Source organism: Gymnodraco acuticeps, unplaced genomic scaffold (genome assembly GCF_902827175.1).
Source record: "Gymnodraco acuticeps unplaced genomic scaffold, fGymAcu1.1, whole genome shotgun sequence".
In the NCBI taxonomy this organism is placed as follows: Eukaryota; Metazoa; Chordata; class Actinopteri; order Perciformes; family Bathydraconidae; genus Gymnodraco; species Gymnodraco acuticeps.
Window position 1 is genome coordinate 1,213,305 of NW_022989894.1, and position 144,179 is coordinate 1,357,483.

A 144,179-nucleotide genomic window follows, 5' to 3' on the forward strand; every position below is an offset into this window, starting at 1 on the left:
ACTTTAAAAAAAAGCAACATTTCAGTTTTTCCGTGCAGGAGAAACTCACTATCCCCTAAAATCAGTTAAAACCACCACAAAGAGACAGATAAATCTGTGAGCTGTCTGACAGCGCAGGTAAACGCAGGTCCTGTCGCTGCTTTATATTGTGACGGATGTCTTCCTGTTATGTCAGGCCTAATGAGTGAAGACCTGGCTCCTGACACATGTTTCTGGCCTCATTGATTACCTGTTCCCACCCTCAGATGCAGCAGCCGACAGGGATAAGCAAGGAAGGAACAAGGTGAATGTTGGATAGAGTTAGAAAATGTATAAAGAAACTCAAAAAAGCATTTTGGAGGAAAATGAATACAAATATATAGTGTATTTTGATCAGCAAATGACATTCAACATGCACAAAATGTCCTCCGCATGCCTCAAGTGTCCGATCTGAATCTACTGACGGAATCAGTTCCCATAGATTTGACAGAATCATATAGAAATTGATGTCAAATAATACAAACGATATTGCTTGTTTGTTGGTGGCCTATAATGGGTTACTCTCATGTCTGCAAATTAACATATGGTGAAGTGATACATACCGAGATGCAGGAAAAGTGCTTTTCTTTGAAAAATAGCCTGGCAGCAGCACTAAAGATCATCAATATCCTGCCCTCTTTTCCCCCCTATGAAGCAATATTCAAATGAAAACGCTAACAAGCAAACATGCAGGGCTCGTCTCTCCTCCACTGACAACAAAGCGTGCTTCAGCTCCCCTCTCCTTCCGATGCCACTCAAACATCTAGCTTCAAAAACAACAATTATACTGAGTGATTTATCTCCTTCTTCAGCTAGAGATCAGAGCAGACATAAGGACATTTTTGATGGTGACTGTCAAAGCAATGCATTAACAGTTAGATTTATGTAGGTAGCAATGATAATGCATGTGTTTCCTAAATCAGGAATGTATTCTTTGGATATTCTAACTTTTGGATGCAGGCCTTGTTGTCTCCTGTCCCGCTCTGGCTCCTCCTCTTCCCCCTGTGTCACTAAGCGCTGACAGCTGAGCAATGGCCTTTCCTGGGCGTAGCGATAATTGAAAAGCGTGATGGCTGGCTGCTGGTGTAGCATCTGTGAGTCTGAGTGGTTTGGTGAGTGTTTCGTTTGTGGGCGGGTGAGGTCGAGGGTTATGTGAGAGCCAGACAGCCTCCCGTGGGGAGCTGTTAACACCTCATGGATGCCGAAAGGCCCCAAAATGGCCCTTCGCTGAGCCAAGGCTCCTAATGAGAAATAGGGTGATTATCTGTTAGGCAAAAATAAACACGTGCTGTTATGAATTCTGACAACAGTGACAAGGAGGCTAAATCCAGCATAAATGTGGTTTAAGTATCAGTATTTAAATTTGTTTATAAAATGTCTGCCACTGCCAAATGGCCACAGCAGCTAAATTATTGCTGTTGTATTCTACAAGGGATTTTGTTTGTGATAAGATTGTAGAGGGAAGATTTATCACCTATAAAAAAACAATTAATGCTGAAATGATTACTCAATTATTCAGATGTTCCATGGAAAATTAATTAAATCCAGATTGGACAAGCATTTAAAAAAAAAAATAATTTATCAAAACAGCTCCAAAATGCAAAAGAGCTGCTTTCTTTGTTTTTATTTTATTTTTTATGTTAGATGGGAAAAAGTAAACAATTTCATCATTATTAATAATTTCTAGCTTTGATAACTTGTACGATTTTGTCCATTCCATACTGTAATTGATGATTAAGGTAGACTAGATAATAAAAACGAATAATTGTTAGAAATACAATATAGGTAAACATTTCATCTGGTAAATATCCTTAGTTTACATCCAGCTCAAATGAAACTGTAAAACAAGTTTTTGATGATACTTGTTCAAAAATCACATTCGAAAATCAGTATGCTTCTCATGTCCACACTCCCAGGTCAATGCCTGTATAAAGTGCTTTAAAGATTGCATAAAAATGACAAACATCTAAATGCCAGCAGTGAGAAGAAGCGCTGAGTGATACATTAGCCGATACATTACTAATATGAATGTTCCTGAATGCATTTCAGTCAACCATCACAGACAGATTACCAGATATTGCATTCCCGTCTAAGAATGAAATGAAGAGATAATTATGGTGCCGGCGGGTAATGGAGAGGTGGAGCCGTGATAGATTTGATTAAAGTTGTCAGTGAAAACACGCTAATGACCGTGTTGATTAGTTAATGCTGCTGCTGCCATTAATCTACAGAAACAAAAGTATCTTGTTGGTCAGTGCTGTGTTTGCAGTTTGTTTGCAGCATAAAAGCAAAACATATTCATATAAATTCACCAGTTATTCTGTTAGCCCCATGCCCCCGGTACCGGGGCAACATCTTGCAAGAAACAGCGTCTGAGGGCTTCTTAACATTTAACAAACTATCAATGTGTCATACCCACTTAACGGGAAGAAACTCAGCTATCGGACACTATGAACAATTTTTACCGAAACAAAACACAACTCTAACGCCAAGCCTCGGAATTAGCACTAAGTGAAAGAGTGCTAACTCACTTAGCACATAACTCACGGTAGAATGTTATACTTCATCGATTCTGTACAAATAATATATCATATGAAAGTTGGGGGCGGTGGTGGCGAAGTCGATAGGGACTTGGCTTGGCAACTGGAAGGTCACCAGTTCAAGTCCCGGCAAGACCAAGTGCTACCGAGTTGTCCCTGAGCAAGGCACCGTTCCCTACACTGCTCCCCGGGCGCCGTTCAAAATGGCAGCACACTGCTCCTAACACTAGGATGGGTCAAATGAAGAGAAACAATTTCCCCACGGGGATTAATAAAGTATATCAGCTGAGATTCCAATGGTATACGTATCATCACTGTGTGACCAAAACTCAGGGCAGCGAGGGCGAAACCAGACAACACACAACTTTACAGGGCCAAAACGGCAAATACGCCTTTGCTATTTTCTGATCAAAAGTTATGTTCAATGGCTTTAAAACGCATAAAAACGCTGCTGAAGTTTAATCCAATGGTTAATCCAATGTGTCTGTGTCACTTTGAAATGATTACTGATAATCATCATTAACATTCATGTAAAAAACTGAGCTGCTATGAGAGCTACGAGAGTGTATGACAGCTTCCGGTTTTGGGCATGCTGGCTGCGCATCACTCATTCACCAATGGTAATGTTTAAATGGATTTAGGAACTTCCCTCTCGATTCCATTGGCTCTATCAGTTAAAAAGAGGTGTCAATCATCAAAATCGACCGATGGGTTCCAGAGATATGGCAAATGCACCCAAATGACCCCAGAAGTGTTTTTTTTCTTCTAAATCTCTCTAAAAAGCTCAAATTTCACTTATTTTGCATCAATCTTGATACAGGGTACTTATTATATGTTATAGTTTGGATTCCTAAAGCTTTTTGTCTACTATCTCATCATTCAAGGGTGGTTTTCACTATAAGTAATGTTTTTTTTGGGACGGAAACTATAATTAAAAATCTTTTTTACCATGTTCAATCTGAATTTACTTTAAAATAAAAACATGAATATTGATTCTGACTCCTCTACATCCAACTCACAGGTTTATCTTTGCTTTGAGAAAAAAGATTATTAATTTACCCCTTTTAGAAGTGAAGATATAGTTATTTGTTCTGGGAATGTCCTTTTCAAGCCTGAGACCTGAAAACAGGCTTGGGGCTTGACTAGTTATGGACATTCAGCAACTTTTAGGCTTAGCTTTTTTGTATTCCTAATTGAAAATCAAACTATTCTAAGTCCTCTAAAAAAATGTTCTATTGATGTATGCTGAAGATCCTTTTCCTCTCAGTTTCCCCAGCATCTATATTGCCCCAAAGCCCTAATCACTGCAGGAACTTGCATTTAAACGTTCCCCTAATTGATTGATATTTGTTCCACAGATAATCCTCTGCGCTCCTTCACTTCTTTCCCCCAAAATGAAACGCTGCTTCCATGCATACATTTGTGTACGTCGTACACACCCACAACCATCCACCCACCCACACACACACACACACACACACACACACACACCCCAACACAAGCACCATGCGGCCTCCCCTCCTTTGCTGCTCCATTAGGTCTGAATTGTAGCTGTGATGTGTGGGACCCAAGGGAGGTGTTATTGTCAGACCTGATTTACTCAGCACCATCTGACATGGGGCTGGGAGGCCTCTGTGTGTGTGTGTGTGTGTGTGTGTGTGTGTGTGTGTGTGTGTGTGTGTGTGTGTGTGTGTGTGTGTGTGTGTGTGTGTGTGTGTGTGTGTGTGTGTGTGTGTGTGTGTGTGTGTGTGTGTGTGTGAGAGAGAGAGAGACAACAGGCACACTGCCAGGCTAAGAGTCCTTTACAGAAAGGACAGTCAAAAGCAACAGTTTAACAGAAGATGTGAAGCAATGGGCAACCTTAACAATCATAAGGATAACAATTTATATTTATGATTTTCTAGTCTAGTAATATTCTTGTGGGCTAGTGACTTTATAAGAAATACATTTTTCCTGTCTAATTTTTTGTTGTTTATTTTGTCTCATTACTTTTATACATTTTAAATCAATAATACACTATTGCTAAACCCATAAGTAAATTAGACTGAACACAATATTAAATCTCACAATACACACACAATTATTTTATTATTATTTTTAAAACTCAACTGAAATATATGACTACTAACTTTTTCTATCATCTTAAAATACACTGCACATTTAGGACGAGGCCTTATCTTGAGAGATATATCCAGTAATCCAAATATTCCTAAAGCAACCAGGGATTACATATTTTTAATAAAAAAAGCTCTATCTGAGAAATTGCATGGTAGATTTTTTATTTCTAATCCAATCACAGTCCTGTGTCAGTAAGGGCCAAACTAAATCTTCTTTTCATCTGAGCCATTTCTAATTCTTAAAGAGGAGTTGTAATAGTGCGTGAACCTGAGCACTATTTCTCATATCCCGGATAATATGAGGGATACTGCATGAGACTCAAAATGAGGGGCGATATCTAACATTCAAATGAAATCGATAATAAATTCTCCTGTTCAAATAATTGTATTACTCTTTAGTGCAACAAAAACATTTCATTGTTTGATGACATATTGATTTAAACAAGTGTTTGTTAACACCATTGTATACAACCAGATCTTGTGTCTCTCAGCATCTTTAGCTCTACACTTCATCACTACGAAGAAGAGATTTTTTTCCCACCATTTACTTAATTATTGTGAAGCTCCCCACAGTCATGCTGCTGACACTAACACCTCACTAAAAACTACTTCCGCCAGTTTTACACAAGCCATCTGACAAATTGCATATCCAACTTAATCTTATTCTTTACTCAGAAAACGCTGGATTTACAACTCAATCGGAAAGAGTGGGGTGGGTTAATCCCCGTTATTTGCGAAGAAGAGTTCATCTCGTGGTCACCAAAATCTCACACCTGCTGTGTGGCAGAGCCTGTCTGCCGCTGTGTTTAAAAAACAAATTCCATGCATTCAAAAAATTCTTCACATCAGCCCGTTTAACCCCAAATACAAACAGTTTAGAAAAGCGAACAAGGTGGGTATCTAGGGGGATTAACACAGCCTTTTACACTCACTCTCACCCCCTTACTGACTTTGCCAAACTCCATTTGGGTCGAGTTACACACCTGTGGCTTTTGCGAGGCAACAATGATACCTGCCACTCAGCTGGAAGGATTCAGCTGGATATCCTGTGCGGGGTTTCTTTTCTTGTTGTGGGAACCTGAGGAGCAGAGCAGCCAGCCATTAACGGGGGAGGAAGTTGGAGGTTGCACATCAAAACAAAAGGTCGGAGGACAGCTGGCTCTAACCTTCATACATGTCATGCTTTACAGAAAAAAGCTGCACGACCATGCAGGAAGACATTAGTGCATTTAGAAACACAATAGAAACACAACACTATTTACTTTGTAAGACTTTGAGAATAACTTAAAGCAAATATACTTACAATAAAGTTTCAAAATGAAAACTTCTCAAAAATATTTTCCCCCTCAGTGTTTCACAATTATAGCAATTAATTTATGTGAAGAAAGTATTTTAATGTTGCTGGACTATGCAGGGGGAATTTCTATTACTTTCTATTCTGCTTGAAAGTTAAATGTATAGTTTTTTGTTTTGTTTTTCATGTTCAATCCTTGTGTACGAGGTAAAATGTTACTATAGCTGTAAATGTAGAGGAGTAGAAAGTACAATGTTCCTCCAGAAATGAAGTAAATGTAATGTACTGAGAATAAAAAAAAAGTACTTACTTCATCCAAGCCCAAGTACTTCAAGCCTAGTATTGAATACATGTTCACTTCTGGTTGTCCAAAATAAACAAAATTCTCCCAGTCTTGGTTTTAGAAATACATTATAATAAATGTTAAATAAAGTAGCAGGTTGAAAATGCATCACTTAATAATCACCCAAGGCATTTATGTCACACGCCATTATAAAAGCGAATACACACACACACACACACACACACACACACACACACACACACACACACACACACACACACACACACACACACACACACACACTGTTTAATCTACTTAATTGAACCTGACTTTGAATAACTAAACAAATGAGGAAATTCACAAGGGGCACTTGATCCCTTCTCGGCTAATGGATTGGAGATTCCTTTCCCATAGGGGCATTTGGGCAAACAAGACCCAGTAATCTTTGAATTGATGAGTTGACTCTGTCTGCATCACATTTCTCCACTAAAGAGCCGTTGAACCCCTGATACAGTGTTGGTAGTTAGCCAGATACTCAATTTGCAGACACAGGCAGAACTGTGAGTGTGCTCTTGTTTCAGAGATATAGATAAATGCAAACGATAGATGGATGCACGATATAAGACAGGGATGGATCTACCCGTGGTCTCATGTTTCCTGGCTTGGACAACACATTTTAAATTAGTAGGAAATGAATACAAGTTGCTTAACCACTGTCAATGCACAATGTTGTAATTCAACCAAAAAGGATAGAACTCCATTGTTAATTTAGGTGACAAATTTATTAAAGTCCTGCCATTTAACCAGGAATCATCATCATCATCATCATCGTCATCATCATTACCAGAGGGAATAAATAAGACATAAAACATTTTCCACATAAACAAACATATACATCGAACCCCATGTGCTACAGCAAGCTCTTCCTTGGGCTTGTTTTCTGTAGAACAAAACAAACGAGATACATGTGAGAACACACAAATGCATAGAAGTAATTGGACCCTAGGTACCATTTAAGACAACATCTACATTTTGCCTAGATCCCTGTTTAAGAATGTACAAAGTCCTCATATCTGGGTTTCTTATTCATGTCCAGGAAGGGGGTTTGTATAAAAATAAAGTCTCCGCAATGATAAACCATTATATATTTATATATAGACATTTGGCAACAACCAGACATTTAAAGACTCTGAACGGTAAACTGAATTCTGCCCCTAAACACAGTGTGGAAAACAAAGAGATGAGAGTAGAGAGAGCGAGTTGGTGAAAATCCAAATGAAAGAAAGAGTCTCATTGATGAAAAAGCTTATAGTGGTATCTGAAAACGGAACATTTTCACAGATTTCTTGCTTTACATACAGTTTTTACTACTGAAGGACAAGCAAAGGGCTTTTAATGGAGGACAATTTCCTCCTTCCTTTCATCAATATACCAGATGTAAATGAACCTGTTTATCAGATCATTTGGAGATCCAAAGACAGCAGTCTAGTCCTTTGCAGAATCACTGCCCTGATTTCCCAACTCCTTAAATCCAACAGAAGACACAGAAAACAAAAAAAAAAGAAGAAATAGAGTCCAATTTCTTAATGTTGACCAATCAAAATTGCCCGTGGTCCACTTCATCTAACCACGAGGCAGGACTGGCAGGAAAGTCTGGGTATCCTCCGCTGCTGCCAGTCGAGAGGTCTGAGCTGGGGCCGTTGGCAGCCCCCATGGAGACCCTCACCCCGGGGTTGATACCAGGCCCGCTGCCCTGGGTCATGATGGAAAGGCCGGAGTCAGGGTAGACCAAGCTGGAGATGAGGGGCTGGTGTCGGGGAAGCCCCTGAAGCGATCCCGGCGACTGAGGGAGGCCGTAGGGACTGTTTGAGCGGATGTCGTGGAACTGGTCCTGAGAGGGGAGGACCCCGTGCTCCAGGGGGAAGGAGCTGTGGTTGTTGTCGCCTTGACGGCCCCCGATGCCCGGAGAAGTGTCGCTCAGGCTGCTGTAGATGCCGTTAGTGAGGCCCAGCTCCGACATGGGTGGTTCATCTGTAAAAAACATGACAAGAGTGAGGTTACTAAAACTGTAATAATCCACAGTGAAAATAACCGATTCCTGGTACATATATCCTTAACATTTGTGCTTGGCTAGCTTGGATAGTATTGTCACATCCTCAATATCTCAATTATTGATTCAAATAATCTACAAAGCGTGGGAAAAAAAGACAAGGGCAGCACAACAACACAACAACACTATGCATAGCATGAAAATGTGCCCGTTTTGCAAGTGTGTTAGCAGTTAGCTTGTTAAAATGTGTCTAAAATCGCCCATTCACTTTGTGTGGTTGTACCTGTGAAGGACACCTCAGCGTCACTGTCCAGGCCCTCCTCCTGAATGCTGTCCTTGTCAGATTTGGAGCTTCCTCGTGACCTCTTCATGTTGCGGAAGTACTGCCCCCACCTCTGCCGACCGGCGTCTTTCTTCAGTCTTTTCTCTTTAGCTCGCCTGTTCTGAAACCAAACCTGGAGGGAAAAAGATGTCCTGTTTGTTAATGACCAAATGTAATTGTTTAAAACAGTGAGACATCAGCTTGGGTATAAGATAAAAAGAACAGCAATCATTTGTGTTGCCTCAAGTTCTTCATTTTGTAAACAACACACTTTTAGCACACAGAAACAAAAGGCTTTCTAGGACAATTAGCTAATTCACCTTATTTACATAATCCTCTTCAGGACAATACAAGTCAACATTGTTTTTAGTCCTTGTGCCTAACAATTCAAAGTCATCTACATGCAAAGTCCTCTGCTCTTTCGCTGATGCAGATATTATGCTTAAAAAGATAAAGGATTCAGTTTTCAAGGACTATCTGGACACGGCTTTGCACCCCAAACAGTGACACTGAGGAGTAATCCTCATGAGATTTATCACGCATTTAATTAACTTAGCACCAGCTACAAGTTCTCCTCACCCCAAGGTGCAGACAGGTTAACGTGCCACTAGTTTCAATTATTCAGAGTTTCCTCTATTCTCCTTTTTGAATTAAGTGCTATACTATACTGTCAATTTAAGCTTTTGAAAACACAAACACAACATGGTCATACACCTCAACTACCTCACACATGGATATGATTTCTGATACAAAATGAACATTTCTTATTATTTTATCTTACGTACAAAATGTATTAATTTTTCGTCACAGGCACAAAAAGCAATTTTACATTCTCCTTAATGATATTCCGCCCTAAGTGAACCCTCTTCACCCCTTCCCTTTCACTGAATAATGAGGAGCATTTTAGTGGCTTCCGTCTCTACTTTTGTCCTTGCAAATAAAACAATATATATGACCACCACCTAGCAACCGGCGTGAGGCTCCTCAGCAGCAGACAATATGCGAGGGGCCCTCTTAGCATTGTTAACGAGTTTGCACTTAAACTGGGCTGACTTTCATGTGGACTTCATTTTACTCCATCTAGCCGTAAATTCCCCCCCAACACACACACACTTACACACTCACACGCTTATTCGTACAGTAGGCTTGTGCCAGTTTGGCCACAATTGTCCCTTGATAATGAAGTCAGAACACTAATGGAGTAGCCCTTAATGGATAATAATACACTTTACCTGCACAACCCGCATATCCAGGCCGGTCTCTGACGATAGCTGCTCTCGGACGTGGCGGGCAGGTTTGGGAGAGTTATTGTAGGCGTTCTTCAGTGTTTCCAGCTGTTTAGCAGTGATGGTGGTTCGTGGCCTTTTTGCAGTCGAGTCTGCCTCTGAAAAGAGAATGGAGAACACACAATGTAAGCCAACGATGGACTGTGTCTCCAAGTTTCCAGGCCAGAAGTCTCAAGAAATATGGTTTAGTCTTGAAATAGTTGAATAATCAAGACAAAAGACAAATGAGAGAATTCACATTAAATGAAAGAAATCCATCTAATACTTTCAATTAAATGCAACACCATGGAAAATTATGATAAGACAAATATTACTATCAACTTTCCATATTGCCTGGGATAAACTCTTGATTTGTATCTATTTTTGGATCATTAAAGTGACCTTAAATTTGTATAGAAACACACATTCACCGTAACCCATAGCATAAATGTCCCGTATCATAAACTTTATAATTTATCATAAAAAAGGATAAATTCTGCACTGCCTATAAACCAACACTCTGGCCTCCTGTGCATAATTGCATCATGTCTGCACATCTATTGGCCAGCACAGCAAAATGCAAAACCATCATCCAAATGGATGCTGCCCAAGTAATTGCGCCCTCTCATTAGTAAAATAAACATGTGTGTTTTTAGTGAAAACTTGCGTTAACTCACTGCGTAAATCAACACTTGGTGCTGGGCAGTAAATTCAAACAAACAGATGGGGAGATAAAAACTCTGCCCTATCAGGACCACAGCCTGCTGGGAAGATACTGTGGTATTGGTTGTTTGGTCAGGGTTTTAAAGAAAAATGTTGTGCATTTAATAACTTTGGAAGAAAATCTGAAATGTTATTAACTATTTCTCAACACATGCGAGTAGATTTAACTGCCACAAATTAACTATCTCTATACATAAAGAAGTGATCATAAATTGGTTTAAACACTTGATATAATTGTTATTTATTTGCTCATTGAGGTTCAAATGACTACTGTATACAATGGTAGGCTATGTACTTTTTGGGGTAAAAATATATTTTTGATAAAAATGGCTTAATGGAACTTTTTGCCACTTGATTGTTCACAACTTGTGTGCAATGTTGCTTTAAGGAACATTTATTATATTTGAAAAGAAAGTATTAATATGAGTTAATATGAAAATGCATTTAATATTTAGAGAGAGTTCCTATACACTAATAAAAGCATACAGGGTGAATGTACTGCAACTGTAGATTTTAAGAGAAAAAACTATTAAAGTGTACATTTTAATTGAGCTAAATTGCACGTTTCATTTAAAAGTATTTCGATATTTATAATAGCTCAAACAATTCTAGCACCATTAACATAATTAAACATAATAATACATTGTTTCTTAATTTTAGATTCTCATATACACATCCAGGCCTACATTTCTAGCTCTGTCCTTACTCCTTACACATACTGTAATAAGAGTTATTGAAAGCTGATTCCTTGCAGTGCAGAGTGCAAGTGGAAGCCTCCAGGCCTCCACTTTACGCAGTTTGCTATCGATTGGGTTGCAGGCAACGACGCAATTAGCGCAGGTGGGTCAGGCTTTATGGGTGACCTCATTGTCACGTCTGACTCACAACTCAGAGCAGGTACTTAAAAAACAAGTGTGCATACAAACGCATCGTGGTTTGGTCTGAACATGACGCAATTTTCAGGCCACAAACAGAAATGTGAAGATGTGCATTTTGTTCCTCACCTCTCTGTTTGGCGGTCTCGTAGTCGGCTTTGCACACGAGCCTGCTGTCCTCCATCAGATAGTACTCGTCACCTGTGGCCAGTTGCCTTTTGCACACGATGCAGGCGAAGCAGTGCAGGTGGTACACGAAGTCCTGCGCTCTCCTCACCACCTGTGTGGGCGGTATGCCCTGCTGACAGGCTGCGCACTTGGTCCCGAATCTCCTTTTGGAAATTAGACGTTTTCATCAATACATAATAACCTTCGATCAATTAATTCTAAATAGTAAAAGATGTATTGAAAATAAATAAATAAAAGTGTTTAATAGTTTTTCTACTCACTTGAAGAAATCCTCTTTGCAGTAGACGCTCTCGCCCCTGCTGAAGCACTTCTCGGACAGTTGCGCCTGACAGTCGCTGCATTTCAGGCACTTGCTGTGCCAGTGGCGATCCAGCACTTTGAGGATAAAGCGGTCCACGATGTGTTGATTGCAGCCTGCACATACTGGGATTTCTGCAGGAGACATGATCGAATCGTTTTGGTTAATTCAATTTATATTAGATACAGTTTGCATGGGGAAACATTTTACTGAGTGACATCTGATCCAGCTTATTGTCCTTAATATGTCTACGCGTACTTAAAGTAATGATCTGTTAATGTACACACGTTTAATTATGCAAGACGGATGCTCAAAAATGTGACGTCACCCTTCAAATCAGAAATTAATATGAATATATCTAAACAATGACTCACCTTCTTGTCTCTTTTTTATGTTTGAAATATTTGGTTGTTTGATAGTATTTTTTTAATCTATACATTAAATGATATCAAATTGTATTTGATAAATTACCTATATCCAAAAATCAATTAATCTACCAAATCAATCAAAAACAACTAAGTACCATAATAACAAATCATAATTGTATTGCACAGTCAAACGTCAGCCAACATTAAACAACTGAAAACATACAGATATTTGTAACGTCCGTCAAACAAAAGTGTTTGAGCAGGGACTTTATCAACTACATCATACACATATGTTATTCGGTTATAATAAACTGAGATCGAAAAAGAAAAAACAATTAAGTCTATGATTTAAACGTAGTCATCTTATTTTTTAATTTTACATTTTTTTGGCAAAAAACGTTTCATGTGTTTGAAACATGCTTTAGAATGATTCTGAATACATATGGACATCAGAGAATATTGTAGCGATAGCAGACCACCACACTTTCTGAGATTTATATCGAACTGTGCTTATTCTGTCAAACGATTTTACTAGAATAAAATAAATTCACATAAATCCAACAGCACAGATCAAAGTTAGCAGGATTCTTTAAAGAAAAGACTTTGATACCCATGAATAAGTAAGCTTCAGGATCATCTTGGGAATTAATAGCTCGTTAATCGAGTGGTGATCGGCTGTTTTTTATTTTGTCACGTGTCATCATCTTTAACAAGCAGCAGGATATTTTTGCAAGGTCAGTTTCAGACAGAGAAGCCTACAATATATACAAAATAATCTCCATTTGAGATATTTGAACACAATAACGAGTGCTTAAGAGAAACGCTGTATTAAAGAAAAAAAAGAGAAATCTGTATGCCAAGTATGACGTTATCAGTCCTCCTCATTATTAATTGAATAATGCTCAAGCACTTTATATTCTATCCGTGCAAGGAGTCTTGTTCCTATTGTTCTGTTGTAGACAATTCATGGCACATTAATGAACCATTTCTTCTGGCATCACCAGTGAAACACTGCACAAGTGTGCTGGTGGGAGCCCCGTCAAGAACAGGTGTACACAGGCCATCATTTATTCAGTGCGCGCTGTAAAACTAGAAAGCTGCGGCCTATAGGTAAAACCAATAAGGCGTCCAAGCTAATTGTTCGCCTTAGTGGGCCCACTTGGAAGATTAAAAATAAACATGCATGCATATCCAAATGGCAATTTCGTGCGTAAATGTACATTATGTAACGTTGGAGCAGGTGAGGTTCGATGAATCACATAATAATGTCGTGCTGAGAATGGGCCTGTGTAAATGAACACATTGGGGTCTCTTAATATTAAACATACCACCATTCAACCAAAGCTCCTAGAAAAACGTATATAGTATACAGAAACGTATTAGCAAGAACTGTATTCTTCAATAAAACCGTCTGGACCGTGACCAAAAAGCTTTAGGTTAGACTCAACAATGCGTAAAAACAATTTCCCTGGAGTAAGTCTCCAAAAAAGAGCACTAAATATAAAATATGATACATGTACATTTGAACGATCATTCAGATAAATCAAAGGTCAAATAAAAGCCTGATGCGTAAAAGATCTGGAGCAACTCAAATGGCACCAGCTGTAAAACTGTTTCGCTCGACAGGACAATTTGCCGGAATTAAAGCCACTGCACAGCATTCATTATCCATGATAGTAAACACTAATTTACCATGATGGAAATATTATCAACAAACTGCAACTAGCCAATAGAAAAGGCCCAAATACGCTACAGTAGGCTACAACATATGCAAGCAAAACAATGCAAAAACGAACAAATTGATTACATGTTGGCTTCCGGTTACCTTTCAGTAGCTCCTCACTGTGCGATAGCAAAGCAATGAGCATCTCCGTGTTTTTTGGTGTCTCTTTTAGAGAGTTGCGATCACCATGTCCATCCATAGCTCATGATTATATTAAATCAAATATATCTTGTTTGGTTTATATCCACACGCATATGCAGGAATCAAGTGTTGTCAAATGGGTGTACCAGGAGCCCAAAAGCTAACACGAGCGCGCAGTGGAGATGCTTTTATGCTTCACTGAGTTGAAGCCTGTGGTGGATTACGCTGCGCCGTTTCCTGGGCGACAGGCAGATAGATTAACATCACCTACCTACCCTACCCGGAAGAAGAATACACATGCAGGAGGTGAGAAGAATAACCAATAGTTTTACTGTTGTGGTATAGATATATAGCCTACTATTATAACTCGCCAAAATGATGAAATAATATATAGAATCATGTCTGTTATTTTTATTTTGTTACCAAACTGAAATAATAACATCCACTTTGAAACTCAAGAGATCTATCAATGCATTTTCACCAGATTGGACGACATGATTGCCCTTTTTTCGATAATATATAAAATGATAAATACAAAAGGTTAAGGCTTTTAAACAGTGATCATGCTTTGAGAGTTACATAATGCATGCAAATACCACTTTGAAAAAAGGTAAAATGGTAATATTATGTAATTGATAACGATATACAGGAGTAAATGCGATATATTTTCTTAACTGTTTTCAGTTAGAAGCCCAACATGGCATTAGTTAAGATAGATACTAAAATGTTAATGATCCCTGCGTGGACTTAGAACTGATGCAAATGAACACTTAAAAACAACAAAACGAACTCGATCCACAGCCTCAAAAAATCCAGGGAACTAGACACCATTATGTTGTTGACTCATAATGTGAGTGTGTGGAGAGGACTCGCCTGGGCTTTCCGTTTTTAATTCGGATTCCAGCTCTGCCATGCGCAAAGGAAAGATTGGGCCCTGATGGGAGAGGTCTTTTAAAAACCTTTGCCTTTTTCATGAATTCATATTATATCCTGCAGAACATAAAACAAACAATTGTTCTCAAATAATCGCTCTATTTAACAAACGGGTAACATTATTTCTACCTTGGAAGAAGATACAAAATACATGGTTTTATTTGTCTATATTATTATTAATATGATTACACAACATTCCAATAACAGTATACAACTGTTATACTTGCTAATAAAGCAATGCATAAATCAGATGCTCTGATCAGATGCAACAATGTAATTTTGAATATGGTACACACACACATACACGGCCTCACGCACACACAATCTTCATCTCATGTGCTCAAAGACAAGTGTTTATTTAGGGGAGAGATTGGCTGTTCAATAACATGTTGATCGGGCCAACACCCCAATGAATTTTATTGACACTGATCTTTGGCACAAAAGAGCGCCTTGGGAAATCACAGGTAGTGCCACAGCAGCCGGGCCGCTGATGAATCCAAAATCAATGTCCTATTTGCCTGCATTTTAGAAGTATATGAAAGACGTTTTGGAGAAAGGTTCGGGGTTCATGGGTGCCCCTCTTACTTTCAGCTTTGTAATATTTTTATGTCATATTGATCGCTCACTTTTGAGGGGGTGCGCCAGGCAGTAATGCAACAACAAAGCGATAAAATGACCATCAAAGAAAGGGTCAGTCAGTTAGAGAAAGACACAAGAATGATCAGGTAAATTCACGTTTTATTTATTTATTTTTTTCTTGTCTCAATTTACATTTTTGTATTTGGCTCAAATAAATTAGATAACACGTTTAAAAAATATGTTTGAGTTTTATTCTCCATAATCTATATTTTAAGTCAAATGAATGTTTTGTGTTGCCTTATGAATGCAGCCTTACAATAACAAAAAAGATAATTCGAGTAACACGCCTAAATAAATAAAACAGGTATTTTCCAGCTTTGGACGACAGTAAATAATTATACAAGTCTCCAATAATTTAACTTTTTAAGTGAAGCATCATCACCTTCACTTCCAACTTCAGGTGTCCCACCTGTCAGGGCACCTGTTGAGCATTTCGGGTCGGTGGACTACGGGGGGGGAGCCGCTCCGCGCCTGCTGGCAGATAGAGCCAGGGGGGTCCGGTGGTCTCCGTATCTGCTCCCTGCACCCAGCCTGCACTCCCGTTACAACCACAAGCGGTGGCGTGAAATGACAGCACGCGCATAACATCTGTTCGTGTGATTCTCCAACAATGAAGGCTCATTACAGATTCATAACGTCTCCCACACGCAGCGCAAAAGAAAGCGCCTCTAAATATTCTGTATACATCAACATGGGTTGGTGGATACCAGACTGTTTTCTTCAACTCTTTGTATTTTTTTCTCACTTTTTTAATGTCTACAAAAATAATATTTGGAATACAGAAATGATCAAAAGTTAAAGTGAGTGCCTTTCCAAAATAGGATAAAACCAGTTAACAAGGTCTATTTCACGCTTGTCAGAGTTCGCTGAGCAAAACAAGGGCCGCCTTCAGAGAGCCTGCTGTGCTGATCTGATGTATTATCCTTTATTTTCCACGGCCAATTTAAACTCATTAACTGACCCCAGGACATCAATTCATATTAATCTCTTCCTGGCTCTTCCCCTAAAACCACATTTTAATGCATGTGCACAGTGTGATTCGTTAAAATGGTTTTCTTACCTTGTCCTGAACTGTACCGGGAGAAATTGCCGGTGCTTTGACAGCTTGACCCCGGGTGTTCAAGCAACATTTTGAAGATGTTCCGATGTCCCAACAGAAGAACAGTAGCGTCGAAACGCCTGTGGTCAAAAATTAAATCAAACTACTGTGACGATGGACTCAAACCGGCAGTTTCCTGGAGATGTATCCTCTGGAGTTGAGATCGATTCGAAGGCAGCTCGATTTCTAAAAAAATGTTAAAAAGAAAACCAGTCGACCTTTCACGGTTCGTCAGCCACCGAGGACGTAAACTGTGAATATTCATCAAGTTGCTCTTTGATTCCGCGTGGATAAGCTCGAGGTGGGGTGAAAACAAGGGGCGTGTGGCAGTGGAAAAGTGTCTGACCATCAGCAGCTGACCTGACTGTGAGCCCGGCTGCCTGAGACCTTACTGAAATACTCAAGTACCCGGCGGGCAGCGCTGCCTCTGTCCAGGGTGCTGAAGGGGGAGTTTCTCTACAGGCTGAAGACGTGTGTGCTCCTACATCCCCCGTGGCTATCTTTAAGAACTCGCACACGCGCACGCACAGACACAAACACTTGCCCCCCCTCCTCCCTCTTCTCTCCTTATCTATGTTTTGGTGCACGTGTCTGTCTTTCACGGGGCACAATGGGGCAATTGGGCAGTGTTTGGGACATTGTTGCATTTGTATCGCTGCGTTTTTCTTTTGTTTGTTAAAAAATAGACCGTATATCATTACTGTTGTAAGGGATAGCATACATACTGTTATATTAGCTGCGCATCTTAACTGTTGGGAATAGTTTTCAATGATTAACACGTACTAGTTTTACCTAACTAAATTAAAATACCCTTATTTTTGAAAAAATGACCCATATGATTACGGTTAGGTGCAAGTGGAAAAAACGAGTTAAAATATTAAAATGCACAGAGGTTAAATTGTAATACCTTTCTTTTGTTCTTTCTTAAAAACAATGCATTCTTACACTATTTGAATTCACTCGCTTGTGCAGAGCTGGGCTGCATTTTGGCTCAGTGCACATGCCTTTGACACTGCACCAATTACCACCACAGCGCACAAAACTACTCTGACGGAGTCCTACAGCTTTGATTCAATTTTACTCGCCCAGCACGCCAGGCCACAAGAGCTGTAAGCCAATTAGATCGGTGCTGTTCATTAGTCCATTCAGGGCAATTAGCCTCACAAAGTTGGAAATAAATCATTCTTTAGTCATTGTACTTCAACATCCTCTCCCCCTCATTCCAGAAATTCCACAACAAACACATGGTTTAAAAAAAAAAAACGATATCTATGGATATTTGTTTTCAAGGATAACAAGCACATTTTGGGTGTTTTCATGAGCAGTAATCTCTGGTCAACAAGTCAGTGTGGATCTTTACGCAGATTAAGCGAAAACTGTTTGTAAATCTGGAAGGAGATGTACAGAGTAACCTAAAGCCACTGTAGCAAATAAGATTAGACTACATGAACAACAACAAGCCTGCTTTGAGGAGAGAGTCTTTGCAATTTAACGCAGTACGTGGTTAAGATGGGCATAGTAGTGTCTCATGCACATTTAAAACGTTATCAAATAAAAATCTCAAATAACCCTCACTGAAAATGTTGGAATCATAATCAATATTATCTTGATAAACATTAACAACAAACCTATTGCTTATATTAAAAGACAATATTAGCTTAAGGAGACATTTTAGGGATAAACTAATCAGCAATTAGCAATACAAATGTGAAGTTGTTTTGTAACACTATGCAGATACTGCCACTGCCAACAAACATTGTATTTCCCTGTATCCTCAGCTCCCCTGCATGAATATCATGATGAGCCAACCCTGAAAACATGCCAAGGCTTTTATCCTGTTGTGTTTGTCCTCTGCAAAACCTAGAGCATCATCTCAGAAAATTGGTAAAGATTTAAAACACCTGGGAACTACTTGAGAATGCAGCTGCAATCAGCCAGTAAGGATCCTCTATTAATATTCAGCATTTACAACTATTGGAACTTGATTTTATAACCTTGAATATGAGCAGGATCAAAAGGTTCTCAAGTGGATGAGACAAGCCTCGGCCCTTAAGGGTCTCTTGAAAAGAACACATGGGATGCAGCACATGAAAGCTCTGTTTTCAAGTGAGGGCACTCACCTGAAAAGACAATGGATTTACGAATACACATCTTTACGGAGATCTGTTGTTTTTAATGTATTGCATTTATCTCAGCTTATGTTTGTATTTTTGCACTCAGAAGAGATGAACTGCAAAGGCAATTTTTAAGAAGAGAGAAATGTTACCATCAAAGGCCTTAACTTATGACAAAAGTTAGAGTAGACGAATGCAATACATTGATTATAAGCCCATAATACACTGCCTGTCTCTAGAGGGAGGTTTCTCAGATCCGAACAGAATTTATTTAAATTGATCAGTCTGCCGGTGTGGCCTTTTATGCATTATAATAAACATATTGGGGCACATGATCTTGTTTTTTTTACTTGTCATTTTAAATTGTGCATACATCAACAAGTGCCTCTGTGCTGTCCTGAATTATGCACATACATGTGAATATGTGTGTGTGCGCATGTGTGTGTAACTGATTTGGGTGACTGAGTGTTACTACGGGGGTCCATGTGCACCCATGCCACCCCTCTGACACCAGGCTACCATTGTGCTACTGTCATGATCAATCATGTGCTGCTAAGACTGGCCTTGTTCAAGAGGGAGGGGACCAATCACACGCCTCATTACCCAGGCTTGGTTACTCCTAAGCGGAGTAGTCCCAGGACACTCAGCCTGTTGCTGTCTGGAGATAGAGATGAGGAGAGCAAACTTGTGCGTATAAGAGTGAGAGAGAGAGAGAGAACATATTCAGAGAAATAAATAGTTAGCAAGATGATGTCAAAGACGACAAGAGAATGACTTGTGCATCTGAACAACAAACCTCAACAGTGGAAGACTAATATGGGTAAATCGGATCAGATTGAATCACTTGCTGCTAGTGAAATAAATCAACAAAATCTGTTGTGAAACTTAAAAATACAACATTTCTGCTGGAATAAGTTCCTGACCAAAAGACAAGTTTTCCGATAATGCAAACCAAAGCACAGGGTGTAGATACTGTAGATAAAGGCCCGCCCTCTGCGTCCCCTGAGCAACCAGCCTCTAGTTTTCAACCCTAGCAAGCAGCTCTCATTGTTTTGAAATGGCTCCATCTGGCAAGGTTTCACTGACCAGGCCTGCCGTGGCTCGCTCCCCCAGCAGCTGGCTAAACTGCCCAACCGCTTTTCCGCTTGGCCCTCGGAGTAACCGACACTATCTGGTGGCTTTGCCCCTCCAACACACACACACACACACACACACACACACACACACACACACACACACACACACACACACCACACACACACACACACACACACACACACCACACACACACACACACACACACACACACACACACACACACACACACACACACACACACACACACACACACACACAAGGTTAACTGTCCTCCGGCCTACCAGTCGTGGGGTCAGCTGGCTGGAGGAGAGGAAGGGGAGGGAGGCCTGCTGGAGGGGTGGTGAGGGGTGGAATGGGTGACACCATTTAGCCCTTTGTTATTCACCCACGAGAATGGGAGAAATGTTTCAAAAGTGCTTCAAATGTACCGTACATTGGAAAGGATATTTGGGAACTTAAAAAAATAGAAAATGGACAAACACTCAAAGTCAGATGAATCTTATCTTTATGGGCTTAGCTCAACAGCTGGTCCTTCAGAGTCGAATGCAGGTTTCTTTATTTGTGCATGAGGGTCTACTCTAGGCTAAAAAGGCTGCCACCTCTGCCCGGCATCAGCCCCTTTGAATATTGATATGCTAATGATGAACAACACAGGGAACAAAGCCTGACTGCTACCACTGGAAAGCGACACAATGGCCCTTCAGTCAGGCCTTGACACTTTTACCACCCAACATGTGTCCCTGGTTTCATGCTCAGACAATAAAAGGCCAACAACCGTCCAACCATTTAAATGGGGGGATGCTGTTCCTCTGTTCCGACGCACTGTCTGAGGACCCGACTGGTTACGTTGTGTTTTACCAGTCTTTGTCCTGGGTGGGAAATATCAGCTTTTTGGAGCAATGATAAGCCACCACCCCAGAGGAAGACATAATGCCTGGGGGGTCAAGGGTCAAACCTTTCAGGCAGAGCTGAGGCTTGACCTAGCTTGTCATTACAGATGTTGGCCTGCTGTGGGGTCTATCGGGTTTGCAGGTGGTATTTGTTGGTAGAAATAGCGTATATAGAAAATAAATATTCTTAAAGAGCTTAACAGCTATATGAGATTTACATCTATAGGCTGATTTAAAGTCAGTTATGTAGATCAGCTTTAGAAGGTTTGATAGGATAGACTATTTATTTATGTTGTGGCATGTTTTGATTTAAAAAAAGCTTAATTGTGACAAAGGATGCTGCACAGGGCCAATGGTAACTGGTGCAACACATTCAATCAAAAACAGTGGCACATTTTTTAACTTGATCTTTCCTTATTTAAGTTCATATTGTATTCAACTGCTCTTAATGCTCAGGTAACACAATTTAATATTCCCACATACTTACAGTACTTAGATGTTTAAAATATAACTGATGTCCTCTAATGTCTCTGGTAATGTACATTTATAATGTTCAATAAAAAAAAGGCAGAATACACAATTGTTTATAACATTTCCCCTATGCACATATGTTATTCCTGTTTAAGTGTGGGGTAAGTCTTTGAAAACAGGCTTTGGGGAAATAAGAAAAATATTATTGTTACAGTTGGTGTTAGGGTAACTAGGTAACAGGTTTACTCACTGAATCTCTAAATACCAGAATGACTAAAGTTTAAACCAACTTCCTGACAAAAAAATATTACGATCTAACAGAGGCATTTTAAAGAACTTACTATTTCTTTGCAATACAAGCAAACCTTGGAATGACACCCCATGGCTCAATTTAATGTTGTGTTTTGATTTTTAAGGAGGTCACGAGGGGCAGTGTGCTTATAATTGAACTCTAGAGCTAGACCTCCGATCTGGACCAAAACTATGAGCTGAGCAGTTATAGTTCCCTCTGTGCAGCATGAAACAGCCACTACTATGGTTTTGTTTTTTAACTCAACTTACGTTTACCACTATCCCAATCCCATCGCTACTCCGTATCAACCTTTTAAAGTTTCCACAGTCCCTCATTGATCCATCCCTTTCTTTACCCATCAGTAGGTGAAAAGTCAAGAGAAAGAGTGATTAGCGACTGGAAGGCCATCAGTGGACGAGAGCAGGATCTTGGCTTCACTCTAACACCAAGGAGGTCGAGACGACACCCCACAGTAGTCCTGACAGACCTGGACTATGCTGGACTACTATCAGCCTGCTCTCCGACAGCGTGGAGCAAGCACAGGAACTCCTGACCAGTGTATGGAACTCCAACCTCCCCGTCAAATCAAACTCAGCTTCTTCTATGCAACGGTAGAGTCTGTTCTCCTCTATGGCAGTGAATGCTGGACCCTGAAGCCAACCCTGCAAAAGTCTCTAGACGGATGCTACACCAGAATGTTGCGAGCAGTATTTAACATCAGCAAGAGTGTACATTTAACCAACAACATCCTGTACGAGGGAATACCAAGGGTGAGCGAGAAAATTGCAGCCAGGAGAATGAGACTAGCAGGACATTGCCAAAGACATCAAGAGCTGCCAGCCGGCAAATTGGTGCTGTGGGAACCAACACACGGGCATCGGTCACGAGGACGTCCCGCACAAACATACGTGGACGTACTCAAGAATGACGCAGGAGCACAAAGTACCAATGAACTGGCCAGATGTATGGAGAACCGGGATGACTTGAAGCGACGATGGAGGGCTCGTCTGAGGACGACCTAGAGAGAGACTGCACTGGGGAACACTCACCTTCAATGACGGATGTTATCATTCAACTGGAAAATGAATGTATTTATTATTAGCAATTTATTTACTAATTAATCATATACCATGTCCGAGCATGGAACCAGACAGCCAGCTTGCCATGAGTATCACAGGGTCAGCAGTTTAAAAGGTAGCATTTATCATGGTGTCGCTATTAGAAATCATTATTGCTGAGCTGGTTTCTGTTTCGGTAAATTAGGAAACAGAGTTAGGAACAGCGTATATATCACATCTACTGGGGTTTATTTATTTGTAGTAATAATACCTTGATGTTATTGTTGAGAATGTGCATGTCCATGAATTTTGAGAGGTTAAGCAGTTTGTTGTCATGTTTGTAACATGATGTACTTTTCCCCTTAATCACTCCCGGGTGGCCACGCTGCATTGGGAGTCAGTTTTGAATTGTCTTAGGCTAACAGGCTTATGGCTAAAGATGGTTGTTTGTATAGGGTTAGGGTTAGGGTGGTGGAGGGCATGTGTTTTTTTTTTGCCTTTCTTTTTTACTGAAGGGGGGGGGGAGTGGGTGGGGGGTCTTAACATTACGGATAAGAGGCGGCCCGGCACACGCCTGCCTGACGGTCGCTAATCCCACAGTCTCAGACTCATGACCCACTTTCTTGGAGGAGCGTGATGGAGCAGCAGCATCTTACCCAGGAGGAGCCTCCAGACGCAGGGTGGAGGGGTGGAGGGGACCTCCCCCCCCTACTCTGTCAAGACAAAGGAAAAGACAGACACTTGTGAAGACTCCTGAAAGCCAAATAAGAGGTTATGGAATACTAATACCTCAACCTGATGCTCTTATCATTCTATCTAATAAATAATTCAGAGGATGTGCCACTTTGTTCTCCGTGCAAACTTGTTGGAGGTGTCTTATTCTTTCATATGTGCTTTAGAGTCCTCAAAAGTAGTTCAGCAGACTTATCAGGAAATATATAATTGTATGCAGATGATGTCCAACTTTAAGTGAAGATTCAATATCTAGTCATTGGTGCAAAGTTGCAAACATGCCTACTTCATTACTTTGACCTTCATGTCAGACGGACTATGATTCTCTTTGGGATGCATCCCAACACTTAATGCTCTTGTGAGATAAAATGACTCTTTTGTTTCCTAAACCGAGACCAATAACAATATGCAAACATCCGAGCCATTTCCTGATTAAACCACTAAATTGAGCAGAGATCATCCATTATTACAAAGGAAATTAAAAGAACAGCTTCTTCATTATTGTGTCTTATCCCTTGAAAACATACTGACCGAAATCATGGCACGCGCCACCTCCAAATAGGTCATAATGCCTTGATGTATTAGATCATATCAACACCATTCTGCATATCTTATTTTTTTATTAACCACCACCTGCCCCTCCTCTTATATTTTTGTTGTTGAAAACATCTCCCCACGCCGCTCTTACTTCTCTCTTTATCTTAATCCCTGGCAGACTTTAAGTGTCTGGCATCGGGGCAAAATCCCAAACTGGAGAGGAGCGTGTTTGGAGACCTAATCCCCTTACCCATAGACTCGAGTTGCCCTAAATTCACCTCGACCAAAGTAGGCCAAGAACAAGGAGCCACAACAGAGAGGCAAGCGGCTTCACGAGGGGCTAAGCGTTATCATGCTGCTAGACACACAGACAAGAGTGACACACGCGTTGGCATACACACACACAGACGGACCCATGGACAGATGACGTATAAGCTGGTATTCAGAACAGTAAAGACAAGCTGACATACACACACACACACCCAGATGCTAACCTGAAAATTAGACACACTTGCTTCCATGGTTTCTTCCTTACAAAATGCTGAGACACCCACACCAACTGTACAGCTGTACTCTTCTTATGTCATCTCCTGTTTTCCTGTTAGTTAGCAAACACCTTCCAAGGCTCGTCATGGCCACCGGAAGGGAAAACATTTATTTAGACCCATTTCTCCTGATTAGTTAACAACTTTCTTTCAGTGTACAGGGGCCTAATGGGTGTGACGCCCTGTTTTCAGTTTGGCCGGAGGGGCAGAGTATAAGCTGTGAACACAAATCAATAATTTTCTAAATCAAATCCCCATATGCTGTTTTAAGCAACCTGTGAGCTTGTGCAGATAATACCCTGGCTCAAAGATCTGTGGAGGAACACATAAAAGGTCCCCTTTCAAATGCTTGGTGGACAGTATTGCTTCAAATATAGCGACATAGAAGCCTCTTTAGGAGGAACAAGCCATGATAAGAGGTAACTAAAGACACACCTCCTACGGATGAAGTCATGTGATGTAAACATGGGCAAAGTGGTTCCCTCAAATACGAAAAGATACTGCTGAATGTGAGCCGTCCCTAATCAGAAATAATAACAACTTTGTAAATATGTTAAACTCTTGCATTTATTTATCTTTAGACATAGTCACTCTTATTGGGGGCATATTGCATTCTCAGACAAATGGTTTATCATGCAAAGCAAAACCACTGAAGAATTACCAGCGTAAACATTCAGTCTTTTGCTGAGTAAAAAAACGTTCCGTCATAAAACAAAGACAAATGACCACATACATTTGCGAAGTTTTGTGTTATCATTTCCCCCAGAATTATAAGCTAAATGCAACCTTCGGAAATGTGTTGATATATTTACTGTTTTCACGATGTGAAGATAAATGTATATTTAAATCAATGTTGAGTAGTTTGTTGTGTTTGGTTAATATATTCATGTATATATTGATTCACATTTAGTTTTTCTCTTTACATTAGAAAATCAGTCAATACGGCAATGCATTTCAAAAGGTTGCATTCTTGCATGAAATCAGAACAGAACATGTTCTAAATTGAATATTACTGCAAAGTACAGAAAATAATTTCTCGAGACAAAAATGTATGATGTTTTGAACTTGATTGATGAGTCGTTATGAAATGCAGTGTTTTAAAGTGACTGATTCCTTACGTTTTATAAAGAAAAACGTGTGCAAAGTGTTGCAGAAAGGGCCATGTTAAAATGCAAACTAGGTACAAAGCAGAGAATACGTTTAGAGTTTTGGGGACTTTAGCTGAGATTCAGTTGCAATAGTAGTTTTTGTGTGATTTTATTGTGTCAGTAACCAAACTATTGTAACTTGCTTTATAATATTCACCTTAACAATTGTTCATCTTGAGTGATCTCATGCCACAGGAGTAAACAACACTGCCACCCTTTGGTCACCAAGAGAAAATCCAACCATACAGACAAGTTGACAGAGGATGGTTCCAGGATTTGATGGAAATCACAAGCCTGCATAACATTACAGAAAACTGAGAAACACTGGATTCAACAAGATGATTCTATTCTTAGTGGATTGTTGGAGGCCAGAGCATTGTCTTGGGGATTGCTGCAAGATAACGGGCGTTCAAAGAGGTTTATAGCTAGAGCTGAGAGACTTGAGCTGCGGTTGGATTCTCAGATTTAAAGGCTCATCCACTGCTTTTCTCTTCCCACCCTCCCTCTCTTCATCGTCTCACAAAGCTCTCATGCAGGCCGAGTTCTGGAGTAGATTAGGTCTGATTTTTCCATTATGCAAATTGTTTTCCCCGTCCTAGCCCCTGTCATTACTTCGTTTTGTTGATAGATGGCTCTATCGATATTACCAAACAGCACACAAAATAGCCTTTTTTTTGTGTGGTGCATTATAACAAGCGCCTTTTGTCCATCTTTCAGAAATTATAACGTCCAGATGTTGGATCGACACTGCCTGAAAAAACAAAACAATGTAAGAGAAAAGGTGTTCTTTTTATAAATCTGAATATTGAATATTGTTGCACCTACAGATCATACATATGTTGCATATATGTATTTATATTTTACCATAAATAATATGAGGCATAAACTCCACTTTTCTTAAATCCCTTTGAATTCTATAGAAGTTTACTACATTGGTACATATTTTTGAAATATAGAATGTAAAAGAAATATAAAAAATGTAAAATTACATAATCTTAAAAAAGGTTTATATGCATGTCTTGTAAATCCCACTGATTAAATCAGCACGGTCACAGATTGAAAATAATCTTCATACTGCCACACATGAGGTCAAGTGTTAAACAGGCTATAAGCATAGGCCATATGATAAACCAAAGCTTTACATATTTAGCAGGCTGAAGACCGACCCTATTTACCAGTAAAATAAGCTGCATTTGGAACTCACATACTGGGGCAGAGACAAATTATGTAGGTATTGTTTTAACAGCATGCTGCCACACCTCCTATTCCTTGTTTTTAAAGCACCTTTTAACCCGGTCTCATCAAAAACGTGGGGTCTGTATATCACCCAATTTGTTATGTATTGTATATGGGGGCTATTGGAGCCCCATTTTGGGATGAATTTGTTTGTTTGGAAAAAAAATCCTAACATTTCTGCTTCCCGTTATCTACTTAACGCATACCTTCATTTCATTGAAAGGACATTTCCAGTGTTCTGTAATAAATTGTGTGCAATTTAGTAATGCTTCCTTATACCTTTGAAACGGCAGCAGAGATCAATAGCAGTGTCTGACTAATGCTTTTCACTATACTTCTTACAGTTATTTAGTTTGTTGACATGATCTCACTCTAATCAGAGAAAGAAGAAGCAGAACAACCTAATAATACCAGTTATGTGCAAGATAAACAAAAGCAAAATGATCGTTTTTAAGGATTGCTATCATTCCCCAAAATGAATAGCTTTCTGTTAAAACGCTATAATATATGTGCAGAATTACCATGTTTTCCACCTTCCCATGGGGCACACTATTATCCTACTGTATTTATCATTTAAGGGAGTACTTTCTCTTCCTAATCAGTGCACCTTTTTCCAAAAGCAATCTTTAATATGTTTTTCACTAGAAAAGAGGGGTTCATGCCATGATCAACAGGAGTTTTTAAATGGCAGTGTTTGTGCAGTTGGAGCTGTGATAAGGATGTTTCCTCCTCTGCATTATGAGCGACAGCAGAATGAGGATTGTTCGGTCGCTCAGGGACAGCAGCAGAAAGTTGCTTAGTTTCAAAAGAGAAGCAAGCACAAACAAATCCCCAGCTGAGGAACACCATATACGGCTCTCAATGATAACAACCAATCAGAAACAGGTAGTTATATTTTATTAATATATTTAGGATTGTGTTTTTACTGAGTTGGGAATGTGGATCCATCACAATGGGCAGAAATGGAAGACAACGACCTACTTATACCTATACTTTATAAAACACCTTATTTTCAGAGTGTCAAAATAGAAAACATATAAGGACAACAAATGTATAATAATTTGTACTCATGGTCAAGGATTTATTTGTACCCACCCATCCAATCTTTAGCGCCGTTGAAAAATGACAAAACAATAATACAATGTATTTTAATTTTTTAAGCCATATGTATGCACTAATATCCATTTATAGTAAGGAATGCGTTCCTTCATTCACAAACATGTTCCCTTGATATATTCATATTGACTGAACTTACAATAACCCTGAAAAACAAAACATTGTAAGAGCACCTAATAGATGCAGGCAGATGGTTTTGTTTTTGTAAAATGGGCTGGCTCACAAATGAGAAACAAATTTGAGTTGCTCAGTTTAAATCTGAAATCAGCTTACCTCAATCTCCTTTTGCTTTTGTTGCTCCTTGTTGTCTGTAATGAGCTGCTGCCGGGCACAAGATCCCCCAGATATACGACTGGAGGATTAAGGCGAACGCACAACAAAACGTAGAGAAAGAATCAAAACAGTTTTATTTTAGAAAAGAGCATATAGGAGAATGAAGTAGCTGATTTTAGAAGCTTATTATTTCAATTGTACAAGTTGAGTTTCATCAGAATAAGTGGTTTCCATTGCAATAATATAATGGCTGACAAAAACAAATACAGTATAAACATACTCTGAAGATTAGCGGATGACAGTTTGTCCTCTAGGAACATTTTTCTTATAATCCCTAGTTTGTGAAAGCACAACCTCTGAATAATAGGGCCATTTGACATACCATTAAACTGACAAGACCGTTAAAATCATAGTCTAATAGTATATGATACCATACCCTTAATATGCAAATAGTTTATGATAGTGATATGATCAGTATGAGGAAAATACAACTCATAACAGCAAATTAATTTAGAACAGCAACATAGCATCCTAACATCCGGCAGTGGCTCAGTCAGTAGGGGCTTGGACTGGGAGCTGTAGGGTCGCCGGTTCAAGTCCCCGACCAGACCTAAAATGTGGAGTGTGGACTGCTACTTGGAGAGGTCCCAGTTCTCCTCCTGCCCTGCCGTGGTGCCCTTGAGCAAAGCACCAGACACCCCCCTTCCCGCTCCCCGGGCGCTGTGCCAATAGCTGCACACTGCTTCTAGTACTAGACTCCTGGTTCTAGGATGGATTAAATGCAGAGGCCACATTTCACTGTGTGTGCTGTGTGCTCTGCATGTGTGACCATTAAAGAGGGTTTCATCCCTCCCAATTCTATAAAAGGCATTAAGATGTTCATGAGGATTACATGTTTTTGAATGTTTCTTGCACCAAATTCTAAAATTCACCTTGGATCATGCATTTATTGATGGGGATAGTCCTTAAAGCATATTAGACATATGTAATGTTTGTAACTTTCATTTCCTGTTGTGGTGGGTTAAGGAGACAGGGAGGTGAAAGATGTGGGACTCTATACATTAACAGCATTTTCAAATACGGTATGTGAATCTCATTAAACCTGTTCATGTTGCTACCAGCATAATATGCCATAGAAGGAGCACACAAGACTTGATACACTGCAACCAAAATCAACAGGATTGTAAACATTGCAACATTTAAAAGCCAATTCTAGGATAGCTTATGTCCTTTATCTCACTTTGAATGAAAATGCATTGATAGTCAAAACAAAAATGTGATATCGGCTACAAATTCTGTATTTTACAAACAACCGTGTTCACATGGAACCCAATGACAAATTACAGATTTGATTAGTTATAAAAAAATAATAGAAACCATCTTGTGAATGCAAGGGTTACAAATATACATCCATCCATCCATCCATCTTCTCCCGCTTATCCGTGGTCGGGTCGCGGGGGTAGCAGTTCCAGCAGAGAGCCCCAAACTTTCTTTTCCCTGGCGACATCAACCAGCTCTGACTGGGGGATCCCAAGGCGCTCCCAGGCCAGCGAAGAGATATAATCCCTCCACCTGGTCCTAGGTCTACCCCTTGGTCTCTTCCCAGCTGGACGTGCCTGGAACACCTCCCTAGGGAGGCGCCCAGGTGGCATCCTAACTAGGTGCCCCGAACCACCTCAACTGGCTCCTTTCGACGCGAAGGAGGAGCGGCTCAACTCCGAGTCCCTCCCTGATGACCGAACTTCTCACCTTATCCCTAAGGGAGACACCAGCCACCCTGCGGAGAAAACCCATCTCGGCCGCTTGTATCCGCGATCTCGTTCTTTCGGTCATGACCCATCCTTCATGACCATAGGTGAGGGTAGGAACGAAAATGGCCCGGAAGACCGAGAGCTTTGCCTTCTGGCTCAGCTCCCTTTTCGTCACAACGGTGCGGTAAAGCGACTGCAGTACCGCTCCCGCTGCTCCGATTCTCCGGCCCATCTCACGCTCCATTGTTCCCTCACTCGAGAACAAGACCCCGAGATACTTGAACTCCTTCACTTGGGGTAAGGACTCATTCCCTACCTGGAGTGGACAGTCCATCGGTTTCCTGCTGAGAACCATGGCCTCAGATTTGGAGGTGCTGATCCTCATCCCAGCCGCTTCACACTCGGTTGCGAACCGATCCAGTGAGTGCTGAAGGTCGCAGACCGATGAAGCCATCAGAACCACATCATCTGCAAAAAGCAGTGGTGCAATCCTTAGTCCACCGAACTGCAGACCCCCTCCCCCATGACTACGCCTCGAAATCCGATCCATGTATATTACAAACAGGATTGGTGACAAAGCGCAGCCCTGGCGGAGGCCAACCCTCACCGGAAATGGGTCCGACTTACTGCCGAGGACCCGGACACAGCTCTCGCTTTGGGAGTACAGAGATTGGATGGCCCTGAGTAGAGACCCCCTCACCCCATACTCCCGCAGCACCTCCCACAGTAACTCCCTGGGAACTCGGTCATACGCCTTCTCCAAGTCTACAAAACACATGTAGACCGGATAAGCGTACTCCCAGGCCCCCTCCAGGATCCTTGCGAGAGTAAAAAGCTGATCCGTCGTTCCACGACCAGGACGGAATCCGCATTGTTCCTCCTCAATCTGAGGTTCGACAATCGGCCTGACCCTCCTTTCGAGTACCTTAGAGTAAACTTTCCCGGGGAGGCTGAGTAGTGTGATGCCTCTGTAATTGGCACACACCCTCTGATCCCCCTTTTTAAATAGGGGAACCACCACCCCGGTCTGCCACTCCTTCGGTACTGTTTCCGACTTCCACGCAACGTTGATGAGACGTGTCAACCATGACAGTCCCTCAACACCCAGAGCCTTCAGCATTTCCGGGCGGATCTCATCCACCCCCGGGGCTTTGCCACTGTGGAGTTGTTTGACGACCTCAGTGACCTCCCCCCGGGAGATCGGTGTTGATCCCCCGTCATACTCCAGCTCTGCCTCTAACATAGAGGGCGGAGTTGTCGGGTTCAGGAGTTCCTCAAAGTGTTCCTTCCAACGCCCTAACACTCCATCAGTTGAGGTCAACAACGTCCCATCCTTACTGTACACAGCTTGGATGGTTCCCTGCTTCCCCCTCCTGAGGTGTCGGACAGTTTTCCAGAACAACTTTGGTGCCGCCCGAAAGTCCTTCTCCATGTCTTCTCCGAACTTCTCCCACACCCGCTGCTTTGCCTCGGCCACGGATGAGGCTGCTGCCCTTCGGGCCTGTCGGTACCTTGCAACTGCCTCGGGAGTCCCCCGGGATAACAAATCCCTGAAGGCCTCCTTCTTCAGTCGGACGGCTTCCCTGACCACCGGTGTCCACCAGGAGGTTCGAGGGTTACCGCCCCTTGAGGCACCTAGGACCTTGAGACCACAGCTCCCCGCCGCGGCTTCGGCAATAGAGGCTTTGAACACCGACCACTCTGGTTCAATGTCCCCAACCTCCACAGGAATGCCCGAAAAGCTCCGCCGGAGGTGTGAGTTGAAGGCCTCCTGAACTTGGGCCTCCTCCAGACGTTCCCAGTTCACCCGAACTACACGTTTGGGCTTACCAGGTCTATCCAGAGGCTTCCCCCGCCACTCGACCCAACTCACCACCAGATGGTGATCAGTTGACAACTCCGCCCCTCTCTTTACCCGAGTGTCCAAAACATACGGCCTCAGGTCCGATGATACGATAACGAAATCGATCATGGACCTTCTGCCTAGGGTGCTCTGGTACCACGTACACTTATGAGCATCCTTATGTTCGAACATGGTGTTTGTTATGGCCAATCCATGACTAGCACAGAAGTCCAGTAACAAACCACCACTCCGGTTCAGATCAGGGGGGCCGTTCCTCCCAATCACGCCCCTCCAAGTGTCTCCATCATTGCCCACATGTGCGTTGAAGTCTCCCAGCAAGATTAAAGAGTCCCCTTCAGGAGCCCCATACAGGACTCTTTCCAGGGTCTCCAAGAAGGCCGTATACTCTGAACTGCTGTTGGGTGCATAAGCACACACAACAGTCAGAGTTTTCCCCCCCATAACCCGCAGGCGTAGGGAGGCGACCCTCTCGTCCACTGGGGTAAACTCCAACAAAGAAGCACCTAACCGGGGACTTGTGAGTATCCCCACACCCGCCCGGCGCCTCACACCTTGAGCAACTCCGGAGAAGAATAGAGTCCAACCCCTATCCAGAAGTAAGGTTCCAGAGCCGACGCTGTGCGTAGAGGTGAGCCCAACCAGATCCAACTGGTAACGCTCCACCTCCCGCACAAGCTCCGGCTCCTTCCCCCCCAGAGAGGTGACGTTCCACGTCCCCAAAGCCAGCTTCTGTCGCCCGGGTCTGGTCCGTCGAGACCCTCCGCTTTCACTGCCACCCTTCTGGCAGCGCACCCGACCCCATTGATGTTTCCCGTAGGTGGTGGGCCCGCGGGACGGAGAAGCGGAGGTGTTGCCCACGTTGCCTTTTCGGGCTGGGCCCGGCCGGGCTCCGTGGCAAGCCCGGCCACCAGACGCTCGCCGACGAGTCCTCCTTCTGGGCCTGGCTCCAGAAGGGGACCCCGGGCTTCCTCCGGGCCGGGTATCCTCACTTTTTGTATCGTCTTTCATGAGGTCTTTTGAACCAATCTTAAAATATACAAATATACATACAAAGGTTAAAAAAAAGAGCAACTCTGGAAATAAACCACACAAACAATAGCAATGAATAAACCATTAGAAGATTAGAAGACAAAACAAGATTAGGACATTTAGAAATACGGATGAAGCAGAAAAACAAGCTTAATTGACTTTAAAGCCCATTTAAAAAGCAACACAAGGAATTGAGAAAAAAAGGAATTGCAAAGGTTCTATTTTTGCAAGGTCATCATTTTGTTTGGTATTCTATTAAGTGGTCATACCATGTAGATCCTATCATATACTCTTTTGTCTCCCATATAGAAAACGTTTGTCATTCACTAGTGCTATGCTGCTCTCCTATGGTGAACCTCAGGTACTGCAGATAAGATACAATGCTTTTGTTAAATCCTCAATTCCATGAACAACCAGAGGTGGTGAGGTGAAGTACTCAGATTTTGTAAAGTAAAAGTACCAGAGTGAAGAATACTCTGTTACAAGTCAAAGTAATGTATTCAAAATGTTACTCAAGTAAAAGCAGAAAAGTATTAACATCAGAGTATATTGAAAGTACCAAAAGTAAAAGTACTCGTTATGCAGATTGGACCATTATCAGAATAAGAATATTATACGTTTTGATTATAATTACTGTACATTAATGTGTTGATCAAAGCTGGAAATAGATGTAATGACTTTGTATACTGCAGGCAGGGTAGCTTGTGAATTATACTCCAGGTATAACTCAAGTCCTTTTTGACTGTTGATTATATTTCACATCATTAATCCAAATCTGCAAAGTAACTAAAGGTATTACATAAATGTAGTGGAGTAAAATAACACGATCCCCCTCTGAATCGTAGTGGAGTAGAAACATTTAAATACTCAAGTAAAGTACTAGTAATAATAATAATAATTTCAATTTATATAGCGCCTTTCACGAAACCCAAGGACGCTTTACAATGGGAAGTAACACAACAACAAGTAATAATAATTACATTACATTACATTACATTGCATTTAGCTGACGCTTTTATCCAAAGCGACTTACAATAAGTACATTCGACTATAATAATCATACAGATACATAGGATGAAGAAAACAAAACAGGAACAGGTTGCTGAGTACTGTATATTAGTTGAGGCCAAAGGCCTGAGTGAACAGATGGTGTTTGAGGTGTTTTTTGAAGGTGTCCAGAGTGTCTGCATTCCTGATTGCAGAGGGGAGAGAATTCCAGAGGGTGGGGGCTGCGACACTGAAGGCTCTGTTGCCAAATGTTTTCAGCTTGGAGCGCTGGATGGAGAGCAGCCCTTTGTCAGAGGACCGCAGGTGACGAGAGGGGGTGTAGGGCTGAAGGAGGTCAGAGATGTATGGAGGGGCTAGGGAGTGGAGAGATTTGTAAGTTAGCAGGAGGAGTTTGTACTGGATGCGTGTCTTGACCGGGAGCCAGTGAAGGTGGATGAGGGTAGGGGTGATGTGTTGCCAGGGCTTAGTGTGGGTGAGGAGCCTGGCTGCAGAGTTCTGGACGTACTGGAGCCTGTCCAGGGCTTTGCTGGTGACCTAGTATCTCAAAACTCAAAAATGTACTTAATTACAGTACTTGAGTACATTTACTAAATTACTTCCCAACTCTGTGTACAACTAAAGTAAAAACATGAACTTTACATGAGCAATTAAACACAATTGCTATACATAGATGGATGCATAAAAGCAAACAATGTAAACGCCAGACTGTTACAGGCTCTGGTTAAGTAGCAGAGTAAACAAACATCGGTAATATCTTTCTTTATTTCACAGAACGACCACGGGTTCACGCAGCTTTAACTCTATATAGACATACATTTCCACAAACATTGTATTTAGTCTACTTGCATGTTACAAGTGTTGGCCAGAATCGCGTCTCCCCTTTGTTTGGCAAGAAAGGGGCGTGTCATTTTCGTCATTTAAAAAAGTTCTCCCGCGTTTTTAGGATCACATGACCTGCGAACTAATTATGTTTAAAGGGACATTTGTAAAATGCAAGGTTTATCTTCTTTTTTTTTTACATTGATTGAGGTTTAAAAAGTTGTGATGTTTTATTTGTCTAAAAACGTTATTAACATTAGGCCTACGTAAAAGTTACGCTATGGGCATGTTTGGTTTAGTCATCAATTTTTTCTTAAATGAGAAAGAAGCATTTGAAATAATGCTTCATAGATGTACAGTGTGTGTACAGTGTGTGTACAGTTGTTGACGACTTTGTCGTTGTCGACTAGCACAACGGCAGGAGATATGTTGTGAATTTTACAATCAGCGTATTGGATTAGCCCTTATGTTGTGTTCGGGTCTCCTGTGATCCGTTTCAAGTTAAAATTATATAATAACTACGCTCTAGTTTTTTTTAACGGAACAAGGCTTCATGATATCCTCCACAACAGCTATATAAACACTAAAAAAGCCAAGTCTGAATGTCTCTAAAATAAAAAGTGTATAATTTGGTGTTTCGGGTCTGGGAAGACCCAGCAGAATTGTTTGGGGTGACTCGGGGTCAAATTTGACACCCCACCCCAACCCCCTTCATCCACTGTAACAATAATTTAAAACTTTTTGGGGGGAGATTGTGTTCTAATATTAGTCTATTATAGTCAGATAACGTAATGAGCTTTAGGAAATATAATGAGTGAATTGAATCACAGGTTTTACTTAAATATGTGGTGTAATATTTTTTGGGGCCATACAATTACAACAGGATTGTACGGTTTTGAATGCATAATAAGTTAGTTATCATGCAGTTAAAACAATATTGGATGATAGTCATTATTTTTGAGTGTTTTGGACTGAGATAAATCATGGGTCAAAATTGACCCGCGAACACCATGAACGGTAACAGCTTTTGAACACAACACAAGGGTCATAGACTATCGCCATATTAATTAAGCTAGGGATTGACCCTGGCCCCCTGATGCAAGCCCTTCAAATTGCTGTACCAAACCTGAGTGTCTGTTGTTACCTTCCCAGGAAAGGCAACTCATTTGGATCTCTGGGAAGAAAAAAACACACCCTTAATTGTTGTTTATCCCAATAGGTGTGGCCAAGAGAACAACATTTTCAGCGACATTAAAAAGAATAACACAATCAGGAATCATTCCCCAGGTAATTTTGGAATATAACAGACAGAAATGTATGATTGAAATATAGAGAGACCATTCCAAAAAGGCACATTTGGACATGCAGTTTGCAGGCAGTTGCAGGCTATATGAATCACCAATATGGGAAACAGGCCGGCAGGTTCAGACAGGCAGCGATATCAAGGCTGGAAAGTTAGAGTATACCAGTGGAAATTAACTGCTATATTTACAGGGTAAACCAGGGTAAATGAGAAACAGGTGAGTAAGTGGTCACGGAAGGTCAGGTGATGGAAAATGCCGGAAACCGGTTCCCACAGGTTAGTCTGAAATGAGAGACAGGTGAATATTTCTAAATAAAACAGGAACATATGAATATGTTAAAAAAATAAAAGCTTGACACATTGATTTATTGAGAAGTACATATTTTGACAATGCACCATTTAAAAGCAAATAATAAAATGAAAAGTAATGCATGATAGTGTGGAGGAGTAGCATCCTTTACATTGTCCTATTGGAATGTACAAGGTAGACAATAAAGTCCATTTGGAAATTTGGAAAAATCCAAATCTCTCTCATTATTTCTAAAGTGTTGACTCATCCTAATACAAAGTTACTTTATGGAATAGTTCAACTTAAAAGTAAAATAAAAGTTGTGAGACACTCGTAAGGGAAAAGGAAACTGGAAGTATTTATTTAATGTGGTTTATGGTAGTAAATACACTGCATGACTAATGTAAATAAAACCTTTTTAACACTTGAAAAAAATCTTGTTTTTCTAACCTCTGGTTTAGTTGTACACCTTTCTGCTGTGATCCTTAGGTGAACCCTAGGATGCCCACTTCTGACCACACCCAAACATATCAATTTGTTGTATTATCAAAGGTAAAGCTGGCTACAGGCTACTATTTCAAAAAGGATAAAAGCACCTGCAGAAAAAATACAACATTGAGAAAATAACATACTGAGTAGTAAGCATGAAATGTGTTGGAAAACCCTTGCTCACCAGCCAGCACATTCAACACTTCCACGCATAAGCAACTCCCCGGCCTGTGACGTAATTTGGAGGCGGGGCTTTGTGTTTTCATGGTTTACTTGCACAATACCTCACTTCCTCAGCAGCTGCCATTGCTGTGGCGAATGAGGAAAGAGGGGAGGGTGATAGACAGTGGTGAACAACGAGAGAAAAAGGGGGGGAGGGAGTGACAGAGAAGCGAAACGACAGAAAGAAGAAAAAGGGTAGCTGCCTCTGGAGGAAATAATTGTGAGGGGGGCCTCATAGCGGGTGGAAGGAAGCAAGCTAGGAGGCAGGAAGCAGCGGCTCTATGGCTCAGTCGGCTGCTAACGGTGTGGACCAGGATCTGGCCAGCAAGAGGCTGCACTCAAGGTAGGACCCTGGGGGGGTACACCGGCAAACAGGGGGGGTCAGTCTTGTAGTCTGTCCGTGAATGGCTGTCAGGAGAAAGAGAAAAGACAGACAAGAGGGAGCGGCTGAAGGAACAGAAATTAGGGGGAATAATAGAGGATGCCAGCTCAGGGGTTTCTTACCAAGGAGGAGTTGGGCAGGCGGAACTTGACCGGCCAGCTTCCCCCGATTTAAAGCTCCAGACCAGCCACAGCTACAGCCAGAGCCCGCTTCCAAGCCTCATTCCTGGCTCGGGTCATTGAGCTGCTGTGGCTGGAATGTGCAGACTGAACGGAGCCTCATAAGATGTGGATGTTGAAGGAATATAACAAGGGGTGTATTTGTTGACAGTGCACATGGCTTTGGTTTTAAAGTGCCATGTGGGTGCAGAGCCATCATATTATGTACAGTCAGGAGATCACATGCCTGAAACCTGAACATAGATGCTCATAGTAACTGTGTAGGAAGATGGATTTGTGTTGCTCAACTTGTCAGTTTCACCCCTTATTTACATATGTGATATACATGCCATTATAACCTGCCTCACTAGCTGTGTGATAGCCTTATTTGCATGGCTTCAAACAGCTTTTAACTGTCATTCAATGGCAGTCCTAATTGAGATTATGTATTACATCAGTGGGACATTGTGTGTCAAATCTTATTTTAGACACCACTGATCCAATTTTGGTAGAACTTTTCAGAATGATGCGCTTCCGTTTCCTTTTTTTGACACTTTGGAAATGATTAATGACCATAACACTGATTACCCTGTGTAAGAGGGCCTCCACACCATGTCAGTCATGTATAATGTGTCAGATGTACCACCCACAGATTATGCAAATAACTGTCTATGTTATATCTGCATGGTACCATTTTCCATAGGAACCTTTGGAGGAGAGGGCTTCAAGTCAAATTAAGACAGTATGTGTTTGACTGTGAAATATACTTTCAGCAAGCACATGTTCTGCCCTGACATTTGATCTATTACTAAACTACAGACCAGACTTTCACTCCGTATTTTAGTTTTTGACATTACACACTCCCTTTATTTGAAGCCCAGACAGTGTCTGTAACAAAGAGCAGGATGCTGGGAATGTTAATGCCTGTTGAAAGTTTGAAGTGACATTCATGAACCTTTTGAAGGTTGTCTATGTCCCTGACAAACACACACCCAAACACACATACACACAAGATAAGAAAGCAGAGTCTCAGTGCCGGGTCTACCCTCTCTATTTTACAAACAGGTACATTGAATACATGACCTTTCTAACATGAGGGTGGTGGATATGTGGGTCTGTGTATGCTTGTCCATAGCTGCTAAGGAAACACAAATGAGACAACAAATGATGTAATCTGCAGTCCTGTAAAATGCTTTCAATAAGAAAAAGTATTTTGTTCCAAACTAAAATGTTTTTTATTGGATAATTCAATGAAACTGTGTCAATCTATGGATAGCAACACATATATACAGAAGCATTTTTCAAAGCAAACTGCTTCTATGTACTTAGTTAAATCAGATTTGGTCAGATTGCTTCTTTATATAACCTGTGTTATAGCAAAGCTGTATCTCCAATTATTCTTCCCTAAATGTCATGTTATGTTGTGTTCTCTCAAGGTCCATATTATATGATCATTCTCAATTCATATCACTATTAATAAACAGGAACAAGCAAATCAGACACAACAATTCAGAAGGAGACAGCTCTGCACAAACTGAAAGAGACATGCGCTGCAAGAGGAAAAAAACATTCCTAGAGAGTTTCTCTTTGGTTTCCCTGACAACTAACCGTGGCACTCTGTAATTATGGCTGGATTACTACTCTGAGCACAGAGTTTCTTAGCTAAGCCAAGAATAATGGGGGCAGAAATGTAGATCCCTGAATATGGAATAGAAATTCATGAATTAATGAAGAGCTTCAAAAAAATGTAAGAAGAATATTTGGCTTATTTTTTATTAATATATACAATATTATCCTCATACATTTCAATAAAATAACATATGTTGTCGCTGCATATTTCAACAGTTCTAACTTCTATATGTATTATTAGGTATTGCAGAGGTGGGGACTCGAGTCACATGACTTGACTCGAGTCAGACTCGAGTCGCATATTTGTGGACTTGAGACTTGCTTGACTAACATTGATAAAAGACTTGACTTGACTTTGACTTGGTATTCATGACTTGAGACTTGATTTAAGCTTGAGATAGATGACTTGAAAGGACTTGACTTTTTAAAATTAAATATTTGCGTTTGTTTTTGTATTGAGATATTACGTTTAGTTTTTTCGAAATGTGATTGGGTGATTATAGCGCCATGCGCGCAAACCTGGCAACCCACTAGAAGGCAGGAGTGTCAGTTAACATGGCAGCGGCTAGGGTTACTCCACAAATAGTCAAGTTTGGATTCAATGATTATGTTGTTGATGACGCTAATAATAAGAAAACAGCGGTATGCAGGGTCTGCAGCATAAAGATCAGTGACACGACCACCACAACATCCAACTTCATTCGTCACTACAAACAAAACCACAGAGAAAGGTAGGCTACGTTAAGGTGACCAGATTTTCAAAATTAAAATCGGGGACATTTTTAGTTTTGTGGTCAATATATCATTAACATATCCAATTTTCTTTACTGCTAAAGAAAAAGGGGGACAATTCTGGTTCAATGTAATTCGAACATTTTAACTGCTGTAATAAACTGATGTGTACTAACTATCCTTGTATACTCTTCGTACTCTGTTAACTTTTTATTTATTTTATTTAAATGTTTTAATTATGTTGTTTTTGTTTGTAGAAGTGCATCATTATTCCTTGATTTATTGTAAAATGAATCTGAACTTTTTGATCTGTTATGAACTTATGATGATAAACTGAAGCAATTTCTAAATGAACCCAATTAAGTGAGTTTTAAATCGTCCTACTTAGTTTATAAGGAAATTATGAAGAGGAACACATTACATGATTTGAAAATGATATCTACAGTATGTAGGTGCTGACGCTGTTGGCGGTTCTAGTGTTAACATACATTTAAATTAAATATGTGTAATGGCAAATGCCATATATGATTTTCTTACCTGAAATTCTGCCTTTTTGAACAGACTTTTTGAGTCCTAGCTATATTGTCTGCAGTTCTAGGGTTAATATTCATCTAATATGATTGTCATCGGTCTAAATTAGATTTCAAATGACTAACTGTAATGAAGATCATAGTGTGGGTTGAATCCATTTTCATAACCACTGTCTTTTAACTGATGCGGAAACTGGGCTTATTCATCAGAATGTTGTATGACTTGACTTGACTTGTTTGACCTGAGCAATGACTTGACTTGACTTGTTTGACCTGAGCAATGACTTGACTTGACTTGTTTGACCTGAGCAATGACTTAACTTGACTTGTTTGACCTGAGCAATGACTTGACTTGACTTGTTTGACCTGAGCAATGACTTAACTTGACTTGTTTGACCTGAGCAATGACTTGACTTGACTTGTTTGACCTGAGCAATGACTTAACTTGACTTGTTTGACCTGAGCAATGACTTAACTTGACTTGTTTGACCTGAGCAATGACTTGACTTGACTTGTTTGACCTGAGCAATGACTTGACTTGACTTGACTCTCACCACAGTGACTTGGGACTTGCTTGATACTTGTAGGTCAAGACTTGAGACTTGCTCATGACTTGCACATGTAGGACTTACTCCCACCTCTGCCGAATCGATATACCTTTTATCAGACTTAGATTTGTAATCTTATCAAATATATTGGAAGAGCTGGTGTACAATTTGTGCAGCATTTGTTTGCAACAGGTTGTAAATGTTTTATCTAGGGCTTCGATCAATGATTATTTTCGTAACCAAACAATCTGCTTTTTGTTTTACTGATTTAGTTTATGGTCTTTATCTCTATACAAATATGTCTGTCAAATCCCACCATTGTTTCCGAAAGCAAAAGGTGTCAATTTCTTGTTTTGTCCAAAACCCAAACAAATTAAATGGACTATTTAGGGCTTTAATGTAGGACTATTCTCATGACCTATTTGATAGCTTGTTGGACCTACAGCTTAAAAGCCAATTAGTATTCAGTTTGCTGTTACTAAAAAAACATGATGTTTTTTCGCTCTAAGGACAATCCATGAATGTATCACTGTTAAATATACACACGTTCCTTACTTTAACTTCCTGAAACCTGTCCAATATGTTCGTACCCCGTGCGCCATGGCGATGGCACCCTGGGAGACTGTCTCTCGTAGACCACAGGCAGGCGATTATGGGATGAGTGTCTCCCAAACTGACCAATTAGAGTGGTAATCAGAGGAGGGAGTAGCAGGCTAAACCACACAGATCCATTCTTACTCCAACCACAAAGATGACAAGAATGAAAGTCACTGTGAAAATCCTCTCTTGGAGAATAATCCTTTGCTTTGTCTTATTGTCTCTTGGCTTTGCCTTTTTTTTATAATGCCCATACATTTCTCTCTCTCACTCTTGGTCTCTTTTTATTCTATCCTTCTTTCTGTCTGCCAGTTAGCCCTGTAGCTAGCTCTCAAGCAATACTTTGAGTTTACTGACTTTGATCAAGATGAGTGATGATATATTGGCCTCTAACTTTACAGCTGCACAGCTTAAGTTATTTAAACATGTCGCCAGGCACTCCAAAGTCGACACCCTCTTCCCACAATCTGTTTTTACAATTCCAAGTTTTACAATTTGGTCGTGGTTTACAGAGGCCCACTTCACCATCTGTTGCTTGACACTGAATCCGTATGTCTTCCTTCTCATCTTTGTGTTTCCACTTCAACAGCACCTTTGTAATTTCCTCCGTAAACGTGACTCCTTATCGCTACTGCATTCATGTCCTTTCAAGGCCTCAGCATCCACCTTCAATTGGATAGATGCTTGTTTAATATCATACTTGTGTGAAATCTTGTTAGAGATGGAGACCAATATGCCTCGTGTATTGTATGATGCTTCCACCTCGTATTACTTCCAAAAGGCACAGCGCAAGCAAGACAGAGCCTTTGCCAATCATTAACCGTCCCAAAGTGGATTGCAAAGGAAAGCATAATCTTCGTTGTCTCTACTGTCTGTGAGCTTCCTGACCACATGCTGAAACCTTGCGTGCATCACTAGAAACTATTTGGACCTGCTCAGTGCCATCCTTTGGGGAAGCTGAAGAGAAAGTCTTGAGCCCATTGGTTAACTAAACTTCCTGTCTTCTACACCATGGAAGTAATTACTAGATTATGAACATATTTCCTTTGTTTGTCTTTTGACATTGCATTGACCCTGTAACTTTCATCTCTCTGGCTAGTGCCTGCTCCACTTTCCTGTTTGCACTGAAGAGTAACCTTGGTGCAATCTACAACTAGTGGGCCCTCCTTTGGTGACTTGTTCAGATGTGGTTATTGGAATAATCAAAAAATGTTGGGCTGTCTCACTGAATGTTTTTAGAGCTGGACGTTTTTACTCGTTGTTGTTGTTTCTATTTGAAGTCTGTTGTATTTAACGCCAAGGATATGACCGTACACATTTTACAGGGCGGTGATAACCAGGTCTATCCACTTTGCAAAGGGTGACTTTCCATTTGTTATTGCCAGCCAAATTAAAAGATGTTTAGACAATTATCCCCCTAGGGCTAGGTTGTGTTGAACCAAAAACAGCAATTGTCTGTTTGTTATTGGGAAAGACAGTTTGGTCACTTCAGATCTGCCTTTGAGTGAGGGTGATGTATCGTCCTAATGGCAACAATATGTTTTCTTGCTTCAAAAAACAGCCACAGTAGTTTTAAACATGTTAAAGCTTTTTGTTAAGTGTTAAGCTTTGACTTAAAGCCTTGTTGTCCAAGCCAGACTAATAATATCAAACCATTACAAATAGAAGGACATTTAGGTTCCGGCAATATAACATGTATGTATAATGTACTGCAACATTTTGGCTAGCATCAGAGATTTTCAACAGATTTTTCACACCATGTTTTACATTACAACAATATACAGTATATTGTACCCAAATATAAAAGTACAGTAGTTTATTTCCATATCCTCAATGCGAAAAGATGGTATAAGTGAAAGGGCATACAAACAAAAGACCACCTGGTGAACACTTCCATGGTGAGTAACACCTATGGTTAAACACTTTCCATAAGATCAGAGAGGATATGTGTCTCTGCGGTATTAGCATCTGTTTTGGAGAGGTCGGCACATAAACCTATTTCACAAAGGACATTTTAATGTGCCACAGTTTTAAAAGCCCAGGTGTATATAATAAAAAATGAATTATGGATGTTTTCTATGTAGCTGCTTTGGTTTCTGGGTCCTGGCTCACTGTCATGGCTTAATGTGGTCCATCTTTAATGTTATTAGTAACACCTGTGCTTTTTTCAAAATGTCTGCCGTGAGAATGGTCACAGAGTTGTTGAGACACAAGAATATACCTAAAAGCAGGCAAAACATGGATGGAGGAAGAGGAATACAAATACAAACTGTAATAATGGGGTAACCTCATAGAATAGAATGTTGTAATTATAACGTATTTTTTCACATATGTCTCGATTTTCGCATTTGAAGGTTTATAGACCTTTTACCTGGTATGACTTTTCATGTCCTAGCAGGAACCACAGGTGTGTTGTCTTGACTTGCTGACATAACTGAATGGAACAGAGCCAGTGTTAATTGTATTAGTTACACGCAGGATTTGTTCTAGTACGCATTAAGTGTGGGTCACAGCATATTGGCTGCGTAAACACTTAGGGTGGCATTTTGCATGGCACATTGCATGAGTAAAAGTTACCCAGTTACTGATCTCTCATCTGCATGAACTATTTTAACCTCTTTGTTACAATCTTTAATTATTTGGAAGTGAACACAGGTAATTATACATTAAACAAGAACGTCTTGTCATAGTTGCTACATTATTTGTTTTGTGATGGATCAAAATACAGCTTTGTAATATATTTACCAAAATCATAGACGAATAAGATTCTCTGCCATAGATTCCTTTATTTTCAGTCAAAGTAATCGAAGGTATACTATGCAACCACAGTTGGAAACTTAAAGGTCCCTTACCTCCTCTTTACACAATTGTATTTGTCTTGGCTGGTGACTTGTTAGTGTTACTGCCAGTGTCAGCAGATAGTTGGATTAGTCTTCTTGGCCAATCAGTACACTCTGTAGTCTCTACCAAGGACGTGCAGCTCACTGGATTAGCAATTGTCTCTTTCCTTTCTCTCTGTCTCTCATTGGAGCGATGGTCAAGCTAAGCAGTATTGAACACACATTGTCGTCCCTGACTGTACTTCTGCTCTCACCCAAATTGTTTCCCTACTTTACACACTTCTTCATTTCTAACTGTGGCTTGTAGTGGGAAGGCAGAACAATGGATCACAGCTGAGGACAGGTTGAAGAAGATGGAAGTATAGGTTTTATTTGTTATGGGATAGTAAGTACTGAATGACAAGAGCGCAAAGGACAACTCAAATTCAGTTGGATTAGGGGAACATGCCCTCTGTCAACTCTTAAATCAACATTTCCTTTCTAAAAAATACAGTTGTAACTTGAAATGCTATTTGGTGGAATTTTCTACAATTCCTTCCTGACTGGCTCGGCTGTCTGAGGAGAGAGTTCATCGCTGAGAACGATCTCATGGACTTAAAAAGCAGATGTGATTCTTGGCTGGTATGGAACTGTGTGTAAAACGTCTAGATGGATTGTTTCCAGGTATGCTGTAACATGGCTGACAATTTGGATTTTTATTAAGTCAGTCAGTGGACAATATGGACTTGATTCTGTAAAAACTATTAGCTGGAGCTGTCCTCTCACTAAGTTTATTGCTTTAATGAACTCTAAGCTCTCTGTTAGGAGTTCCTCATTTCCCAAATGTTTTGGACATAGCCCTTTCCGTGATGGCATATGAACCTTGCCCTCTGACTGGAGCCGAGAGAGCTGTGTGTAGACTGGTCCACCGTGGACCTCGACCTAAAGCTTTACTAAGGCCATTGCACTTGGAGCTACAGGTGTATGTGGACAGAACCCGAACCAAGAAAAAACACAGGTACTGTTTGCACACTGGAAAGGACCAGTTCTTGTATAGCACTGTTGGTGAGCACTCTAGATCAGAAAAAGCTGAGGCATTTTGAAAAGAAGATCATGTTTATAATGCAAACAAACTGAAAAAAGTAGTAAACTGTAACATCCTTTTGGCATTGGAACTGCCTACCATTGTGATTTTGGTGGCCTTTGTGAAACAGATTAGATTGGAGGATAATCCTTGTTTAGCTCTACATTCTAGTACCGAATTTGGAGCTGCAACCAAATCGGCTGGTCTTTAGTTTATCCCGGATTATACAATGAATCTGCGGTGTATACTCCCTGGATACAATTCACTCAGACACTCTTTCACGTCTTTTTAAGGACCCTCTGGAGAAAGATTTAAGAAACAAACAAACAGGATGTATTTGTTTTATTTACTACCCGATCAGGAAATGATCTATATACACAAAGTTAACATTTATTTTACCCTCCCTGAGTCACCCAATTGATCCAACAGTTGTCATGGTAACCAATACATTGTAGAGAACGAGGAAGTCTCTTCTTGACTTGGCTTTTGTTAGTTTTTTCTGAAAAGTGTTGCTTCTATTATGTTTGTGAAAAGTGAAGAGAACTACTTGGATTGTCACATGTTGACTCAGAATGACCTATATCATTTATGTACATTTTTCAATATTCACATGAACCGATGTAATTTAATGGATTTCTCAAATTTGTACATTTAATTTCGGCTAACAAATATAGTTCTTCAACAAATTAAGCAAAACATCTGTTCATCATATATCAGACTCAAATCAAGCTGATTTGAGCAGTAATGAGTAAAAAGGCAACACCTTTTCAAGGTGCTCATCCATGAGCCTAAGACTCAGTTGCTAAGGCAACAGTCAATATGGTTACAAACCTTGTTGTCATGGAGATAATGGCAATGTGTTCTCATCCTGAGAAGATATTGCACTTGCTACTATAAATTCTCTCTCTGATAGTGCTCATGTGCTAACCCTGTTTCTGTCTTCCTCTCTATGTGTCTGTGTTGCTGCACCTTTTAGGATGGAGGCCTCTTGCTTGGAGTTGGCGTTGGAAGGGGAGCGGTTGTGCAAAGCTGGGGACTTTAAAGGGGGAACAGCGTTTTTTGAGGCAGCCGTGCAGGTCGGCACAGATGACCTGAAGACCCTCAGTGCCATCTACAGCCAGCTGGGCAATGCCTACTTCTACCTCAAAGAGTATGGCAAAGCCCTGGAATACCACAAACATGACCTGACTCTGGCCAGGTGAGCAATGTTTCTCTTAGTAGGTGCTGCATGCTGCACAGTTCAAGTTGGATAGGTTGCAAATACTTGCAATGAGCTCGTCAGAGTTTTGTTACAATAGGTGCTTGAGTAAGTGCGTGACACAATTTACTAACCACTGTGTTCATTGAAATATAAAAAAAGGTATTTTCATCCAGTCAGATACTAGGTGGGAAATGTGCCTATAATTTGTCTGTACACAAAAATGCAATGATGGGACTTTATTTTGTAAATCATCACCCGCCAGATAGTCATAGTAGTAGAAGATAGTATTTCTTATCCATTTTTTGTTGCTTATTTAATTGACACTCATATCGCATATCTGAGAAAACATTAACAATTTGCAATGTGCTTGTTACATCGTAGACGGTAGCAGATCGTACAATGTAAAACAAACAGATATTCGGTTGTAGCTATCTCTGAAGCCTAAATGCTATTCAATACATAAGAAATATTTCATTGTGGTCGGATAATGGGTTAATAATCCAGGCAAAAAAAAGGTTTGAAGCTGGGCAATATTACTTAATTCCTGTCATTCATGCAGGAGCTCTGTTTAATTAGTAGGAACAAATAGTTATTTCATGTACAGATGGTCTCAGAAAAAAAGGATTCAGTTTACCATTGCTGAAATATTTTTTTTTATAATTTACGAGATGAGTGTCAGAGATTTTACTATGTTGACGTTGAGACATTTCTCAAAAAGTGAGGGGACTTTCATATAGTAACACTCGACAACTACCAGCTGGATATTTAGCTTCTATGAGTAATCCGGCCCCCTGCAGTGAGTGCAGCTGGTCCTTCAGTAGGGAACTGATAAAAGACCCCGGGGAGCTTTACCTTACTGCGTTACAGTCTCACAAGAGCCACTGGGACCGGATCCTAGGAAGTAACCAATTAAAAATGTTGGTTTTAAAAACCTCCCAATTAAATCTTCTTGCAAAACCTTAATGGATATTGTTTCACTAAATCATATTAACATAGATAACTGTAGTGCTGTATCACTCCCACCACTAAACATATGTGTTTCTTTGCTATTTTAGAACAATAGGAGACAGAATTGGAGAGGGAAAGGCCAGTGGCAACCTCGGTAACACGCTAAAAGTGTTAGCACGCTTTGATGAGGCCGTCGTGTGCTGCCAAAGACACCTGGATATTTCTCAAGAACAGGGCGACAAGGTAACGTGCACATTTATTTCAATTATAGCATGTTCTTAAAAGTGCGGAAAGAGATGTTATGCTTTCAGTTTGCTGCCTCTATTGTTTATTTGATCCTGCAACCATGTTGGGAAAAATACTGAATGTACTCTTCCAATATCAGAGTATAACGTGATAACAAAGACCCAACTGTAACTGCGTACATGACAGGATGTATGATTACCTGGAAGAGCATCAGGAAACACTCTTTTAGGAATATGATAGCTATGTGACAACGATTAACATGATGATTCAGCCTCTATGGAGATAGACATATGACAAGCATGATCATTTCTGACGTGGGTCTTAGCTAATCTAAACAAAACATTGTATACTGCTTTGAACCGGTATTCCTCCATCGTGTGATTGTGATACTCCCTCTCTTGTATATAAAGCATGTGAAGGACACTGTTCTGGGAACTAGTTGTACCATATGCTCCGTATGTGATAAGGATAATAAATAAATGTATCCTGATATTGAAGCTAAAGCCGGTGGCGAGTAATATTTTTAAAACAAACCACATCAGCACTGTCCTACAGATTTTTATTTCATATTTAAGACATTTTTTTTATATCTATTTGCTAAATTGTAATACCTTCAGCTTTTTTCTGATCATTGTGAACTATATATGTGTTTTTAATTATAATGTTTAAGCATATTATTGTAATAGCCATCCATACAGTTTTATTTTTGTAATTGATATAACCACATATCTTGATATCTGCAGAGAGAGATTTTCAGCATTTCCTTTTTGCTCTAATCTTTCTTTTTTGTGACTATTTATTATGTGATTGCAGGTTGGAGAGGCCAGGGCGCTGTATAACATAGGGAACGTGTTTCATGCAAAGGGAAAGCAGCAGTTATGGGGCTGCACCCAGGAACCAGGGGACCTTCCTCCTGATGTCAGAGACACACTGCAGAAGGCTACTGGCTTTTATGAGTATGTATTGTTTGGTAATGAACTTAAACAACAGGCGAATGTTTACAACAGAAACATCTAAATCACAGTGGTAGCCTAGGCTAGTGAGAGTAAATGCGTTTTATTTGTCGAAATGCAATTAATGCAGGAAACTTCAGAACATTGAGAAATATATAGTGTCATTTTGGGGGAATAATAGCATTTAGAAAAACATTGTATACTTATATTACTACCCAGTCTCACGGCATTTCGTGTTATAGTCACGCAATGTAATCTATTGATTCGTGTTCACCAACACGATTTTCCCATTTTATTCGTGTCACACAGAACGATTTTAGAAGCAATGTATTTCTATTGGTAGTATGTTTAGTATGTCTGCACCAAATAATAAGAAATTAGAAGAAAATAAAGATTTTAAAAATAAAGATTTCAGTATTCTGAGCCCCATTTATTTTTCCTCACGGACGACAAGAAAAGTCCGACATTATACGATTTAAAATAAAAACAATAATCGTGGCTTGATATTGAGTAAGAAAATGTTTTTATGAACCCCACAGCTTCCGGTCTTCCAAGACCCGACTGGACAAAAAGACGTGGTGCAGGCACGAAACATACTACCAATAGAAATACATTGCTTTTCAAATCGTTCTGTGTGACACGAAAAAAAGGGGAAAATCGTGTTGGTGAAAATGCATTTCGTGACTATAACACGAAATGCCGTGAGACTGGGTTGTATATTAAGCTATTGTCTAATGTTAACATATATAATAACATTTACTTTAACATAATTGACATGCTGCAACTTAGTTTCTTATGTTTTACTTCTCTCTGTAGGATGAACTTGTGTTTGGTCAAAGAACTTGGAGACCGAGCTGCTCAGGGGAGGGCTTATGGTAACCTAGGCAACACCCACTACCTGCTGGGAAACTTTGTCGAAGCTATCAAATTCCATCGTCAGGTGAGAAATTCAAGATGTTTACCTGCAACATATTTTTAAAGTGCACCGATAAAAGTTATCAGCCATGTTGATGTGCAGGAACAGTGACCTTGCGTTGCCAAGGGAACAGCCTAACATTGTTTTTTGACACAAGGTCATTCAACATTTTCATCTCCTCTTAATATAATTACACAGATATAAACCCATGTCCCTGTTTTAGGTTCTTCATATTTGGTTTTCTTATCAATCCCATTAACATGCTCGCTAAAATATGGTCTGGGGTGTTTTGTTGGCTTCTGTGTGTGCTCTGTGCTCAATGACGTCCTAGCCAGGGATATCTGAGTGTCCTCCCTGAAGCCCAGGATACATTTGGCATTGTTGTGTGCACGTCTGCCATGTGAAGCCCAGAAGCAAACAAGTGGTTACCACACAATTTGATTTACTGTTGCTTTGCGTTCAAACATGTTTGCATAGCTCATAGCTCATAGGTGAGAAATATGTTACCTGGTGTTACCTGGTTTGCCCTGCACAGCTTCACTCAAATATTACATGCAAAATACAAGACTCACTAACACACATCCATTTTGAGTACTTCTTTCATGTATTGTCATGTGTATATATAGCTAGTCCTGCTACATGGTGGGCTTTTCAGTGGACCACAATCCTCTTTTCCCTTGACCACATTGTGCAGAGATTGATGACATCTTATTGAAAAAAAAATTGGAGGAAATTGGTTTCTTGTTGAATCACTCGAAAGCAGGGCTTTAAACTCTCTCGCCCCTTGTTTTCTGTCACTCTCTCCATTGTAAACCACTTATTTTCTTATGCCAGAAGCCAGGCTCTCCTCACTTCCCCATTACACATCTATCATTGTGCCTTGGAGAGGTTGCACTTCTTTTAAATGAAATCAGAGAAGCTGATTTGATGCAGCACTGCAGCAGCACATCTTGGACTTGTCTTATCGGCTTTGCTTGTACACAAGGCAAAGCACGGTTACATGACATGTATGGTTTTTGGTATGTACCTCATAAAATGAAGAGCCAGTTTGAAATATATTTTGCTAATTTGTTTCGACTTGACATTTCTGTTCTGTCATTCACAGCGATTATCAATAGCCAAAGAATTCGGAGACAAAGCTGCAGAACGGAGAGCCTACAGTAACCTTGGCAATGCCCTGATATTCCTGGGCCAGTTCAACACAGCAACAGAATACTACAGGTGAGGAAAGTGGGGAGTCTGACATCTAGTGGAGGGAAGTTGAAGTGAACCAAATTATGCACAAAGTGAAAATGTTGATCAAGTACAAATAGAAAATGAAAAAAACCACAATTCTGATGCATGATCAAAACACTCCCACACACCTCAAAATGTATGTTATTAATCTCAATAACTTATTTGGTACCTTTTTCATCTTCAATGTTTCTTTTCTCACTTTATCCATGTGTTCCTTATTTCTTTTTCAATAGGAAAACTCTGCAGCTGTCCAGGCAGCTGAGGGACCAGGTGATGGAGGCTCAGGCCTGTTATAGCCTTGGGAACACCTACACTCTTTTGCAGCAGTATGAGAAGGCAATAGACTACCACCTGAAACACCTGTACATAGCTGAGGAGCTTACTGATAGGTACAATGAGCAATATACAGTATAATGCTTATAAACAGACAAGCATAAGCACAGGAGTGGCTTTTAACATATGTCTGTATGCATGTCTCATTAGAGTTGGTGAGGGCCGTGCCTGCTGGAGTCTAGGAAATGCATACGTGTCTTTAGGGAACCACAAACAAGCTCTCCACTTTGCCCGAAAGCACCTGGACATTTCTAACGAGGTGAGGCATTATTTTAGACGTTTGTTTTTGCACTCGCAGTTATTCTAAAAAACAAACAAAAGAGCATCAACCTAATTTTCCCCATCTGAATCTGTTTCTCTTTGTCCCTGCTCTTCATTTCTTCCTCAGATTGGAGACAGAAACGGCGAACTGACAGCCAGAATGAATGTGGAGCAGCTCATGGAGTCTCTGGGGGTCAACGAGAGCGACCTTTCACCCTCCAGTTCAGAGTTTGAGATGCAAGGTGACCCTTGAAGTCTTTTTTTCCGTTTGGAAGGAGTGAAATGTCTTAAATTGATGAGCTTTAAAAGATGTTGAAAGGCAAATGTTTCCTTCAAATGGCGCCAAACTAGCTTTTGCCCCATGTTTCAAGTCTTAATTAGATGCAGCTTCATATTTAGCAGATAATTATATGAGTGCAAAAATTCTACCTGCAATACGTACAAGTACATTACCTTCTAAAGCAATACTACCATTTTGACATAAGACTTTAATCTGGTTTTAAAGGGCCACTGATTTGAGAATTAATGAACATTTATTACTGTAATAATAATATATGTTTTTGACTCTCCTCCAAGTTCTCATAAAATGATCTGGTAGGCAAGTTATTCAAGAGAGAGGGTGTGTCAGTGGAAAAAGCCTGACGCTTTGTGTGTGCTTGTATTTGTGTTTTTCGGTCAGGTCAAAAAAAAATGGACCAGTTTGCACTCTGCACACTGTGGTTAAGCAAAGCTGTCTCACCCATCTCACAGATATAGGATCAGAAAAGAACAGCCATTGAGCTCTAGGAAATTGTTTATATCAGGAATTTCAAATGTAAAAACTTGACTGAGGGGTTTAGTATAAGAAACTCTAAAACCCTATGATAACAGATGTTCAAACAACATACACTAGTATTTAGATTCTGGTCTTTTAAGTTCATATTTAACATAAATAACATATGTGGGCTTGTAAGCTAACTGGAGTACTGTCTGTGTACATATGGTGGCCATTTAGACGTAAAACCAACTTAAGGTGAGTGCAGACATAACACAGACACCTTTGGTCTCTAATGTCTGAACTGAGGCTAAATGTGAGAGAAAGCGATGGGTGTGTACACATTTTTGGGGTAAGAAGAACATTCCTGACCTAACCCCGAGTCTCAGGAAGATGTTTTCTTGATTCTCAAGCAGCCTGTTGTCAACACTATCCTCACATAATAACATGGATTCATTATTACTATTATAATAGATTCCCTCCAACTTGCATGATTGAAATGCATAAAATGAATGAATGAACTGTATAATCTTTATCTGTACGTCAGCCTGGCTTTTGTGTGATGTTTGCTTTCACGAGTGAACCCTCCTCCGGGGCGAAACTCACACCCGTGTCCTACATTTCCCTGTCTGGCAAACAGACTCTTATTCAACCAAGCAAAACTGAGTCCAATGAACTCAACAGATTGTTTGGTTGTCTGCCTAAAACCTCATTATCCTTTCTGAACATCATGGGACCAGTGCTGCCATGATAAAAGACAAAAAGCGCCTTGCATCCGTGATTTCATTTAAGAGTCTCTACAGCTGTGAGACAAGTTATTTTAACGCTATGTAATAAGCTATGTTTATTTTTCTTATGCATTTTGTCTGTAGGAGCAAGACCCAAATTCACCAAAAGGAACAGCATGGACAGTGTGGAGCTGTGGAAGTACTCTTCAGATAAGGTGATTTATCGCTCACATTTCACTCCAGAGAGAGAATTGGGGCCCACACACACACACACACACACACACACACACACACACACACACACACACACACACACACACACACACACACACACACACACACACACACCTCTCCCCAAAGAGTGATGGAAGCAGCTCTAACAATATGTTCTTTTGCTGCAGAATGGTGAGAACCAAGACTTGGAAAGTATACCCGCGAGATCCAAGAGTCAGCTGTCGCAGCCAGGCAAGAGAAAAGGCTATCCTGACAGCCAGTCATCAGATGAAAGGCTGTGGTTGGACTCTCCCGTAGACACTGATGACATCACAGTGCAAGTCCCGCCTCCAGTGGCAGTGAGTAGCTTTATTTTCTAATTTGCTTCCTATTCGGACCCAAGTGTGTTCCTTATGGTGTTTCCAGTCGTTGTGCATAGATAAGCTAACTGACTGGTAGCTGTCTCTAAATTCAATCCAAGATGTAAAACTATTTCTGAGTGTTTTTGTTTAAAATCTATTTTTGGCTTTAGCAATATCTCTCTTTTTTAACACTCTAGTTTAGTTATTATTATCTTATTATATCACAATCAGAATACCGTCATACTACCTTTTTATCTGTACTGTAAAACGTTTTTTGCATATTGTCAAATAATTTGAAACAGATATAATCATGATAATGAAATGTAAGGTTTGAGCTTTCCTCATAACACTGAGACCAGGTTCCAATATTATCACAACTCAAGTACTACTTTGAGTCAGTGTTTGAAAAGACTGCTGATCTCTACATTCTATTTCATGTCTCAGAGTATTAAGCAGCCCACCACAATTATGTGATAACAGCCCCAGTTCACATTTGCCATGAATGTAAGATATGCTAGTCTTTTAATTCACTCACAGCAGCCCCGAGAGCCCACCTGAGAGAATAGGTTTTAATCTTTCTCCTAGAAAGCATCACAGGGATTTAAAATGCTGACTGTTGAATTACTACTTTGTCCCTTTTTGTCTGTTCAGTCCATCCCCTGTCAACATGTCTTCAGGGCTTCTGCTTTAAAGAGAAAATGAGAGGAATTAGAGATTAAATTAGACACATTCCTCTTGATTTCCCAGGAGGTTTTGTTAGGAGTCAGATACAGTATAAAAGGTTTCTTCTCATTAAATGCCAACAGTGGTCCACCTTATGTGAACTAGTTTCTTAATGAATAAACCTTTTCACAGCTGTTATATCCTTAAAGTTCTGTTCCCCCACGGCGCCTAATCATGCATTGCTTCTGTGACGATGTTAATTGTTGTTATCAGCAAGCTCACATGCTAAATAAGAGCGGAGATTACGGGGCTGCATGATGATAGATCATCACGAGGGACTAGAGAGCTAAATGGTGGTAATCCTAATGACACTAAAGCGTACCCTTTTTCAACTATGTCAATCTTTTGAAGCCAGCTGTATGTCGGTGCTGTTGGGCCACTCTTTCCTAAAGCTAGAAATTGTGATTTCTTTAAGAAAACATCGTCAGGGAAAGTTGGAATTGACGTATTGCACCAATGATTTGGAACCATCAAATCATTTTTCACAGTTCACGTTCTAGCCTTGTAACTTCTTATGAACCAGTTGAACAACAACCCTAAACATCTTATTAGTAAACAACGGTTTGCTGCTTTGCATGAAACCAACTCTGGGAAAGGTTCTTAAATATGCAGTGAATGGCAACATGCATGATATCATGCTTTAAGGCAAAAAGTTGCTTGTGTAAGGGAAAAAGTCGGCAAACTCACCAGTTGTAAAAAAGCATTACAAAGTACCGCTACAATAGGTAATACTTTTAATTACACGATTGGTTGACTGCTTGAGCAGGTGATTGGGATAGCACGCGATCATGTGATAAAGGGTTTTAAGTTTAATTTATTTTTAAATCTGTAATAGATAATATATGAAAGTATAAGGTTAGAAGGCACAATTAGGATATAAAGTCGAAAAAACTGTCGTTGTCTTTTACTCTCCTTTCACACACTCACCTCACCCTCACACTGTCTCTCACTCGGCTTTCTACCACCTTCTCGCTCTCTGCTCTCGTCTCTCTCTCTCTCTCTCTCTCTCTCTCTCTCTCTCTATCTCTCACTCTCTCACTCTCTCACCATCACATGTTCCTTTCTCTCTTGTTCTGCCCCTTTGGCCTACTTGATTAATTGGACAACACAGAGAGGGAAGTGAGGAGATCCACACACAGAGCATGGGGCCAAAGACAGAAACTGCTATAAATCACAGCTGACTAATGTGCAACGAGAACATAACTCCATGAAGGGTTCTTTTTGAGATATCCTCGGTTATGAATGGTTTCCTATAGAAACCACTAAAGTGCTGACATTGGTAGCTCTTGTTATTTGGAGGTTGTTGATCTCTGCAGGCTGCCACTGTTGGCATGCAATTTCCTCACGACTGTACCCCTGCACCCATCTTTCCACCCGCTCACTCCCCTCCTCCCATTTGTCCCCCGACCAGCTCTCCCCCCCCCCCCCTGTTGATAATGTGACCTTGATCACAGAGCTGCTGCCCTCCCCACAGCATCAACCCCCCCGCTTCTCATAATGAGTTGTTTTCCCACAGTGGGCGATACGGGACAAAAATGCCCGGCAGCATAGCCACAGAGAGTGAGAGGGAGTGAGACAGGAGAAGAGAGATAGACAGAGAGTGGATGGCAGGGATTCACACAGGGGCTGGAATAGAGGGATACAGGAGGAAAGGAAATTAGAGGGAGGGCGTCGAGTACAGCGGGGGAGCAAAAAGAGAGAGAGTAAAGTGGTGGGTGAAAGTAGGGGAGAAGGAGGTGTGAGCCAGGCGTGTGGACAGTGAGGGGGAAAGGGAGCACAGAGAGACATGAGAAAGAGCCATAGATAAAGGACAAAGAAGAGGTGCTGCTGGTAAGATATTTCATCCATGTTTTACCGCTTGAATAACTCTATAGTGCAAGGAAAGCTCCAGGTTATTATCTTCATTTTCCTTTAGGTTCTTTAAACAAGTACCTGTTTGTTTTTCCTCAACGCATAGACATGTTGCTCTACTTTCAGGTAGTTTGTGCAATGGGGATTTATTTCTCAGAAAGAGTCGGTTCTGTTTTGTCTGAAGCATAGTCTGGTTTTACAATACAAGCATCTATAGCAGAGGAAATAGTAATAGAGTTGAGTAAAAATAAATGGCTAGTCGACCCTGACCTACTTCACAGTAAGTGTTTTAACTTTATCCACTTTTTAGTGTTATAGGTGTCATATGCTAGACCAGATGGTACAATGTAACTCTGAATATTGTTAGGGTAGAGTAAAGAAGTTGATAACTAAGTAATACGTGCTTTATTGTACTGCAATTTAAGCATAGGTAGTGTTTGGCCACAACCTTTGGAGATGTTATCCTTGCTTTGAGATTCATGGTTTCAAAGTTCTTCATTTTCTCAGATTTGAAGCTGGACTATTTTGAAATGGATTTAGAAACTATTTAATTATGTGTGTAGTTTAGTTTTCTGTTGAACGTCGAAACACAAGAAGACTCTTTGCTATTTTTTCAGATTTGAGGGGGGGTTTACTCTGCGGGGTTATCCAGATCTCTTACTAAACCCCATTTTGGAACAGACCCCAGGCATTTCTAAGCAGAGCCCTTAAAATTGTGAGGATAAGATAGAGTAAATCAGACTTCTCTGTACTTTTAGTTTATTATTTAAAAAAATAAATATGAACGTTTTTTTAAATTATTTTGTTTTCATGTTATCTGACAATGAAATGAGTCTGCAGTGTAAGGATTGTTTTAAACAGCTAGCAGAAATGTTCATTTTTGCTCTTTTATTTTGTAAAACTAATGTCATTGCTGCTGTCCAGTCGATTTCTTCTCATTCAGTATCGTAAACATCTCAGTCTGACTGCCCGTATGTTTCTGTAGCGCTGGTCAAACATCTGCTCTGTAGGCTCAGTGTATTTGTAGCTAAACACAGTTCCATGCATAATGTTATCCACTTCAGTTGCAAAGCTTAAACACACAGCCAGACTGTGACACTCAAGGCGTCTTTCAGAGAGCAGCTCTACGAGACATGACTAGTCGTGAGGAAGTTCATTCCGTCAGTCAGTGATTGAATTATTGATCAGCTGATTGATTTGAGCTGTATGCTCATTTCCAGAGCTGCTAGCTGATGTTTACATTTAAACCAGTGACTACTTAGTTACCTAGTCACGTTTGTTTTATTAGACCAACTATACAAACCAGAGATTTAAACAAACAGTACAAATATAACAAAGACACTTCTGTACATACATTATTTTACCTTTATATTCTATCCCATTAAAGTTATAACATGATCAGCGGCTTCATCTATATCTGTTGAAATGATTATCTGCTCTTACAAGGCACCACGATGTGGGCCATTTAACTTTAATACAAATGGGATGTTTATTTTTACATGACATTTTATTACATTGTAACCCCTTCAGTATCTGGGCCAAGGTATTCTCACCAGGAATGCCATCCCATGTGAGTTCTCCCATGATTTCACATGCCGGCCACCTTAAAAATCCTCTCCCTCACGCCACTCCTGTCCCCAAGTTTAGTCATCTACAGATCGCACTTCTCTGATCTAGGTAACGGTTCAGCATAACGGTAGAACATAATGTAAATCACATCTTCTCCCTCAGAAGCTGGGCCGGGACCCCTCCGATGAAGACTGCTTCTTTGACCTCCTCAGCAAGTTCCAAAGCAGCCGCATGGATGACCAGCGTTGCCATTTTGATGAGCCTGAGAACGGAGACAATGGAGAAGACGCTGCCAACTCCGTGGCATCCCTGAATGAGATGAAAGGTCAGTTAAAGAAAGCGTTTGCATACCTGTTTTATATTTTTAAGAATGAATGACCTCTTGTTTAATAACTGCTCTCTTCTCTGTTCTCCTAGATCCGTCAATCACCACCTCCCCACAGACGGAGGAGCTGTTCGATTTGATCGCTAACTCCCAGAGCCGCCGGCTAGATGACCAGCGGGTTAATGTTGGTAACCTCCCAGGCCTGAGGATTACCCATAACAACCTGGGGCACCTTGTGGGTGAGGGAGATCATCAAGAACCCAGCGATGACTTCTTCAACATGCTCATCAAGTGCCAGGTAAGGCCACAATTCAAACATGACTAGAACTCAAATTTAAATCCCCATAGATCAGGGGTGTCTACACTTTTTTCACGAGGGCCACATACAGAAAAATATACAAAGGGCTGGGCCACTCCCTAGGGGTGAGGTATATTGCCTCTTAAGTTCAGTTATAAGTTGGAAGAATCAACCCAATGTAGGTACATTTGTCTTGATACGGGAAATGATGTAAGCCTACATCACAGCTCTCCATAGGGTTTCATTTATTTTGTTAGCACCTCATTCCTTAAAACAGAAGCTTCAGATCGCTTATAATGCGAGGAAATATCAAGGGTATATTTCAAGGTTGTTATGTACAGTATATTTGTTATTGGGATTTTTTATTATCAACTTAGATTTGTTAGAACATGTTTTTAACGTTAATGGACTGAATTTATCTGAAAATTGGGCTTATTAACACATGACTACTGTGTAATATATTTAAACATATATATTTAAGAAGTACAATATAAGACAAGCAGAAGTTTATTGTACTTAAGTCATACTTTTTTAATTTGCTGAGAGCCGATGGTTGGCGGGCTGTAGTTTGGACACCCCTGCCATAGATCCTTAGTTATAAGTATTATGAATCTGTAAGATTGCTGTATGGGGAATAGAAGAGGTTGCCAATATAATTAGCTTCAATTAAACCCCATTGTGTCACACTTGCTTCAACACTCCAATATTTTCCTGTAGTCCTCCAGGATTGATGATCAGCGCTGCTCCCCACCAGAAGGAGGCCCCCACGCCCCCACAGTGCCTGATGAAGACTTCTTCAGTCTAATCCAGAGGGTGCAGGCCAAGCGTATGGACGAGCAGCGTGTCCATCTGCCTTCAGACGACCAGGACGACCCCCCGTCTCCTGACCCGGAGCCCCCTGGTGGTTTTCCCAGCTAGGACTTGTTGAATAATGCTGCAATACTTCCTGTCAAAGAACGCAGAAGAAATTAAAGAGGGATGAGGCAACATTTAAAGACGGCACTGAAGGGTGAACTAACAAGATTTTTTTAGTAACAAGACAAATTTCATGTGCAATAGTTGGTGCCCTGTCAAATGTTGCTCGATGTATTATGTTCTAAATGTGTGTGGTAATATAACGGGGAAACAAGCAGAGTTAGGGTAACATGAAACAGATATGTACTCAATATAATGCCTTAATCAGCATTTTTTTTCAGACCCAAGATTGTATTCCCTGGTGTCAGATGTGTTTTGTAGAAGCACGCGATGGGCATACAGAGTTAATGTGAGACCTACAGCTGTGGTTGTTGGAATCACAAAGATTCAATGATAGGAAAACAGTTGATAAGAACATCAGAGATATGACTGGTTTTATAAAGACATAATATTGTCACTTTTTCAGCAAAATATATCTATTCATTCGACTCTGATCAATAATGTTTTTATCATTCAATCTCTGTGGTTCCCACTGCTCACAGAAATGGGTGTTATTTGCGCAGTAACAGTATTAGAGGATCGTCATCTAGTGTCAAATAAACTGCTTTGGTCAGTTTAAACATTCCACTCCTTGATAACCATGCTTAATTATTTGTTTTTTAGAAACTCATTTTCTTTTTCTAAATTAGCAGACTGATTGGATCTGAAGTGTTATTTATGTGCATTTCTGCATTTATAAAAATGCATCTCTTCACACAGTAACCAAGGTGACTGAGCAAACAATTCAAAGCTTCTTTTATAGATTGGAGAATAGAGTTTGATTCTGTCTCCAAGTACATGTTTCCGCTTATTTTCGGCTGTAATGTTATCTGCTGGCCATGACATTCTCAACTTCTGATAGCATACTACTGCTTACTGCCATTATTATTATTATTATTATTATTATTATTATTATTATTATTATTATTATGACCTAACATAGGAATAGAAGCAGACGAATGTGTCATACTTTGATGAGTCTAATACCATGAACAATGTTAAAACACTAATTCTAGTTTCTGCTGCCTCCCTGTGGTCAAAACCTGGTACTACCTCTGTGAAATACAGAGCACCACCTGTTGGCGATAAAAGGCGTTCCATATTCTTAAATATTTTTAGGACAACATTATTATAGTAATATTGTGATAAAGTACAAGTATGACCACACTGAGGAACGTTCCCTTTGGTGTGGAGCCAAAATGTTTTCAACTTTTAACTTAAATTTGGAGATTTTTGCAATTATTTTCATTAAGAATACAGTGTTTTGTGTCACGTCAGTGAACATTTCTATCCCTTTGTTGCCATAAAAAACTCAGCAAAAGGTACAAACTGCCGAGAGACATTTTTAATCGGCTGAGGTTTTGAAACCTTTTGCTGTACAGAGCATCTGTATAACGGTATTGTAAGAACAGTTTTTGACCTTACCTATGGGCTAGCTTTTTATTCAAAAGTAGTGCATACCTCATTTTTGTACCTCAAAGCTCATGAACCTTAGAGATTTAAGTGCTGAACTATGATGTATCATGTTCCAGGGTCATAGTGGTTTAATTCATCTATCTTTGATAAATAACGCATTGGGAGTTAATATTTCATGTTTTTTTGTGAATTAACATTTCTAGAAAGTACCTTGTATGCATCTATTTGTCTTTGCCATAACTTGTACATATAAATATATTTTGTATTTATGTTCCATATGTGGACATGCATATGTCCCCTCATGCTTTTAATAAAATGTTTCAGATGTTTAAATGACCTTTTTTCATTTAGTGCTAGCAAATTAATGATTATCAAAGCTTTTGTAAAGTTTTCATACATCAATTCATCTTTTGATGCTATGGGAAATTAAATGAGCAACAATAACTTAATATAGCTATGAAATATCACATTTTGTACATTGAAAAATTACATGCAAGCTGTGAGCGGCTGATCTCCTATTAAGCAGAATTATATTACCAAAACAAATTAGTTATTTCTGTCAATAATTAAAAACACCTGTATTAATATGATTATATATGTTCAAACATATTTCAAGTTTCTACCTTTCTGCTCGGCTTAAATGATAATAATAATATTAATAAGAAGAAGAATATAGATATAGAAGTATACAATAAAAATAAGTGAAGCCCACCATTTTTAGTAGAATCGAATGCTGCACAGAAAGCTCTCTAATGACTCAGTGTTCAGTTCTGTCACAGCCCCCCTCCCCTCTCCCTCTCCCCATAATTGCACCCATGCCTCCTTCTGCCCATCATCCGTTATTGCCCTCCCTCTTACCCAGAATGCAACGCCGGCTCAGCAGGCTCAGCTGAGCTATAAAAAGGCATAGGAAGGGGGAGGAAGGGCTGCCGTGCAGTAGGAACTGTGCAGATACACACACACGGGGATCCAGGAAAGGCAGCCCATTGCACTGGGATCTAGAGCCACACCGCCACCGAGAGGTCAGTACAGAGGACAAAGGCTCCATGGAGGTAGCATGAAATGACAGGGAGTGGGTCTGGCTGTCAGAGGCAGAGAGTGATATCAAAGAGAAGCAGAGTGGGCAGGGCTGTGTGATAAGATGGAGAGACTGTAATGGTAAACTGTCATCTGGTTTCCGAGACACATGGTTAGTCACACTGTCAATTAATGGTTGTCAGAAGATCAGGCATTTCTGTATACTTCAAGGCATGGTGCTCTTGTGTGTCATTGACAGTGAGGCCACTCAATGCATGACATATTTGTTTTGCTACAAAATATGTATATCCTTTATTCCTATTCTTTGCCCCAGACATTTTATTGCAGATGGTTCGCTCTAATGAGATGTTAACATTATCCTCCATCTAGACACATTAAAGGTCATTGTCATGCATGCTGTAGCCTTTTAATTCCACTGCCATTCTTTTAGCCCCAGTAATGGTCATTAACAACTGACTAGGGGGCTGAGTATTGATTCTAGTGAGTAGCTGCCCTACATTAAAGTGAACCAAAGCTTGCAATTTGGAACACTAACTACGTCCACAAAAGCCACAGCTAACACAGAAATAATCTTGCTCCATCCATCCTTTCATAAACACCATGGAATATCTCCCACTGCACTGACGTCAAAGGGTCCCCTGTTCTCCCTTAAAGGAACAGTACGCTCAGTAACCAGTGGTAAACAGAGAGAATGCATTAAAGTGCTCAGTACTTTGTTTTCACTCCTGTTGCTTCTACTGGCTCACAGTGAAAGCTTCAGCCCCAGGTGCTTTTTAAGAATGGTCGACACGCTATCCCTTAACAGCTGAGTCTTTTTTTAGCAGGGCTAAATGTTAAAAAACAGTTGTAAGACATGAGGGTGGGATGGGTCACTTAACATTTGGGAGGGGGTTGTGGTGAGTCCAGTATCTGTACAGTTCAACTTCAAGGATATAATTACAGAGTCACATGCTCTCCTCATATCAGGTTACATACGGCTTATTGCATGGTGTTACATAATGACATATTAAACAATATGTAGCCAATCCTACAGAACATTTATTGGGCTTTGTCCTCATAAAGTCCAGTGCACACCAAAAACACCTCGCACACCAACTCTAGCACTGATAACGCCTGTGTTTGAAAATGTGTCAGCACAATCACACTACAGCAAAGACATGTCATGTTTGGCTGCCACAATTCCATGCAGTATTGGATGTTGTCTGCACTGCATGATAACCAGAACACCTCTGACATGCCAAAAAAGCAGGGGACCCAGACGATGGCACCATAATAGGCCAGGGAGGGATTCCCAAACAGGCTCTTTGCTGACTTGGATGCCGGCCTCCAAGTGACATTTACCACAGGGTCAAGTGACCATGACATAAAACCGGACACCTGAAGAGAAGGAGTGTTGAATTTGAGCATTTACAGTTTGGGTGTACTCCTAATCTCGAACCAGGAAACACATCTTTGCTCTAGATATAAAACAAACCATGTACAGTATAATACAACAATATGTGTGCAGCCTAGCTACAATAAAACAACTGATATCACCTTTATTATACCACACATACAATAAAGCTTATTTTTCAATCTGGCCTTATAGTAATTGTTTTTATTGCAAGTATGGGTCAGTGAACAAACAACCACATTGGTGTCAAAAAGTGAAATCCAGGTTTTGTTAAAGTAATCTAATGTCTTGCAATGTAGACTAGGATACATAGGTTATCAGACTACATATCAAGACTTTGAGGTAAAGTCTAAATCCCCATGACTACATCTTGAGGTTTGATATATTTTTTGTGTGTATAGTATGTTCATTTCCTCCTGGTCACCATGCCTAGAAACTTAGATCCAAGCTTGGCTCTTACCACGTAACTTAAGGTATCAGACCTTTTCCTGTCTCACAAATCTGCTTTAGCAAAACCTCTCAGGATCCTGGATGAACATACCGTGCCTGTGTGTGTGAATTTAGTAACTAATTGACAGACAAATATAATGGTCAAAACTGGAGAATGCATAACTGTATTGAAATCTAACTAACACTGTGATGTTATAGCAGTAATTGACAAAATGTAATCTACATTATTCACATTTACACTTATCTTAAGGTGGTATTCGGACTCTAAATGAGTGCCAAGCATCAGTAGCTGTATTGAAGAGATCAAACATAATTCAAAATCCATGCAAATGTACTGCATTTTATTCAAAGCATCATCCAATGTGACCTATGGAGTCCCTTCAGATGCAAAATTGCTTCGTTATTTTTGACACGGTCAGCACCTGTTGAGCCAAATGTTAAAGTTATTTAAAGCGAGATCTTTCAAACACTCATTTACAACCAGAGACACATGACACTTGCAAGCAGCTAGCTGAAGATATCTGTTTACAGAACGCCCAATAACTCCTTCCTCATTCGTGTGTCTTTAAGTAATCTAAACCAGAAGTGCAAACAGGAAACCACATGGCTGTTTTCTTCCTTATATAACCAGGCATTTCCTGGCTCCATCAAATGTTGAGGGACTTGCACATTTTATCGGTAATAAGACACACAGAAAAGCTACTTAGCATTGTTTTTGGTCTATTGATAAGCTAAGTGCGTCCACTTTGGGAAGTCTTTGACAAGTTCTCACTCGAAAGGAAGGATGAGTGAAAAAAAGGGAACTGTATCATTTAAAAGTACAACATTTAAGTGGGTTTCTTGTGTTGGTCTATTATTAAGTTGTACAAAATGTTTATGAAAGAAAATGAGGAATGTTTTAGTAACATCGAAACTGATACCAAAAAAACACTGTTATGTAATGCTAAAGAAATGCTTTTGGGGAAGTTACTGAAGCAGTGAACTTGTTTAATACTTTTTCTGTGTCCTTTTCTGTCTTCCAGTTAAAGGAAACACTCATCTAACGCAACACGATGGCAGGTAAATAATATGTCTGGTTGATTGATGATTGATGATGATTAATTATGTGTGAATAAAAAAAGATAAAGCACAACCCAGGGTCTGATAGCATGGGTGCTGAATACATAAAACAAAAGAGAAACAAAAAACTCCCTTTGGAGGATTGTAATGCTGCTATGTCATTTTGATAGCACCAGCCTTTAGTTTCATTCTTACTGGATCAATGATAAGGCAGAAGCACACTTGTTTTCTAAGACTCTACTGCCCTCTTATGGTGATTTTTTAGAATACAATAAAGACCTTACTTTTTCTTTGCTGCATTATGTAGGCCAGGGGTGCCCAACCTTTTTTGAACCGAGAGCTACTTTTAAAGTTGCCAGTCTGCCGAGATCTACCAGTCCAAATAGAGAGGCGTAGTTACTGACAGCCTACTACCAGGTAAATACACACTTATACTTGTATAAAACTGACCTTTGTATGATTAATACTTCATAAAATAATGCAGATCCTTTATCTTACCTCTTTCTAATCTACACGCATACAAGTATTTAACTGAAGTTACACAACAGTGTTGTTGATACAGAGTTGGAGTTTATTCACACGTCACACTACAGTGGGTAATGTTTTCAAGAAACATTGAACAGTGCTGCCACATATGACACAGGACAAAAGGAAAGACTCTGAACCCTTTCTTTGCCATTATATAAAAATAGTGTTGTTACAAAAGTATAAATTAGGCTTACTAATAAGACAACTCAGATCTGAAGCTACACAGGAATCTGCTGCCAACGTGCAATAAAAAAGAGAAAATTAATAGAATCAAACCCTTTTTTTGTTGCATTTTAGTAGATTATAAAAATTAATGCCTTTAAAATAGGATGCAAGCAACACTAGTTTCTTAACCTGAATTGATAGACTATAATCAATTTAAGTTTGCATTCTTATACCATTTTGTACAATAATTATAATGAATAAGTTCAAACAAACTAAAACGTACAGCTGATTAATAACGGTATCTAACTTGAGTTTTTATTATATCAAAAACCTGTTGAAATGCTACAGTACTGTTATTTTATTACGCATCGGCAGCCTCCAGGAATGCACAACTTCGCCGTCTTTGAAAGACTTCATGTGTTTCGCAAGAACGTGACTGACACGATAAGATGCTCTGGTAGCAGCCTTGCTCTTGTTGTTGGGCCTGGTGAAAATGGACTTCTGTGCATTTAGCTGTCCTTTCAGGCCCCTCCCCTTTTGGGAGCGTAGGGCAGAATTAGGAGGGAATTCCGTCTCGTAGCGTTTGTGCACTGTTTTGAAATGCCGCTCCTAAATAACCCTTCTTCGATAAAGCCACGCTCGCATTGCAGATGAGACAGATGGACTTTGAATTGGAATAGATACAAAAATAATCATCCTCCCACTCGGAGTGAAAATCATATATGTTGCTGGGCTTTTTTGCTTCTGCCATAATTGCGGTCTTGTGTGTGCGGACTGTCACTCCTGTTGACACGGACAACGTCAGCGAAATAGTGCCCACTGTCCATCAGCCACGCCCCGACACATGGGGTCACGCCGGCCAATCACAAAGCCTTGATGCGTTCAAGTGCATTATTCTGGCACAGGAAAATTATGTTATAGGACATTAACGATAAAACAGAATATTGTTGTTCTATTTTTAGACACATCTCCCGATCGACTGGGAATCTCCCGGCGATCGACCGGTCGATCGCGATCGACTGGTTGGGCACCCCTGAAGGCCATTCTAAAAAGAAGTCCAGATTTTTACACGATATTGCATTTAATTAGGAACTAAATATTCTAAAACAATTGTTTTTTGCATATAGTTACACCGCACACATTAACAACATATTTAGATAATTTCACAAGTGTATGTCTCTCATTCAGTCATTTTAGAAACATATAAAATGTGTTGGTATATTTATAACTCAGACTTAGTTAGATGTAGTTCCATGAGAACAGTTACTTGGCTGAATAACAATATCAGGTCAGGAAACAACAGTTGCCATAGCAACACTGTTTGAGTAATAGCACAAAGCTATACACCAAAGCAACAGTCAAAACAGGATAGAGGACCAGGCGACACAGTACCTTGCGACTAACAAAAGGGAAATATGAGTACTTCTGATATCAATGAAGACCTTTCCTCTACTTCTGAGTGTCAAGATGGTTTGTTCTGAAATTAATTGACTTGTGAATGTAACTGTTTTAGAAGAAAGTTTTGTCATATCAAATGGCATATGTTGACTTCTTTTTGATAATCTCATTTCAGACAAAATTAAAGATGCAAAGATCATCTTTGTAGTGGGTGAGTACAATTCACACACTTACATAATGTTGTTTTAATTTGCACCATCACAGCACATTGAGAAGCTGCTCTGTCTTGGCACACCAATATATTTTTGCCTTTCTTTCTCAGGTGGGCCTGGCTCTGGAAAGGGCACCCAGTGTGAGAAAGTGGTTGCCAAGTATGGCTACACTCACTTGTCATCAGGAGATCTGCTCCGTGCTGAGGTGTCTTCTGGCTCAGATAGGGGGAAGCAGCTCCAGGCCATCATGCAGAAGGGAGAGCTTGTGCCCCTGGTAAGAGAAACGGACAGTCCTGTTATAAACGGTATCGTTTTTCTCATACTGATATTCTGAACAATCTGTGCTGTTGTATTTGCTGTAAAGTGTCTCTACTGTAAGCTATTTTTATTATATGTACAGCACTTTGGCTCGACCAAAAATCGTTTATAAATGTGCTATATAAATAAAACTTGATTTGATTTAAAACTCTGTCTGAGTGTTAGTATAAGGTCATTCAGAGTGGTGTTGATTCAACTTGATCTACTATAATACATCATCATTTAGGAGGTTGTAGTTTGTGGTGCTGTTTTGTTATTAAGCCTACCCTCATTGATATTTATGGGGTGGACAATATTTGTCAGTATAATAAACTAGCAGATGAATATCATTGTGAAGGTTGATCATAATGTGTTGTTGTGTCTGCCTTCAGGACACAGTCTTAGACATGATTAAGGATGCCATGATCGCCAAGGCTGATGTCTCCAAGGGCTACCTTATCGATGGCTACCCCCGTGAGGTGAAGCAGGGCGAGGAGTTTGAGAAGAAGGTAGGAAAGGGAACGAGGTGTTCATAAATCATCCCTGTAAAACAATGATAAAACCTCTAACAAGTTTATTACACTTGACCCTAGATTGGCAAACCCTGCCTGCTGCTCTACGTTGACGCTAAAGGAGAGACCATGGTCAAGAGGCTCATGAAGCGCGGTGAGACCAGCGGCCGCGCTGATGACAACGAGGAGACCATCAAGAAGCGCCTGGACTTGTATTACAAAGCAACCGAGCCAGTCATCGCCTTTTACGAGGGCCGCGGCATTGTCAGGAAGGTGGGTATCACTGCTATGAGAGTGACAATTCAAAATAAGATGTGAATTGAGTGTAAAATCTAACATATTGTCTTTATACTAGGTCGACTCTGAGCTGCCAGTGGATGAGGTCTTCAAACAAGTCTCAACAGCTATTGATGCATTGTAAAGTAAAGCAACAGAGCTAGACGGTCTGGTTGTTGTTTTTTATCTTTATGTTGTCGTATCAATTTCCTAAGGACAAAACATGAACGAAATAATACATTTCCCACTCATTTTGGTAAAAATAACAACAAAACTGAAGGCCGTTGAGGATCAAAGATGCCTTAACTTTACTCCTCCTCCAGCTATAGGAGGCTCAAAGCTCAAACAACAGTGAGTCAGTTTAAAGCAGTATCTGAGAATCCATTCTTTACATAAGTCTTGCTTTTTTTCTGTGCTAAACATGTGTGTCGATATATCAAAGTGACATCTTGAAAAGTTGTGTATACAGGAGTTTTCAACATTCTACTAACCTTAGAGGCACCATGCTCACTCTGGGGCAAACCTGCACTTTACACAATCTTGTGTATACATAGAGTATGGGAAAATAACACACTTGTTTATGATTGTGCCAATCATTGAACAAATGGAGACAAACTGGTGAATATATATGTCTACATGCATTTAGTTAACAGATAGGTAGTGCCTCTCACAGAACATTTCAATTACTTTTCTTAAAGACCATATATTTCATACATTATTTTATATAAATCCATTTACAACTATGATTAAAGCACAGAGATATGTTTTTTCATCAAGATGTACACATGTAACACGGGTGTTTATAAAGTGTATGTTAAAAAAAGAACGAAACGATAAAAATATATACGAAAAACATGATATTTGATTAAATTGCGACTCTGTTTTTAAAAGATGTAATTTCCCATGACATGCAATCTTCATCACAGTTATTTTACCACCTCTTGGATGAAAGATGAAGCCAATATGAAAGCGCTTTAAACCTGCATTCTTTCTAATGGCCAGCAGGGGACACTGGTTGCAAAAATAAATCAGATTGAATGATAGTCTATGAGGAAATGATGGAAATTCCCACTGGATTTAGTAACTCAGTAAATATTTTCCCGACAATCTTATTGTCTTAATCGCCAGACATTTACAAAACAGCATAATGACAACTTCTTAAATGATGGTTACACTTAGAGTTAAATATACAATAAAGCAGCATGTGCTTTGTCAATGGCCAAAAGTCCAGAAACCAATGGATAACGTCACGTTGACTATGTTCACCCCTTGATTGATTTTGAGTTATCCTGGAAAAACATAGACACACACATATTAGCAAGGGACTTTGACAATGCATCATGTTTGAAAAAAAGGAAACACATTCCATTCAGACATGGTCAAGGTGCTGGAGAATGTAGACACAACAGGATACAGGACACACTGCTTCAGCTACAGCTCACCACTGTTATCATAACTTTTCCTTTGAGCCCATGATGACCCAAAGCCAAAGGTCTTCCTCTCCCTCTCACCTTCCTCACACACACACACACACACACACACACACAACACACACACACACACACACACACACACACACACACACACACACACACACACACACACACACACACACACACACACACACACACACACACACACACACACACACACACACACACACACACACACACACACACACACACACACACACACACACACACACACACACACACACACACACACGCACACAGACACTTCCAGCTGGCCAAGCAAACACCACAGCAGGTATCCGGGCTACCCTCCAAGGAGAGATCTGACTGCGCTGTGGGGATGAGGAAGAGGAAAACGGCTTCTGAAGGGGGACAGGATGTGTCCATCGGAAAGTCCATCAAGAAAAGGCGCCTGTGAGCACTTTCATACAGCCATCGAGGATACTGCCTGAATGCTAGGAATGCATAAAGGTACGAAACAAAGGGGGGAAATGTAGGTGGCAGTGCTACTTATCACGTACAGCAGATAGAGAAAGAAAGGGACACATGTTGAGGAAGAGAGGAAACCATGAGCTGATGGTTCACCATGTGTGGGCTTAACCTCCAGTCCTGCAGTTCAGGGATCACAACCTAGTTTTTATATTTTTCATATGGTGAAATAACTGGACATAAATGAAGGAAGGACACGTATAATAATAAGGTTAATGACGATAGACTTAGATAAACATTTCAGTCACTATGATGATATGTGTGAGAGGAGATTAGGTAGGGTACATTGTAGTGTGTGTGTGTGTGTGTGTTGGATGTGTGGCGGAGAGAAAGCAAAATATGGTGATTAGTAAGAATACATATGATGCATGTGATGTAACTTTAGTATCAATATAATATTCATATTAGCAATATTTATGATAATAAAAATACGGTAATCAAACATCATTTTTTTTATAATGTAGTAATAATAATACACTTTATTTAAATAGCACCTTTCATGCAAGATTCAGCTCAAAGTGCTTTACTGATACAAAATAAAGATGGAGTAACATAATGGAAAACAAGTTATGAACAAACAGAAAGAGTTGTATCACAGAACCATATAACAATAAAACATGAACAGTAATTTAACAACAATTACCCCAAATGCTCCCAGCAAGGCAGATGGACCTGAAAATAGTGGGTGCTATATAATAGTTGACATACAGGAGCCGCAGTGTCTGACATTATTTCAAGGACAGCAAGGTGAAATCAGCCATGAATATAACACACAGGTTTGGTATCACCTAAAATTGTCACTTTTAAATTAGGTTGCTAATAATAAAACTAATCAGATGGAAAATGAACTGTGGCGCGTGGCAGCTCAAGAAAAAAAATCAAAGCTTGTTGTCACATAGATTACGTATACATTATGCATACATGATACTTTTGTTTCTGTTGTCAGATAAAAGCAAAGCCATAAATAACTTGATGAGTTGTGTATTGGGAATCCTCACTCCATCCAAGGGTGATATGGGGACATTCACAGATTAAAATATGCCCAGTTTGCTGAGAAATAATCCTTTTTTCGACTGTCACAGACAATTACATGCGGCGTTGTTGCTCTAATGTCAAATTAACCACTCACTGATTACTGAATCCTAACTGCACTTAGTTAAAGTTCTATTAATAATTGAGAAATTATTTTACAAATGGGATGCTTCTTAAATGAATGCCCTTTCAAATAGCAGCCCTATGGTATGTAGATGTACATTGAGAGAGTGTTTAAGGCTGACAGGCCTTTCATAGTATCACTCTTGGATATTACCGCTTCAAGTGAATGCGTCAGATCCCCCCTTGGAGGACGATAAGCAAACAAGCAGGCTGGCGCAGACACTTTATCCCCTCTCTCCTCTGCCATAGACTGCAGAGGGCTGGCACTGCAGAGACCCAGTGGCACCATGCGGGAACCAACGTCAACCTGTGATGAAAGACGATGGCCGATTGTTTCCTGTTATTGAAACACTACTCATGGGTGGGGGTGGGGAGTAGGGGGCAGGCTCTAATAAAAAGGAAAGCCATTGAAGGAGAGTGCTACTGCAGAAGTGTCCTTGGGCCAGCCTCTGATGTGATTAAATACTTTAAATGAATGCCAACTGTGACATATGCCTCAGAAACTAAATCAGAGTCATGTTGACTGCTGGAGGATTGCAATTATTTAAGTAACACAGAGTCAAATTGTAGTAAACCATGTAATTCCTTTGTTTGTGCTGCCTAAAGGAACAAGGTTAAGGCAGTTTCACAGAGTCAATGCGCAAATCATCAACTAGTCTCAGAAAACAGGGCTCTATAAATAACTGTTGTCAATACACTATGGGATTTCAGCACTCTAACATGTCAATTAATACAATACGTTATCGACTGCTTTTGATCTGCAATCATCAATAAATTAGTCTTGTTAAAAGTCTAAAGTTCTAGTTCATATTAAGCACCATTTTCAATTGTTCAGGCAGATAAATCCTTTCAACAGTATCTTAAAAGGAGATGTGCTTCACTTCAAACAGTCCTTTCGACTTTTCTTTTCTTCAAATATGCGGATTAGGAGCACATAGAACTGAAAATAGCTTGACTGGTTTTTCTACTGAATGGAAGAGAGAATGGATGAGGAGAGAGACAGAGCTTCTGCTCTCCTGCTGTGTTCCAGTTTTGTTCTCAATAAGTACAGCACATCTCTTGGAGCAAAAAGAGACAAATTAACAGAGTTGCCGTTTGAGAATTGTGTTTTTGTAATTGTTCAAAATGCTTTTGTAGCACACGGCTCTGTTTTGCCAAGAGACTTTGTGTTGAGAGTTCATACGATGGAATGATGTCTCCTCTGAGTCTGTTCATTACAGAAAGGATGTTGTGTCTACGCTTTGTTCCAGATTTTTTCCCTCACAAAGTAGCATAGCGGGATATACTGTGAGGTACGTTATGTTCCTATATAAGAGAAGCTATATGGTTTTAACTCATTGTTCAGCAGATTGTAACGTTTACAATACAAGTGACATATATACTGAGGTTAAAGTGAATACAGAAATGTCTAAGGCTATTATGTGTGGCTCCAACCTTCTATAGTAGCATAGTTTTTCAAGATTCAAGATTTAAATGTTATATTGTCATATGTACAACCGCTTCAGTGTAGTTGTTGGCTATAAAATGTTTTATTCCACATAAATAAAACTGATCCATAAAGAAATAAAACACACAACAGAAATAGTGCAAGTGACATGATGGTGCAAGTAAAATCCAGTAATACGTTCACTTACAAAACCAAGGTATTTAGTCATACTTTGTCTTAAAATTCTGATGATAATCCACACAATGTTCCACATGCGAATGTATTCTGTGGAACCCACAGGAATTATAAATATTTTAACTGTAACCATTATTACCATCAGGGAAGGGTGAGCATTCATTTGGTTTCAATATGCAACCTTGCAGCTACTGTAGATGCCACTTTATCTTACACACAGCTCCTTCTAGTGTTATGTTGACAGGTATTTCAATATCACAGTGAGACTGAGTTTGAAGACAAGTAATGGTAAAGGTAGACATACATCAGAATAGTATAGACACTTCTGTGATAAAATACAACAATTAGAATGTAAGGCTACCAAATATAAATAATTGAAGCACTTAAAAGTAAAGAGACAGTGCTATACAATCCCAAAATTGCAGTAATGTTAAGTAATACGTACATTTACTAAAGTACTGTACTTAAGTACAGTTTTGAGGTACTTGTACTTAACTTGAGTATTGCACTTTTTTACTACTTTGTACTTCTACTTCACTACAATTAAAAGGTAAATCGTGCACTTTTACTCCACTAAATTTTCCTTTACTTACTTTACAGATTTTGATTAATGATATGAAATATAAACACACTTAAATAACACTTTAGTTACTCCTGGAGTAAATTCACAACCCTGCAGTATACAAAGTAATTACAACTAGTTCCAGCTTTACCAGCTTTGATGTATCAATATTTATAATCAAAACATATGATATATATTATTCTGAAATGGGCTGATCTGCATGATAAGTACTTTTACTTTTGGTAGCCTACTTTAAGTACATTTTGATGCTAATACTTTTCTACTTTTACTTGAGTAACATTTTGATTGCAGGACAAGAGTATTCCTACACTCTTGTTCTTCTACTTTTACTTGAGTACAAGATCTGAGAGTAGGCTACTTTACCCTCCTCTGCAAAATTGGTTATATTAACACCAGTTTTTAATATATTGGTGTGTTGACTACATTAAAGAATGCGATGTCAGGGAGGGGGAGCACAGGGCAGCACTTACTAGGAAAAGGGAAAAAAAGGCCGGTGGGAGGGCTACAAAAGTCATTGTGCACCGCCCCGCAGCTCACAAAGTTTGGAAAGTCCTGACTTCGTTACACCGGCCACATCCTCGCGCGTGGATTATAAAGCATACCTAATTCAAGACAGCCACCCTGCCTAAAAAGTAAGTTTTGTGATTCATAACTTTTGTATTTCCACGGGGATGTGAAGTCTACGTCTATAAAGTCTATGTTCTTTTCCTGATAGGATAGAGAGCAGTAATTTAGCCATGCTCTTTCCTCCATCCTCGACCAGTCCCTGTTAAATCTGTTTTGAAATGATTAGCTCACATTACGGTGGGAAGTGCTACTTCACAAAGTTTTGAAAACACGGAGTTATGTCCAAAAACGCTGATAGTCGTATATTTGGAATATTTACCTTTCTGTTTTGCCTTATTAATTCCATTATTATGAGTTAAGTTGTGGACTCAATTGCTTGTTTCGCCAACAAAACCTACTTTATTGATTTTTAAGTACAGTTTTAGTGATAAAGTTGCTAGTTTAAGACCTCAGTTTTGGCAAAAGTAGTGCGGGGAAATAACGTGACCGTTTTCCTTTGGAATTACATAAACAGTTTACACAGGCTCTTCCTTTCCCTCTATATGAATCATATAACCAGAGCAGTCTCCCCTCTTATCTGATCTAGGCATTGTGATATTATTTAAAGAAAGCGATGCAGGGTTGCTTCCTGAAACGGGGTCGACCAGAAGTGAGTGACCACCAGATAACCCTTAGGTTCAGACCCTCATTGTGCACCAGGAAGGCGGACAGAAATATTGTCTCAGGAGGAAAATCCTGTCATCCCACTGGAGGAATTTAAGACATTTGAGCATCATTTCCCTTACTGTCAGTGATGAATAGGTTGTGTAAATGTAATGACTAATGCCCTTTGTGTTCTCAATCATTTTGTTCCATGGAGCTGGCAATAAATCACATATTCTATTAGATGTGGTAAACTGCACTTTAAATGTTCATGTTCTTATGACCACACAAATGGTTTATCAGCATGTGTGTTTTATCCTTTTCATGACAGTCTTGAACAACAGGATACAGATTTGCATACAATACTTGTATTTTAATATTGTACGCTGAGTATGAGATTGGCAGTTTGTCACATCCTTATCAACCATCACATTTCCTTATTGATTCCCGGCTTATTTTTCTCCACCTTTTCACATTTTAATGCTTGGTATTGTCTGCCACCACAGCTGACACTGTCACTTCTGCTCTGCCTCTGCAGACAAGGACACTTCAACCTCTGCTCGAGCATCTTCACACCCCAGAGACTCCGCTTCTACCAACAGCTCCAACTTAAACTAAACAGAGATGGAGGGTCACGTGGTGCTGTTTGCCCTGCTTCTGTGCATCTCTGCTGCAGCCTCTGGTAAGTGTACCAACTGATATTCAGTGTGTTCAGTGCTCAGCTGTTGTGTAACTGGGTTTCATGCTAATATACTCTTTTTGAATAGTCTATAACCTTAGACATCAGGCCACTGTATTTGGAGTCTCCAAGGCTTATTTCTGTCAACAAAAATTCTAATGTAATATAATTGTACTCTGCTGTGTTTCTGAAGAGAAAAGGGTTTGCAATGCTGTTGGTGGTGTAGAGGGAAGTCGTGTGCAACATAGTACTAGTGAAGTTTGGGCTTGAATTATGTTTTTTTTCTTACAATAACTAAGAGATCATGTAGTATACAGTCTTAAGTATTACACAATAGCTACATTTAAAAGATATGTAACTCCAAACAGTATCATTTCAACTACTGAACCACTGTCATCACTGCACTTGTTTGTGTTGTTGTTCAGGTTTAAGTGAAGAAAGAATATTTTATTGTAAGACCGCACAGGCACAAGAAGAAAGCAAACATGTGGGCTGATTTTGGATTCTATGTGATCCTCCTCAGTTGGCCTCCCTCTAACACTACCTCCACTGGTTGCCTGTGGCTGCCCATATCAAATTCAAACATGTAATCCCTACAAGGTGGCAAAGGGATCTGAAACCCTCCATGTGCCCTCCGGCCATAATCCAGCCTTACGCCAGTGCTCTGCAGAGCTGCTTTGGGATGTTTGGATCTCTCTTCCCTGCGGCAATCTGGCGTTTCAGGGGCTACCTGGCTTTCAATTAATAAAACAATGCTGGTTTATTTATTTGTTTTAGATTTATTATTTCATTTTGTGATTCAATATCAGTTCCAAATGTCCAGATCTGGTATAAAAAAAAGACAATGTCAAAGTGCAGTTTGTTTTCGTTATGAATATATATTTATTTCCCAGTAGATATACAGTTTTAAATCTAAAGAGATTTACTGGTCTTTTCATCCGTATGAATCTGATAGTAGTACTTTTCAGAAAAATGTTGGACTAGACTGTCTTTGACATGTTAAAACTACAAAACTCTGTTACAAGCTGCTTTTTAATAGCTGATTGTACATGTACAATACAACCCCCCTCAGACTGATGTAATGCAATATAGTTTGACATGAACTGTCAGAAAATGAGGTTGTCCGCATGAACTTTTCAGTGATGGACTTGAAGGTGAAACAGAGAGTTCAGCGCTCAATGAAATGTTTTCATGCTCTGTATCTGTAATCATACAACAGCAAAATAAGCTGCCATTTCCAACTTGCTTTTTAAATAAGGCAAATTGCCGCTGGCAGCATACATCACTGTGAAGATTATGTGCCAGGAAAACAAGCCTGTTTACTGAATCTGCCCTCAGAGCTGACCTACTGTATGACAAATCACAGTATTGCCACAAGTGCTAAACACCCCCTCAGCAGGGGTGCCGGTGGCAGGGATACAGAGGTATTTTTATGGCCAACTGGAAGACCTGCGTAGAGTTGACCCCGTGTAGCTCACACCGCGGGGGATCAGTCTCTCCGTCTGCTGGTGGAGTCTGCGAGGAGCTGTTTAGCCCAGCCTTAATTGCCTCTGTGACAAATTGTCCCCAAATCTCTAACATTTTATTTCTCTCTTGAAAGAGTTTCCTACAATTTTATCTCTCCTCTTGTTTTTTGGGCTACAGCAGCTTGAGGAGAAGTCCCAGAGGGAGCTGTGACGCTGTTCTCAGACAGAAGGGTACACTGACCCCGTGTGCTGAATGTTGAAGCTTTTAATAAAAACATTAGTATGACACGTTGAGTTCCTATATCTCAGGCGTTGTTTATTTCTCATTATATAGTCCAGTATTGTCTTATTGATTTGTCATTTTCTCCGATATTGTCTCCTAGGCTTATTGGTATGTTGTTGTTGAATAAATGATGCGAGAACATCAGGTGTGACCCAAAGTATATTCCATACTGAATCAAATTGGCACATTCCTCGACTGAGCAAAGCAAAACCGCATCTATACAGCAATATTTCCTGGGAATTGAGGTCTGTGTAGTCAAGTCAATGTGGGAGCAGATACACACATCCCTCTGAAGAAGTAGTCTGCAGCCTGCAACAAATCCCAAGACACTCCGGGTCAGTTGCAGGCGATTGGATATGGAATATTACTTGAGCTCAATTTTGCTTTAGCTAACATTTTATATGTTTAACTCTCTTTCAGGTCCTTAATATCAAACTTGTTCGTCTGAAGACTGGTTGTAATGTACAGCAGCTATTGCATTCACAGTTTAAGTTACCCAATCATTTCTTGGTCATATCAACTGTAAATCTAATTATATAGATGCATAACCAAGCCAAGTGACCCAGTAAAGCCAGAGGATAATGTCTAAGTCTGACACCAGATGTACTCTCTAGTTCCTGAAACTGCCAACTTTAATACTTTCTTAGTGTACCCCCCTGGCCTGAGTTCTGTTATCATGCATTTGTAGACGAATGCTAATGACTGGCCATTTAAGGGAAATTGGTGTTTTGCAATTGTAACACTATGTCGGCAATAGTTTGTTAGTGATAGTGAAAGTTTTATTAATTTGAAATGTAGTTTAGTGGTCCTAATACCAAATAATGGGAATAACAGTACTGCTGCAGCCCCAGATAAACTATCTCCTGAACTATCTGACCAATTATCCAATTTTGATGGAAATTGCTGGATGGTTCCTTCAGCGATATCCTAATTTCGACGGTACTCCTCCTGTTTTCATCTGCTCCGATTACTTTTAAAATCACCCGCTGCCTATCTATCTCTCTCAAACCCAGAGAAGACCAACCTTGCTTTCACCTCACACCTTCATTATTAAAACTCCCTATATGCTGGGATCATTCAGGCCTCTCTTTCTTGTCTGCAGCTTATCCATAATCTGTGGACAGGCTCCTGTCAAGCTCCAATAAAACAGACAACATCACGCTGGTCTTAGCTTCACTGCACTGCCTCCCTGTGAGGTTAATTGTGTTTCATATTTTTTGTTTTGAAGGCCTTACATGGTCCAGCCTATGGGTTTATCTCCGAGTGCATGTGGTGCCACAATTCGTCTAAATCCCTCCAGTTATTTAACTGGGGTATTTATTTGTGCCAAGATCATACAGGCGTTGATGCCTTTGCAATAGCTGAATGATTTCCCCCTCTATGTTTTGGTCAGAGTCCTTTCTTTTTTAATAAAACATGCTAAATGCTTACCATTTCTCCAAAGATTTCACACTTTATTGCCTGTTTTCATTTACTGTTGGATGTCTTTGGTTCATCTTATTATATTTCAGTTTGTTTGTGCACTGCTACCAGGTACTTGCAATTTTCTTGCAACTATTTTTGAAAAGTAAATGTATTTAATTTGGCAAAGTACGGGCAAAGTACAAAATGTACCTATAAACACATGTTTACAAACCTTTAGAGAGTTACTGTAGTGATTCCGTTTTTTTCATTCATTTATTTGGAGGAACGTTTTAAAAACTGTCAAAACTGGAGCAGCAGAAGCCGTGATATACTGACTTTTAGTTTGTGTTCATGGTTCAACTGCCACAAAAATGGCAACATTTCCCATAATACAACTCAACAGTGTTTTTTATCTCGTGCTTGAAATATATACTGATCCTCTTGTGTGAAGTTGTCCTTTTTATGAGGCTTTTTAATCCTATAACTTTAGCATTTATGTGTTTTCCCTAGCTAGCGTTACTAGGCTGTTGGACCTTTTCCAAGTACATCAAACATGGGAGCTTTTACATTTTCTCTGCCTAGTTGCTTATTAAATGGGAGTTATTTTTTATTAATAGACCACTTCATAATCGCTTATACCAATACCTCTACCACTTTGGCCGGCTGAAGCATTCCGACATAAACAATTATCTATGCGTCTGACTGAAGTCTTTGTATTTAGTGATTTGATCCATTATGTGCCTGGCGTTTCCTGGTGGGGAAGTAGTGTTGAATAATCCCCGTTCTGCAACAAGTTTCCCAGCAGGAGCCAGGCATCAAGCATGTTAACCAGCGGAGTCTCCCTCTATGGGCTGAAGGAAAAGCACAAAAGTGATTGGCAAGCCGCGGGAGAAGGAGGGGAGGTTCTCTGAAAATAATTCATAAAGGGGGAAAGGGAGTGAGACAGACAGATAGACAAACAGAGATAACATAATTCATGAAGAGTGAGTCATGGAGACAGTAGGGGAGTGGGGGGTCACATGTATCTGAGTGTCAAATAGCAGATAAGTGGTTCAGAGGGAAGATGTGGGGAAAATGAAAGAAAATAGGGGATTAAAAAAACACAGATAATCAAAAAGGACCAGACCGAGATAAATACTGAGAGATATGGAGACCCAGTCAAAGTCAGAAAATAAAACACTTTGACTAACACTAAAGATTAAGAATAATACATTTAAAAGGAAAACATTTGTTATTTAACGGAAATAGGGTGTCAGTGATTTAAGAATAAAGGGTTTCTCGGAAAGCAGGCTGTAGAAGAATAAGCTGGGAGCCAAAAAAGGAAAAACACGTCATGTTAAAAATGGCGTTGAGTCAAAACAGTCCACTTCCCCTGTTTTACTGTAGTGAGCCAGCTCTGCCTGCAGTCAGACTGGGTGGCAGGGAGACGCGACCACTTGTCGCTGCCTCAGACCGATTTCAATCTCCTTCAATGTTATGCCCCTCCCAAATAACAATCCATTTCTGACTGCCTTGCTTTTCCTCTGTTTGAAAACAGAATGCAGTGTGAGGGAGCCTCGCTAACACCATGTTCCTCTCTGCTGTTTGTTCCCACATCATTCTCACCAGCTAACACTTGACTTTGATCAAGATGGTTCTAGCTGCAGCGTTGCACATAAGTAATGACATTAGTTGTAGGCTAAAATAAATAAATACAGATGAATGGCATTTTTTTGGGTTTAAGTGACAATGATAGAAGATGCCAAGGGGCCATTTGTTCCAGTGTTGGAACCTCTTCCACAAACATATCATGCTGTCTTTGTTGTGAGAGAACTTTAGTTTCTCTAAATTGTGTTAAACAGTGGACTTAACCCATTTTTTTACCTTTTTTATAGTGTCTGGTCTTTACCTTATGTATCTGAATAAAGACCTTCTTGATATAAATGGCATTGCTTAAATAGTCATACCTCCTTCTCAATAGTTCTTAAAGGTAAGACACATATTTTAAATGTATAATCTTGATCATTATAGATAATAATAATAATAATAATAGCTTTTTGCTGTATCTCTTAATTGGACATCATCACTGTGTGACTACAAGGTCTTGTGCCCGGCGTCCCACTGCTTTTCATTATGCAGTTCCATGAGCGCTGAATGGCTCATTAGTAGTGGGCAAGATAAACGCCTCGTCAGCATGGCGACCACTTATGCTCATATCAACATGCCTGCTGTCTGCGCAGATAAGGCCTGGCATTATGTACTCTAATCTCTACGTCTGTCTACCGAGGGGCAACCCCAGGGTCTGCACAAACACAGGAAATGTACCTGGACTGAATTTGGAGGGAAAACTATTGAATCAGCTAACTCACCTATGACTTCGAGGGTCAAAGGTTCTCAAAGGGCATCCTGGCAGAACAAGAAAGTATTTTATATCAAACTGTGTGTTTTTATTCCAATGAAACTTTATTCACCAGTGACTTTAATTAATGAGGAGACTATGCTGGGCAGATTCAGACCCTTAATCTTTCCCTGACAGAAAAGCTATGAAGAAAATGTTCTCAGCTAAAATGTCAGCTCAAATGCTTCATGACATGTGTTGGGTGAACTTTTCTCCAGGCCTTAAGAGAATGATATTTTCAAAAAACCCAAAATAGCCTTTTCGACGCTTGGATTTGAAAAGTGGCCCGTGCAGTTGAGTGTTGAATAATGGCAGAACCTCTTGATTCAAGCAATGGAGGGGAGGGGGGTTCGTTTTCCTGTTGATTCAGGTGCCACACCGGTCAGTCTGTATTTTGGGAGCTGAAATCTCTCTCTGATGTCCGACTGTGTGTGTGCGCAGTGTGTGTATGTTTGATGTGATGAGGCTATCAACCCTGGATTTTTCTTGAGCTCCTATTTCTGTGAAACGTTAGAAAGCGGACAATGTGACTCAATGAATAAGCCTTAAGACATCTGACAGATTATTTTAATCTCCTCATATACTGTAAATACAACAAATCAAACAGTCAAACTCGGGATACTTAATAATCTTCTCACACAGGCCTCGGGAATGAAACATTTTATATTCGTCAAATAGCTCTCCCTAGTCCAGACACTTACATCAGTTAAATAGTGAAATTGAAATCATAAACTTGAAGCTGTCGCAGATCTTTTTGGGATAATTCAAAAACGTTCCATGTACTTAAAAGCCCAATAGGATTTTCGGTGACCAGAAATGTAAATATATGCGTTTCAATTAAAGAGAAAATATAAAAAATGGTTTCTCAACCAATCATTGCAAGTCTTGTGAGGGCATATTAAAAGAGGTGTCGATGTGTTAGCCTCTCTAAACCTGTATATTGCACATTAGAGGTTTCTTGTTTTTTTTCTCTCATCTACGCTTGAGTCCTCAATTGTTCCATTGACTTCACCCACTTTAAATATGTTCAATAAATAACAGAACCTTCATTGCTATGCTACCCTCGTATCGGAAAGCATTAATATTTACTGGCGAAAATCAGTCAAGAAAAACGTGCTAATCTATGTTGGTTCTCCGCGAAGCATATGTTGTGCAAAGCTACATCAATCTTGAATGATTGGGAGCATCCACTGTGCAATGAATCTCTAAAGCTTCAATCTGCTTTGGGTGCACTCAGTTAGCATGAAACTTTATAAATTAGTCTGTCTATCCACCAATTAACACTGAGATGATTAATTGTGTTTTGCTAGTGCTTTTTTCAATGTATGCTGGGAAAAAAATAACCATATAAATGAATGGGAAACACACATTAACTGATGGTGTGTGGAATATAACAAATCACCTAAGAGTATATTTGAGCATCAACATAAAAATGATGGAAAATGTTTCATGCCTGAAGCTGCTACTTGCTTACAAAGAACCACAATCCATCCTCTCAAATGTATCTGCTTTTAAATAATATAGAATGGGTAATTACGAGCATCAGACAGGGTATTCAGTTAGCTAGGGAAAAAGGGAGGAAGTGAGCCATAGACCTTCCTATACGCCACTGTTGGACTTGTTGTTCCACCAGCTTCCGACAACGATGAGACAACGGGCGAATGGCTCCCAGAGGTGTAAACAGAGCTAGTGTGAAGACAGGCTGTCTCCAGACCTGCTTTCACATCCTCAGTTCCTCTTCAGCAAACATTGGACGCAAGACTTGGCACACAGAAATGCCTTAAGCCATTAAAGTGACTAGACTAATCACCACATTTTTTTTGGACAGAAATTCAGCACTTTGGGAGAGGGAGGTGAGATGGTCAGGAAGCTTGTGTGTATATGGAGTGTGTAATGTGTAGTATGCAGGGTTGAGAGGCCAGGGGACAGTACTGGCCCCTGCAGAGCACTGATAAGGGCTTGTTTACCTTCCTGTGGATGGTCAGGCCTCCATCTGCAGTTGCGGAATCTCTGGGACAATAGGTGTGTGTGTGTGTGTGGGGGGGGGGGGTTTAGAGAGAGACTTTAGCCAGCCTTGAAGCTCTGCTGTCCTCCTCTGACTAACTCTGATGGGACTGTTGACCCCTCCCTCCCCCTTTTCTATCATGACTTTGTCGCCCGACCCTGTACGCAAACAGATTACTTTATCCCAAAGGGACCGAGGAAGACAGTTGGTCTTGACGTCGTCTGCTTCCAGGGTTTCCCCTCCAGCCCTCCCCCTTTTTTTCTTTCAAATCCCGCCATGGACTGTAGCTTCAAGCTCTTTCTTTTTTCATGGCAAGTAGCTGATGTTTTTTGTCCACAGTGACTTTTAATGAGGGAAGGCATGAAAGACAGGGCATGTAATCAAATCTGCCTACTTGCTCGCCCTAGGTGAGTGAAAACGCAGCTTGTTATTTGGCCCGTAGGTACTCAATCCCTTGAATCTAAATCAACATTTAGTTGAGGTGTGATGGACATTTTTAATTCAAGGCCTCATCACTGCCTGTCAGTACTCTGCAATGCCGGCTCAGCATAGATGCTCAAAGCTGAGGCAACAGTGTTACAGACGGGCATCACAGATCTTTCATTTACAGGCTGAAGAAGCCAGCTAATAGAAACCACACTAACAAAAAACCTTGCACAACATTTCTACCAAATCTAACATTTTTAAGTATGCTGTTTTTCGAAAAAAGAACCCTATCAAATGACAGCAAAACATCTGTTAGCTATTCTTGTTGTCATTAAAGATTTCTTTTTTCCTGGAAGTGTCTTCTTGTTTTGTTCGGTTTTTAACCCCTATTACCCTAGTTCTGTCATTTAAAATGAAGGGTCATTTTCATTTCTGCTGACCAATAACATGCTGACACTCTATAATATGTCCAACACAGGAAGTGAGAATGTAGTCTGTCAGATACAGTACCAGAGAAAAGGGAACTGTGTTTGTACTTTGTATGCAGTTAGTCAGTCAGGAGCCACAGTGACATTTTCAGGACATGTGCTGTGACTTCTCAATTATGTGTCTAATTTGTTCATGTAAAACTGGCTTGCATGGTGCTTATGTAAATGAGTGGAACAGGAACCATTTATCCTCTTCGCTTATTGCCTTGTGTGACCACTTCCTTCTCAACCACTCGAGGTTGTTTACTTGCAGCTCTCCATTTTATTTCCACTTACAGTAAGGGAAAACTCATAATTTTGGTGTGATGGGTCTTTTGTTATCAACATACTGTTAACATAGTCCATACAATGCTTATTTGGCCTCGCTATTGCCTCACAGTATGAAAACATATTTATTAGACTATTTGAAACAATATAATGTAATTTGCTGCAGCCAACTTTAAAACATTTTTGAACGCATTCACAAACACCACTTAACATTTGTAGCTAATAAAGAAATTAAAAGTGAAGCTGATGAAGAAAAACTAAAACTGACATTGTATGTCAACATGAAGCTTTTGCAGTATGTGGAGCTCAATTTAACAAATTAAGTTTATAGACAGTTTGAAAATAATCAAAGTACATTTCAAGTTGATACTGAGATGCCCTAAAATGGTCACAGTAGTGGTGCAGCCTAAATGGTACTATGCACGATTGAACACATGGAAAACGGATGTCTGTGATTTGGTGAACTAGTCTCCTATCTTTTCTGGAATGCCCTGGAGGTTAGGGAAGACAGAGCAGATAGTCCCTAGACATGTGACGTTACTAACTGGCAGATTGTGTTCTCCTCGTTAGCTGTGGCTCCAGAGCGCTGCAGACAACCGGGAGAATGCTTGGGAAATAAAAGTATCATATTGTAAGTTATTCAATGTTCTCAGATACTGGCACAGTCTGACAAAATTAGATTTCCCCAAAAGCTGCGGCACCAACGGCAAATTGGCCGTCATTTATTTTGGCTGCACACTCGTTAATTTTATAAGCATTTGAGCAGTTTTCTCTAATATGTTTCCAGTTAAATAAAAGTGCCCATTAACTCTGGAATTCGGCCATATAGTGTTGTTAATACGGTAATTCTCTTAAGTTTACTCAGACATTGAAATTCATTATCTATTTAAGTGGAATCGGCGTGAAGTATTAAAGCAAACAAATGTGATTATAAGCACTTTTCATGAATTGAGTAAATTTTCTGTCCTCCATTATGTCCCTGATGTTTTCTACTCCCCCTCATTCCTTACATCTAAATGGAAATCATCATCATCTATAAACATGTCTTCTCATGGAATGGGAAATGGGGGGGGACTGATATAAGTAGATGAAGAAGACATGGAATGGAATGGCTCTTCTCTACCTCATTTACCAGCAAACCGCTTAGCGAAGCCATTGGCATTTCCGGGGTCAAGAGGGCGAAATGAATGTTCTTCATATCCTACGGTGACTCATACAAAAATAGACCAGTGGCACATGCGCATGCACACACACACACACACACACACACACACACACACACACACACACACACACACACACTCAAACACACTCAAACACACATGCTGGTGCACCGTTTTGCACAGTCGGAGTGATTTATACCAAGACCTCCTGGGCGACAGTCATGGGCCGTTGACTCTGTCACAGCAGAACAAGAGAGAAATTACTTTATGGATGTGGATATTGAGCAACAGACATTAGCACAGAGGGCCAGAATAACAGGAAACCAGCCTTGACCTATGCAGTGAGGGAGGGAAAGCGAGATGCCAAGGGAGTGAGGATGGCTCTCCATCTTGATTTGCTAGAAAAGCTGCAGTCCAAAGCTGAGCAGGCTAAGAAACAGAGAAGACAATGTTCCAGGCATGACACAGACCACCTAAATCCTACTGTCTTTCATTTTAGTAATAAAGGGCAGTGGTAAGATCTGTTACTTCCACAGAAAATGGGGAGAAAAATAGATTTTAATTGGACACAAACAATAGACCTATTATTCCAACAATAAGAACCATTAGATATAACTCTGATCAATAAAATCATATCTCATCCGCTGCTCTTTTTCCATCAGAGATATTGTGGTTAATAATTGACCATAATAGCAACCCAATTTCATTGTGGGGACAACAATAAGCAGAGAAAGGGCTGATTATGAAACATGTTCTAACTGTGGGTTTACTAGCAGTGTTTTGATGCATTCATTACTTTCATTACTTTCCATCCCTATCTCAATTCTCCTCCACCACTTGTGATGAGAGTGCAGTAACCAGGGTCTTTGATTCATGCTGCTTCTAAATAAGGCACATCCTGTTGACCTTTCAAACTTTGCAATTTCCTTTTAACCCTTTCCTCTCGATTCCACTTTTCTTTCTCATTCCACTTTTCTTTACTCCCCATCTCCTCTCTGAGAGATTGTGGCCTGCTGACTCAACAGACCCAGACATATAATAAAAGTCAATGGACCGGCATGTCATGCAGCATTTGCTTACTAAATTATTAGTTTCTGTTATGATATCAGTCTTGCCCGCTTATATGCTTCAGCAGCAGCTGTTTTTGAGGTGATTGAGGCCTGCATAGTAGATGCTTGGCTTGGGCGTATATTGCTTATATTCATCTTACTGAAGATATGCTTATCTAATGTCATGTCGCCCCTCCTCATTGTATGGCTCTGCTTGAGTTGACTCAGCTCGCTTTGGTTCAGGGGGATTTTCTTTAGGGGTGCACCGAATGGGAAATTCTTGGCCGAAACCGATACCGAAAATAGGAAACAGTTGGCCGAAAACCGAATGCCGAAAGGCCGAAAATGATTAATAGAAATATATATATATATATATAATGTATACATTTTTTACCAATGTTGTTCAGCTACCTGATTATGGAAATAGACATGATTATGGCAAAACTTAACTTAAATAATAATCACTATTATGGGTCCATAAAACATTTATTCAGCACTTTTGAATGCATACAGTACATTTATATATGTCATGTATTATTGCTAAAAACATTATATCGCAGTCTTAGTGTCGCCAACTCGTTTCTAATATGCAAAGACAACAAATGCGTCTATGATGTATTTTCGATCAGACGAGATCTCTCTCCCCCGTCTGTGTGCGAGGGGGCGGGGCAGTTTACACACACGCAGCTGCTACATGCAGCGGAGCACACTGCGGAGATGGCGGAGAGAACGCGCTCCGAGGTGTGGTTAAACTTTACCTGTCTCGATGTGGAGAATACTTGTTACCATAAGTGCAATAAGAGTTTAGCATGTAAGCACGAGCAATTTGTCTAAACATTTAGCAAAAGTGCACCGCATGCAGACGGAGGAATGTACCGGGTTCGACCGTCTTTCTAGCAGCTCTGTAGCCCCATCCAGGAGTAACGTTTCCACGTCAGGTGTTATGTATGCTAGCAGCAACACACGGAGTTAACTACATGATACAAACATGTGTTAATGATTAGAGGTAACTGAGTTATTTAGTTTGTTAAAGTTTCAGCTATTCTGTTTACAGTCTGTCATCAGATTATTTAATACGATTTGTTAAAGGCTCAGGGCAATCTCGATGACAAAGGTCAATGTCCCCCCCCCCCCCCTGTGAGCCAACCGCGAGCATGGTCGCCGCGTCTTTATTACGTCATCACAACAACACGTTAGGTTACCAACGTAAGCCTGTTCTGACATTCGGTGATATTTTTTCGGTGCTAAAACGCTTTCGGCCGAAAGCCGAAAGGGCCTTTTTAACCATTTTCGGCCGATAATTTTCGGTGGCCGAATATTCGGTGCATCCCTAATTTTCTTACTTTCATTTTTAACTGCTGACAGTTTCCTCTCAGTATAGGCGGGATTCTACTTTGACGGCCATAGTGCCATGGTGTGGGACATTCCCTGAATCTATTATTTGGCAACTAAATCGTAAAAAAACTGTTGCTACTGACGATAGCTTGGCTTTTTAGAAGTGTGCGTGCAGGATGTTGCCTGACACAATCACTGTTCTGCAATGTTTTAACCTCCACTGAAGTCGTAGCAAAACAAAATTCAAGGTATTATCCATAACTGTTAATCCATATCCAAAACGTATTAAAAAAATCTACAAGGCATGTCATTTTTAAACATAACTGTACAATGCAGCGGAAATGCAACCTAAGGTTTAAGAGCAGTACAGATTAGTTCTGACTGATCCAATTAGAGTCCATTCCAAAATGAAGTTTTAGGTTTTGCAGATTAAAGATGACGTCAGCCATGGTGCAAGGAAAGAGATCTCTGATTGAGTTTGAAAAAAGACACCCTTTAAACTTAATCTTTACTGTTTTTCTTCATGAAAGAGGAAGTTTGCTGGAGAATATTTTGTCCCCGCCAACTTTTGACAGGCTAGTGAGCACATATTTTCTTTCAATCTGACCCAATAGAACAAACTCACACACATAGCTCGAGTCAAACGCCAGGCATTTATTCCCAACCTCATCCATGACCGCTCAGCCTCGGCTCGATTAATTCAGCCTCCAGAGGGACAGATCCCCAGGTTAAACGGCAGGCTCATGGCACAGAGCAGAGTGAGCAGGCTTGATGAATGCCTGCAGCCCGGGATCCTGACACGCCTGATAAACGTGAACCGGCAGATTCGTTTTTAAACAATGTAGTCCTACCCTCACATTTAACATCCATGCTCTGAGACCAGGGAAAAGCTTTCAAAGTGACTAATAACAAATGTAGCCCCTTTCAGAAAAGCATTCTCTAAGATTGCCGAGTTCATCTATCTTTTAAAATAATGGTCATATCCAAATATGACAGGATGTTTGTGGATTGAGCCATAATCTCACAGTACTTGGCCTTTGACACACACAAAACTAGATAATGTTGGAGGCAAGAGGTTATTTAGTTGAACTTGACTATATGTTGCTGACACTGCTTAACCATTTGTACTTAATTCCTTTCAGCCTCAAGCCAGACGTGCAATCCAATAAAGGATAATGACAACCCATGGGTGTACGTGACTGAGGAACTAATTGGCTGTTGGACCAGCTTCATCGGACAGGACAACGCAGAGGTCCACATCCTCAAATTCAACTTTGACACCTCGGTAAGCATGTCAAGGTCACACAAATGAAATGCTGAGAAACTAGAGCTAATTAAGTAGAAGAAGAGAAAAAAGCGATGCTATGCTAGTGAAAGAGCAGTACCTTAAAGTGGACCTATCATGCTACATTTGAATAATATATTGTAGGGCCATACCTATATAAAACATGTATGCGAATTTTTTTTTTGAAAATACCAAACAGATCATGCATTTTAGCCATGCCTCATTTCGCTCCATTTGCTCTTTTTTAGCCCTGTTTTTGCAAGGGCTGAATCTGTGAGAAGTCTTCTTCGCTGCTTTTGTGGCAGACTACAGCGCCACCTACAGGCCTGGGATATGTACTACAGTGTCTCCAGCGCTTTCGAACGGCAACGGCAATGGCTGTGGCTGTCTCCTCCTGATAGGTGGAGAGTTGCCCATATGGGTGGAGCTCCTCGTTCCTGACGTCAGACTATTTTCAAATCTGTATCAGTCTGTATCAGATCCGTTGCAGCCCCGTTTTTAGAGATTTGGGTATGGAGGAAAAGAGAGAGGGTTGTGTTTTGTGACACTTGGTGAGTTCCCTGACACACCGGGGACACATATTCATGTATAAAAGACGTACAAAAGTGCATTTTGCATGATAGGTCCACTTTAACTTAGCAGTGCAATTCTGCAGGCAAATAAAACCTGCTCAGTAGACCAGATGACAATTGCAAAGCTAAACTGCAAGAGAACATAGAACGGTTAAACTCAACACCATGGCTATCTGTCAGGCTGACAACACAGCCTACTTCTCATTGAAATCCAATACTGTGCATGGGTATGTTATCATCTGGTAATGAATCATCCTTTTCTCTGGACAGTACACTGTGTCATGTCCAGTCAGACCTAAAAGGAAGAAGCAGTGTGCTTGTCCATGCATTGCATACGTGTTAACCTTGTACGTGCTTTATGCCTTCTATCATCATTGTTACAAACACAGGGAATCAGTTTGAGTTCACAGTGGTGACAGAGATTCAGGGACTTTGTTTTCAAGGCTTACTGCTGTGGCTTACACTTGAATACAACTAAACTCAATAAAATGTCTGCTGTGGAAAAAGGTTTATAAAAGCTGGTTTGTCAAAAAAAAAAAACATGGAAGACCTGGCAGAGATGGACTGATAGCTCCCCTCTGTATAAAGGAATACCACTTGCATACAAGGAGCAGCTGGATAGGCAGGGGAGTAGGACGTGATGAGCTGAGGCAGGAAGACACTGATGCTTGGCAGACAGGAGAAACATGGCAGATGTAGAATGAGAGGTTAGTGTGCACAACACGGAGATTAATCGGAGTCAGCAGAGGCGAGAAGTAAGGACAGATAATATACGTCTACTTGTTTTAAGGAGAACAACTGCATGTCGAAAACAAGCCTTAAAAAGCCTTGTTTGGCTCCAAAGGCAGCTGTGCGTGAACAGTTTTGAAAAAGAAAATCTGATAAATTGCCTGATAAAGTGTCAGTGAGAGGACTACAGGTGAACATATCCTATTGCGTTAAAAAAGTGAGTTTACCAGAAATCTTTAGCTTGATTCTTATGTTTGAGGTTAGCTGCTAACAGCCACTTAGCATATGCAAGTGAAACAAACAGATATCTGTATGAGGCGATGGTTGCATTGTTGGTATGGCCCAGGTTTTTATCCCAAATATGACTTTGTGAGGATATCTATGGTGCTGCGGCATACATTCTTTCCCTTTTTTGTGTATATCTAAAGTCTGATAATGTTATCAAGGTCTTATGCTAAATCTCTAATCTCTAAATCTCTCTAATATGCTAACTGCTCTTAAGGCTCACAAACTGTAATCTCTTAAATACATGCAACAAATCAAATGTTCCCACACTTCAACATGTAAACACACACTCACTCCATGTCCAACATTTATCAGACAAATAACAAGCTAACCCTTAACAGATGCCAGACATACGACCAAGACAGGGTCCCCCACCATGCCGGAGTTTTTCTTTTCTTTTGACACTAAACAGACTTTATGACAACCCAGCTCTGCTAGTCTGGCTGTGTGTTCCAATCACTTCTTTTTCAGCTAAACAATCACACACCATAATTGCAGAAAGTGTTTTGCTGGTTTTTTATGGTACAACTTTAAGCTAGGGAATGACACCGGACTGGAACTCCAGAAAAGTTGTAATCTATATGTTGTTATTGCTGTGCCAGACTCCATTTTTCACTGTCCAACATTGTCGGTCAGCTCACATTAGTCATTTATTTATCAGCGTATTCTGTTTGGTTGCTTTTACTGTTTGTTCTCACTTACTGTAGGGTTCCTCTTGTAGTACTTTCACATCACTTGTGTTCAGCAACTGTCTTTTATTTATTGTCTCTTTGTTTTCACTCTGCTGGCCATTCTTTCTCATTCGAAAGCTATATGAGGAGGGAGAAAAAAATTAATCTGACATTGAAGAAAATTGAATTTTTGTTTTTATGTTGAGACTTCTTATGCAACTGGTGAACCTCACATAAACCAAGATCTGTAAAATAAGCTTTGGCTTTCTTCGCTTTGCTTTGAAAATGAGTTCTAACATTTGGACTGTTGGACTATTTTGCCAAGTATTTATTCTCATTTATTGGACTGCAGTGTTGCAGCATGGGCTGGAAATCAGAAGAAAAAAGCCTGTTTGATGACAAAACAGATTGAACGTTTATTAAGAGGGAAATGCTTCTCATCTTTTTAGGCCTGAAGAGTAAAACCAGATGCCTGATGTAATGTGGGAGAATACAAAAAAAAAATTAGAGGTAGGAGTTAGAGTTGTCTAAGTTGTCTTACTAAAGAGTATACATTGGTGTGGGGGTTTCGGGAGTTCACAAAAGGAATTTGGCTTTGGATCTGTGTGATGCAATGGATGTTGTACAGAGTTTGCATATCCTGCTCGCTTGTGGGACTACGAGTGATCGTTTTATGGAATGAAAAAGTGGACATAAGATCTACAGTGGGGCAAAAAAGTATTTAGTTAGCCACCAATTGTGCAAGTTCGCCCACTTAAAAAGATGAGAGAGGCCTGTAATGTTCATCCTAGGTATACCTCAACTATGAGAGACAGAATGAAAAAAAAAATCCAGAAAATCACATTGTCTGATTTTTAAAGAATTTATTTGCAAATTATGGTGGAAAATAAGTATTTGGTCAATAACAAAAGTTCATCTCAATACTTTGTTATATACCCTTTGTTGGCAATGACAGAGGTCAAACGTTTTCTGTAAGTCTTCACAAGGTTTTCACACTGTTTTTTTATTTTGGCCCATTCCTCCATGCAGATCTCCTCTAGAGCAGTGATGTTTTGGGGCTGTCGCTGGGCAACACGGACTTTCAACTCCCTCCAAAGATTTTCTATGGGGTTGAGATCTGGAGACTGGCTAGGCCACTCCAGGACCTTGAAATGCTTCTCACGAAGCCACTCCTTTGTTGCCCGGGCGGTGTGTTTGGGATCATTGTCATGCTGAAAGACCCAGCCACGTTTCATCTTCAATGCCCTTGCTGATGGAAGGAGGTTGTCACTCAAAATCTCACGATACATGGCCCCATTCATTCTTTCCTTTACACGGATCAGTCGTCCTGGTCCCTTTGCAGAAAAACAGCCCCAAAGCATGATGTTTCCACCCCCATGTTTCACAGTAGGTATGGTGTTCTTTGGATGCAACTCAGCATTCTTTCTCCTCCAAACACGTCTAGTTGAGTTTTTACCAAAAAGTTCTATTTTGGTTTCATCTGACCATATGACATTCTCCCAATCCTCTTCTGGATCATCTAAATGCTCTCTAGCAAATTTCAGACGGGCCTGGACATGCATGGCTTAAGCAGGGGGACACGTCTGGCACTGCAGGATTTGAGTCCCTGGCGGCGTAGTGTGTTACTGATGGTAGCCTTTGTTACTTTGGTCCCAGCTCTCTGCAGGTCATTGACTAGGTCCCCCCGTGTGGTTCTGGGATTTTTGCTCACCGTTCTTGTGATCATTTTGACCCCACGGGGTGAGATCTTGCGTGGAGCCCCAGATCGAGGGAGATTATCAGTGGTCTTGTATGTCTTCCATCTTCTAATAATTGCTCCCACAGTTGATTTCTTCACACCAAGCTGCTTACCTATTGCAGATTCAGTCTTCCCAGCCTGGTGCAGGTCTACAATTGTGTTTCTGGTGTCCTTTGACAGCTCTTGGCCATAGTGGAGTTTGGAGTGTGACTGTTTGAGGTTGTGGACAGGTGTCTTTTATACTGATAACGAGTTCAAACAAGTGCCATTAATACAGTTAAAGCGTGGAGGACATAGGAGGCTCTTAAAGAAGAAGTTACAGGTCTGTGAGAGCCAGAAATCTTGTTTGTTTGTAGGTGACCAAATACTTATTTTACCGAGGAATTTACCAATTAATTCATTAAAAATCCTACAATGTGATTTCCTGGATTATTTCCCCCCATTCTGTCTCTCATAATTGAAGTGTACCTGGGATGAAAATTACAGGCCTCTCATCTTTTTAAGTAGGAGAACTTGCACAATTGTTGGCTGACTAAATACTTTTTTGCCCCACTGTATCTAAGATTTACTAACACAGTATCTGCTCAACACTGTCTTTTTAGAACAGGAGGGGCGTCTTCATCTTATGCCAAACTGTCCCGTCAGATGGGAGGTTTGCTCTTTCCTCCCCCTTTCTTTGTCCTTTCAATTTTCTTATCACCTTCTTTCCCATCTCTTTTGTGTTTCCTTCTGATTTATAACCAGCCAGAGACGGTTGACTCTCACAGTTTGACCGCTCAGAGAATTATAGAGGGAGCATCAGGGGGCTGCATAAGCCAGGAGAATTCATAGGGAGGAGCTGCCCGTTGATGTTCCACAGTGACGTGGGGTAGTCAGGGTCTTGGCACAAGGCCGAAACTACACCAACGGAGCCAATTGGCGTTAAGGTGGTGAGCCAAAAGAATAACTGGAAACTGCTTCAGCAAAGTCCTTCAAAAAAATGCTTTCGAGTAAAAAAAAAAAAAGGCTGAAATAGGAAAACAATTGTATATTGAAAGCGCAGGAAGACAAATAGAAAGGTGAGTGATCAGGGTCAGCAACAGTCATGATTCAGAGTTCAGAATGAAAGTCACAAAAGGGTGAAGGGGGGGAAAGTAGACGGAGAGACAATGAAGCTCATTAGAAAGGAGTATTTAAGGAAAGCACCACAGACTTATCTCTGTTTGAAGCACAATGAACTCCACAGGAAATGCCATTCATTTACTTTATGTACGTGCCACGCGTCCTGGTTTTACAAAAAGTGTTCTTCCCGGGAAGACATTGTGTCACCACAATTGAAAATCTTACACTCTATCTGTGATAATATCGGGGTTTCAGTTGTTTTCTGTTCCTTCTGTCTTCAGATCCACTGTAGCTATATTTTCATGACTCAAAACATTTTACTTAAGCGGGAAAGCAAGTGTCGTTATGGAAATGTTTAAACAACAATAACAAGCAAGGCAACATGTTTTATTAACTGATGATCAAGACTACTGGTCTTCAGTATTGTATGACATTCACAAATGTCATGTTTTTCGCTTACTTCAAAGAAGAGACTCACATTTATGAGGTGCAGCTGCAGTCTTGCAAGACTCCTTCTGTACAAAAGTGTGTGTGTGTGTGTGTGTGTGTGTGTGTGTGTGTGTGTGTGTGTGTGTGTGTGTGTGTGTGTGTGTGTGTGTGTGTGTGTGTGTGTGTGTGTGTGTGTGTGTGTGTGTGTGTGTGTGTGTGTGTGTGTGTGTGTGTGTGTGTGTGTGTGTGTGTGTGTGTGTGTGTGTGTGTGTGTGTGTGTGTATAAAAGCTTCTCTTTCAGATGCATCTTTGTTTAGCTCATAGGCAATGTGTTGATGGTCCCTTCAGACCTCATTTGTTCTGAACATGTTTCATACTGTAGCTCAAGCCTGAGCTCATCACAATTCTCTTGGAGCTCAGGCAACATCAGGTAGCAAGTAAATGCATTTAATATAAGGGATTCACACTGTTTTCCCCAGCATGCTCATTGTCTCCCCAGCAGGCCCAGCTCTGAAAACAATCTACCTTCAAATAAACAAACTGAAGTATTTAGTGTCAAAAGACATCACGAGTTTTTTAAGATGTTGTTAATTTCCAATCCACATTCAACTGATTTTAAATCCATGACTCTTCTCTTAATCCAATCTACAGAAGTAAAAGTAATTAGGACTAGGATTTATTGGAATCATGTCAGTCTTAGAAAAAACTCCTCTAAACTCGCTTATTATTCCACAGTGAAAAAGGTTTACTCGCCACCACTTACACCCATAAAACGCAGCAGTACCAGCTTCACCCTACGCACATGTGGATCATGTTAATTATGGCTGATTCATAGAGTGACTGTGGTGGTGATTACCGAATCACATCGCCATTGTATTACCCTCAGTTGATAATATGGCTAATGAGCTATTACATTATGTGTTAAATGATGTCCATGAGTGTTTTATATACGGCATGTAGCTACAGCCAAGATCAGCCACATGTGGGAGGATATACTGGGTTTCAAGTTATACGAAAGGCATGAATTAGTAATAAGCCTACTGTACCGTAGAAAATTATGAGTGACACGACATGCATTATTATTAATGTAATTACAAGGTGTTTACTCATCATTTTATCATTACTCCAGAGTACTTTCACACTGTCTTCCACAGTTTGAATGCAACAAGGTCATACAGTACAGCATAAATATATAAAAAGTGCACATCGGGTTAATAATTGATTTTGATAGCTTTTTATTTGCTTTTGACTTTTTCCCTTGTTGACTTGCACTGCATGGGCATATACGAATAGAACCAAGCTGTATTACCTCATTAATGCCTGAGTCAACACGGAGGCTGACGGCAAAGACAGTTTCCTGTCTGTCTACAAACTTTACTCAATTGACTGGCATTGCTTTTTCTGGAGAGATGCATGTGTTGACATTTTACAGTTGCAAAAACAAGGATAATTGCCTCATCCCCCACAATAGCAATAGGCCAGAACTTGAATCAAACTTATATAGAATTTACCTGAACTATGTTGAAACTTTGTGTTGCAAGCTAAATGTCTCTCCACTCTGTCAACTCTGTCTGTTCATCTAATGACACATGCCAAATAGGGAGGTTTGCAAATTAGGAAGAAGCTATATTGTCTTTTAGACAGAAAAAAAATGCTAGAATTCAGCATATTGGCAGATTTTCTTTCTGTGCGAAAAGGTCATAATAATTACTGTTGTGATATATGCCTCAAGAGTTCGGGTCACTCTGTATTAAAAGCTTAAATTATGGTTATTTTATTCTGGGCAGTCAAATATGAACCTGTCATGCGTTTTTCGTTTCCAAAACTGCCCACGTGAATGTGCCCACACACCGGGCTTTGTGCTAACACAGTTTACTATTCTGTGAAAGTAGCAAGAGGCATTGCTTGGAGTCGAAGTTGTTCTTGAAACATTTCATAAAGTATTTTGATTTGTTTTGTTTGAATAAGTCCTTTTTTTCCCATTTATTTTCTGATGCAAGGTTGAGTAACACTTTCTTAATTTCCAAATTTCTTTCAGGATACCAAAATGTTTTCTCTCGAAATGAACAACACCAAGCCAATGAACCTCATCCTCGCATCACCAGGCACATACTTTGCCCTACACAACCTGCACCCTGATGTTAAACTTTATGTGAGTAGCTTCTTTTTCTTTTGCTGCATCTGGCCGTGCTCACACCTCGCACCTTTTTCTGGTTGCAGAGTTATTGGATATGTTTTGAGCTCTTTTTGTGAAGGGTTGCCATTGACACAAAAGATTGTCTAACAAGATCACACTAATCATTATGTTTTTTTTTTACACAGTTTATAATTTTTTAATGTATCCAGATGTATTTAGCTTCTGTCAAGTGCCAGATGTTTTGAATACAGTCTGCCACAGCTGTGCAGCTCTGGATAGTGAAGCTTAAGAGAGACAATGAACCATGTCTGTTTTCTGTGGATATTCCCCAGTGGCTGCTCTGCACGAGGCACGTTTGTGTTTTTAGCTTTTATCTTCCACACTATAAATCTGTAAAATAAGTTTGAGAGTTGCCAGCAACAAGCAGGGCTGATGGCATCGGCTGTAAAATGAATGTTCCAATAAAATTGGATGATCCGACTTTTACACACTATCTCCAGATTAAATCTATGAATTAAGTCCACGGAGGCCAGGACAATACTTTATTCAGCTGCTTGAGTTTCTAGTTAATAGAGTAGTAATACTGTTATTGGGAAAAGTGTTAGAGCAGTTGTGTTAGCTTTGTAATTGTAGTGTCAAACTATGTTGGTGTTTAAATTGGCATTGGCCTGGCTATAGAACAGAAAAGCGTTGTTTATGTGTAACAGTCTTTCAAGCTAAAAATGTGTAACATCACCAAGCTAAAAAAAACATTACCTTAAAAAGGACTTGGTTGAAGTAATGAGATTGAGTATTGATGTCATTGGTAAATGACCTAATTTATTCATTAAAAACTCTTATTTACTAACTAACTTAATAACTATAAATAAAGCTATATTAAAACTATTGAGTGTACAGTTTTAAAATGACCGAGCTACAAATAATGTATAGGTTGCGTTATTTATTTATTATAATTTTTTTAAATCCTATCGGTCCATGTTGTGAGCAGTTTCAGCCTCCTGTGCTGTTGCATCAACTCATTATTATACATGGTGGTGTCAGAGAGCGTCTGTCAAAGTTGTACTTTTTGAGATTAAAAACTTTCTTGAAAGGAAAAATCATAATGAATATTCCATCAGCTTTATTTCTTCCCACATACTGACAAAAGATTTTGGATGGCTTGAAAACGTGTCTTTGGCAACACTTGAGATTTGACAGTCTGCTGCCAAATGGTAACCTTTAAAGGTCCCATGTCATGGCCATTTCTACTGATCACAATTACATTGTTGAGGTCTACTAGAATAGATTTATATTGTGCAATTTTCCAAACTCACATTGGTTTCTCATACAGCATCTCTGTATAGTATGTGTATTCACTCTCTCTCCTAAACGGCTTGTTGGAGCTCCTGCCTGTGAGCCCACTGTGCTCTGATTGGTCAGCTCGCCCACTCTGTTCTGATGAGTCCACCTCCGTTACAGCGGAACATCAGTGATTATGTTACAATGGCGTTAGCAACCAGAAAATGACACCAGTACTGACAAACAGATGAGAATGCTGCGCGGGGTCTTGGTGCCGGTCTTGGGACGTTGCGCGGCTCGCTGCTGTGAGGAGCGGACAGTGTGAGCTGGGTTCATTTCCTGCGTGGGGGCTGTGAGACATCGCAAATGGATGCGGGAAGGGGGGGGGGGGTGCTGAGGGGGATGCAGCACCCCCATCTGCGAGACTCCACTAGCACCCGCACCCCCAAACGCGGCGCACCTACAGTGTAAGCGCGCCACAGTTTCGCCACTGCGAGGCTCCACTAGCACCCGTCACTGTACCCAGGAAGAAAAAGAGAAATCTCCAACGAGGCGTTCTGGGGCAGCATCGACAGGTGTTTTCTGTGTTAGAGTTTTATTCGCTACAGGGTGTACTTTGAGGGTTTGTGACTCTGCAGACCGTTTACATGCAGAAAAACCTTAATAACACACAAGGGGATGGGTAATAACCGGAAAAGCATGACATGGGCCCTTTAAAACATAAGCAGCTCATACTGTACTTTCACATTGGGCCTATCATGTTGCTGTAGCTGGTTGTTCATCTTACATGTTTTGCCCTTATTAGTGCTCATAAGGGCAAATGTGTGGCAGCTGACTCGCAAGTTAGAGCTCTCCAAAAGTAACGATGATTTAATATTTACTGTGTTTATAACCAATATGTCAATGTGCTTCAGACATGAATAAAAACTACGCAAAATAGAAGAAAACGCTATAAAATGCTTGAAAAATAGTCAACAGTATTGTGCATTATGAGCAGATGCACATAACAAGTAGAAAAACACAATACATTAATTAGAAATTACAGCTGACCACTTACAATGGTGAAATGTTAGGAGAATGTCATCGTGATATGCTGACAGCAGTGTGATACCACATCCTGTATCATGTCCTGTCGTGAGCCTGGACAACATTGCCTGTGACTGCAGGATGTTTTCGTGGGATGAGCAGTATCACTGGGGGATAATGTTTTACTGCAGATTGCAGTGTAAGAGAAACAGCAGCTGTTCTGTGTCTGAGAAAGCACGTCAGTGGCTTGACAGCTTGGCTCAGTGTCACAATCACAGCTCTTGTTGGGTTTCAAAATCCAACCCGAGTACATAGACTTGTTTTAAATAAACAACACACAACAAAAACATGTAAAAGGCACAATTTAGTCTATTACGTTTTGTGAGTTATTATACTTTTTAGTTAGTCGCAAAATACGGGTTTCCACTTTAATTCACATATGCATTATGATATAATCACCTAAAATAAACCTATAATACTTTATGGAAGAATCTGAGGTCAATCATCAGGCGAAAATATGGGTCATTATCTGAAACTCATACATCCACCCCAAAACAGACTAACAGGAAATAAGTATTATCAGAACTAACTTGAATATCTGGTAGACGGTGACACATTTAAAAAAAAAACAACAACTTTGAGTTTCTTGAACTTTACTGTGAGCCTGCAAAATATCAAACTGATAGTCTAATCTGAGTTATGTCCCTGTAATCATTCAAATGTTAACCATTGTTATTTCGCTTGTTTCTTCCTGTCCTCTGCCTGGTTCTGTCGTGACTGGCTTTCCCTCCTTTTATTTCTGGAGATTCCTTTCACGCTAGATTTGATCTTACGTCAATCAAATATTAATGTAGAAAGACCAATGACTCTCTCAGGCTTACTTGGCTTTCACCATTTGTTTCTGTCTTGCTTTGTGATGCAAGAACTTGCGCACGTAACTCACACACTAGACCGGCTAGGAGAGGGACTTTCATTATTTAAACAAACATACATTAAACATTAACTAGCTGATTTGCAGAAAATGCGGTGACGCTATGAGCTCAATAATGTTTAACTTAGTCCAAATAAATCTATGTTTGAGCTCAAACTTAATGAATAAAGTGATTAAAACAAAGCATATTAAAACACAAAGTAAACTGGTGACTGATTATACCCGTCCCCTTGTGTGTTATGAAGGTTTTTCTGCATGTAAACGGTCTGCAAAGTCACAAACCCTCAAAGTACACCCTGTAGCGAGTAAAACTCTAACACAGAAAATACCTGTCTATGCTGCCCCAGAACGCCTCGTTGGAGATTTCTCTTTTTCTTCCTGGTACCAAGTGACGTAACGACGACCCAAATGGACCAATCCGTGGAGCTGTTACGCTAAGTCCGTGTATTGGTCCAAATTGACCGATCCGCGGACTTACTCACACACACACACTCAATCTTTTCTCAGTTGCAGCTCAGCCGATTTCTCCTCCCTGAGACGGCGGGACGCGGCGAGGCTGTGAGTCGGTGTGTGAGCACACACAAACTCCCAGCCAGGCTGCAGGTGTGTGTGTGTTCGGGCTGGGTTTCGCTGTGTCTCGCTGTCTCGCAGACGGCCACTGGGCTCATAGGGAGGGGGGGCAGGAGCTCCAACAAGCCATTTAGGACAGAGTACACATACAGTAATACACATACTATACAGAGATGCTGTACGAGAAACCAATGTGATTTTGGAAAATTGCACAATATAAATCTATTTTAGTATACCTCAACAATGGAATTGTGATCAGTAGAAATGGCCATGACATGGGTCCTTTAAATCAAATCCTATTGTACTGTCATGACAAAAGCTGCTTGTGAGTGTCGATGAGAATGAGTGTTTACAAAATAAGTACTTATTCAGTACTTTATTTTTCACTTAGACCTTTGTTCTGCGGGAGAAGAACAAATCGGTGTCAATTTATAAATCCGGTTGAAAGACTAACAATATCAAACTGGAGCACATAATCATTTCCTTTCTTAAATTGTTATTTAATGAGTAATGTTTTTACATACTGTAGGTGTAACTGTCTACAAGCTTACTGTAGACAGTCTCCACTGCAATGTTCACAATACCCCCCCCCCCTCTTATTCATGCAAATGTAAACTCCATTATTTCCCATCGGCCCAGACGAGGAAACGGCAGTGTCTAGTCGATGGGATGGATGTATATATTTATACCTTGTATGGAGCCAGATTCCAGCCGACTGTGGTGACGCACAAAGCTAAAAAAGGTCCCATTTCCTGGCCCCACTCAGGAAGCAAAGGAAAGACCATGGCTCCAACAGGGTTGTGCAGGCTGTGCTCGTGGACACTTAACCATAATAAACATTTCTTTTTAACAGCACCCTGCTCAGAGAATAGAGGGAGAGCTGAGTGGAAGTCAAGAAAAAAGTAATAGAATCAAAGGGATGGGCTTACATGTGTGATATGACAAAGTATGAGCAGACATGATGTGTATATAAATAAAAGGCTGACTCAATTTGGTGTTGTTGTAACAAACATGCTCTTGTTTTATAACCTACAGTTGGTGATTCTGACTGGAAATAGTATTTAATGAAACACATTTTCATGACTTGCGCTCTACTTTCCAGGTAAAAAATGACTCCACAATTATCCTTCATACTAATGTACAACACGACAACGTCTACAAGAGAGACGTTCCCTCTGAAGATGAGGAGCTGGTCAAGTGGGCGAGTCAGGAGTTTGGGGGTGTAACTTCATTCACCACAATCCGAAACCTGCAATTAGTGAGGTCAACAGGAACAAAAGGTGAGAGTTGTTTTAGAAAATATGTTTTTTACACTAACAGGGTTTCTTCTATTTACTTGTTGGTTGAATTAGCAAATTCGGAAGAAGTAAATTACAGTACAACTAGTAACATGCCAAAAGATGAGTGAGGATGTATTTGGAAAGCATTATACTGCATTATCCATCAGATTGCCAAAATACTGTACACAACTTTCTGCCGCTTTAAATAGTTTCAAAGTCCCACTATGATTTGTATCTAGAGTATGCTATCTGCATCTTTGTTTGGTCTAAGGCAGTGTTTGTGTTGCCGAAGGGAGCAAAGGAAGTGCAGGGGCACAACATACAGCTTACATAATTCAGCAGAAAGTTTGCAGTACAGTAATCACTGCTGCATACTGTGTTTGTTTACACATACATCTCTCTCTTAAAATGTAGAGGAATCTCTCTCTCCTCTCTCCTCTCTCTCTCTCCTCTCTCTCTCTCTCCTCTCTCTCTCTCTCTCTCTCTCTCTCTCTATCTCTCTCTCTTCTCTCTCTCGTGCTCTCTCCTCGTCTCTATCTCTCATACTCTCTGCTCTCTCTCTCTTCTATCTCTACTCCTGCTACTCTCTCTCTCTCTCTCTCTCTCTCTCTCTCTCTCTCTCTCTCACACACGCTCTTATAAGTGTGTGGGAAATTTCCCCTAGTGTGAATCACTGACAAAACACTACATTGCATCAAAAAAACATGTTCACTACACTAAACACACGGAATACACCATATATAATCTACTTCCACTTTTCACATTGTACATGTACACACAGAGACTACGGGTACTAATGTTGACATTTATTAGATGTTTCCAGAGGAGCGCTATGTGTCATCCTTTACCCTATGCAGCAGTGAGCTAAACAACAGCTTGAGCAATAACAGCAAAAAACCTGAATTTAATAACTAGAGGATCTGTTTAGAATGACGTCAAATATGATGAAATGTTGTGTTTTAAGCCATCTGTGTTTTACTGACTCACAGTCAAGGGCATTTAATTCAAGCAGTGCCACAGTTGACGTTGCTATTTTGTTGTATCCCTTGGCCCATATTGAGGTGTTAGGTGAACTTGTGTAGGCTTTGTGGTAGGCGTTTGAAAAGTCTGCAATGACTATACAACAGTGCTTTGCAATGAAAGCTTGCTGAGGATAAAATAAGGAAATGTCCCTCAGGTTGCTTTTAATGTCTCGATGTGAATTTAAGAGAATGCTATTGCTGGTGTAAAGATGTTTTTCACGGAGTGGGAAAGACAAGAATATTTGTGAAGTGTCTATTTGAATTGTATCATAATGAAGAAAATGTTGATTGCACAATGTAACGGCTAGGGCTGGCTAACATATTAATACTATAGCAATAGCGTGACATGAGCACTTAATTTAAACATTACTAATTATTATTTCTCAAAAAAATCTCACTGTTTGAATATTTTGTGGAAGCCGTCAACCCTATAATATTGTTGCATTATCGGTATCATGGTACTTTGTCATAGATGTTGTGATGTTAGGTGCGCATAGGCTTTGTAGACTCAAGCAAGATGGCAACACAGTTGGACTGATAGTAAAAGTCGATTAAAATGATAAAGCACTCAAAAATCATTCTATTTGCAAATACATTTCCACATGAAGGGAGATTGTTAAAAGTTTTCTCTTGGAAGATGGAGGAGGCTTGGCTTAAATTCAACCCTCAATATATTCAGGGTATATTCGTTGTATTTTCCAAGCATATTCTTGTCAAAATGTGGCTCAAATTGTTGCTCGGCATTGGCAGACTATTGGTTTGATAAGGTTATATGAGGTACTATTGTGGGCTATTTCTCCCCCATTTCAAGCATAATTTCTTGGAACGAAAATATGCGTAGCAATTTAAGCTCTGCAACAGGATGCACCTGCAAACCATCAGTCAGCATTATTTGGTCAAAGGCTGAGCGTATAGTGAACTCTCATGAGACTGCTCCTGGAACTTCTCCCATAGCAGGAAAGTTAAGGTACTAATGGGCCTGACCCGGCAGTTTGGTTTGATGCTGCAGGCTATCGCTTTCCAGTGTCGGCCACCCAGTAAAACTCTGTAAACAGAATTTATTTCACCGATTAGCAATATTCTCTGAGCATCACTTACATTGAAACTACCCTGTTGTATTAATAGTAAAAAAAAAAGGCTTACATTGTTATTTCTTATTGCCTATGTTGGCAGAGCCGCTACCCCAATTAAACATTTGGTAACAAAAGTGCCATCAGTCTATCTTTTTGACCTTTCTTGTTTCTTTGTTAGACTAAGCATGCAGGAATAATTGTATTTCTCAAATGTGGTGTTTAGCCAAATGCATGTTTGTGGTTTTACAGGAACCAAACCTGGCTCCTCTAACTGCACACTGAGAAATGAAGATGCATCAGAGAAGCACTTCATGAAGATTGAAACAGTACCCCTGGCTACATCTTGCTCCCCATCACCACAGAACCCAAATGATGAAACTGAGCTTCACATCATAAACATCCCAGAGAGTGCCAACCCTTGGTAAACCTAACGATCCACACAGCATGGAGCCTCCTGTATGGTTTTTTGTTTGGCAAAAGCGTTATAATGTTTATTCTGATTCTTCATATTGCAGCAATGTATCAGTTCGCGTTGACGCTAAGAAGACCAGCGTGTTCCTGAGAGGCCCTCAGGGCACCATATGGACCTTCATCAACCCACTGCACACGCAGTTTGGTGTAAGCTAACACACACAAACACACACATAAATATGTGTTGTCTCACAACCAAATGTAAAATAGGATAAATGAGTACACAGACTCCACTCAATAATGGAGTGATATAGCTTAAAAGGGTTAGAGGATTTCTTACACACAGTAAGCTTTCCCATGCCTGTGAACATGTTATTGTGTGACTGCTGCTGGTAGACAGTCTCTAAGTGAATATTAATAATGTATTTAACCTGGTCTTCTCCTTCTCTACAGTCTAACAATGACATCGTGCTGCTGGCCTTCCCAAACAGAATCCCACCTTCAATTACACTGAACAGCGACAATGCAGTGGATGTGCAGAGGAAAGCTTTAGATTATTTCAAAGCCAGTACTTTCACCAGCTACACTGAAGTCACACCAAAGTATCCTATGGTCCTACTGGTCCTTAGAGACAACGACATCCCTGAAGGTAAGACCATTTCTTAGCTTTGAGGCTTTTTTTACAAAGAGAATAGATGGAGTACTGCAAAAAAAGCCAAGCACAAAGATGGAACATTTGGAAGATGAGTGCTTTAATAAGTCAAAGTAAACATATATGGCATTTCTTTTGTTGATCCATTTTTCCCTCAGTTATAAAAACTGCACCAGTTACCCCCACCACCACTAATGCCCCCCATCAGATGCCCCTGCTGATGCAGCTGTACACCTCCCCAGACTACCTCTCTCCCATGGACCCTAACACCAAGGTGCAGAGTGACAAGAGAATTTATGCAGAGGTAAGAAATCATTCACCCTCTTCGCTGTATTTCACGCCTCTTAACACAACGTTTCAAAATCCCTTGAATACGCTTGTGTATAATTATTTATTTCAATGTGAAACACATTCACTTTTATACCCACAGTTGTACACTTGTGCTTAGCGTGCTCTTTCCGTGCTGTTTAACTGTGTTTGTATCTGTTTCCTGTAGATCTCTGGGCAGACCTTGGGGTTCATTATGTTGACCATCAAGGTGATCAGCTGCTTTGTGCGCTCCACTGGCTCATGCCCTGTAGTGAAAGAGCTGCCCTTCATGTCAGAGGCTTGCTCTGCAAATGTGTGTCCCAACAGCACCCGACTGAGCTTCTCCTTAGATCAGCTCCACGAACTGACGACCACCACGTGGGACCTGGAATGCTCTGTCAAACTTTGCTACAGTGAGGTAGGAGTCAACATTTGAAAAACTACATGACACAACTCTTAACCTGTGCTACAAACTTCCTTTGTTTGCCTGGAATATTTTGTGGTGAAGGTCATTGTAGATCTGTTGTGGTGGGACACTTTTTTTGAGTCTTAGCCAACAGCAACAATACTAAAGCTTGAATGTAGTTTTTCACACACTTATGACAAGTGACCTTTTGGGTATGGTTAATAACGCATTTCTTTCTCTGCCTCACTAGAAATGTGGAGATGGAGGAAGAGTGAAGAGGAATCTGGAGGTTACCCAGCCGTGTCTGCAACCACCAAGTGAGTTCAGTTTAAACTCCAAAATATGGATCAGTTGCCATTCCCATTCTGCTCATTGGAACACATTAGAACAAATCCCAATGTGCTATTAGGAAACTAGACTCAGGTATATTGAGTTAGTTAATTTTCTACTCTTTCTCTTCTTACAAAATTAAACTTTCCAGAGAAAACATTACCCCAACATTCACAAAGCATTTGAATATTTGGTAGATTATGTGTAGATAATTTTTTGTATTCCTTTTGTTTTTTTATGTAAATATTAATAATTATAAATAAAAGAGTATTAACAAATTGCCTCGTTGAGCAAGAAAGTGCACAGCTAATATAAACATCTGCATCACTATTAAGTAGTTGATCATTTATTTTATTTGTTTCAACAACACATCAAAGAACAGATAAAAAGACAAATTGCTTTTTGAGTAATGAAAATATAAACTCTGAGAACATATATTACCTTATTTTGCCTAAGGGCCTAGTTGCTCGTCTGGTGCTTGGCCATTGAATCGCAAATCATTTTCTTCCCAATTGTTGCTTTCAGTGGGGCGCGGGCGGTTGTCATAGCAGTGAACTCAGGATATGCAGTGAAGCCAGTGAGGGGCTGCGAGGCCGGGGCCCTCGTCCTTTAGGAAGGTCTGCAGGCTGACCTTGTGGCCACAATCAGAAGTAATGGCCCTCAGGGGAGGGGGGGCTTCCTTTGTGTTTCCAAGGGGTCTGACTGTGTTGCTGTCAAAACACAGCCACTGAGCCTGCTGCTATTGTTGGACCATTCAACACAGTTGACTCAAACAAGGAAAGATGTCATTCTTTACAGAGAAAATAGTCTCCAGACAGATGATTAATTCATAGTAGAATTCAAACATTTCAAAAAATACAAAGGAAGAAGATGTTGATTCAATGCGGCGTTCCGTCAGACTTCTTTGGAAGAACTGAATGTGTTTATTCCTTAAGCTTCCTTTATCCTCCATTTCCTCCTAGAGGAGAAAGATAAAGGTTGGTATGTCAGTGTTGCAGCATACAGTGCTGCTGCAGCAGACTGAACCACTCATCCATGCTTTCCTGTTTCCTGTTTGTCCCCTCTTAGTCTTTGCGTTTTAGTTTTAACTTGTGCAACACAAATGTTTGTGTTTTCCTGGAGACCTGGAACTAAATCACCGGAATAGTGCTAGTTGTAAAGGAAAGTGTCAGATTAATAGCTTTGTTTATGTAGTTCTATTCATTATCCAGTGTCAGAGATACAAAGGGTTATATCGGCTCCATTCCTGTTTGCTAGTATTCATACAGAGGGCTCTGCCTCCTCCTGTCCACCTGCAGTGGAGCGTCTGCTTCCTGCTCTTGTTTATTCAGCTTTGCTGTCAAAGCCTCACTTTGTACAAACCATCACAGCAACTGATTACAGAAATAAGGTCTCTAGAGAAAGCCTGCAGAAGTTGCTGTGATGTTTCTGGCTCATTCAGGGTCAAGGAATGTTCCTCGTTGACAGATCAACAAACTGGGTTGGCTCTCTGGGATGCAGTCGGAGTAAATGCCCACAAGATGTCACTGTTGTGATCTGGGTCATGTTTAAATCACTTGATATTTGTTTGATCAAATGTACAAAATCAGGCTTTGTACTTTCCTAATGTCTTACAGTTCAGTTAAAATGTTCTGTTATAGTCATTAAGTTCATTCAGGTTTTTTTCATGAGCAATAATACTGCACAAAGGGGTGACTCGTTTCTACTAAACAAACTCACTCTCTTCTGTCCTTCATGTCCTCTATGTAATGTACTTCAGGACAGGGAGGGTTATAAAGCCCAGTGTAGCACTTAGCCTAGCACATTCCACCAGGAGGCAGGAGGCAGGTGAGAGGAACTCGTGCAAAGGTGATGATTAGTTTCTTCCAAATGTTCGAAATACTTGGGATGATCTCTACAGGTAGCAGAAGATGTGAAGAAGGAAGGGTGTGAGTTTGTGTTTTCTTGATTTGACACAACACACTTCTGTTTTTTGTACGTATAGCCTTGCATAGCCAACATATATTCTTATTTGATGATTTTGGTACATAATTTAAGTCTTTAAAAAAATGTGTTAATTACTTCCCAGTTAAGTTAAAAATATAAGATTTCAAACCTTCCAGCTGCTTTCTGTCAAAGTGATTTAGACATGATCTTGGTTTAAGTTTAATTAAGTTGGTAAAGAATATCATGTTTGTTTTCTGATTAAAAAGCAAAGATCAATGACGGACGAGTTTTAGGTGAAGTCTGAGCGAAGGGGGAATATATCAGTGATTTATTGCACAGCCTTATTGAAAAGACATCTCTCTCAAGGTCATCCATGCACGGCTTTGCCAGACCACAATGAGCGAAGCAAAACTGTGGGATGGCCTTGCCATGCTCGCCCAGATGTCAATGCCACAGTGCTGCATGTCATGGGCTTGAGCGAGTCTTAGTGTGTGCCCGTTCTCTTACTCTTTCAGAGCTGATTTAAGAGAAAATTATATTTTATTGCTGCTGGCTCAGATTTTTATGTTTTCTATTAAGTTTGTCAGAAATGAAGGACGTTGTGCGGGGCGAGCACACAGAACCATCAATGCCAAACTTGATTGTAAATTTGTATATTTAAATTAAAACGGAGACAATGTTCAGTTCAGATGGGTCGAACCCTGCCAAAACAATGTTATATACTGCGTGGGCTTTGTTTAAATTGCCATGGTAACTAGAAGGGAGAAAATGTACTATTAAAAGATCTTGTGCAAATAGAATATATTTTTACATAGCTGCTGTTTGTCGTTTCTTTAAATCTATACCATCAATATATATCACTATATCTAGTTATCTTTTTTATTTATCTTCATTCAATTGTTCTGTAATTGTGAGAAGGATTTGTTTTTTTATTTGTGCATTCCAACAAACTCCTACACCTTGAATTCACAATGAATTTGCCTCGGTACATAATATTCACTAGACACACCAGTGGGTGTTTTGTTGCACTGCAAGAAGATTTGGTTCTGGCAACCGGTACTTCTGGTTTGCTGTACTTCTCAGGAGAAATCAGCCAATCTGATGAGGTTGCTGAAATCTTTGAACTTTTTGCTGTTCCCGAGTGAAAAATAATATTATATATATTTATCTCTGGTTCTGAAACAAAGTCTTTGCATCAACAACTATCATTTAAAAATAATGATGTTGACACGAATGCAAAACAAAATCAGAACATTATTTGTGATTGACCACCTTCTGTATATCAAGAGCATCTCAAGTCATTATTTTTGGCTTGTACTTCTGTGAAACCCTTGCTGTTTTTTATCTGAAGCTTGCATACATTGTGATGTTTCCTGTGTATGTTTCAGCCCCACCATGCTTTGATTTCCGCCTACCTGGCGTTCTGGGCATTGCATTTGGAGGGTTCCTGATTGGAGTATTACTTATTGGAGCACTGTGGTTTATCAAAATAAAAACAGGTAAATATATATATTTTTTTTAATATTGATCTAAGTTGATATTCGTCTGTATTTGAAATTGTCTCAATATGATTTCCTCAGGTTACCCAACTGGACTGGACATTAGCTCAACTGCAGCTAATCTTCCTGGTAAGGGCTTTTTTCCTTTTCTTTCATTAGTATCTTTTCTATATTTTCCAGGTTCTTATTGGCTTCTGTCTCATGTTTCTTCAGGATGTCCTTGCTCAGGAGCTAAACGACAACCAGTTTCTACCAACCCTTCCCCTTCTGAGAACAGTAGCGCCAATGCTAGCATTGGAAGCACCCAAAGCACACCGACCAGCAGCATGGCATGAGACTATGGTCATCTCCACCTCCATCAGAGCCACTGTCTTCCTTCAAAGTCACTTATACGGGTTATGTGCTTTTGTTTTCTTTATCAATGCTTAAAAAGCATGTCCTCTTTAAATTCTCCTTAAGGAGCACAACTTTGACCCACCAAGCCTGAAATGGATGTGTCCGGGGAGTTTTTTTTTTTGGTGGATTGGAGGGGCTAGTAGCTGCGAGACGGATAACAGAAGTCTAATCAGTGGCCTCTGACGCTCACCTCTGTATCCTCTCTGTTAAGTCAAGCTCCTAGACAGGAAGTTAAAGAGGGCAAGAGGACAAAAAAAAAAAATTGCTCCCAGCAACAGGAAAAACAAACCATATCCCCCAAGAGCTTACAGGAAATTCACTGCATTCCTTCCAATGAATTGTGCTTGCGTGATGGCGGCACAATAATAGTTAACAGGAGACAATCCAGTCAAAAGATTGTCTTTGAAAAACAGAGGAAATGCTGTTTTGCATTCACATCTAAGCTTTTTAACTCCAAAGGGCTTCTGGCTAGGTCAGTCCAAAGTGTTATCAACAACGTCTCTGGGACTGAAAGGCTCATCATGTTAGGATCTCAAACCCGCCAATGAAGTGCTCACTTAAAGGGCTATTCGTCTTTATTGGAGTTTGAGGTCAATAGTTAACAGCTACCTCCTGTTATTTAGAAATCTGGAGCTAAGTTTAAACTTAAAACTAGATTTCTCTGGTGAATTGATATTATTTTCTGCTTTATACTTAATTTTATGTTTTATTCTGTGTCACTTTTGGTTAATCTTTTAGTTGATCTTCTGGGTCATTTGTAGCTCACAAAACAAAGTTATGGTGCCATTTCTATGCTATCCAATAGCTGTAAAGCTCCTTTTTATGAATGTCTGTCTTTCATTGTTTATTGAAAGTTACATAGAAATATACTTACACTTCTTAATTACTCAATACAATTATCATACATTTTATTATTCCCTCAAGGAAGCAATACATTATGCACCATTAAAAGGAAAAACGTGTAAACTGAGATTAAATAATCACTGTTATAATGCAAATTGCAACATGAAGAGATACATGGCTGTGTCCAGAGCTGAGTAATGTGCTTATAATGAGGAGTTTGTACCAAATCTCTGACGTCAGACTTTTGCTGTATAAGGATTAAAGCGCCACTAATACAGCTACGCCCACAGGGTGGAGTTTCCCAAAAATAGTCTGCCTGGATGTTGAATTCCAGTACTTTTCATTTGCACATATCCATTTTCAGTCCAGCAATATTGCCTGACAATTTGTTGTTACCACCAGCATAGGCTACTATGAATTATACGTCTGTGGTAACATCCTTAAACGTATACAAACATGAACATGAATATGAATGTATTGCGTTTAACTGTTTCCAGCCAGGTTTAATCATAATACTACATTCTATTTTGATGTGTGTTTGCCTCACTGAAGGCAGTCAATTATGTGAGATGAGAAGCTAATGTTTGTTTAAACAAGTGTGTTACAAAACCCAATTTCTGGTGAGAAACTGACCAACTTAGAACTGTTGATTAGTCGCATCATATATATATATATATATATATACCAAAAAAACAACCCCACCCCAACTTTCCCAATCTTGTACATTTAAACTTCCCATTTAAGTCACCAGTTCTGAATACAGCCTACTTGGACTAGCATGATCAATAGTGAAAACTGTATGAGAGCAGATTTGATATGTATTGCAACTAGATATCCTCATTCACCATTTCTACTTCTACCAATACAAATAAAAGCACACACAATTTGTTATTTACAGTACATAATCGTGAGCCTCAATTTAATTCAGAAAATCATCTTAAGAAGTAGGTTGGGTTTAGTCAAACAACAGACTTTCTCATAGATTCCGCTGTTAGTGTTTAGTCTTCAACACAAAGTCAAAGTTCAATTATTGTTACATAAGTTATGTAGTTAAATAAGTGGGTGTATGCACATACTTTTTTTTAACCCAACCCACAATCTTTTCCTTACCATTACCAAGTAGTTTTAATTGTTAGACATGATCTGCACTGCAGTGTTGCTGGACATTAGTTAAAGAACATTCGAAAAATTGGGAGTGCTTTTTTCGCACGATGGCGTACGGACTGTTGTATGAGGATACGTTAGTTGCAACTACACATCAGTCAATCATTTATGCTTTTCACCCATAGTGTTTTCACCCCATGAAGAGTGCTTTAAAACTCAGATTTATTTCCAGCTGTCACACAACATGCCAAATGCTATGGAAATTGACCTTTGTGAGAAACCAGTTTAATTTTCTAATGATTAATCTCTGCTAACCCTAAACCCTGCAGTGCTAAGGCTAGACAGAAAATCTCATGAGAGCTAAAACTGTAGTGACGGTTGATCCGTAAATCCAATATTTGGTTCAATGTAGAATTGTTCATGTATTTTCTTTATTGTATTGCCACTCTGTTACCTCTTTGAACATATTCCCAGCACGTTTTGTGGTATCAGTCAGAAATGTGTATTCACAGTACATAGCTTTGGCACAAGCACCAACATTGTGACTTTAAAATGTTTCTTTATAAACATTTGACTCACTAATCTACTTATACATGCATATATATATATATATGTATATATTCACACTCCCGATAGTTACTTGCCTTCTTTAGTTAAAATAATTTATTCGCCTTCAAATGTAATCACAGAAATATTCAACGTTTCCGAAGTAACTGCATTTCTAAAATGTCTCCTCATTGTATGTGAGCCATGTAGCTTCTTAACCCCTCTCCTGCTCAGTGTGCGTGCATGTACAGTACATTTATCTGTGGATGCCTAATCTCCTTTGTGTATTTTGTGATACGGAGAACAAAGAGGGCCAGTACAAATTTCCACTTGAGTATTTGTGCAATATGATGAGATAAACTCCTCTGTAATGTCTATGTAGTTTTTTTTTTTTACCATGTTTTTTATAACAAGTGTTGTATGATATTTTTACTTTGACACATTTTCTCAACATGCTTTGTTCTTTTACATATTTGGAGAACTGGGACCATTCCTAATCATGGGCACTTATCAAATGCATAACATTTGTTTTGTATTGTAATCTTTGTTTTGTTAGCCTCCTATAACTTTGAGTTTCAATAATATTGTAGTCACAGACAGTGCGTGTCACATCACATGTCAAAGACAAAAGTTTGACTTTTGCTCACCCTTCAATTCCCCTGCTGTCCAAAACATGGCATATCTCTGCTGATACTGACATCCTGACATTGTTGTGTGTTGTTTTTGCTATCTTCACTGGGTGCGATGGGGATGTATTCTGAAAGACAGAATGTCTGTCCAAAGACACATTCCCAGGAAGAGTATTCATCATTCACGAACTTCTCCTTCACAGGGAACGCTCAAACTTAAGAGTAAAAAGGTTTGGCTGGTGAGAATATTTTTCATTTAATTTTAGGATATCTTTTCTTTTAAATGTCAGGTAATGTTAAACCAGTCCCAGGGACTGACACCTTCTGTCTGAGCACTGACAGTAAAATCAGACAGGCTGCCAGTTTATTCACCTGTAGATCTTCGTTACCTCTGACAACAGCTTCCTCCACAATGGGTGTGCGTGCGTGCGTGTGTGTGTGTGTAACTATACCTATGTATGTGAGCAGATTCTTTCTCCAGCCCCTAACAATGTCCAAATTATGAATTCTTATTAAAGAAGCCTGAACAACATGTCAGAATGTCTCCTTAGATTTTATCTAGTATTAAATGCAGAGTAACTTTTAAACCATTTAAAATGGAGTTCATTTCTTGAGACAATACTCAACTGATGTCATGTACCTTCATGTTGTCTGTGAACCAATATATGTTTTGTCTACATTTATCTTAATAAAGTGAATATGACAAACGTTATTTGAGTTTTCTGGTGTCTGTCTCACAGCATTTCAAATCAAATCAAGTTTTATTTATAAAGCACATTTAAAAGCGATTTTTGGTCGAGCCAAAGTGCTGTACATGTAATAAAAACACATTACTACAATCACAATAAAAGACAATAAATTACAACATATATATAAAAAACACAGGGAATAGTCAGGAGTCATGCTCCGCTCTGACTAGAATGCCAGGGAGAAGAAGTGTGTCTTAAGAGTAGATTTAAAAACCCCTAGGATCTAGGCAGACCTCACATGGAGAGGCAGAGTGTTCCAGAGCCTAGGGCCAGCCGCTGCGAAGGCTCGGTGACCTCTGGTTTTGAGCCTGGTCTTGGGCACTACCAGCAGCAGCTAGTCAGCAGACCTTAAAGCTCTGGCTGGGGTGTAGCGCTGGAGGAGTTCAGCTATATAGGCCGGAGCCAGCCCATTTAGTGCTTAGCGGCATTGTACTGGGTAATCACATTATGTGGGTTTGGAAAGCAGATGCTCCTCCGATCTCCAGGGACAAGTTATGTCATAAAGTAATACAAAAGCACATTTGGAAGGTCTAGAATTATTACACATTTTAAAATGTTTAAACAACAGTGACAAAAAGTAACAAATACAATGATTCTGTATTTGCTGTAAACTACTAAATATTGTTGAACATGCTGTGGAGAAAATGCCCTGTTCTCAGTCTGGTGTTGTCAGCTACGAACGCTGCGACACCGTCACTTGAGGACTTGTTGCCTCTACACTAGGTGCAAGCTTCCTCCGTTATATTCTGTGTTACTGATATGATGACACTTCCACATGAGAACTGTTAGCTTAGAGAGACTTCTCACATCATTAGCAACAAAGATGAAAATGTGCCTTCTACCCAAGAAGCGGACATGTCTGGTTTGGCCTATTGACTAATAACCGGGATTCTCACAGTTGAAACAAATCAAATCCAAAGCCTACACAACAGGAGTCGAGATAAAACTCTGAAAAACAAGTGTCTCCGACTACAAGATCTTAGGAAAGAAAATCCTTCATTGTAACATTATTTTCACAGCATCCACTTTTGAAGAATTTCTCAGTAGCTGATTGAATATTCTCATCCTTTACAGCGAAAGTGAAATTAGCAAGATTAAAATGTCAAACAAACAATACACCATTACAAGTAAAAGTCCTGAAATCACCATGCTACTGATGCACATCCATAGACAGATAGTACAAATGTACTGTATTATACTGTATACTTATCGGCCTCTGAGTAAACATGACAATTACCTTGATACATGATATTCTTTACATTTACTTTGTTTATCTTTTTATTTGTATTTCTCACACACATGCTCTATTTTTTTTTAATGTGGTTCCTAATATTTGTAGTTATTAAGCTCTTATAATTATGCAGAAAGTATCATTTGGTGTTATTACATATAATCGGATAGAGCAGAGCATGCAAATGAGTGATGTGAAACACAATGAGCTTAATGAAATGAAAACATTACACTAGAATGGTGTTATGAGTCATATTACCTTTATTGTAAGGAGAAATTATAACAATTGTGTTGTCTTTCATGGATAGCCTTTCCTAAGGTTTGAAATGTTCCTTCTAATATACAAAAACTTATTTCAGGACTGGAGTCAAGGCACACAATACATGTTTATGGGCTGCCGTCATCTCCAGATATGACCATGGAACCATTTGACCTTCAGAGGCTGCATTATCTGACGCCTTTGTGTGTGTGTCCTTGCAGGCTTACCAATTCAGCTTTACATCTCTGCACAAATATTTTCTTTTCTACAAAAGTACATAAATCATGCAACAATTACCTAAGGGCAAAACCTTTCATCACAGCTCTGTAATAAAAAAATTAAGGTGTAAATCAGAGAAAAGGGATTTTTCTTTTCTCTTGATGGGATCAAACAGGTTTTTTTTCTTTCTGAATAAAGAAGCAGGCATCGGTATTGGATGGAGCTATGCACTTTAAGGATATTGCTTCTATATAAATTCTCTGTCTTTGAAATTGATTGTAAAAAATATAGCCACTATTTTCAAAAGAAGAAACGGAAACAAGTAGGCTACAGATGGTGATTATTGAAAGTTTGTTGGTCAGTTCATAGCCTCAAATCACTTAACCAGTGGCGAGCCGTGACTTTTATACCTAGGCCCTCTGACCAACCTTCCCTCGAAAAAAAGAAGAGATATTACGGTATACTTCAGCGGAATATCAAAACAACGGCCCGGGGTGCAAAACGCATCAATGACAGCGACCCTCTTCCACACAAAACAACATCATTTATATAAACACCTATCATCACAGGGCACCCACAGCCAAGTAACAATTACAAATGAATTAAGTCGGCACGGCGGCCCACATTGAAAATGACTTAGGCCTACCTTTGATGATAAATCAGTGAAACACAAAGTCCATCCTCCTGTCCTTTTGGATGAAGCACTTGATGGCGGGGTCATGCAGCTGATCCTTTGCCACTCCAGTTTATCATTGTAACTCAATCTTGAAAATGACTCGGTTAATAATTTCGTCATCACTATCACTGAAGTGAGCCATCATGAACGAACTTATGCTAATCATAAATCTATCGATCGTAAATCTATCGGTTAGATTTATGATTCGAAAATAATAAAAGTAGGGTAGACATGTGGATATTATCCGGCTGAACAAAACGTGCATTTATCTAACAGGTTCGTTTTCCACAGACCTTATTTCCAGCTATTTTCCAAAATCCTATGGAGAAATCTCACTGCTTTCTGTCGAGGGAATCCGAGCGCAGCTTACTTCCGGGTTTTAGGACGCGTCACTGCACCACTTGCATAGACCTCACAGCGGGCGGATCTTGTCTTGTCTCCCACAAGACATCCGCAATATGGACTCCCTCCCACCCTTCAAATCCAGCCTGAAAACTATAGGTTACTTACGTAACCCCAGTTCTCAGAGTAACATGAAGTGAGATCAGGGGCGGCGCCAGGGGGGAGCTAGGGGGTGCTGAAGCACCCCCCAGGATTGCCAAAGCACCCCCAAGAAATATGTTTTTTATTTTTTTTCGAAAATTATTATTATTATTTTTATTAAATTAAATTAGAAATATTATTGATTACATCAATGCATATGTGAAACAAACACATTTTTGACCAAAAACATAAAGCCAACACAGGTGATATGATTAGGCCAATGGTCAGCACCCATTCGATTTTTGACCTACCCATAGGCTAAATTACTTTGTGACACTTGATTGACTTCCTGTTAGCTAGAGCGCCAAATGATTTGCTAACAGCAAAGTGAAAAATTGATCGTTTTTTAGTCCTTAAACGACCACGTGTGGACACTCAATCAAAACCAACTGAAAGCGAGAGGGATTCTGCACATAATAGGCCTCGTGAGTACAAGTAGCTTACTTCTGGGTCTCTGTGTTTCATTCAAGCCCTGCTCTGTGTGTGTGTGTGTGTGTGTGTGTGTGTGTGTGTGTGTGTGTGTGTGTGTGTGTGTGTGTGTGGTGTGTGTGTGTGTGTGTGTGTGTGTGTGTGTGTGTGTGTGTGTGTGTGTGTGTGTGTGTGTGTGTGTGTGTGTGTGTGTGTGTGTGTGTGGCACGAGCCATTTTGTGTGCGTGCGCGAGCGAGCGAGCGAGAGAGCTCGCCTCGCGCACCAGTGGGTATCTACCGGAGATCGTTGTGGTTAGCATCTGGTGCTAGCTAGCCAAGCTAATGGATATAAGGAGCTTTTTCAACAACAAGGTGGAGGGAGAACTCTCTCCTGTCAGACGGAGAGTCTCAGGTAACCTCAACTCAGGTGAAGTAAAGGACTCTCTCAGTGTTTAGATAGTTAACTTTAGTCTAGTTATCTCAGTGGGTCTCAAACGGTTTGTTTTAAAAGGGGAGTGATTTGTAAAATATCTATAAAGAAATAGAAAATCTGTTGACAGTTCTGTTTCATATGGGTGTTGAGATGTATCCATAGATCTCTTAATGTTGCTCTCAAAGTGCACCAGATTGATGCTTTTAACTTAAATATGTAACAAAAAATCTTCCCGGGGGAGCTAGCCCCCGGACCCCCCTAGAGGAGGTGAGGACCCTCCTAGAGGAGGTGAGGTCCGCTCCCCACTTGTAAAAATAGCACTTTACCCCTGCCTATATGCCGTGAGCTGATTATCGAGCCTTCATTGTAACAGTCGCGGGTACACTGTGTGTGCGTGGGGAGTGTTGCAGTAGAAAATTCAACTGTAGCGCTGGTGCATTAATGGGAAACCCTAAATGTTTGAACACCCTCTATGAAACGTCAAGCTACCCCACAGCACCCCCTAGAGAAAATCTCTGGCGCCGCCACTGAGTGAGATGTCTCACTATGGGATGCGCCTCATCGCGGAGCAAACAGAAGCATCAATCTCATTACGCCAATCCTGATTGGCTGGTGATCTTGACGTCAGCGTCAGGGAATCACCCCCTATAAGTAGCTTGCGCCACGACGCATGCATCATTCAAAATAAGCACCTCTTCTCGCTTCACCATAGCAAGGAGGGCCGTCTGGTGAGACATCTCACTTCATGTTACTCTGAGAACTGGGGTTACGTAAGTAACCTATAGTTCTCATTCATAACACTCCGTTCGATGTCTCACTATGGGAAATTGTAGCTCCCGTATTGCCAGACGAGCTTATCTCGAAAATCACCAACCAAACAGAACCTTAACAGGTAGAGTCCCGACTCAACAAGGTGCCCAGCACTGCTCGGGCCACGCTTGGAGCGGAGACATCTAGCCTGTAAAAGCGGACAAAAGTGAGCGGCGAGGACCAGCTCGCCGCTGCACAGATGTCTTGGATGGAAACACCCTTGAACAAAGCCCAGGATGTAGCCAGGCCCCGAGTCGAGTGAGCCCGCAGATCCGAAGGTGCTTGCAAACTCTGACTCGTATAGGCCAAAGCTTCCACAATCCAGTGGGAGAGCCGTTGCTTAGTAACAGGCTTGCCCTTGTGAGGGTTAGCCCAGGACACAAAGAGTTGGTCATTAAGACGAAGCTCCTTTGATCTGTCCACATATGTGCGTAAAGCACGGACTGGACACAACAGATCCTGCCGCCGTTCCCCGGAGGAAACCAGCGGCGGAGGAAATGCCTCAATGTCAATTGGGGTACACGAACCAACAACCTTTGGTGTAAAGGCAGGGTTGGGCTTCAACAACACTCTCGTTTGCCCTGGGGCGAACTGAGTGCATGAAGGATGTACAGACAGCGCATGAATATCACTGACCCGTTTGGCGGATGCCAGGGCCAGTAACAGCACTGTCTTGATTGACAGATGTTTCATGTCAGCTCCTTCCAGGGGTTCAAATGGGGTCATTCTGAGCCCATTTAAAACCACTGCCAAGTCCCATAAGGGCACCAGTGACCTGGAGACAGGGAGGAGCCTGCGAGCTCCCTTCATAAAACGGCAGACCAAAGGATGTTGGCTAGCCGTCTTACCCTCAAAGCCCACATGGCATGCAGCAATAGCAGCCAGGTACACCTTGATCGTGGAGAAAGCTCTGTGTTTATCGATCAAGTCCTGTAGAAATGATAAAATCACCCCGACAGGACATTGAAAGGAGATGTGTCCTTCTTGAAGGCACCACTCCTCAAACACCCTCCACTTACAGTCATAAAGAGACCTGGTGGAGGAAGCTCTCGCACTCTGAATAGTGTTTATCACCTTCTGAGGGAGTCCCATTGTATTCAGATTGTACCACTCACGGGTCAGGCCCATAGTGCCCCGCGCTCTGGGCGTGGATGAAGGATCGCCCCCCCCGCCTGAGACAATCGGTCCCTGCTTAGAGGGGGCTGCCATGGCTGCCCGCACAACAGCCGATATATCTCCGCCAGCCCGTACGTTGCGGGCTAAGGCGGAGCCATCAGGATAAGTGTGTGGCGTTGCTCCTTCACTCTGGCCAGAGTTGGGGGTATCAGAGCCAGGGGTGGGAACGCGTACAGAAGACCCGGAGGTCAATCGTGTACGAGTGCGTCCACGCCTAATGGTGCGTTTAAATCGTGCATTAAAGAGAACAGCTGTCATTGAGCATTTTCTCTTTATGCGAACAGATTTAACGCGGCTCTGCCGTAACGCACCCACAGCGGACTCACGATCCTTGGATGTGGAGTCCAGTCTGCATAGAGTGGTGCACCTCTGGACAGTATTTCTGTCCCGAGGTTCATCACTCCTGGTACATGCATCACTCTCAGAGAGAGGAGACGTCTGCCGCTCCAAGGGATAAGTTTGTGTGCCAGTGTGTGTGACTGGAGACAACGCAACCTCCCTTGGCAGTTCATACACGATACTGTGGTCGTGTTGTCTGTCCTCACGAGGACATGGTGTCCTCTGAGAGAAGGCAGAGAGCGTTTTAGGGTGGGGAACACCGCTAAAAGCTCCGGGTGATTTACGTGCGCCCGCTGGAGGTCTCTGCTACAGAGACCCCTCACCGGGCGACCTTCGTAAATACCCTATCAGCCTGTCAGACATGCGTCCGTGGTGGCCACCTTCCGTGAAAGGACGGCACCCGTAGGCGCGCCCCGTACTAGAAAAGTCGGGTGCGGCCAGTGGCGTAGTGCCACTACGCATTTCATAATAACCAATACTCTCCGCACGCCGTGGCGCGCGGGGTTTGGTTTTATTATGAGACCCATGTTGAGCAGGTGCTTTACGAGGACATTTGTCTGCGTAATCTGACTCTGCTCGGCGGGCATTATAGATAAAACCCTCCTTTCTAGGAGAGAGAGAATCTCTCTCTCCAGAATATGGGTTGACTCCCCCCGGGCTTGTGAATACAGATAGCCCGAGAGGCGAGGGGGGGTGACGGTGACTTGGAGTCTGTAGCTCCGTGTAACCGTCTTGAGAAACCCAAGCAGATGTCGTGAGCATCTCCCGCTGTATGCTCCTTAGAGCCAGCTGAGATGTCACGTCTCTTCCCCTCTGAGTCTCTATTTGTTGTGTTATGGGGCCCTCCAGTGTCTGAGCACTGTGGTGCCCCATTTCGACAATCCCCACCGACACAGCGCATGCGTGTGGTGGTGGTGCCCTTACGGCTCCAGCCGGCACTGCGCATGCGCGTGGCGATGGTGCCTTCACAACCCCAGCCGGCACTGCGCATGCGCGTGACGGTGGTGCCTTTACAGCTCCAGCCGGCACTGCACATGCGCGTGACGGTGGTGTCTTCACGACCCCAGTCGGCACTGCGCATGCGCGTGACGGTGGTGTCTTCACGACCCCAGTCGGCACTGCGCATGCGCGTGACGGTGGTGCCTTTACAGCCCCAGCCGGCACTGCGAATGCGCGTGACGGTGGTGCCTTCACAGACCCGTCAATTGTCCGCCCTTTGAGAGAGGCCGTAGCTGCTCTCAGAAGGGGAACAGTTGACGGACTGTTTATTGTTTTTCTTTTCATTTTTCCGAGCTGCGCCCTTGGCTCGAAGCCTGGATGCGTCAGCGGAAAATGATTTGTGACAGAAAAATCAATAAGTGTGTGACATGTGTTTATGCGGACTTGAGGATGGTGTTGAGGCATCTCTCGAGGCGGCGGGAACACATTTAGAGCTGGGGAACCGTAGACTTCCAGCTCCGTCACAGAGGGGAGAAGGAGGGGCTGTCGCGCCGCTCGCTTCTTCTTCCTCGACTGCTGGCCGAAATTCTGGGTTGGCTGCGCCTGGGATGCAGCCGGAACCGGAGATTTTCTAGGCCAGCTCGCCCTCGTCCCCTGCCTGGGCTGGGGACTCGGGGCGGACTGCGACCTCTGCGCTTTCGGTATTTTTAACCGAGCAGGGTTCGCAGCTTGGACGAAGGGCTGCCGCTGCGAAGGCAGCGGCTGGGCCCTTCGAGGGAGGCAGAGGTGGAGGGCCTCGTCCTCCTTCTTTTTCGACTCGCATCTGCTTTGCATGGAGGCAAGAGCGGAGCCAAAAATCCCCTCGGGAACGATGGGCATGTCAAGCACATCCTCCTTTTCCCGGTCTGGGAGATTGGTGAGGTTGAGCCATCTAGCTCTTTCCTGCACCACCATGATCCCCATTGTTTTGCCCGTGGCCTGGACGACGCAGCGTTGGACACGGAGACAAAGGTCTGTGACCGCGGCCAACTCGTCCAGAACGGCCGGTCCAGGATTACTCGACATATCCTCACAGAGCTCCGCTTGGTATGCGGTTAGCAGTGAGGAAACGTTCAGAGCCCTGGCGGACAACGCTGCGGCTCTGTAGGACCGTTCCGTCATGGTTGACTGGAAACGGTCCACCTTCGCTGGCAGCGTTGGGTTCCTGCTTGGTGACGGGCCCATCCTCGGTAGGAGGTGGGTTGCCACCAGCAGTTCTATCGGCGGTATGCGGAGCAGGCCGAGCCTCTCCATACCGTCGCAGTCTAGGGAGGAGGCACCCTGGATTGGGGCCTTGTTGGTAAAGGGTCGGTCCCTCCACGAGACCGACACCTCTTCCAACATCTCCGGGAAGACCGGGAGGAGTTGCCCTCCTTGTCCTCGTTGCTTGGGGAGAATGTTTCCCCTCGTAACGGGACCTGGCGGTCTCCTTGGCCCTTTCGGGCCACGGGATGTCTAGCCTGGACGCAGTGCGCTGACACGCGGCCTGCAGGTCCCTGCTCAGACAGGGCGAAGCTGGTGTGCTATCGCCCGGGAGAGCAGCCATCGCTCCCGGCTTTGCCGTTTGAGCCGATGACATGAAGATATATTCTTCTTGCTCATCCGAATCAGACAGGAGGGACTCAGAGGTGTCCTCTTTGTCCCCCATGTAGTCTAATTCCAGGACATTCCCCGCGGGTGAGACCATGGTCAGGTCTCGCCGGGAGCTCCCGCCTGGTGAGGCGTGGGGCTCCGTTCCCGCGTCTCTTGCCGCCACCGGGTCCCGGCCTGACACGGCGTGGGATCCCGGTTCCGCAGCTGCCACTGTTAGTGAGCCCCAGACCGACATAGTGAGGGGCTCAGTCTCTGCAGCAGACGCCCCTGTGTCTTGATTGCCAAACGGCGAATCAGTGGACATGAGGGAGTCCTGTTCCAGCAAGCTAGCTTGGTGTGCTAGCCGTCGGTGGAGGCTCTTTCGGGTGAAAAGGGCGCAATGCCCGCACGAGCCGGGGTTGTCGATAGCCTCCTGGGCGTGTTTCAGCCCGAGGCAGGACGGGCAGACCTGGTGTGAGTCTGTGCCTGCTATCTTCAACCCGCAGCCGCATGACCGAGCCTTCGAGTCCCTGACTCCTCTGGTGTGAGGGGGAGAGGCGTCCATCTTGTTCGCCTCGTGGCGTGGAGAGGACCCGCTCGTAACAGGTACGTCGTTGAGAGAAAAAGTGTTACCAACCCGTCCTTAATCCGGAGAAAAAGGGGACGGTGTGGGTCCTTTGTTCTTAAAGAATACTGACTGGTGTGTCAATATACTTCTAATCCTTTTCTCCTCCGTGAGAGAGAAAAAGAAAAGCGTCCTCGCTACCGTGGTGTCGGTAGTAAGGGGAAGCTAGCTAGCAACGGGTGCGTAGCTAGCTTGAGAAAAATCAAAACCTTACCTTACTTTCCGGGGAAAGAACGGCGAGGTCGATTTTAATACTAACTGGCGTTAGTATTACCGTCTTCTTGCGAAAGAGAAGGAGTAGCCGGCGAGCGCCCGTCGACCGAAATGGTTATATTTGGGTTCAGTCTGTGGACCGTTAAGCTTGTCCGGCTACTATAGAGATGTGCTCTGAAGCGAGAAGAGGTGTTTGAATGATGCATGCGCCGTGGCGCAAGCTACTTATAGGGGGTGATTCCCTGACGCTGACGTCAAGATCACCAGCCAATCAGGATTGGCGTAATGAGATTGATGCTTCTGTTTGCTCCGCGATGAGGCGCATCCCATAGTGAGACATCAAACGGAGTGTTATGAATGAGAACACACCTTTTTAAACTGGCGTATTCTATTTCTTAATCTCTGCTAAACTGATTGTTGTTTTTAAGTCTCTGTTATTTAAGTATTTTTTTTTAAGTCTTGTATTACTGTGTGCTCTTCTTTGTTGATTGTTTTTAATTATGCTCTGTAAGGTGTCCTTGAGAGCTTTGAAAGGCGCCCATAAATAAAATGCATTATTATTATTAGTATTATTATAAAGTCCGCGAAAATAAAGCCCGCCCATTTAGAGGGAATATATGATTGGTCAATTGTACTGTCATTTGACATTACTCTCTTGTTGAGTTACTATAGCTGGCCCTCTGTGAATGTAGAGAGGGACCAACAAGCCCTCCCGTCTTCACATAACTAGCAGAGACGGCATTTAACCCTTCACATTCCAACAGAAACTGAACAGGCAGATTCGAAGGATTTATTTCTTTGGAAATATTATTTTAAATACAATTAAATCAAGTTATTTTGGTAAAACTAATGAAAAATGTAACAACAAAAAAATATAAAAAATAATTTAGTTTTTTTAATGTTTTCAAATATTATTTTTTAGAATATCTTAGGCCCTCACAGAGGGCCTAGAGGGCCCTGACGGCTCACCACTGCACTTAACAAGTGGCATTGGGGTTCATTATTGTATTTACTATGTGTATTATGCATACTGACATCAGTGAGTACAATTAAATAATACACTTTTCACATGTCAACTGCTTTGCATGTTCAAAAACGCGAAAATGTATAAGGATGCTGCTTGACGGGGAAACCAACCTTTAACTGACACTAACAATATCTGTTGTAATAACCATGCTGCAACATATAAAAGGCCACCACAGAAAAGTACACTGAGAGTGAAAGAGATTGGAAAAATGGGTCAGAAGGTAGTAGAATGATGATTCTATTTCCTCAGAGTAACTATGGAGTTATTCAAAAAATGACTCACATAAATACTAATATCATAGTTTTACATTTTTATCTGGTTTTTACTCAATTTAGGGGGTTCATTTCCCACTTAAAAATATATTAAAAATGACTCACTATCTTACTGTTGATAGCATAATTCACTATTATCTGTGAATTACTTAACCAGCTAACTGACACAAATGCGTATCTTTCATAAACCTGCTTTGCAAAAATATATTTTATTAACAGAGCAAATTATAAAGTAAAATATATTCCTAAATAAATATGATAATGCAATTTTTTAACATCTTATTATTTTAAGTAAGAATATACAAATGGGAGAACATGTTAATCAACATTGAGTTGAACAATAATCCTAAAATGATTCTAGACAGTAAAGGTCAAGTGTTTAATTGTATGTCCCTGAGCAGTGCATTAGTACTCAACAAACTTTCAATCGTGTGTAGTTAACCTGCGCCTATAATGGAATAAAAAAGATAAACTAGCCCAGCATAAATTTCATTATAGTGTTAGATTTGCCTGGAACGCTGCATAATGAGTGGCTGCAGGGAAACGACCCATTACATTTAATTACTCTGATAAATGGACTACCGCTTACCACCACTAGATGGTGCTATATTTTCTACTTTCTTTAAATAGATTGTTTATGAACAGAAGAAGACAATGACCCTCATCGCAGCCTCATCGTAGACCAAGTTACCATGCACATATAATAACAGTTATAAATACTGTAACAACATAATAATATTGTCTTTTGGAAAGGATGACATGGAATCAAAATGACTGAAACATCTATTTCTAGATGTTGTTTGCACTTAAGATAATCGTAGGACTACCTATTTAACCACCTTTTTTAGAATCAGGTTCGCAAATCTGTGACTGATCCTGACATGAAGACTATAAAGCCTGGAGGGCATGTTGAATTCAGGAAGCTACATGATGAGAGCATAACTGGAGCTGCTCGGAATAAGCCGCCTCTCCCTCAGACTTTCACACCCTGAGGCGACGTGCTGCACACAAGGTTGTTTACAGACACCAGCCCTGTGTACAGGCTCAACCTCTCTCCCCATCTTTCACCCACACTCTCAAATTCACTCCCTCACAGGCAAACCATATACTAGCCCACACCTGGCTCTGCCTCCACAGCCTGGACAGGGGTAATCCTCAAACTCATAGGCAGTGTGGGTGCTCCGAGCAAATCCCTTTCCTTCAAAATGCAGACACCTCTGGAGCTGCGGCGCAAACACCTCAGAGGTGTTAACACCATCTTGTCTTCTTTTATGTTTGCTCCTTTTGCTTCATTCCCTTCCACTCGTGCATGCTCCTAACTATTTAACATGTTTAAAGAAATGTCCATACACACAGGATCTGCTATTTAATTACATGTTGATTTGTTACAATTAGGTGTGTTACAGTTTTCACAACATAATAAGACCTACAATATGTGTTATGTATCTAGTAATATAGGCAGCAGGTGGAATTTTGTATTGCCTGTTTCCTTTTTTGTGAGTGGAGGCTAACATCACCTGCATGAAAATGAACAGGGTGTAGAGCGAGAGTGAATACTGATGCATGCAGCGTAGGCCTGAACCTTTTTTCCAACTTATTTTATATGTATCCAGTTTTAATTGCTGAAAGGATAGTTATTCTTTGAAATCACACAAACCCCTTTGAAGCTTTTATCACTATGATGTATATTTTAAACAGAAGTCAAGTGCACATCTCAATCCATCCGTTCACCTGATTGGGATCCATAACACTGAGCAGAAACTCCAACAGCTTCAATTTGATCCTAGTGGTCAATAGATCCCACTTCTGAAGTAGTTTTACCTCCGAATAACCTTGCTCGTCTCCTCATCTAAAATTGCCAGGTTGTCAGCGGTGCTCAAACTGAATGTTCCAAGTCATTCTTTCAAGTGAGATACCCAAAAGTGGGGCCTGAAGCATTTATTTTACTGCCGTAAGCACTGCCATTCCACAACCCCGCCTTTGTTTGCAGTGTTTTAGAAGAGCAATGTTTTTCCTTTAAACCGACTGTTGGAGTGAGACAGAGGGTGAGCTTCTTGAGCTTCTTTCCTGGTGATCCAGCTGGTGTGTAATTGGCCACAGCTAAACGCTTTATAGGTATTGGGTTTTGTTTTCTCTTCTGGGTTGGCTCTTTGCTTACTGCCACAACGGATTATAGTTTTTTCATCTTGGTAGCTCTCTCCTTTAATGGCTAATGCTGGACTCTCTTTGATAACTTTTCAGTTCACCACTTACATTTAGCATGGTATTGGACTGGCGGTGTTTCTGCTTATTATGTGTAGCTATGTAAGTGATTTCAGACAGACACCGATGGAAGTTAATGAACAGGCAACATTTAAAGCCAAACCTACATTCGAATGCAGTTACATCAACGTTTGTACCTGGATAGGAACAGAATATATTGGACCGTTACACAGTTTACTCGCCACGGTTTAATCTTAGCAAACTATATCAAATCAGCATAACAGCTAAATAAAAAAAAGAAATGGCAAGCCGATTTAGCTTTTATTCATTTCTGGAGGATATCAAAAAATATATTCTTACTAGTAAGAATACGAATTCTTGATATCAAAAATTCAATTCGTACTAGTAATAATGTTTATTTCTGATATCAAAAATTGAATTTTTACTAGTTAGAATGCAAATTCTTGATATCAGAAATTCAATTGTAACTTGTTGTAATGTGTATTCTTGATATCAGAAATGTGATTTTAACTAGTGAGATTTTAATCGTTTTTCTCATTCATTTTAATGGGAGTTGGAATTTGATCTAGTTTAAAATGCCAATTTCTGATATCAGTAATTCAATTGTTGATATCAACAATTGGCATTTCGACTAGTTGAAAATTGAATTCTTGATATCAGAAATTGGTATTTTTACTAGTTCAAATTGAATTGCAACTAGTAACAAATGAATTATTGATATCAGAAATTGGAATTTGAACTAGTTCAAATTCCAACTCCCGTTGAAATGAATGAGAAAAACGATGCAAATCTCACTAGTTAAAATCGCATTCCTGATATCAGAAATACACATTACAACTAGTTACAATTGAATTTCTGATATCAAGAATTTGCATTCTTACTAGTAAGAATTTATTTTTTGATATCCTCCAGAAATGAATAAAAGCTAAATCGGCTTGCCATACTGTAGCCTGTAAATGTTTTTTTTTCTACAACAAGTAAATCTTTATAAGTAAATAATTGATTGAGGGTATTTCCCAGGGCTAATTATGTTTGGAGGCTTTTGCATTCTAGTCTTGGCGCAATGTTAATGTTTAATTGGGTGAAGACATTTTTGACAAACAATCATGGGTTTTGAGGTTATTAACGATCACTCATCTCAATTCTCTATGTTTTTCGAATCCTTCGCTAGGTCCAGAATGCATTGCTCCATGCGTGTTTGATCTCTTATCAACTATCTGAAGAGATTGTTGATATATTCTTTGAACTTCTTTTGCTGTCTTTACATCTTTTTCCTGGCAATGTTATTTTGCTAAATTGTTCTAAGACTTCAATCCTCATTGACCTTGTCTAACATTACCGTTGCCTCGTCGGGTGATGACATTATTGCATCACTCTTCAATCTCTCGAAACTTGATAAGGAAAGGAAAAGCCTGTGTTAGTCATAGCTTAAATGTGATTGATACATTTATTCTGCACCTAGCCCCACAGTGGCAGATATGGAAATAAGTGGAAAGGAAAACACAAATGTAAATTAGTGTAAGCAGAAAGTGTAGCTCTAGATAAACCCCTGACTGGCTGTAAAGACAAGTGCCTGCGTGCACAGAATGCTGAGCACAGCTAGCCCCTTGTAAACAAAGCTTCTGCTATTTAGTTTCAGTTGGCTTAATTAGAATGAATGAGGGGGGCTTGTGCAAAGAGGACAGTTTTTGTGGGTGGAGGGAGAGGAGGAATTGGCCATGGTGGAGGCAAAAGCTGGACTGAGAGATAAAAGTTACTAGCGGGTGGCAATAGACCAATTGGACAATGACAAACAAAGCCTCGAGCCAAAAACACAGCCGTAATGAATTTAGGGGAACAACATACATGTTAATGTGCGTTCAAATTGAATTATTAATATGATTATATTCCATGCTTTATCCATACTTCAAAGGAAGTATGTGTGTGTGTGTGTGTGTGTGTGTGTGTGTTGTGTGTGTGTGTGTGTGTTGTGTGTGTGTGTGTGTGTGTGTGTGTGTGTGTGTGTGTGTGTGTGTGTGTGTGTGTGTGTGTGTGTTAATGCAGTTGTGATTGCAGAGAGGTATGAGTCCTACTGAGGCAATTTACCAGCTAGTAGAACAGATTGTTGTTCATAATACTTTTTAATATATGCTGTATATGTAATAGAGATTACATTATAAAACAAAAAATGGCCATGACAGTACAAGGAGTTTATTGGCAGTAAAATCTCTTCATATTCTTTTCTAAAAGCAAACATTTGTATACCTTATTTTATAATTCTACTGAGTCCTAAAAACACTACTCATGTACTCCTTAGTAACATTTGTACTTATATATTCCTGTACATTCTCAGTATGTGCATCCTTGTGCTGACTGTAGTGTGAGTTTAACATAAGCACAGCTCCAAATCTGTGGGGAGCTGCTCAAGTGGAAGCCAATTCAATGGGAATTATTCATAGACAATAACTAAAGCAGAGCAAATGATGCATTATGCCATGTGTTTTTATCTCTCATAAAAGCCGAGTTATTGTTAAGGGTAATAATTATTTATCTGATGCCTTAATTTAGTTTGACTTCAGTAACTTTTATATGAAAGATAATGTCATAACATTACCTTCATTTTGTTAAATGTTTCTTTTGCCTGCCAGGTTTCCTGTTTCTATATTCCTTTTTACATATTTAAATCAGTGATTTAATAAGCTTAATATGAGAAGCTGTGAAATATCCTGTTTTATCATGTTAGTCCAGCAGCCAACACTTGCACCTCTCAAACACCTTTGACATAGGAGGGCTGTCAAAACCTCATGGGAGCTGTTGTACCCCCATCAAGCATCGGAATATAAGATTAGGTAATGCATCAGTTCCATGTCCACCCGCGGACATGACATATTGAGGGCGAGAGGCCACGTCCTCATGGAGAAGGTGATAATGACCAGTGTTTTTGGACATGGATAGAGACTGGAAACCAATCAGGTATGTGTCACACTGCGTCCTGTCAACCATAGAGCACTGGATGATAAAGTGCCTATTGTCAAATGTAAAGGATTAAAACAAAACCAGGAACGAGTGAAAATGTGTTAAAGTTTTAGGAAGGTAGATGAAAAATCTGACAAACACAACATCCACTACTTCAACATTTGACTTTAATGAACACAGTTAATCTACATTTTGTTAGAAATGCATCAGGCATGGAACAATGGCGATACATCAACATGTCCCATCTCAGGTTGCATTATTTCCCGAATGAGTTATAAACAACAATAACACACAGGTTACTGTGTGATGTGTTCAAACGGGACCAAGTCGCCCATATTGACTTTGTGTCACCCTACCACTTGGCCTTTTGTTTTGGTGGGGATGGCCTGTCACTGGGATGGCAGTAGAAGGAGGGAGGATTTCTCTGAGGAAAGACGGAAAGGGAAAGGTCATGGTGAATAAAAGGCTTTTAATCTAAATGCCTTATGTCGTGTGCCCAGGGAATATCAAAGTCATCCCATTTCTAGTGAGGTCAGACTAGGGCAGCGTCCCTGTTTGCCCACTGCTCTCTTCTGTGTTTGTGATGCCTAAATACCAAGAGATGGAGCGCTTTAAGAAAAGGTTAGAAGCAGCATGGTGTTCTGTCCCACACTGTCTGTTTCTCTCTCAGTGTGTTCATGTGGGCCTGTGTAAAGCTCACTGCATAAAGATAAGATATGCGATGTGACTGTGTTCGAAGCTTAAGGCTTTATGATGGTACCAAATAGGAGGAAGTCTAGATACTGTATTTCTTGTTATTTGGTTTGAAACCATGGAAGATCTGGAACAAGATTATGTTGCTTTGCAGGATTCAGACGAAAATGCATCACACAACCTGTTACATTTCTGCAGGGAGTGAACATTTACATTATCGCAAGCATGTACAGTAGGAATGTGTTTGTTATACAACATGTTGGGAGTATTTTTCTGACCGAGATAGTTAGTAAGGCTTCAATTTGATCTCAGCTGTGTTGTCAGCTTGGAAAAATAACACTTGCGATCTGCAGTCCATTAGGTGTGAAGTGGAATCACGTTTTCCACAACACTGACCCTGAGCATCCATCATGTCAGACATTCACAACTATTCAACTCCAACACAGTGCTTTCTGACTGCTTTTAAAGTTGCACTATCTGATCCAAACACAAACAAAGGTTTAGGAATCAAAACACAACAATGGCAAAAAGCACTTTAAAATGGTCTGACAGCCAAATAATAACAAACACATCAGATCAGAACAGTGTAAGACTCACAGTTATAAAGACAACATGTACAAAGCTTAGACATAGAAATACCTGTATGTGAAAGCTGAGAAACCCTCACTGCACAGAAGGGGACTCAACAAGACCTGCCTGATGCATTCATTGCAGCTATAAACAGGAATCTTATGTTCTGTGTGCATGTTGCCGTTTGGTGTACACACATTCATAACAGTTATTTTATTTAGCCACCATACACCAAGCCACATATATCAACTAATATGCTGCTGGGTCAGTGACAAATAAGGGTTGGTATGATGTCCAAATCAAAAATATGCTTTAAACTTATTAAAACAACATGTTAGATGTTTGTATAAATGTATAGTTTGCATTTCTGTTGGTGTCATAGTGTTTTTTATGACATTTCTACCATTTTTAATCAATTAAAGAATCACAGTCCCATTAAATTGTCAAATGGTGTAACCACAAAACATTAAATAATTAAGTATTAAATAATTCACCCTCCTAGAAGTTATGTAAGTATACTGATGAAAATAATTTATTTATTATGAATTATCATCTCAAAGTATATTTTAAATATTTTATTTCTAAACTTAGATAATATCGTTTTTTGTTGTACTGAGCCAGTATGCCGTAGACATTCATATTTTCTCTCTATTCTTGGGTCAGTTGGTTTAAAATGATTTAAAATTTCATTTTTTCAGTATAGAAGTATGGAGCCCTGGAGGGTTCATAGAGAGAACAAATAAATAAAACGTGGCCACGTTTTACTTTCTCGTGCGCACGCTTTAGTAACTCGTGCGCACGAGTTACTAAAGCGTGCGCACGAGTTAATAAAGCGTGGCCTCGTTTTGTGTGTGTGTGCGTGCGTGCGTGCGTGCGTGCGTGTGTGTGTGTGTGCGCATTTGTTTATGATAGTATCGTTCGTTCCGGTGCACTCCGGCAGGACTATAGCACATCGAGATTAAGATTAAACACATTTATTTCACTTGGGAATACACTTAACTATGGGGAATTAGATTTGTGTAAAGTACTGTTCGTGGTAATTTGAAAATAAATGCCGGTGGTGTCGGATACACACGAACACGCACACAGAGCGGAGCTGAGCATACACACACACACAGGGCCGCCCCTGGCCAACTTGGGGCCCCAAGCAACATTGTGAGATGAGGCCCCCCCCCCAACCGACAGGAGTGAAACATTTTGTTTTGGAAACAAAGTAGGCTACTTTGCAAATATAATTCCTGTTTATTATTATTATTATCAACAGTTACTTTTTTATACAGTGAGGTAAATGTGCATGTATGTCGTTCAGTATGCGTTTACAGGTGCGTCTGCATTTCCTGCCAAATACTAGCCTCAAAAAGATTAAAATATAATTAATGCAAATAATTTTTTTTATTTTATTTATCCTTTATTTATACAGGAATGTCCCATTGAGATACAAGATCTCTTCTTCCAGGGAGTCCTGACCAACACGGCACACAATAAGTTTCAACATAATCTACTTCTACTAATAATCATAATCAATTCAATAATATAAATACTATATTATTTTATAATAATATAGTTGTAATAGTCAAGACAAAACATGCTTATGACATGCTCAAAAACTGATATTTCTTAAATCTGTATTCATAGTTCCCTCTGTCAGCAATGTGTCAACAACTGCACACACATTTCTATCAGTATTTCTCTGTGTTGTGGTTGACATGATGATGACTGTTAGGAGTTAAGGGGAGAGGCTGAGCGTCACCATGATGATGACTGTTAGGAGTTAAGGGGAGAGGCTGAGCATCACCATGATGATGACTGTTAGGAGTTAAGGGGAGAGGCTGAGCGTCACCATGAAATGTGCAAATTGACATAAACATTAATAAAACGGGAAATAATGCTCCATGTTTTTTTAGGCTGTAAACTTTAACTGTTATGTAAGCCAAGTAGACAGACAGTGTATCTCTCTTCCTCCTGTACATTAGCAGATAAAAGGCATCACATACTTGAATGAATGGTAAATAAAGAATACTGGAAATAACTGCATCTCCATTAGCCTATATGCTCTGCAGAGACTGCCTTCTTCATGTCGTGAATTGCAGCTGATGTTTTAATATGGCAATTAGCAATTTGACGTATACAACATTCGCAAGTTGTACATTTGACTCATACAATAACCCACCTTCAAGATGCTCTAGTTTCTTCATGTTTTGTTTTTTTCCCCTCTTGCTTGTGCCGGACTGAAACTGTCTTTTCACCGACATCTCTTCACCTGCACTAGTGGCCGTATCAAAGCCGTGATTGGTCAGATGTCGATTCATTGCAACGGTGTCGGGTTACACACGTGCTCACTGCTCCCCTTCTCACCTCTCACTCTCGCGGGGGGTGCGTGGAGAACTGAGCGGAGAACTGCGCACAGCAGCTGAGGCCCTCTGGGCGGGGCCCCCTGCGCAAGGCGGGGCCCCATGCAGCCTGCGTGATTGGCCTGTAGGGAGGGGCGGCCCTACACACACACACACACACACACACACACACACACACACACACACACACACACACACACACACACACACACACACACACACACACACACACACACACACACACACACACACACACACACACACACACACACACACACACACACACACACACACACACACACACACACACACACACACACACACACACACACACACACACACACACACACACACACACACACACACACACACACACACACACACACACACACACACACACACACACACACCACACACACACACACACACACACACACACACACACACACACACACACACACACACACACACACACACACACACACACACACACACACACACACACAGGGCCGCCCCTGGCCAACTTGGGGCCCCAAGCGACATTGTGAGATGAGGCCCCCCCCCCCAACCGACAGGAGTGAAACACATTATTTTGGAAACAAAGTAGGCTACTTTGCAAATATAATTCCTGTTTATTATTAGTATCAACAGTTACTTTTGTATACAGTGAGGTAAATGGTAAATGTGCATGTACGTCTGCATTTCCTGCCAAATACTAGCCTCAAAAACATTAAAATATAATGAATGCAAATAAACTACTTCTACTAATAATCATAATCATAATCAATAATAATATAAATACTATATTATTTTTATTATAATATAGTTGTAATATAGTCAAGACAAAACATGCTTATGACATACTCAAAAACTGATATTTCTTAAATCTGTATTCATAGTTCCCTCTGTCAGCAATGTATCAACAACTACACACACATTTCTATCAGTATTTCTCTGTGTTGTGGTTGACATGATGATGAGTTAAGGGGAGAGGCTGAGCGTCACCATGATGATGATTGTTAGGAGTTAAGGGGAGAGGCTGAGCGTCACCATGATGATGACTGTTAGGAGTTAAGGGGAGAGGCTGAGCATCACCATGAAATGTGCAAATTGACATACAAATCAATAAAAGGGGAAAAAATGCTCCATGTTTTTTAGGCTGTAAACTTGAACTGTTATGTAAGCCAACTAGACAGACAGTGTATCTTCCTCCTGTACATTAGCAGATAAAAGGCATAACATAATGAATGAATTAAGCAATCATACACGAGAGGCCGTTCTTTAACGTCATTATTGGTACGACAGTACTGCGGCAGGACCGAGGCGCTTGCGCCGAGGTCCGTACGCCTGTACTGTACTGGAGCCTGATTCTATAACACAAACTATCATTGTAATTATTACGTTACCATTGACTGTTAGCAGGCTCAATGTCGAGTCAAGGCAACATAATAAAGGAGACGGTAGCCGAAGTAATCAAAAAAAGAATTTAATTAATAATTACCACCATGGTTGAACAAAGGAAATATAAAGTAATGACAGACAAGAACACATACTGCACAGACAGGATCAGCACCAGACAAAGGCGAAGGCAGAATACTTATACATGAGGTAATGACGAGACAAGACACACCTGGGTTAATTACAAATGGGTACACCTGGAGGGGAAACGATAAGGACTACAAAACCATAACAGGAAACTACAGCTAGACATGACACATCACACCAGGAGTGCCTGATCAGGGCACAAACACATAACACCCCCACACCCAACTTCATGTCCATAACCCCAAGGCGAAATGGGGGAATGAACATAAACAGAAGAAGGAAACAAGAAACAATAATACTGTCAGCACAATAACAAATAGTACTAACAGCACCGGTATGGACGGCCATAACCCCCACACCACCCCATGGATAAATAGCACCCCCCCCCCCTGACTACAGCCGTGATAGCGCGTCAGCCAACACATTGTCCTTGCCCTTGACGTGAACCACGTCAACATCAAAGGCCTGCAGGAAAAGGCTCCAGCGCATTAGCCGCTGGTTCGAATTCCGCATCCTGCCTATAAAGACCAACGGGTTGTGGTCGGTGTATATTTTAATCGGTACCTGGGATGAACCGACATACACCTCGAAATGGGAGAGAGCCAAAATCAAGGCCAATGCCTCCTTTTCAATTGTCGAGTAGCGCCGCTGGTGTATATTAAACTTTTTAGAAAAATACGACACCGGATGTTCTATACCCCTGTCATCGTCCTGCAGAAGCACCGCGCCTGCGCCCAGCTCACTAGCATCCACAGCCAACTTGAAAGGCTTTGTGAACACAGGCGCTGCGAGGACAGGAGCACTGACCAGGATGGACTTTAATTGCTGAAAGGCAAAAGTGCACCTAGGCGTCCACTGAAATGGGATCTTCGGGCTCAAGAGATCCGTGAGGGGAGAAGCTACCGCTGAGAAATTCCTGCAAAAACTCCTATAATACCCCGTCATCCCCAGAAAACACCGGAGGTCCCGACGTGTAGCAGGCTCTGGAAAGCCAAGTATCGCCTCCACCTTGGAGTGGACAGGGCGGACCTCCCCCAGCCCCACTACCTTGCCAAGATAGGTGATGGTCGCCCTGCCAAACTCGCACTTGGCCAGGTTTAAGGTCAAGTTTGCCTGACGAAGCCGGTCAAAAACTTCCCGCAAACTAACCATGTGCCCCTCCCAATCGTCAGAATAGATGACGAGGTCATCGAGGTAGGCCTCACAATTAGCTACGCCTGACAGCACACGATTCACCAGCCTCTGGAAAGTCACAGGCGCGTTGCGCATACCAAACGGCATTACCGTATATTGCAGGAAACTGTCAGGTGTCACGAACGCAGAAATTAGTTTAGCGCGATCCGTAAGTGGCACCTGCCAGTATCCTTTCAGCAAATCCAGCTTGGTTACATAAGACGCACTCCCCACCCTGTCGACACAGTCCTCCATTCTGGGCAATGGAAAACTATCAGGCCTAGTCACGTTATTTACCCGGCGAAAATCCGTACAAAACCTATCTGTCTTGTCTGACTTATCAACCAATAAGCACGGCGAGCTCCATGGGCTGAAACTGGGCTCAGCGATATTGTTAGTGAGCATGTATTCCACCTCTTTCTGTAACTGCGCCCGCTTATATGGATTCACGCGATACGCGTGCTGTTTAATGGGTAATGCCTCCGCCACATCGATGTCATGTTGTAATACGTTAGTGCGCAAAGGAATATCGGAGAACAGCTCACAATGAGACCCAACCAAACCCCTGATATCATCTCGCTGCGTTGTTGATAAATGGCCAAGATGACAGTCAAGAGTGATCAATGACTCAGTGTTTGTCCACCGTCCCTCCACGACCGCCTTGGACGGAATAATGACGTCATCTTCCAGTTCTCCAACCCCCTCTGAAAAACAAAGACTGTCATTCCTCTCATCAACGCTAGATGGGGCCAACATACAAACTGACACCGGCACAGTGGACACACTCGCAGAGGGAACAACAATACTGTCAATAGGATTCACCAGAGGCTCCCTCACATAATATGGCTTAATCATATTAACATGACACAAGCGAGTCTTCCGCCCACGATCCGGTGTCTCGATCAGGTAGTCCAAATCCCCTACTTTCTCTCTAACCAGGTACGGCCCACTAAACCGTGCTTGTAAGCTGGAGCCTGGGACAGGCAACAACACTAAAACCCTCTCCCCTGGCACAAACGTTCTATCCCGAGCCTTCCTGTCATACCAGCCCTTCATCCTCCCCTGTGTGTCACTCAGATTTATCCTCGCTAGTTCACATGCCCTCTTCAGCTTCTCCCTAAAGCCACAGACATAGTCTAATAGGTTCTTCGGCTCGCTCTCCCCCAACCACTTCTCCCTCAGCAGCTTAAGCGGCCCCCTAACCGAATGCGCAAATACCAGCTCTGCAGGACTGAATCCCAAAGATTCCTGCACCACCTCCCTTGCGGCAAACAACATTAAATGAACCCCTTCATCCCAGTCGTCCTTCGTGTCACGACAGAACGCCCGAAGCATTGTTTTTAGCGTGGAGTGGAACCTTTCCAAAGCTCCCTGGGATTGTGGGTGATATGGGCTAGAGAAACTATGCGATATATCCAGCTGCTTTAAAACCTGCGAGAAGATGCGGGATAAAAAATTCGTACCTTGGTCGGACTGTACCACGCGAGGCAAACCAAAAACGGAGAAAAACCTCACCAAGGCCTGTGACACTGTTTTGGCCGTTATCCGTTTCAGTGGAATCGCTTCCGGAAACCGTGTGTTGGCACACATAATGGTCAAAAGAAAGCTATTACCTGCCTTGGTTCTAGGGAGTGGACCCACACAATCAATAATAACCCTCTCAAAAGGTTCCCCCACTGCCGGGATAGGGTAGAGTGGCGCCGGTGGAATGACCCCGTTAGGTTTTCCCACCACCTGACATGTTGAACACCCCCTGCAGTGCTGCACCACATCCCGTTTCAACCCTGGCCAAAAAAATTGACGCAGCACTCTATCATATGTCTTATTGACCTCCAGATGTCCTGCGAGCCTGTGATCGTGAGCCAAACACAGAATATCGTGACGGTATCTAAACGGAACCACAACCTGCGTCACCACATTCCAATCATTCTCCGCTGACGTGTCGAGGCTAGGAGACCATTTACGCAGCAATACCCCGTCCCTCAGGATATAGCAACTTTTAGAAACCTCACTCTCTCCCACTCCCACAGTGCTCGCAAAAAGGCCTGACAGGCTTGGATCTCTACCCTGTTCCGCGATAAGCTCCTCGCGAGCAAAAGAAAACCCAGCCGCGCTACTGGCAGACTCACACGAGGAAGTAGAGGGCAGTAAAGGGCTGAGACCGGCTGGAATAGATGGAAGAACAGCATCACATTCAAGAGGGGCAATTTCAGGAACAAGCTGAGACGATGTCCACAAGTCGGGTTGCCCCGGGTGCGCCCCCTCCACCTCAGGCTCCCGTGGTACTGCACCCTGGGGATTATCCATAAGTGGGTCACGACACTCAGGCACCCCGTTAACAGTCGCTATGATGGTATCAAACAAGTCCACGTCGTCCTTTTCCTCGGCCAGAGCCTTAATAACCATGGCCCGCGTGACTGCACATGAGGAGAACACCCTCGGATACGCATCCGCTAGGACGTCCACCGCCCCAGACTCTGCTGGCACACAAGTCATATCTGCCTTCACGAGGACCCTACCCCCTGCCAGATCATTCCCGAGGATTAATGACACACCCTCGACAGGAAAACAATTTTCCACCCCAATTACCACTGGCCCCGACACCAACTCAGATGTAAGATGGATAGTGTGAAGCGGAACTTCCATGACATGCATCCCAAAAGACCTGACAGTTATCCCAGCATCCACCTCTGAACCACTGTCAAAAGGCAGCACATCTCTCCGAATAAATGACTGGGACGCAGCCGTATCCCTTAATATGGTCACAGGAACCTTCACCCCTTCGCCGGACAAGGATACAAACCCCTCACTGATGAACGGTAAGTAAGCTTTCATATCCTCACCCCTTTGGGCATCCCTACTCAGAAATGTGTGTGTGGGTGTCATTACCAACGATATTTGTTTACTGGGACGGGTAAGGGCAAAAACAGTTCTGCTTTATGTGGCCTTTTTTACCACAGTGGAAACACTCACGCATTTCTCCCCTCATTCCCCGCTCAGCAACCTCGCCCACACTGCCACCGCCAGAGGCCACAGGCCTGTCACCCAAGCCCTACCTCGGTCTACTCTCCACACTGCGCACGGGATAATTAGGTCTGTCAAAGAGCACTTTGTGCGTCAACACGAACTCATCCGCAAGGCTCGCAGCCACCGAGCACTCAGTCACCTTATGTTCATTAATGTACATCGCCACATTATCGGGCAAACAATAGGACTTAAACTCCTCAAGAAGCACGAGTTCCCGCATCTTAACCAAAGTGTCCACCTTCTCCGACGCGCACCAACGATCAAACAACAGCTCCTTCTCGTAAGCAAACTCCACGTAGGTCTGCACATTGTTCTTTCTAAGAGCGTGAAACCTCTGCCTATATGCCTCCGGCACAAGCTCGTAAGCCCTAAGGATAGCAGCCTTCACCACGGCGTAATCCTGGGTGTTTGGGCAAAGTGACGCGTAAACGTGTTGTGCTTTCCCGGTGAGTGCGCTCTGGAGAAGTAATGTCCACTGGTCATTAGGCCATTTCAGAGTTGTGGCTATATTTTCGAACATAGAAAAATATTTGTCAACATCCTTCTCTGAAAATTGCGGGACCAGACGTAGGTGCCTAGTAGCATCGAACCTAGCTTCAAGATGCACTGCCCGCGCCTCTACCCCAAGCCTTCCAAGCTCAAGCTCATGCACGTGCCCACGTTCTGCCTCCTCCGCTTCCCGAGCGCATAACCGCTCTGCATGTCTCAGCTGCTCGAATTTAAACTCTAGTTCCATCTTCCTCAGCAAAACCTGGTTCTCCGAAACCGGGTCACATGTGACTACCTCCTCCTCCTCAGGTTTGCCCACAGAGCACTCCATAACCTCCTTGGTGGTCAAAGCCTCCACCAGCGCTAACCGCTGCTGCTGCTGCTTTTTCATGCTCGGGGCAAGCCTGACACCGTAATGCTCTGCTATCCCCGATAATTCCTCCTTAGTGCACAAGCCCAACAAGTTGACCGTTGGCCTAGCCACAAACTCACATACCTTCACAGGCATACTTGCCCTAGTACCGTCGCACCGGGGGAGGAAGAAACTAAAGAACCAACCCCGCTTCCACCAGCATATACGACCAACCAATTAACATATACACAAAACAAAACAAAACCGGCTTCACCCTACACGTCTGTACAGTCTGTTCTTAATAACTCTGGCCACCGCTCCCCTACCGCTATACACTAAATAGAGAAGAGCACCGGTATGACCTTCTGAAGCATCCACACTCCAAATTATTCGCAAGAGATTAACAACTGTCGTGTGTTAAAAAAAAAAAAACCTAAAGCCCATCCCTTAAACGTTTCCATCCCTCACTATCAGACCCCCTATATAACTAACTAGCTGACATACGCCGGCCTAGGAGGAGCCTGACAGGGTCTTCCTACTACCCCGACCAGCATAGACGGTATGTCTACCAGGCGAAGGAAGGAACCATAGAAAATGGTCCAGCTGCCCTAGCTGGATGAAAACGCTCCTTATTGGAGAATTATTTACCAAGAGGGTATAAAACATGGGCCACACACACGACACTGTCAACCATAATTCAAAGCGTGGACTAAGCTCAGCGGCCACCACCAAATTCCTGCTCAAATCAGTTTGGCACGAGCCCCCATATTACGTTACCATTGACTGTTAGCAGGCTCAATGTCGAGTCAAGGTAACATAATAAAGGAGACGGTAGCCGAAGTAATCAAAAAAAGAATTTAATTAATAATTACCACCATGGTTGAACAAAGGAAATATAAAGTAATGACAGACAAGAACACATACTGCACAGACAGGATCAGCACCAGACAAAGGGGAAGGCAGAATACTTATACATGAGGTAATGACGAGACAAGACACACCTGGGTTAATTACAAATGGGTACACCTGGAGGGGAAACGATAAGGACTACAAAACCATAACAGGAAACTACAGCTAGACATGACACATCACACTAGGAGTGCCTGATCAGGGCACAAACACATAACAGTAATCAACAATATCGTAAAATAATTTCATAATGTGGGCTAATTTGCTCCCAAACCTTCACTTTCTGCTTGAGTTCATCTCCGTCAGAAAGTAGTTCCTATAAAGTAGTTCCCTTGGTAACGAGAGCCGATCAATCGAACACTCCTGCTTCCCCGCTTACAGTTATTGATATAATTATAATAAATAATATATTATTAACCAATTTATTGAAAACAATTTATTGACAACAATTCTTGAATTAGGCTATTTATTTATTTACATATTTAACATTTTGGCTTCAGAATGAAGGTGGATTTTCATGCTGCCATTAAACGTGCAATTTTTGAAACAACTCATGAACTCCATGCCAGACTTTTTTTGCAGTTGGTGCTGTGGTGTTCACGGAAGAGCTTTCCTCCAGTGGCCGTTTGGCGTGTCCCGGACCGGCAAAAAGCGCGTTGCTCCACATCTTTCTGTTGTCCAGAGATGGAGCCCAGTAGCTGCGAAGCGATGACTCATTTTTATGAGCCCTTAGTGTTTCTAACACTTCCATAAAACTGGCGAAGTAAACTGTTTAGCTCCGGCTTGGACACTGTTCCGAAATCCACCATTTTCTCCTGGGTTTTTAAGAACGCTTTGAGACATTTGACAGCCCAGGTAGTTGACGCCAATGTACTCTTTTCGTTGCGACTTTTTTCCAACGCACTCAGCTCGTCAGTTGAAACAGCCGCAAATCTTTCGTTGGTTTTGTGGTCTGTGTCCATGTCCAACCATTCATCCATACTGAGGCCCCCCAACAAATCAAAATTAACTATAAAATCTGACATTTTGTAGCTAACGATTTTCCAACGAGAGACAATGTAACAATGTAACGGCTGTGTGTCGCTATGGAAACCACTACTTCTCCGCTGCTTTCTTGTTCCAGTTTGCAGTTAGCTTTTGAATTGTGGTACTTTTCCAGTTGGTCTACCTGCTCTTCACGTAGCTCTGCATGTTGTCCTTTAGGTGCTTTTTTTTCTAGGCACTCCTCAATCCAGTCCTCCACAGTAAGACCCCCCCGGAGGTTGAAGTTAATCTTAAATGTTTCCATATTATGTTTGGAAGTTTGTTTCGTAACGTAAAAAGGAGGGTTTCTGCCCCGTTACTTCTCCGCTGCTTTCTTGTTCCAGTTTGCTTTTCAGGCCAAGGGTATACCGTTTTTCTCAGACGCGGAGGGATACTGACTTGTTGTGAAAAGGCACGTTCTATTTGACCGTTCTTTGATCGTGGAATCAAACACGCCTATTGACCAATCAGAGAGCTTGCTCACACCTATGTGTTATAGAATGGTAAATAAAGAATGCTGGAAATAACTGCATCTCCATAGCCTATATGCTATGCAGAGACCGCCTTCTTCATGTCGTGAATTGCAGCTGATGTTTTAATATGGCTATTTGACTTATACAACATTCGCAAGTTGTACATTTGACTCATACAATAACCCACCTTCGAGTGATGCTCTAGTTTCTTCATGTTTTGGTTTTTTCCCCTCTTGCTTGCGCCGGACTGAAACTGTCTTTTCACCGACATCTCTTCACCTGCACTAGTGGCCGTATCAAAGCCGTGATTGGTCAGATGTCGATTCATTGCAACGGTGTCGGGTTACAGACGTGCTCTCCTTCTCACCTCTCACTCTCGCGGGGGGTGCGCGGAGAACTGAGCAGAGAACTGCGCACAGCAGCTGAGGCCCTCTGGGCGGGGCCCCCTGCGCAAGGCGGGGCCCCATGCAGCCTGCGTGATTGGCCTGTAGGGAGGGGCGGCCCTGCACACACACACACACACACACACACACACACACACACACACACACACACCACACACACACACACACACACACACACACACACACACACACACATCATGCGCCCCGGTGACAGGACATCTCCTTCATAAAACGAGGGGGAATACTCTGGTAGTTCGATGTGTGTATAGGTGTGTGTGGTTAAACGTAGCAGCCTCGATCTCTATTCAGCGGTTCTAATGAAGGGAAACGCAGTGAAGTAAACAGTAAAAGGCACAGCTCTTTGTAGCTGGTGCTGCTCTTCTCAGATTCTGCTGAGTTACACGTTACTGCCTCCAGTGCCCTGTACGACGAAGCCAGTTCAACAGACCCTGGACCTGGATATGTTCGATTTACCCGGCTTAACTAACCCTAACAAACGCGATGTCGATAAGCGGTCCTACGAAGCTGGTTATCAACTCAGTAAATCAACCAGGGTTTCTCTGTCCGGCTGAGAGCGCGTTCACGTGAAAGGGACGGGGTTAGCAATATTTGACCAATCACAAACATGGAGACGCGTGCTGATAGCGCAGCGTCATACTTCATGTATGAATAGTGTAAATAGCAAATCCTGCTTCGTAGTAGGCTACAGGCCACTGGTGCCGCAGAGATTTCATAAAGTGAAGGAGGTTTTCCTTCTATAAAACAGCTGTGGGCAGCAGATACTGTGAGTCACGGACAGGAATCCCTCAATTTAAATAAAACGAGGCCACGCTTTATTAACTCGTGCGCACGAGTTACTAAAGCGTGCGCACGAGAAAGTAAAACGTGGCCATGTTTTATTTATTTCTCTCTCTATGAACCCTCCAGGGCTCGGTATAGAAGAGTGCTAGAATCATATTCATAGTAACTTTTTTGTGCAATATCAGTTTTTTTATAAGAAACATTGGTTACGCCAATTGACATTTATCGGTTACACCAACTGACCATACTATCTATACAGAGAATGACAAGCAATTGACACATGAAATTGAATGAAAAATGATTTATTTATTTTTATAAATGTGAGAAAAAAAAATTCAATAGCAAAAAAACCATACTCTTAACGATGAAGAAACGGATTGACCTCTGATTTCAGTACAATTTCTGCTTAGAGTCCAAAAAATGGCACTTCTGAAGGGAAATGAGCTCACCTCTATCTCATCGCCCACAACCTGAACGATTTGCCCCACAAAAGGCTTACCCTCATAATTCACAACAATGAATTTGCCTCTCTGATTCAGCCTGGGTGGTTCTGGGACTTCTGACACATTTCTGAAGTCTACTGTCGACTAGGGGTGTAACGGTTCACATAAGTCACGGTTCGGTTCATACCTCGGTTTGGGGGTCACGGTTCGGTACGGTTCGGTACGGTTCGGTACAACAAGAAAAAGCAAAAAAAGTCCCAAATGCATAATTCCAGGTTTGTTGTTATTTATTTTTGAACAGTAGTGCAAGTTTCA

General features: G+C 41.1%; 4 protein-coding genes across 6 annotated transcripts; 3 read left to right on the plus strand and 1 right to left on the minus strand.

Moving 5' to 3' along the window:
- Positions 1-7,849: 7,849 nt before the first annotated feature.
- lhx3 (LIM homeobox 3) lies at positions 7,850-17,318 on the minus strand. Of its 2 annotated transcripts, none has more exons than XM_034205097.1 (6): positions 16,839-17,318; positions 11,937-12,108; positions 11,617-11,819; positions 9,857-10,008; positions 8,586-8,757; positions 7,850-8,283 (listed from the first exon to the last, which is right to left on the minus strand). In XM_034205097.1, the coding sequence occupies exons 1-6, from the start codon at positions 16,906-16,908 to the stop codon at positions 7,850-7,852; spliced, it is 1,203 nt and encodes a 400-aa protein (XP_034060988.1). In that variant the 5' UTR covers positions 16,909-17,318. The 2 variants fall into 2 exon arrangements, with proteins under 2 accessions (XP_034060988.1, XP_034060979.1); XM_034205088.1 differs by lacking the exon at positions 16,839-17,318 and adding an exon at positions 14,168-14,264.
- A 19,942-nt stretch (positions 17,319-37,260) lies between these two features.
- gpsm1b (G protein signaling modulator 1b) lies at positions 37,261-61,260 on the plus strand. Its single transcript, XM_034205126.1, has 14 exons — positions 37,261-37,504; positions 46,617-46,838; positions 47,897-48,032; positions 48,849-48,991; positions 49,805-49,928; positions 51,010-51,125; positions 51,374-51,529; positions 51,624-51,732; positions 51,862-51,976; positions 53,361-53,431; positions 53,618-53,788; positions 58,097-58,259; positions 58,352-58,557; positions 59,275-61,260. The coding sequence occupies exons 1-14, from the start codon at positions 37,443-37,445 to the stop codon at positions 59,473-59,475; spliced, it is 1,995 nt and encodes a 664-aa protein (XP_034061017.1). The 5' UTR covers positions 37,261-37,442; the 3' UTR covers positions 59,476-61,260.
- A 532-nt stretch (positions 61,261-61,792) lies between these two features.
- On the plus strand, positions 61,793-69,108 carry ak1 (adenylate kinase 1). Its single transcript, XM_034205181.1, has 7 exons — positions 61,793-61,949; positions 64,831-64,867; positions 67,134-67,169; positions 67,281-67,444; positions 67,860-67,976; positions 68,061-68,252; positions 68,335-69,108. Exons 2-7 carry the CDS (start codon positions 64,861-64,863, stop codon positions 68,398-68,400), a joined length of 582 nt encoding a protein of 193 aa, XP_034061072.1. The 5' UTR covers positions 61,793-61,949; positions 64,831-64,860; the 3' UTR covers positions 68,401-69,108.
- A 4,983-nt stretch (positions 69,109-74,091) lies between these two features.
- On the plus strand, positions 74,092-113,616 carry eng (endoglin). Of its 2 annotated transcripts, none has more exons than XM_034204635.1 (14): positions 74,092-74,207; positions 75,291-75,466; positions 88,869-89,011; positions 96,575-96,688; positions 101,581-101,758; positions 104,103-104,274; positions 104,369-104,471; positions 104,718-104,913; positions 105,075-105,220; positions 105,413-105,643; positions 105,882-105,948; positions 109,276-109,386; positions 109,468-109,515; positions 109,600-113,616. In XM_034204635.1, exons 2-14 carry the CDS (start codon positions 75,409-75,411, stop codon positions 109,719-109,721), a joined length of 1,689 nt encoding a protein of 562 aa, XP_034060526.1. In that variant the 5' UTR covers positions 74,092-74,207; positions 75,291-75,408; the 3' UTR covers positions 109,722-113,616. The 2 variants fall into 2 exon arrangements, with proteins under 2 accessions (XP_034060526.1, XP_034060530.1); XM_034204639.1 differs by having other exon boundaries at positions 74,119-74,207; positions 75,323-75,466.
- Positions 113,617-144,179: the final 30,563 nt, after the last annotated feature.

Coding starts and splice junctions, on each gene's coding strand:
- gpsm1b (XM_034205126.1), top strand. CDS start 37,443: ATGGCTCAGTCGGCTGCTAACGGTGTGGACCAGGATCTGGCCAGCAAG. Junction 46,839..47,896: donor CATGACCTGACTCTGGCCAG/GTGAGCAATGTT, acceptor TTGCTATTTTAG/AACAATAGGAGACAGAATTG. Junction 48,992..49,804: donor AAGGCTACTGGCTTTTATGA/GTATGTATTGTT, acceptor TTCTCTCTGTAG/GATGAACTTGTGTTTGGTCA.
- lhx3 (XM_034205088.1), bottom strand. CDS start 14,264: ATGGATGGACATGGTGATCGCAACTCTCTAAAAGAGACACCAAAAAAC. Junction 8,758..9,856: donor TGGATATGCGGGTTGTGCAG/GTAAAGTGTATT, acceptor TTTTCCCTCCAG/GTTTGGTTTCAGAACAGGCG. Junction 8,284..8,585: donor CGCTGAGGTGTCCTTCACAG/GTACAACCACAC, acceptor TGTTTTTTACAG/ATGAACCACCCATGTCGGAG.
- ak1 (XM_034205181.1), top strand. Junction 67,170..67,280: donor AAAGATCATCTTTGTAGTGG/GTGAGTACAATT, acceptor TTTCTTTCTCAG/GTGGGCCTGGCTCTGGAAAG. Junction 67,977..68,060: donor GCGAGGAGTTTGAGAAGAAG/GTAGGAAAGGGA, acceptor ACTTGACCCTAG/ATTGGCAAACCCTGCCTGCT.
- eng (XM_034204635.1), top strand. CDS start 75,409: ATGGAGGGTCACGTGGTGCTGTTTGCCCTGCTTCTGTGCATCTCTGCT. Junction 75,467..88,868: donor CATCTCTGCTGCAGCCTCTG/GTAAGTGTACCA, acceptor AATTCCTTTCAG/CCTCAAGCCAGACGTGCAAT. Junction 105,644..105,881: donor TCAAACTTTGCTACAGTGAG/GTAGGAGTCAAC, acceptor CTGCCTCACTAG/AAATGTGGAGATGGAGGAAG.